The sequence below is a fragment of the Sander vitreus genome, chromosome 6, assembly GCF_031162955.1.
Source record: "Sander vitreus isolate 19-12246 chromosome 6, sanVit1, whole genome shotgun sequence".
Classification (NCBI taxonomy): Eukaryota; Metazoa; Chordata; class Actinopteri; order Perciformes; family Percidae; genus Sander; species Sander vitreus.
The window spans coordinates 3,053,644-3,197,822 of NC_135860.1; the positions used below are offsets into that span (position 1 = coordinate 3,053,644).

Below are 144,179 nucleotides of genomic sequence, written 5' to 3' on the forward strand. Positions count from 1 at the left end.
GTGTTGTTGCGTATTTAAAAGGTACTCAGTGTCTGCTATATGTCATTTACAGAATATGCATCAAAGGGCTGTGTGTCCAGGGAGAGTAGTGAAGTCAGTGTTTCCACAGTGATAACTAGTCTGGAGAATCTCTTGATACTGGTGGGGGGCATCCAGATAACAAACAGCTGGGAAAGAAAACTACAGACACGCATACCGTACACCCACGCAGCCTGTGAGACTTCTGATAGCTCTCCATGCCTGTGCCAGAGGGAAATAGGCAGTGTGCATGTGCTCACATTAAAGGGAGGTACTTTCCAATCAAACTGTGTGTGTGTGTGTGTGTGTGTGTGTGTGTGTGTGTGTGTGTGTGTGTGTGTGTGTGTGTGTGTGTGTGTGTGTGTGTGTGTGTTTTGGTCCATCCAGGCGAGATCTGCAGTGAGATCAGATGCCTTTAAGATGGTTCAGCGCCGCTCACTAACCATCAGCAGCTGAAACTGAAAACAGTGGATAACACCAGGTATCCTCAGATAACTGTGATGCGTTTTCATTTGGGGACATTTGTGTTAACCAACCTCAATCTAACAATCTCTAAAATACATATGTTTTACTTTGCTCTTTTATTACTTAAAAAGCAATTCATGATATGCTTTATTTTCATTTTAGCAATAATTTAGCAAAAGTAAGTCAATTATTTCATTGCAACACTGCATGACATAGAGATACTACTGAATTAAATATACAGTGCCTCGCAAAAGTATTCACCCCCCTTGGCTTTTACCTATTTTGTTACATTACAGCCTTTAGTTTGTTTTTTAATCTGAATTTTATGTGATGGATCAGAACACAATAGTCTAAGTTGGTGAAATGAGAAAAATATATACATAAAACTATTTTTTAGAAATAAAAAACTGAAAATTGGCATGTGCGTATGTATTCACCCCCTTCGTTATGAAGCCCATAAAAAGCTCTGGTGCAACCAATTACCTTCAGAAGTCACATAATTAGTGAAATGATGTCCACCTGTGTGCAATCTAAGTGTCACATGATCTGTCATTACATATACACACCTTTTTTGAAAGGCCCCAGAGGCTGCAACACCTAAGCAAGAGGCACCACTAACCAAACACTGCCATGAAGACCAAGGAACTCTCAAGGACCAAGGAAGGGACAATGTTGTTAAGAAGTACAAGTCAGGGTTAGGTTATAAAACATATCCAAATCTTTGATGATCCCCAGGAGCACCATCAAATATATCATAACCAAATGGAAAGAACATGGCACAACAGCAAACCTGCCAGGAGATGGCCGCCCACCAAAACTCACGGACCGGGCAAGGAGGGCATTAATCAGAGAGGCAGCACAGAGACCTAAGGTAACCCTGGAGGAGCTGCAGAGTTCCACAGCAGAGACTGGAGTATCTGTATAAGCCGTATGCTCCATAGAGTTGGGCTTTATGGCAGAGTGGCCAGAAGAAAGCCATTACTTTCAGCAAAAAACAAAATGGCACGTTTTGAGTTTGCGAGAAGGCATGTGGGAGACTCCCAAAATGTATGGAGGAAGGTGCTCTGGTCTGATAAGACTAAAATTGAACTTTTCGGCCATCAAAGAAAACGTTCTGTCTGGCGCAAACCCAACACATCACATCACCCAAAGAACACCATCCCCACAGTGAAACATGGTGGTGGCAGCATCATGCTGTGGGGATGTTTTTCAGCAGCCGGGACTGGGAAACTGGTCAGAGTTGAGGGAAAGATGGATGGTGCCAAATACAGGGATATTCTTGAGCAAAACCTGTACCACTCTGTACGTGATTTGAGGCTAGGACAGAGGTTCACCTTCAAGCAGGACAATGACCCCAAACACACTGCTAAAGCAACACTTGAGCGGTTTAAGGGGAAACATGTAAATGTGTTGGAATGGCCCAGTCAAAGCCCAGACCTCAATCCAATAGAAAATCTGTGGTCAGACTTAAAGATTGCTGTTCACAAGCGCAAACCATCCAACTTGAAGGAGCTGGAGCAGTTTTGCAAGGAGGAATGGGCAAAAATCCTAGGGGTAAGATGTGGCAAGCTCATAGAGACTTATCCAAAGCGACTTGGAGCTGTGATTGCCGCAAAAGGTGGCTCTACAAAGTATTGACTTTAGGGGGCTGAATAGTTATGCACATTGACTTTTTCTGTTATTTTGTCCTATTTGTTGTTTGCTTCACAATAAAAAAACAAATAAACATCTTCAAAGTTGTGGGCATGTTCTGTAAATGAAATGATGCAAATCCTCAAACAATCCATGTTGATTCCAGGTTGTGAGGCAACAAAACACGAAAAATGCCAAGGAGGGTGAATACTTTTGCAAGGCACTGTATCCTAGAAAATAAAGCAGTTCTTTAGGGAACTGACTGTATGTGTTACAATGATCTGGCTGAACGTTTTTTGGCGAAACTAGAGTGGTTTTGGATGTTTTGAAATGTTCCTAAAATATATTTCCACCCCCGATAAGTAATGTGTTATTTTGTACCCGTTATATTAGTGTCTGGGTAAGATGAGAGAAGGTGAGTATATCTGACCAGCATTAGATCATTGCAGGAGAACATCATAAATTAAGCATTAAAGCAAACAATATTAAGGAGGCTTTATCCAAAAACCTACTTGTAGCTCTCCAGCTGGCGTGCAGAGGAAACCGTGAGGAAGCTGTCTGTTCTGGAGTTGTAGACCAATGGGCCGGGCAGCAGGAAACCAGGCAGGAACCTGCCAAAGGTGTAGCTGTCCTGCTCAAAGAACATCAGCATCCCGTCCATAGACTGGATACACAGGGAGTGGTGACCTGACAGAGGTGGAAGAAAAGTCAGTCACTCCCATCCAACAAAGACCAAAATCACTTGGTAAGCACTCACATACGGTTGGTGTTTATGATATGTTGAAGAATGTACAATATGGAATTGACATCTTCTAGGTACAAAGTGGCTTGTTGCTGAGGTGTTGCACCAACCGTGGAAAATCAAGTTTTGTTGTGCAAAAAAAAACATCAACGTGCATGTTCATTACTTATTTATTACTTGGAGTGCAATAACAAAAAGTTAGATCGACAGCTATTTTGTGTCTGTCGAAAAGTGACTGTTTAAATAATTTATCAAGGAAACATGCCAAACATTTGCTGGTTCCAGCTTTTCCAAAATGAAGATTTGCTGCTTTTCTATGTAATATAGTGTATTATATAACTGTAAAATGAATGTAGAATGAATTTTCAAGGGTATCTTTCAGACGTTTTACAGACTTAAGTAATAATCGATAATTGTAAGAATTGACAGATTAATACAGTAAGAAATAAAAAGAACCTGTTTTGTGTGTACAACCAAGTGCAACACAGTGGAGGAGAGACTTCACTTGGCTTTACTTTTTTTCTGAGACACTGTACGCAAGACAGCTACGTTTTTTTTCAGAATCACTGTTAGCTAAAAAGCCTTGCATTTTTGGGGGTTACATATTGTGTTTTATGACAGCTCTGACCAATGATCCTGGAGGACATTCATGGCTTCTGTTTCATTTCAGCCGTGATGTCGTGTTGTGCAATGAGGTGTGTTTCTCCCTCTTTCTGAATCTGATATCTCCATTAACACCTCCACGCACCTGGCTCTGGGTATGAATGTGTACAAGAGTGTGTGTTTGTTGGGAAAGGCCTGATGTAGGACATACTAAGCCCTAACACACACGGTCATAAAGCAGTGTGGCTGTGTGACCAGAGAACTATAATTAGGCCTCAATGCGCTATTAAAACTCACACTGCCATCAACTAGAGGTCAGGGAGACAGCCACCTACAGCCCAACACACACACACACACACACACACACACACACACACACACACACACTCCTCATCTATCACCAAGAATTTAGACAGAAAAGCTGCCCACTCCTACACACCTATTCTGTGTAAACACGTGTTTGTGTGTGTGTGTGTGTGTGTGTGTGTGTGTGTGTGTGTGTTTGAGTGATGAGTGGAGTTTAGGGTGGCCGTTAACACGCTGAAAGACAAGGTCTCTCACACTGCAGACACACCCTGAAAGTGTGCTTAATACTAAAAATTAACCAACAACAAATGTTGCAGGATCATGAGTGTGTATGTCTGCATATGTGTGGATTTACATTCATGGGTGAGTGTGTGTGTGTGTGTGTGTGTGTGTGTGTGTGTGTGTGTGTGTGTGTGTATAACTGTGTAACTGTCCTTAATGTGGAAAATCTCTGGAAGTATACAAGCTCCCGGCAATTATAGTGTTGACAGTGTCTCTTAGCACTAGGGTTGCGTATTATGATTCTGATCTTTGTTTCTTCTTATCGTCCTCTGGTTTAGATTTTTCTTATTTCAGGGGTAAAAAAAAAAGTACATACTTTAATTGCTAAAAGCAACTTTACTTGGAGCTGATTTAGGCTGCCATAAACAGTAATTTGTCCAAAATGACAACATATTTCGTGACTCTGGCATGTTTTCATTTAATTCAATAAAAGCATGCTCTGTTTTGTCAGGACTCCAAAAACAGCTGGATACCCAAGGAGTGGACATACCTCCCAGACAAACACACTTCAGCGTTAGGGTCAAAACACCACCCACTCAGACAGCCTGACACAGCGCTGTATCATCAATAATAAGAAAAGTGCTACGTTATGAAAATGAGAGCCAGACTGTGCCATAATAGTAACTGTGCACGTTTAATTTCACACGCCCAGGTATTACGTGTCAAAGAGCCCTGTATAAGAGCGACGCCGCTCAGACACAGTGGAGGAAACGGGCCAGTATTGGTATCATTAATAAGACATGTTGAACAAGCACACAGAGCAGCCAACAAAGCACAGAGGCTGGCCGCACACTGCAGTGGGCAGAGCCTCGCCTCCGTCTGTGTGTGAGTGAGAGAGAGTGCGTGTGTGAGACAGAGAGAGTGTGTGGGTACATGTGGATGTGTGTCCAAGCACACTTGTGTGCCAATTTATTTTGTAGTGCACATGTGTCTCTGTGTGTGACTATGTGTGTATTGTATATCTGTATGCGTCTGACCAAAGCTTAAAAAGGCCAGTCCAGGCTCAGTGTGTGTGTGCATGGGTGTGTGTGTGGCCTGAATATGACCCAAACCCCAAAGGCAGCCCAGCTATTAGAGAAGTATTAGTACAGAGCTGCTATTACAGCGCCTACAGCACTGCTAAATGGCTGCTATTATAGACCTACACACTCACGTGTAAGAGCAGACACAACTCACACGCGTGCACGCACGCACGCACACGCGCACACACACACGCACACACACACACAAGCACACGCACGCACGCACGCACACGCGCGGCTGGTCTGGCCTCAGAGCTCTGGCCATCCCTCTCTTTGTGAATATCTATATTTCTGTACTTGTTTGTAAATGAGTGTGCAAACAGTGAGTCAAACAGCGAGTGAAACAGTGAGTCAAACAGTGAGTCAAACAGCGAGTCAAACAGCGAGTCAAACAGCGAGTCAAACAGCGAGTCAAACAGCGAGCAGCTTCCTCGACTCAAACAACTCATATGACCTTAACAATGATGAGACAATAGAAGCAACCACTTCTGTATCCATGATGTTATATAAAATGTGTATCTATGACAGTCAAAAAAACAGAAACAAAGATTGTTTAAAATATCATCACAAGAACATGCTTATAAGACGTTTGTAGGACAGGAAGCAGGAAAGGGTATGAGTTAAAGTAGTTGTTGCAAGATATGACTAGAATAGGAAACAAGAAAAAACTAAATTCTGGTAATTGACCATTTTTCAGCGTTGTTTTTCATGATATTTAGTTGCGTTAAACCATGAAGAGGGTCTGCAATCGGCAGCAGCTGTGCAGATAAGTGATGATAGTGAATGAAAATCAAACTCAACATGAATGCAACATCAATTAAATACATGCAAAGTGAAAATTAAAAATTTGGCAACTGAAATTCAATCGGTAATTTGTCGCTTTTACGGCATTTTTACTGTTAGGTCCCGAACTTCTACTTTGCTGAATTTTTACTTTGTCAGTTAATCTTTTTAGTATGATGCTGCTTTTTGGTCTAGTTATTACAGCAAAAAGGAAATTATTCATGTCCAAGGGAGCAACCTAGTTTATTAAAACCTAAATTTGAATTCAAAAAAATGTTTTGTGTTTGAAATATCTTGATGTGGGTTTTGCTTGCACCAAGTTCTGTGATTTAGCAGCATTGTCTACCTTAGCTGGTAGCTGAGGTAGACAGTAAATCTCCGCCAGATCCAGGGGTGCTGTTCTGCAGCTGAACTCTGGCCCGCTCTTGAGAGGTGGTTAAAAAGGGAATTTCCCTGCAAGAGGCAATACAGGATCCCCTTCATTTATTTGAGGAACTGTAAATACAAGGTCTGCACTGCCATCTAGTGCTGACAACAGGGAGGAGCACGAGGAGTGGGGATGACAGGACAGGACAGGAGAAACATGTTGTCTATATGTGGACATATATTTCAGTGAGTCATTATTACGCGTGTACGTGTGTTACGTAAGTGTATGGTCCGTTGTATGGGTGAATCTGTAAGTGTGTGTGTGTGTGTGTATACATTCATGTTTAAATGTGGACACCCGTCCATGCAAAACTGTAAGTATGTGTGCATGTATGTGTTAGGACCAAAGACCGCTTGTGTGTGTGTGTTTATGAGAGAGAGAGAGAGAGAGAGAGAGAGAGAGAGAGAGAGAGCACGAGAGCACGAGAGCCCGCATGACATCTTCTAAACCTGCTGTCCCGTGTGGTACTACCAGAAAACAGCACGTGGAAAGTCACGGACCTACTTACAGGTTCATGGTACGCTCTGCGCACGTGCATTCACCACAGGCCACGTCTTGGTTTTAATGAGCCCACACTGTTCTTTCTATCAATCAAACACACGCAATTCACACACAGACGTTTGTACTTGCATACTTACTCACTGACATAATACATTCACTGGCCTCTAATCCCAACCTTAAACATCACAACTAAATGTCTAACCCCAACCCTTGCCCTAAACTGAAGAAAATATCTCTCACCCTAAAACCACGTCTTAAGCCTAAAACAGCGCTTTGAAGTGAGGACCAACCAAACTGTTCTCACTTTACAAAAATGCCCTCACTGCCAAGGTTTACAACTCAAAATCCTCACAAAGATAAAGGTACAGTACAACAATGTGCACACATACACACACAGCCTGGCTTCTACCAGCCACTTTTCCTGGTGGATATAAATCCTGCTGTAAATGATCTGCGTGTGTGTGTGTGTGTGTGTGTGTGTGTGTGTGTGTGTGTGTGTGTGTGTGTGTTCTGACTTAATGCCACTGCTGTCAGAAAGTCATACCTGTGACCCCTCCAAAGGTGCCGTAGGTCATGTTGCAGGCTGTTCTCTGCAGATTGTGTTCATAAACCAACTTTAGCTGGTACTGGTCACCGTGCTCCACGTTCCCTGCAGTGCCTGCATGCACACATACACACAGATCAGAAAAAAAATCTAATCTGTATGCTGTTTTTGAAGGTGAAAGTTGTTCTCACTAAACATGAATAAATGAAAAAATTGTTCAACGCTCATTCAAAGTGGGATGAGATGCAGAGAACACAATAGAGGAAGCATTTAGAGGTTTACCTTTACGTTTGTGTGCATGTGTGTTACCTGAAACAGAGAAGACTGACAACTTCCTGGGGTGAAGAACAGCCAGATGAAGAAGTTCTGAACACCTAAAAAGAGAACAAAAGATACACTGTTACACTGAAAACAGTAAAGCTGATGGTGAATAATACGACAACCAACTATGTTAACTAACTAACCAAGTATGTTGGATACAAACTTCAGAAAATCCACAGTTTTGAAAAGAAGTTGTGAAGATATGACAGCTACAATACAGTGTACTTCATGACTTATAACAGATAATTAATTGCCCAAAAATAACACAGCAGTGTTATTTTTTCCCAAACAACCCATTAAAATTATGTTGGACGATTTCCCTCTCCAAAGTCCACATAGAGTTAGGGGTAGGGCTGGGCAATATATCGATATTATATCGATATCGTGATATGAGACTAGATATCGTCTTAGATTTTGGATATTGTAATATGACATGTGTTGTCTTTTCCTGGTTTTAAAGGCTGCATTACAGTAAAGTGATGTCATTTTCTTAACTTACCAGACTGCTCTAGCTGTTCTATTATTTGCCTTTTCCCCACTTAGACATTATATACACACACTTCTGATGATTATTTATCTAAAATCTAAGTGTGAAGATATTTTGTTAAAGCACCATTTGTCAACCCTAGAATATCGCTATCGAGGTATTTGGTCAAGAATATCGTGATATCTGATTTTCTCCCTATCGCCCAGCCCTAGTTAGGGGTGGGCAATATAACGATATTAGACTAGATATCGTCTTAGATTTTGGATATCGTAATATGATGTGATGTCTTTTCCTGGTTTTAAAGGCTGCATTAGAGTAAAGTGATGTAATTTTCTGTACTTACCAGACTGTTCCAGCGGTTTTATTATTTACCTTTACCCACTTAGTCATTATATACACACTTCTGATGATTATTTATCTAAAATCTCATTGTGTGAATAACACAATGAGATGTGCTTACATGTGAATAACATGTAAGCACCAATTGTCTTCTTCTATGTATTTGATGTGGGCGGGGTTGCTGTGGCTGTTAATGTCAATGATATTTATATTGGTACTTTTGGTGTGTGTTGTTTCTTTGTCTTGTTTTGTGTAAAAGGATAAACTGATGCAGTTGTGGGAAAATATGTTCTACAAGGTTATGAGTAAGAAGAGTTTGTATAAGTAATGTAGGTAACATGCAACTCAGTGTAAGGAGATGGACAGGACAAAAAGAGACAACTGGATTTAAAACAAAATAAATATTGAAACAACTGGAATATGTTTATGGATACAAATGTTTAATAGACAAAGTTGAAAAAAATAAAAGCACCAGTTGCCAACCCTACAATATCGTCGCAATATCGAAGTCGAGGTATTTGGTCAAGAATATCGTGATATTTGATTATCTCCATATTGCGCAGCCCTACATAGAGTATAACTGTAATGCTAAGCACCAACACAAATTGTTGGCCATATAATGTGACTCCATGGGGACATCAGAGATCAGAAGTCAGTGTCAGCTACAGAGCTGCAGCCATGGAGCTGGAGAAGAGTCAGTGTCTGGCATTCAGCAGGACAGACGCTTCCTGCCACTGTGGTAGAACCCGTGTTCTCAGCTAAAGGGTGGCACCCATTCATATTTTAACTCATACCTCGAAAATAATTACTGCAACAGCTGGTGGATTTTTTTTTTTAAAACGTTGGTTTTGGTTGGGGTGTAGATGATGGTCTCAGTGATGCTGATCCTAGATGTTCACTTATTTACTTTACCACAAGCCCACAGAGAAGGAATCTGTCGACTTTTTGGACCCAGAAAAACTGCTGTCTCACTGACTTTCAACCACTGCTGTAATGTTTGTGGAGCAAAGAACAACAAGGGAGGAGAAACTGGATCCCACAAGTCTTCTTTCTTCTGTGGAAAACCACTCAAGTCAGTGCTGAAACAAAACCTTTCACCATCTGCCCACCTCGGTCTGCCCCGACAACATTTACAACGTGTTTCACTGTTGAGGGCCAGCCTCCAAAATGCCCACCCCGTCTCTGAAGAATGCAATGCAGAAAAACCGCAGGTAACTAAACACGACGTCTATCAAACAGACGGATTTAGTTGGATTCTGCTTCCAGCGTGATGACGTGGGAAGCCTTCGAAGCAAACCACCAGAGCTTTTTTTCCAGAAAGCGAGATTTCATGTGCCCCCACAGTAAGACTTTGGGAGGTAGCGTTCAGATCAATGGCTAAAGTAAGGCTGCCAGGGTTAGGAGTTCAATTCCTCGTGTAGTTTAATAGATAAGGGGAGGCTGGTGAAGCTCATCTGGCTCAATCATAATGTTTATTGTGAGATTCTTCGGTCGCCTTCAGACCAAAAACATTCTGCGCTACAAACATGCAAGGGTCTTTATTGGCAGGAGCATGTTGTCCTGGTTTGTGAAATTGCTAATTGAGTTTGGAGGCTTATTAGATGCCCCAACACTGCACATCTGTTTGTTTTCCTATGAGGATGGTTTTTACAATTCTGGAAAGTCATCACGATGACAACAATTTTATCCCCTGTTGCAACAATTGCCAAGTAAAAAGTAGAATTATCCGGTTCACATTAAAAAGTATGCCACGCCCTGCAGGATGACACTGCATTGCCGTGCAGCAAAAGTTGAGCCAGGTTAAACTTTTTTGACATTTCTTTGTGACCTCATTGAAATAAATGGGGAAGGCTATGTCTGTCTGTCATCGTCGTCTTTGTGCCACTTCAGTGTATTGCCACAGCAACCTAAGACACGCGACTTTGTAGCACGTAGCTTTGAAATTGTTCACAATATTGTCGCAGCGTACATTTTTAGTACACATTTCCTGCACCTTTATACATCTTAACCTTTAATGAAACATTCAACTATAGATATCAGTAGAGCCCGACCGAGAAAGGATTTTGAAAGCCGATATCGATACAAATATTTGGAGATTTAAAAATCTGATATTCCAATATATCGGCCGATATGCATTTAAAAAAAAAAAAAATCCAGAAACGCGTAACAAAACAAACAGATTTCCCTAACATTAGTTATTTGTAGTTATTTATGAGTCCTCACTAAAATAATATGATAATGCAGTTTAAAAATAAACTTGTTTGTTTTATTGTCAGAACAGAAGAACATCAAAATATATTAAAGTTCTGATAAATAAAATGTATAAAAATACAAACTAGAGCGCCCTCTGGTGGACAAACTATGCAACGCCAACACTCATAACATGGTTGAAGGGTGTTTCGTCCGTTTTTATTTTATTTTTATCGGCCATTATAAATACCGATACCAATAGTTTGGAAAATGCCTAATATTGGCCGATAATATCAGCCCGCCGATATATCGGTCTGGCTCTAGATATCAGTGCGATAACTATCAGTGCCGAACATTTGTCTATGCTTGCCCTAAATGTTAACTACCTTTAAGATCAGAGCAAGGCACAAACAATGTTAAGATCAGCAGTTCTATCCTGCTCAGAGTGACTGATGCTAGTGATGCTTTAGGGGTCTAACAGGTTAATTTTATTTTTTACAAAAACTGGGTTTTATTAAAAAGAGCACATGGTTCAGTGTTTCATTTCCTGCTTAGCTAAGTATAAATTGGATACAAGTGGATATGTCCACTAAGAGACATATCACTACTATCCTGTCATCCCACATCCTTCCTCTTCCCCACTTTCAAATACTTTTGGCTGTCAGGGGTCACTTAATCATCTTCGCTCCAAAACAAGTCATTTTCACTGGAGGCATTTGCACATTTCACTTGAACTTGACTCGAGGGTTGTCAGCTCTCAAGATCCAATTATGCAGTGCAATAACAAAGCAGGATGGGGCTCTTGGGTTCCGACAGCTATGCTAGCAACTCAGTGGTTAACCTGACATTATAAGCACAACTATGTTTGGGTCGCCGTGTGGCTGATAGATCATGGTAAATCATGACGAGGGAGAGAAACTCTTGACATGGTGGTTTTGGGTTAGCATGCATCGCAGGGGAATAAAAAGACATTAATGAGGTGGTAAGCAAAAGCAGGGATGGGTTTTATTATGAATGAAAAAGCGATGTGATGAGTTATGAATGGGCGTTTCTGCCTGGCAGTTTAAAGTAAGGCTTTATTATAAGCTGTACTATGCTTATAATTCCCAGAAAGTTGAGACAGAGTTAAAAAAAAAAAAAAAAGACCTGTGACTCGTTCCCAGGCAGCAGCACACATATGTAACATAAACAGAGATATGGCTGTCAGGGTGGCCACAGTGCACAGTAGCTGTCCTGTAATCTAAAGTCCAATGGTTTAGTTCTCGAGCAAGCCAATATGTCCATCTACCGCTCTGTGTCCCCTCCAACAATGACCTCTGACTTACTTACTAAGAACGAGCCATTTCAAAATACAAGCATCAACTAAACGCATACAATGCAAATGTAAAGTTTGTTACATAATTAAATGCTTCATACAACATTTTTTTAAATTCTTTATTTAACATAACATCTAGAATTTAGGCATAGTAATTGAGCATGCAAAAACATATCATTGTAAACTGTTTAGGTTTTTAGTGTTTGTCTCTATTTTTTGATATTAATACTATTCATCCATTGATGAATAAGTAATCTGCATTAGTTGCAGCCCTTTGCTTTGCTGACCACAATCTCTTTATGCCTGTAGAGGACTGTAATCTGTTATTTGCCACAATAAGGTAGAGCTCTGCATTCGTGAGACAGTGATTAAGTTTGCTTCCTGGCAAAGGGTGCGCGGCTAATGCCAATTTGACCTACAAAACATTAACACAGGTGAAGGCCTCACGTACAGGAAGGGGAGGAAGCCAAGAGCAGCAGAGAGAGATTAGTAACACCATCAACGATCCTGGTGTTAGAGCACAGATCTGTGGTGACCTGATTTATCAGGAGTGGCACCGTGTCAGCAACCGTGAAACCAAGAGTGGAACCAATAGTGCCCATTAGTGTCTAAATACTAACATGTCTTTTTCCATCTAGCTAGCTGAACTCATAAAAACCTCAACATTTTGACACAATGTCCTATCCATGGAAACAAAAAACATTAACAAACATCTACTGCTAATTAAATGTTCAATTTGACTATTAATCATGGTGTCAAATTAAATGTGAACATTTTTTCATAGGGTAGATGTAATGTAGAGGAAAAACATAACAACCTACAATCCACCGCGGATGCAGTAAAAAGCCGTTTAACCCTTTGGTGACCCAGATTTGTGAAATCTACTTACGACACAAACTTGCCCACTTCCACCTGGATGATGGCATTTTGGAGCTGGACTTCGAGAAGCAGGGCCTCGACCAGAGCTCCCTCGCTGGTCTTATTAGCATGTGGGGAGAATATCCTCAGCATCCCCATGTAGCTGCCCACCACCACCTTGTCTACAAAGTTATAAACACAGAGGAGGACAATTGTTATATGTTTGGTATAAGTCAGGATGGAAGTTATTACCCCAGAGACAGCAGTCACTGCTTTCATTTTGAGTATTGCTGCCATTGCCACTGCTAAAGGGGCCTGAACGGTGTTGCATTATTCTAAGTTTTAAATCAACACAAAGTTTAACAACTTTGATGCCGACTGATTAGTCTTAGCTACTCAACCTGAAGTAAATTGATACAAGAAGGGGTGTTGAATAAATGACATCTTCATCCAGAGAACAGAATAGAGTTTTGTTACATCTATTTGTTATACGCAGGAGTTGTCTACATTTTGGCTACCACAGTAGGCTTGCACACTGACACTACCTGTCGTTAGGCAGCAACCTGCAACCTGAGGGTATATATGGGTTTATAGTTTAAAAGAAACCCATTACATTCAATTGGTAAATGCATTTGTCCAAAGTGCATTCAATCTCCAGTCAAATCAACGCAGTTGATTTTCAGATTAAGACCATAGACAGTAAAATGAATGGACAAAGCGACCCCATAGACTTCGACGGAGACCAGTGAGGTCAATTAGAAGCACTTTTCCGGTGATGGCTGAGCGTTACTGTGCAGCCTCCAACTGAGAGAGACGACGTAAATGTGACGTGAGCAACCTGTCTGAAAGTTGGAAGTCTTCTGGTAGCTGTGCCAAGAGAAATCTCAATCATTCTGAATATTGCAGAGACGGAGAGCGTAGGTATATGTAAGGAGAGAACATAGGCACAGGCTAATTATTGCTAACTAAAATGCTAGTTAACATTAGTAATTAAACTTAAACAGCTAATATAAGTCGAAACTGCCTGCGAGCTTCTCCTGTACTATACGGCAATTTGTCTACTATGCGACAGTAAGTCGCGTGGTTTTGACACAATCGTTAGCCTATTTTTACTAAAACGGCTGCTACGGAGCCATAACATGAGATACAAGGTAATGGAGCCTTTTATACGTTGTTGTGTTTCTTTAGAAATAAACAATGGACAAATAGAGTCTTTAAATGCTTCAGATGTAAAGTTATTCGCTGTCAAAGTGGCGCCAAAATTAATGGCAGTCAATGGAATGCTAACAGAAGGTGATGGCTTATTAGCATAAAAATGTCTCCATAGGAGGTACGCTTTGCGGGTACTCGCTCACCCCCTTGATTAAAACAAGTGGGGAAAATAAAACAATGCACAAAGCAAAGAGGCAAATAAAAGCACAGTACAGATATTTTCTTGCCAACATACAGTACATCATTATATGCATTTTGTATGTGTGCGCAACCCTATTAACTACAAGCAACACACACATTTAACTGTATTTGTATCCACATAGAGGCAGTAAGTTGAAAGAGGTGTAATAAGAGGGAAAATAATGTCTTAACCTCATGGGCACATTTTAGGCAAAGTCCTGCAGCCTGTATGCTGTGTGGTGGTTGGTGCATTGCTTTTCCTGACTACCCACTGACCATGTTCGGTGCCACTGTTGTCCACGTCGCCGACACAGAGGCATCCCTGGTCAAACTCCTCCCCCTCGCCAAGTGTTGCTGACCACCAATCACGGGCCTTGAAGAGAGACATGCTGCCTCTGATTGGACAAAGAGAGAAAGACAGCGGCGAGAAAGTGTTCGATTTCTTCTGCTGTAGGGCTGCAACTCACGATTATTTTCTGGATTGATCGATTAGTTGTTTGTCTATAAAATGTCAGAAAATGTGTTTTTCAAAACCCAAGATGATGTCCTCAAATGACTAGAAAATATTCACATTGAAGTAGAAGAAATCAGATTTTTTTTAAACTTTTTTTAATTAAAAAAAAAGACTCAAACCGATTCATCGATTATCAAAATAGTTGACCATTAATTGAATAGCTGACAACTAATCCATTAGCCTAATCGATTATTTTTTGCAGCTCCATTTTGCTGTCAACGTGATGTACACATATGTTGACATATATGTTGTCCTGCTGTCCTGTAACTTTTCCCACTACGGTCCCCCTACAGGTTGGAAGTGGAATTGTTCATTACATTACATTGTCCAGTTCATTCGAACTACAGATCCGCCACCCGATCTGGCAAACTTGCATAATGTCATGTAATGGACAATTCCGCTTCCAACCTGTAAGGGGAACCGAAGCGGGAAAAGTTATATAGTGTTGCTTTAATTCATAATGTGCAATACATTTAAGATAAATTATTGAATGACAAATAGATGAACGAAGAAACACACAAAGATTTTTATTTATTTTTTTACTTTAAACTCACAATATTATCTCCTGTTCATTGAGCAGCCCCAGTAAAGTAGTTGGGCGGTTAGGCGCCTTGCTCTAGGGCACCACAACAGTGGATAATGAAGAAGAGGCGGGCAAGCATTACTTTTTCACTTCTGGCACAGGATCAAATCACCAACCCTCTGTACACTAGAAAAACACTGGGTAATCAGTTTGACCAGAGAGGTGGGAGCTCGAGCCGTTGGCATGGTGACAGCTTGGACCACTGTCCACTGTCTGCTGGCCCAAGAGGCTCTCAGTGCACCGTACTGACACCTGCAGCCAATGGCAGACCTGAAGATCAATCACATGACCCCAGGATTCTGCATATGAGAGTTGGGGGGAATGAAGGGGGGGGGCAAGCAGCTTTTCTACTTGCTAAGCGCTGAGCAGGTGGAACAGGCAGCTAATCCAGAGAGGGAATCTATCTCCAGTACACTACCATCCAGACCTGAGCGGGTGTTAAAGCAACATTACACCTCCTACTGTCAAGATATTTCATAAGAGAGTCCTGTTTAAAAGGCTTTGGCCGGGAAGGAAGTACTGAGATTCTTTATATGTTTTTTTTATTATTAAACCTGAACATTATTACACGTATCAAATGAAACAAAATACCAAACATTTGCTGCATTAACAAGAAAAAAGAGCCGTTTTTTTCCTGATGATACAGTTGCTGCAGGTATTAGTTCCTAACCCAATGACTGCAGCGAGAGGGGCAGGAAACCATAATGCACTGGCCCTACTCACTTATTATTACAGCAACTTTATTTCTAACAGGCTAATCACTTACAGTATCATCCTGTGACTGTCTGCTTGGCTTTGTGCTTTGTTGACTTTCCTTAGCACAACCTGTTGCATATTGCCTGCACTTCTTTTTTGCAAATTATTATAGGTTTCTATATTCTACAATATTTAAATCAATTAGCTGTAACATGTGCCTCAACTAGCCTAATGATTTCTGCGAGCATCAAGCTGGTAGATAATGAAAATTAATTCCACTGAGAGGAGACTAAGTTTGCCCATGTTCTTGTTTTCTGACCATCTCCCTGATAATAAACATGGGTCGGCCGGGGAATACTGTACATGTTCAGTCCCCTGTGATGGAAAGCATCCTGAGCTCTCAGCAGGCTCTGGTGATGTTGCTACAACACTGTTTTATGGCAAAGCAAGTTTCCACAGGTTAGATTGGACGGTAATAAGAAGTCAAACTGGAGCTGTCAGCTTCTGCTGGGATACTTAAGTATTTCATTTAGGGATAAACTGACTTTTTACTGATATTTTTGAATAAACAGGCTGTACAGGAATATATTCAGACAATTGAAAAATGATATTACTATATTATGTGTAAAATGACACTTTTATTCAACTTGTAAAAGTAATAACCAAACCAATTGATTATAGCCACAGCACGCACACATCCATCCATCCATCCATCCATCTAGTACTGCATGTTTACAAACGTACACAGCTCTTATCATGTGCTTTGCTATCTAATGGACCTTTTTCACAGCAGACATTTTTGACTTGTCATAGTAGGAGAAGCACAGCTGACAATGATAATCTTAACGATGGCTCAATTCCATCAAGTGTCCCAGTAAGCTATTTCAGTGAGTCAGCATGCTCAATACCAGGGCCTCTCCTAAGTGGAATGCAGCCATCATTAATGGTTCTGAATACACCTGTGCTTTTCCTACTATGACATGTCAACATGTCTGCCGTGAAAAAGGTCTATTACATGTTTTGCTCTTGTTATTCAGTAAGAAAACTGACCTTTAGTCTACTTTGTAGTCTTTAATCTGTGAATAACACTCCACGAAACATGTTAAGAGTAAGGAGTATTTTTACTTCCGTTAAAAGCCACAGTACAGACTCCGTTCAACACACAAGGAAAAGAGAGAGAGAGAGAGAGAGAGAGAGAGAGAAATTAACGAGTTAATTAGTTGAACTTCAACTTTGTGTACTCTTGGGCTAATGGCACACGACCAAACACCTTTGGGTTTATTGTTCATAAAGTTACCCATGAGGACTCATGTTGTGGTCCTCTATGAGTGAGCAACAAACAAAAAAGTAAAATACAATTATCATACACGCCTTCAGGAGTTGTTTTTAAGTCGGTTACAAGTTGAGGCATCCTGCACAGGTGAATTAGCTTGCAGCCAGGCTGCTTTAACTTTAGCTTAGCCTGCTAATTAGCTAACGTTAGCGTTAGCTTTCCAAGTTACCTGGAAACCAACGTTAGCTAGCAGGTCAAGAGCAGTGTCGCTGCCGTTGACACAGAGTCTCCGCTAATGACAAAACACATTCAGGTTTGTTCTAGAGTTTTTCTTACCTTCACGTACACGAGCCAGTCCGTAAAAGCCGATGGTTTGGTACTCCTGGTTCACACAAAAATCACATTTCTCACCCTCTTGCTTGCAGCCATCGTCCTGTTGTCATGGCACTGACGCTTAACGGAGAAGCCGGGCTGTTGTGCGCAGGAACGGATATAGATGGGTTGCCGGGAAAATGAGTTTTTGGATTAGCTCAATTACTGGTTTCTAGCTGCTGCTGTGATTTAATAGGGACTTCTTTTATAACAGTTGCAAATATTTTTTGATTAAACATGCTATAAAGCCATATATTGGCTCCTTAAAAATGTATGATATTAATTATTTAAGAAAGATTAACCTACACTGTTATTAAACTTGTAAATGTGATGATAACCAAATAAATTGATTTAGCCACAGCATGTGTGGATATACAGTACAGCTTATGAACTGTATGGAATAAAAGTATATGGCAAAATATTTGAGCATTTGTTGAGGTAGGCCTAGTAAATGTAGCAAGAACAAAAGCATGATATATGATCATATCATATACTAATTATGCCACATATAGGCTATGGCTAAAAACAAACCAGAGCTGTACCTATTTTAAGCTTTTTGTACTGTAAATAACCAAGCTGTAATAGTGTATGGTGGTATGTGTATTGTCTATTGTGTGATGTTTATTTTATTGCATTTCCATATTTGTAGTGTGTTGTGGTCCATGATACTGAAAGTTGATATTCTAATTACACTGTACATGTAAAAGCCCAATGAGAAATAAGAGATGAAAAGTAGCAATAGCTATAAACTCTTCAACACATAAGGTTCATACTCTGTATTGGAACTATCTTAAAATGCATATGTCATCCCTATCAAATTAAATACAAAATCAATTCAATTTAATATTAAATGTAAATAAGATATACAACTCTGCAACAATATATGAGAAAGGGCTAACATCTGTCACACGTTCACGTATGTTCAATGTGTATGAAGGATTTTGTTGTGCACTGATTAACTTTTAGCTCTTCTTATCTCGTTGAATCTTTTTTATTTGTCCGTTAATTATATGTCTTGCCCTCAATTTCGAAAAGTTCAGGGCTCGTCCGGGATTTGAACCCGGGACCTCTCGCACCCTAAGCGAGAATCATACCCCTAGACCAACGAGCCACCTGACGTTGAACCCCGACCGTGACTTTCTGACTTTACTGTACATGCCACGTTGCATGGACATTTGTTATTCTTTTCTATATGTCACCACTCTAGATTTTCTGGTGGCTGAGCGCCATCTACAGGCGCTTTACTGAACTGCAAAAGACTCAATCTCTACCAACTCCACAGTAGTGGTCTTCTATAAACCTTTTTCACGGCAGACATGTTGACATGTCATAGTAGGAAAAGCACAGGTGTATTCAGAACCATTAATGATGGCTGCATTCCACTTAGGAGAGGCCCTGGTATTGAGCATGCTGACTCACTGAAATAGCTTACTGGGACACTTAATGGAATTGAGCCATCGTTAAAGTTATCATTGTCAGGTGTGCTTTTCCTACTATGACAAGTCAAAAATGTCTGCTGTGAAAAAGGTCCATTAAATCGTCTTTTTCTCAGCAGAGGCGAGGTCAGCAAATGTACCCTCAAATACTGTACTTAAAGTCAACCAAGTAACCTCAAAACTTTCTTCCTTCATCACATACTGTATATGTATGGAAAGGTGTAATTGATTTTCATGACTACATTGGATAGATGGGATGTCAATCTGGAGCATTTATTTATACATTTATTTAAGAACTATCTTAGAAAACTGGCACAGTAATTGCACTGTAGTTTTTTTTATAAAAGGATGCTATGTAATGTAAACTGTAGACTAAAATGTGAAAATCTTTAACTTCCAATTTCCCGCCAGAGAAACTAACAAGTTAACTATGCTTTGATGATTAGCTGGTATTAATAGGAGTGATTGTCTTCTTTCAGACCCAGGTCAGGGTTACATTTTGGCAAAAATAAGGGCTCGTCCGGGATTTGAACCCGGGACCTCTCGCACCCTAAGCGAGAATCATGCCCCTAGACCAACGAGCCACGCTCTAGAGTCTTTCGCCGATGGATTTTGGATTCACAAGATGCCACGTTGGCCAAACTTCTGTCTTCTCTTAGTATCTGTTCCCATATTTCTTCAGATACACTTCTTGCAACCGAGTGCCATCTGCAGGACATTTATGGTACTGCAGCCAAAATCATGTGCCAAAACTCCAACTGTGTTAAAAGTTTCCCATGGAAATTTCATGCTGTTTTACACAGTCTATGTTCCCATCCAAACGGCATGTTTGTCTGTGATCCAGTCATGGCTCACAAAATGACATTTTATTGTATTTTTTTTAAACTCACACCATCAAAGAAAAACAGAAAGCCATCTACTTATAAAAAATACAACACACCGGTCTATACTTTTGGAGATCTCTCCAAATGCAATAAAACAATATACATTTCCATATAACGGCCACATATACAGTATGACATTATTTTTCCCCGTTTTATTGATATATACATGTATCAGTCTCCCGTTTCTTTTACATACACTCAACGATAACAAAAGGCAACATGCAGGTGATAGCAGCACATTTAAAACAAAAAAGTCAAAGAGAACATTCAACACATGTTGAGACAAAGGGAGATAGTGACATTTGAACTTTGAATACCCCTGCCAAAAAACTACGATAGTTATGTTGGGGAGTGTCTAACTGCGTGTCAATCACTGCTCATGCACACACATTCATTCTCCCTTGTGGGGGGAGGGGCTTAGGAGAACGTTTTGGGCTTTAGCAGAAAAGGGGGGAGTGACTGAGAAGTTGTTGATGTTCAAATGTTTTGGCTAAGACCTGGATCTTCCCAATCCTACCTACAGCACCTTTAACCATAAACACTGGCACGGAAAACACTTGATTGTTGAGCCAGCTATGAGAAGTCCACAAATTCAAAATGCCATGAATGTTTCAACAGTAAAGAGCTGCATCTTCTTCTGTGTTGATATGATGCCAAATAAGCACATTAGGTTAAAAAAAAAAAAAAAAGAGGAAGCTTTTATTAACGTAAACATGGCTTTTCTGTGTTCCTACATCCACAAATCGACATTACTGACACACATGTTCGTGTACAGGCCGATTCCCCCGTACACAGAATTTAAAGTGCGAAATCCGAGTTTTACGTTGACAATCTGAATCCATTATTCTCGTAAAACCAATACTGTGAGAGTGGTTATTATATTGTTGCCGTCACCTTGCAACATGTTGTAATTTTGACTAGAAATTGAATTTTTCCCGACGTCCTGTATGTACTGAATTACTTTAAAGGACCCGCAAAAGCTCTTAACGTAGCTTTTGCAGATGCATGTGTTTTATGTGTGACAACGGCCTCCTTTCCCCTGTCTGACCAGAGTCACAGAATCAGAGGAACCGAGGTGACGGACGCGTCGGGACAGCTCAAAGAAAAACACTGTCAGTCGGTAGGCGCCTGCTTTCTGGTATACAATTATTACCATATGAAAAATAATCCAACAATGGCAACCATGAGGCGCAAATTATAAAGATGGAGTGAGAATGTCTGGTTTTTTTAACTCACTTTTTGGTTATTCTGTTGTTGTTTTTTTAAAATCATAAAACGACTTTGAGAGAACATTAGAAACAATTCAAATGGACAAAACACACCAGAGACAGGCTGATGCAGCTGTGTGGACTTTTAAAAACTGTTCATTCAGGAGATGTCTCGAGGGCTTTTTAGAGAGAGAGAGAGAGAGAGAGAGAGAGAGAGAGAGAGAGAGAGAGAGAGAGAGAGAGAGAACCAGAGAGAACCAGAGCTAGAGAAGGGGTTGGACCATCGACAAAGGTTTAGGTTGGTGTTAGAAGTCTGACAGGCCCAAAGCTGGAAGGGGGCTGACGGGAGGAGAGGAGAGGAGTGGACCTGGGGGGGGGGGGTGGGGGGGGTCGAGCGTGGAGTTATAGAACCTTCTGGAGGATGGCGTTGGGCACCTCCAGAGTCTCGTCCTTCACCAGGACGATGTCATAAGAGTCCAGATATTTGTCCAGCCGCTCTTCCACCTGCAGGGTGAGAACGGGAGGAAAACTGTCAGCAGCGGCTTTACAGTTCATGTCATGAAAGTCCAAGCAGCCGCAGCAAGCAGCTTTCTAAAGGACAATTCCGGCGCAAAATGAACCTAGGGGTTAAGAACACATGGGTACCAAGACGACCAACCACGAACGCCGACCAACCACGAACGCCGTGTAACCAGGTTACTGGTTACACGGCGTTCGTGGTTGGTCGGCGTTCGTCGTTCGACTGCTCATGACTGTTTTCCCAAGATGGCGCCTGCCTGTTTACCGAACCGGTACTGTCTTTATAAACTATCTTTTTAATAAACTGTCTGTACACTTACAAAGTTCTCAATGTTTCGGTTAACATTTAGGGACCCTTATGCTACCGTGGAAGTGTGGTGCTATTTTGAGCCTTGTTACTTGTATAGAAATAGCTATTTCTTTTTACTTTTGCGTGCCCCGACAACTAGCGTTATAAGCTAATTAGCGGTTTGCGCTCAAACTGGTCACATTCGATTAGCATGAAAACATATCCCAGAGAACGGTCAACTTGGTACACGTGCTATTAACCCCTAGGTTCATTTTTGCGCCGGAATTGTCCTTTAATGGTAACGTAGACTCGCTGTGTTCCGGACACTTTTGACGCAGTAAGCACAGTAAAAGTCCCATAAAATATCAATGCGTGGAAAGATGACGCCTGATTGGTTTACCTGTCTCTGGGGGCAGGTCTTACACACATACTATAGTTTGATTGACACATTTTGGGCAAATCATTCGAAAAAAAAAATCTTTAAAAAACTGTCAGGCACGGTGTCCGGATTAGCGCGAGGGCTAACGCTATTCCGGACGGTGGGAATTTCACGTCAGACAAAATGCCTCTGTAAATGTATCCCTTTAAAAGAAAATTGTTTTAAAAATGTGCAAAAATGTACTCGTAAATATTCTATGAGGCCTTGAGAACGTTTCTGTCATTTTGATGGTGGGTGATCATGCGTTGAACCAGTACTTCGCAATCTTAAGTCTTTGGAAACTTGCACGGTTTCTCCTTTACTATTGGCTCTGGAAACTGGATGTTGAAACAAGGATGACATATATGTATATATATATTGCCCATAAAATTAAGTATTCATTTATAGAATTTGCGGGGAGGAAAGCCAAATGTCCGGAATACCGTGAGCTGTCGGAAGTGTCCGGAATACAGAGAGCCTACGTTAAGTACTTAGGAACTAGGGCTGAACGGTTAACCGCTTTCAAATCGGAAATTGAGATGTGAAGAATGTGATTAGCTAATCGTGTAGACCGCGATTAATCAATATTTAGTGGAAGGTTTGGTTCTAACATTTTTTTTATTCCTCTTTTTATCATTATATTTGCTGTTCAAATGCTGGAACAATGTTACATTGTCACCGATTGTTTACAGAAATGTCCTATTTTCAGTGGATTTTTCATTTATTTTGTATTCCTTTATTACTCCGTAAAAAAGTTGCAATATGTAGATGCTGCTGTTGAACTGAGGCGTATCAAAAAAATTCAGTTTACAGGCAAGTACTGATATTTATTGTTGTTATTATTATAACTTTAGCTTTTGTGATAAATGTTCTGTGTTTGACTGCTCAATATTCCATGCTTATGCTTCTTGCTGGCAATTCATATCTGTGTTCTCATCCTTCCAGAAGAATATAGAGCCGTGTTTGATGGTGTCTCATGTTATAATGCTCCATGACATGTTTCATCGGTTACATAGTGAATATTGAACTATGAGCTAGACTTTTAAGAAACAATTTGCAAATCTAATTGTAATCGCAATATCTGGCAGAAATTAGACTTTTCCCCCCCAAATCGTTCAGCCTTATTAGGAACTGTACATTTTGAAGGCAAACTTCTTCTTTTGCCTAAATTCTAAAAGCCATGAACCAGGACACGTGTACAGTCAGGGTGAAGGATTTTCATCACATAATATTCACAAATAACCCTTTTAAAATCGTTTCAAACTCTTCCTGGAAGTCGCAGAATTTGGCTGTGAAACAAAAGAGAATTGTGTGCAATTTCATCAAGACGCATGAGTGCAAAATGCAAAAAATAGAGCTGGATAGATGGGATGTCAATCTGGAGCTGTCATTTATTTAAGAACTAACTATCTTTGAAAACTGGCACAGTAATTGCACTGTAGTCTTATTATAAAATGATGTTATGCAATGTAATGTGTAAACTTCCCATTTCTGGCCAGAAAAATCTAACAAGTTAACTATGCTATGATGATTATTTGGTATAGGGTTTAGGGTTATATTTTGGCAAAAATGAGGGCTCGTCCGGGATTTGAACCCGGGACCTCTCGCACCCTAAGCGAGAATCATGCCCCTAGACCAACGAGCCACATACATGTTCCTTTTGCTAACAGATTTTGGATTTACAAGATGCCACGTTAGCCAAACTTCTGTCTTCTCTCAGTAACTGTTCCCATGTGTCCTCAGATACACTTCTTGCAACAGAGTGCCATCTGCAGGACGTTTATGGTACTGCAGCCAAAACCGTGTGCCAAAAGTTTCCCATGGAAATTTCATGCCGTTTTATACAGTCTATGTTCCCATCCAAACAGAATGGCGGTTGATGTAACATCATTGCTCTTGTGTATGCACACATCATCATCTCTGCAACTGCTTTAAATATTGGTAATAGAAGTACAAATACAAACACTTTTTTGAAGTCCTAGCACCTAATTTTGTACATTGTACTCTTGGGACCTTCTCATTTGGCCTCCACTAAAATTCCAGACAGAAATATTTGACTTTTTATTCACTATATTTATCTGACAGGTTTAATTCCTTTTGGATGCAAACTCCTTTTGCTCTAAATTCTAAAAGCCATCAACCAGGACACATGTACATCCAGAGTGAAGGACTTCCATCACATAATATTCACTAATAAAGTCTTAAAACTGTGTCAAACTCTTTCTGGATTATATTATTATATTATCTTGATCTATTCTATTCTGTAGACAATGTACAATATCATCAAGACGCATAAGTGCAAAACCCAAATAAATCTGATCAGAAGCAGACACACTCAACAGGAAACGTTAATCACGTTGTCTTGACAACCTCAAATTTGTTTAAATCCCTGCTATTCGATACTTCCGTGTACAGCTCAAACATCACCTCCCTCCCTGACCGTGGATTATTTCTAAGAATGTGAACTCAAATAACTAATGCGTTTGTTTTCGGATCGATTGTCACGCCTCTTGGCCGCCCGTACCTTGTCGTTGAGGAAGCCGATCTTGAGGATGTTCTCCACGTTGGGCGCGCCGTCGGCCATGCTGAGGTCCCCCAGCGAGTCCCCCATTAGAATGATGTTGGAGTAGTCCTTCACCTGTTTGAAGTAGTCCGTGTTCCGCAGGGCGCCGTCGTGTTTGTTGTACACGTGGATCAGCTCGCCTTTGAAACCCTTCAGGACGCCCTGCGAGATGTGGAGCAGATCCAACCAGCGCGGTGAGACATCAGCAGCCGTGTTAGAAGCCCGTTCTCCCATTCGATCACGCACTATTCCCTATATAGGGCCCTATTTTAACGATCACAGCGCACGGAGTAAAGCGCCTGGCGCAGGTGCGTTTAGGGTGTGTACGAATCCACGCTAATTTTCTATTTTGACCCGAGAGGACATGGTCGGCGCGAAGACAACACAAGGGTTAAATAGTGAGCTATATAGGGAACGACCAAACAAGATTTCGGACTCTCACTGAAAAACACATCGTTGCGTCAGTAGATGCGCCGTTTATATGTGTGAAGGAGGCGGGCGCGCCCAGCATCATGTAAACAAACTGAAACAAAATGACCTCTAATACGTCCCTGAAACAAACTCAGAAGAAACATAAAAGCATTTATATGTTGCATGTTACATGTCCACTGTTTGGACACGAAAGTCCGCTCCATTTTTCCTTTTTCAGTTTTTCGCGGCTGCTTCTGCTTCTTCTTCTCCGCCAGGAAACCACGGCCGCGTTGCATACGGGAGTGAAACGTAGGGTACATCGTATGTGCACTCAAATTAGCAGTGCATTGTGGGTATTTTATATATTCGAACACCACTAAAGAAATGGCGAACACACTACATAGCGCACTGTTTCCGTGATAGGGGACGGTTTCGAACACAGCTAGAGTGTGTGTAAGAGCCAATTAGTGCCCTTGGTATAAATAGGAACCAATCTTTGGTTCCTCAGGTGCAACCCGGAAGCGCACGCACACACGCGCACACACACACACACACACACACACACACACACACACACAGTGATTTGTCTGGAAACCCAACAAAGATACCATGGAAATAAATGGAACCAAAGGTTTAAACTGCAAATATATGACTTTGGACTTTCATTGATCAAAAAAGGTAAAAAGTGCATCAATTACTCTACCTCAGATTGGTTCCTATTTATACCAAGGGCACTAACTGGCTCGTACAGTGTGTCTTTAGTTTATACAGGGCCAGACGGAATCTGCGGATGCGAAATACTCCAGACATTTTTGCAGATTTGTAAAAATGAAGGCCTGGACGAGGTTGAGCTGTAACACAAGCAGAAGAACAGATGTGTCCGTCTTTTTTTCTGCGGGACTCACGTTTTCGTCAAAGTCCATGAAGTTGGACACGACTTTGACGTTGGGGTGGTAGACTCCGGCTTGGTGGAGGATTTCCTCCAGGACGTCGCCCAGGCCAGCTGAGAAGATGAAGACGGGCACATCGTGCTGCTGCAGGCTGTCAAAGAACTGCTCATAGCCTTCCCTGAAACCAGGCAGACGCAGAAAGGGACAGCTTGGTGAGAGACAGCAGCTATTCTTCAGGCAAACAAAGCAAACGGGGTATCAACAGTGAAATTAGTGGCAAATCTGATGTCATATGTGGGTTTTTATATCACTCTGTAATAACATTCAATGAGTTACAGATAGTTTATACTTTAAGGCAGTGGTTCTCAAGATTTTTTCAATAAGGTTCCCCCTTTTGAACAGATTTTTTAAGCCATGTACCCCCTAACCAGCGCGAATAATTTTTGGTAGAAAAAAAAGAGTTTATATATATAAAGAGGAACAATACAGCGAGTACGTGGTGCTAATGAAAAAAGAAAAATGACACAACCATGGAAAAAGACGGTAGAAAGAAGGAAGGCAACACCAGGGCGACAAAAAAATTGAAATAAGTGACAAACTTCGAAAAAGTGACAAAAACTTCGCAGAAAAAAAACGTTGAAAAAAGAGACAAAAACTTCGAAGAAAAAAAAAGACAGTAAAAAAAGTAAGGAAGAAAGGCAAGAATAGGTCAAAACAAATGACAAAACCTTCAAAAAAAAAGTGACAAACTTAAAAAACGGCAAGAAAAACTTTGAAAAAAGCGACAAACTTGGAGAGAGAAAAAAGACAGTAGAAGTAACTACAGCCTTGTAACTGAAAAACATTTTGCAAAAAATGTCACGTACCCCGTGCAGTCCTCCAAAGTACCCCTAGGGGGACACATACCACCATTTGAGAAACACTGCCTTAAGGTATGCTACAATCTGCCATTTCACTCTCTTCTGGAAATGGGCTGTGCAATGTGAAGGGTTTTCTTTGACCATATAAAACATAGGTTTATTTGCATACTAAATTAAAAAGCGACAGTTCACCCCAAAATCTTCCCTGTAGCTATTCATCAGTCTAGATTGTTGACCCCAGCTACTCAAGATGATCCACAGACCTGGTTGTGAGCAGTTTCGTGTGGGAACCATTTTCTTTCTACCATACTTCCTTCATGAAACTGCTCCCAACCAGGTCTGGGGATTATCTCGAGTAACTGGGTCATCATCTCTGGAAAGAGACATTGCTGTTGAGTTTTCCAAATGGGTTTTATTGGCGCTTTGAGCACCAACAAGCCGAGTGCCGTCTTAGTTCCATTGTATTGGAGAGAAGGCAGACATCTCTAACACTGGGCAACTCACACCAAAACTATCTACACTGATAAATAGCATTACAGGTAAGAGGTAAAATATGTATTATTGATTTTGGGGTGAACTGTCCCTTTAAAACTTATTCAAATTAGCATTTTGTTCATTAATACAAAGTAAGTGCAAATAAAGAAAGTTTCATTATTTTTTTTTACAAACATTAAATATACAGACAAATATTAAAACAGCATCAGAAAACATTAATAATTTAGATCCAGGTGTTGTTTTAAAAACAGCCCTGAGGATCCACTGAGCCCAGACCTTCTCACTCAGTTGTGGCCTTTCGAGATCAGACTAGAAAGGCCAAAGGCTGGACCCATGATGCAACAGTAAACTGCAGTAACCCTATAGTGTTCAGAGAGGCCAGGCGAGCGTTGAGGAACAAGTACCTGAGTGCAGCGTCAGACTCTCTCACCATCTCTGCCAGTTTGTCTTTCTCTATCCGCTGCTCCACAAGCAGTGTGTGAGACTTGAAATACCTGCATGCAAACACAGACACAGAGTTTAGCTACACCGTTTATACCGCTGCAGAAAAGTATATTCTGCTGGTTGTAACTTGCGAGCAGATAACATAACTGAGGGCCCCATTTTAACGATCTAAGAGCACGGCGTGTAGCGCATGGCGCAAGTGCGTTTAGGGCGTGTCCAAAACCACTTTTGCTAGTTAAACGGTGGAAAAAAGGGTCCGTGCGCTGGGCGCATGGTTCAAAAGGGTTGTACTTAGTGTCTTCATTAATCAGAGGTGTGTTTTGGGCGTAACATGCAATAAACCAATCAGAGATCATCTCCCATTCCCTTTAAAAGCCAGGCGCGTTTGGACCTTGGAGCATTGCTGTTATGATGGCGGATTTGCACCGTTATATTTTTAATTGTAATCTTTTGCATGTTTGTGTGCTGCTGTGTGCTGCTGCGCTGCCCTGTGTGTGTGTGTAACAAACATAGTGTGTGCGCGCTGTGCACGAGCCTAGGCACATTTTACTAATTTGCTGTTAAAATAACAATGAAATGCTGCATTATTGACTTTAGACCAGGTTTTTGTTGGTCAATGGTGCGATCACTTCCCGCTGCCTCAAGATAGCAATATGCCCAGAATGCACCTGAACACACCTCCCTGTAAGACCAGCACGCCCAGAATGCACCTGAACACACCTCCCTGTAAGACCAGCACGCCCATGGGCGCACAAGATGGGCGCAGGTGCATTTGCTATTTAAACGACGTGGGCGCTGGACGGCAAACTGACAACTGCGTCGGTCTTAAACTAGCAAAGACACTTGCGTCGGGCTTTGCGCTGCGCTGCGCCGGGTGCAAGATAGGACCCTGTGCGTGTTTGTTACATGTGTGTAGATTTGTGTGCATGTGTCTTACCACTCCACCATGAATGGGTATTTCTCCTCCATGGTGAGATGAGGGTCGATCTCGATGGGATAGTATTTATTCTTGAGCTGCAGCAGCTTCTGTCTGCACTCCTCTGACACCAGTCTGCAGTTCTCAATGATATCTGTACAAAAGGAGGAGAATGACATTGTTATGACCCGTTTCAAACGGGCAAGAAAAACCACATGGAAATTGGGAAGTTGAGAATTTCAATTAAGGTTGACAAATAATTGTTGTACTTACAGTGACACGACGGACAGCGTTTACCGTTGATAGCGAACTTGCTCAACGTCATGTCGAAGTCTGTGATGATCTGCAACAGAGCCGGGACCATTTGGTTTACCAGAACCAGAGGAATACATTTACATTACACTGGTCTATAAAATGTCAGAAATGGTGAAAAAGCGTCGATCGGTGTTTTCCCAAAAGCACAAGATGGTGTCCTCAGATGTCTTGTTTTGTCCACAACTCAAAAGATACTGTCACAGAGGAGTGAAGATACTAGAAAATATTCTCATATAACAAGCTGGAATCTGAGAATTTATACTTTTTTTTCCCATAAACATTTACTTAAAAGCGATTATCAAAATGGTTGGTAATTAATTTAACAGTTGACAACTAATCGATTAACCGTTGCGGCTCCAAATACATGAATCGCACACATTGGATCCTTAAACACACACACTGAAAGAAACAAAGGACCTCATGGGGAACCTAAAAGAGTGAGTGACAGACAGTATAAGACCATACACAAAGAAATCGATTCACATTCGTATCGCGATTCAAGCTCTACCGATTCATTTTTACATACATTTACTTTTATTTTTTTTATTGTATGTATACTGCAACTACATGGGAAAAGTAACTTCATTTACATACTGTGAATCGTTTTTGAATCGAAAATCAATTTTGAATCGAATCTTGAGCCTAAAAATTGATATTGAATCAAATCGTGACATTTTCTGAATCGTGCACCCCTAATACACACACACACATCATATACTTTATTACAGCTGGAGAAAGGCCGAATGCCGGGCTGTCATTGCTGCTGCATCTGAAAATGCTGCTTGGAATGCGCAAAAGCACTAAGAAGCAAATTCCGTGTGTGTCTCTAGAAAGAGAGTCTACCTTTTCCAGGTAATGGGCTTCAGAAATTAACGAGAGGAGCCTTCGAACCTCCGCCAGAAGTAATCCCAGTTGCTATGGGCTTTTGATCTTAAGTACCACTAGGTGACGCGGTTTCACCAGAACACTGAATTGATAGGGTGCCATCAGGACTTGAGGTTCTACCTGTAGTTTGGAAGCTCCTCCTTTGATGAGGCCACAGATGATCTGCTCCACCCTCTCAGGGTCCCTCATGTGGACCGTCGACTTCTCAAACTGAGGCATCTGGAGGGAGAGAGAGAAGTTATTATAGACCGATGCTGAAACACCCCCTTTAGCGTAGACATAACAAACAGCAAAACTGAAAAACACGGCGTGGAAGACATTTGATCGGCACTAACTTAGTCTTGCATTACCAGACCTTCCTCCACAGCTCTTTCTGATGTAACAAAGTTGACAGGTGTGGGAGGGGCAACACACCAGCTGCGCATATAGTAGATGTACACTGCGCTGAATAACTGAAATAACACACACACACACACACACACACACACACACACACACACCTTCCCTCTCGTTACATAATCAGCATCAGACTTCGTAGCACCTTGTAAATCACTCTGATCCTGCAGAAACATGATGCGCCAGAACAAAAATGTAGGTCTTCCAGCCTGCTCTCTCATAAGCGTATCACTCGCAAACAAACACACACTTATCTCAGCGTGCAAAGAGCCAAAACAACTTCCCGAACTTCATTGTTGCCAAGTAAAGACGAAGGAAAAAGTGCAGAGGAATAGAAACATGCTGTGCTGCACGGGGTCACAAAGCCTGCAGTCTAGGAACAAATATGAAAAGGCAGCAGCAGAGCGGAGTTTTGCTGGGTGTGTTCCCCTTAGGGCAGTGAAATTCAAACTCTTTTGAAACATGAAATACTGCTTCACTATCAATGATTAAATACAACTGCACTGTAAAGACACTAAACGTGATACTGCCAGATTTGCTGCATCACATTCCTTTCTCCAGTTTAGTTTTTAGTGTTTTAAACAGACGCTCTTTTTAGCGAGCACAGGTAGCAACATTACAATCTACCAGAAGTGCGAGGTTGGGAAAAAGCCTCCGTTTCTGGATTAACATTACAAGCAACAAAGACTGAGGTCAAAGGTCAAATATCCCAATAACAGAAGACGACAATCAGGAGGATTTTGTTACCTTTTTAGCACTTAATTTTTTTATTACTATGAACCAAAAATGGCTACAGCCTGGAGTATGACCAGTTACATAAAAAAACACATCCGCACATCCACACAGTACACACACTAACTTACCGCGGGGCTGTTGTGTCAGCTTAAACAAGAGTGAGGAAAAGATTGTGTGGCTGCAGAGGGCTTTTATATCTACAGCGACAGACAGGGAGGGAGGGGGCGTCACCCAAAAATGGATTAGACAACATAACCCCTCCCACTGTGTACTCAGAGGTACAAACACACATACATTTACAGAAACAGTAAATACACAATGACAATTTCAGCTGACCCATGTCAACACACTAAATGCTCTCTCGCACACGCACAGGCACACACACACACACACACACACACAACACACAAACACGTATAAAAAGACGTGGAATAGGGCCAGTGGAGGATAAGTGACATTTGTAATCTACCCTTGGTTCAGTGATGTCACCTTTGACCTTTTGAAAAAGAAACCTTTAAAATCAATCAGAGAGGGTAGACTCGCTTCAGCACTACTGCTGAGTACACACATTTTAACAGCCCCCCCCACACACACACACACACACACACACACACACACACACGCACGCAGAAAATAGTGTGACGGTGGACGGCAGGTCACGAGGGTCAAGGTTCAGTGCGAGCGTCAGGCTGTTGGGTCTTACAATGGTTAGTCACACATGACGAGCACGCAGCCAATGGACATTCCTCACATGCAAACACACACATACACACACACACACACACACACACACAGAGGTAATCAACGGTGTGTAATCTTCTCAACGGTTTTAACTGACATCACTCCAATCCTTCGGTTCACCGGCTCCATGTCCGTTTTAGAACCGATTTTAAGATTTTACTGATCGCATTTAAAGCACGTCAGGGTCTAGCCCCCGACTATATCACAGAAATGCTGACCCCATACTGTACGAGCCTGTTCGCAACTTTAGATCCTGGGGCGGGGCCCTTTTTAACCGTTCCAGAGTCAAGGCTCAAAACCAGAGGTGACCGTGCCTTCTCCATCAGGGCACCTCGGCTTTGGAACTACCTGCCCGTGGACATAAGTAGGGCTGGGTACCAAATTCAATACTTTTTAGGCAGCGACCGAATTGCCTCTGAAGTATAGAGTATCAAAAAAATGCCCTGTCATTCAATACCCAATTTCACTACTTAAGGAGTAAATCTCATCAGCGTCAGTGAGCCAATAAGCACGCAGCATGCTTCCACCAAGATCTAATAGGGTCTGTGATTTGCTGTCCAACGTTACACGTCGTAGAGGAAGGCAGGAAAAACTCTACGTCACACAGAGACGGGGCTCGCGTAGTAGGAGCTGAAAAATAGATAAAAAGATTTGTGCCGTGATGTGTAATGTTTTCTCTTTGTTTTTATAAAATTGGTATCGGAAAAAAAAGTAGTGTTTGGGAATCGGTATTGAAGTCACGGTATCGGTATCAGTACTGAACATTTTTCAGACATAAGGCTTGCTGAAACACTGACTTCTTTAAATCACTTCTTAAAACACTTTTTTTTTTTTTATTTGCTTTTTATGTTATGTCCTCTTTTAAATCATCTTTTTACCCTTATCATCTGTTCATTTTATTTTAAGAATTTATTGTCGTTTTTACGGTCCTATAAAGATGTCCCATCTTCTAACGCCGCTGCTTCGATGTTCAGGTCACACAGAAATTCTGCCGGATGTCACCGAGTACGTTTACATGCACACCAATATTCCACTATTATTCCTAAATATGACAATATTCAGAATTTTATACGGGTCATGTACATGTACAGCATATTCCAGTTGGATATTCCGAATAAGGCCTTTTTCCGAATATAGCATTTTCTAATTAAGACGTGGGATTTTCTGGTATTATTCGTGTTTTAGAGGCATTGTTTGGACATGTATACAGGGCATTCGGAATATGCGTCTCAATCTGGGTTTTTACCGCAGGCTTATGGTCAGCTCTGTGCGTTGCTATGGCTATCGTACACAAACCAACCAGCCGACAGTTTGCAAGGCTGGAGACCCGATAAGGAGGAGAAACACAGCTACTTTTAAACATCATCAAAGACTTGGATATCAACAGGCTTTTTGATTTGCGCACACATCGCTACGCCGACCTTTTCAAGAAGCTGGTTGAAGGAATGAAAGAGAGAGGCTGTGTTCACACGGTCCAACAAGTCCGTCACCGCTGGTAAACTTTGAAAAAAGTCGTATTTTGCACGGCTACATGTAAACGGGAATATAAGTGGAATATTCTCTTTCATTAGCCATGTAAACAGCTTAGTCGGAATATCGTCTTTTTCAGAATAAGGGCAAAAAACGGAATATTATGTGCATGTAAACGTAGTCATTTTTTTCCGGCCGGATGTCCGTTACTTTCCTCTTTCTTTGTGTTGCATTTTAAACTCCGGTGGATTTGTGAGGACTATGGTTAACTGCTCCTCAGATCTCTGCAGGGTAAATCCAGACAGCTAGCTAGACTATCTGTCCAATCTGAGTTTTCTGTTGCACGACTGAAAACAACCTTTTATATTTGGGTATTCATTTTGAACCTTGACCTCCTATTTATCTATCTATCAGCAGCTTGTCGTGCCAGAGACAGAGTCGCACTAACAGCTGACTTCAGACTTGACCCGGACTCGACCAAAAATACTTCAGACTTGACTTGCGACTCGACCCAAAAGACTTCAGACTCGAGCTTCGAGACTCGTCAACAACCTGTTTCCGTGCAATTATTGCTTTTTAAATCAAAATGTATTCATGCATTTCTATTTTCTTTTATTGGCGCATATACGGGGAAACGTATGACGAGCTGTATGTCCCCTGCCCTTTGCCATAATGTGCAATGTAACGCATGTGCCTATGTGCGTGCACTCACATATCAAAATATGCATTGACATGGCGACACCAAGTCCTCCTGGAGTTGTGCCTTTTGTCATTAGTTTTGCTTTCAATAACTTGGTAAACAGTGGCAGTAAACCAACGGCTACATGCAAAGTGTGTGGCACCAAGATAAATGATGCCGGATCAACAACGTTGGACTTCATCAGGCATCTCAAAACGCACCTAAATAGGTCAGTCACTCACACACTAATGTGAAAAGAGACGTTACATTTAGCATATATCGTCACAGGTAACAAGCTAACCATCGCAAAGTGTTGTGCTAATGCTGGGAACAGGCAAATTGTATCTTATAGTTAGTAGTTGCTGAGGCTAAGACATCCATGGCGCACAGGAGGCGGGACGCACGGATCCATCTCCCCAGGAACAAACGCTGTGTCGGGGGGGGGCAAACTCATGTGATGCGTAATTGATCCCGTGGATGATTTGTAGGCTATTAAGTGAACAAGGTGTACCCGGTCCACCAAACACTGGACCGTCTTGACTGTCTTAATTCTGCACATATTTCTGTTACTGTAGTCCTATTTACTATTTCATTATTTCATCCATGCGTGGCGCAGCGGATCCGTGTGCACTGTCACCTGCCGTGGAGACGCTGGCCTCACTAACCTCTCCTCCGCTGAGTCGGGTCTCCCTCGCGCTGGACTCAGTTTCACTGAGCGTACTAACACTTAGAAAATAAATGGTATTACATCAGTGAGTTCAAACTGCTTATTGTGCGTAATTTGGACTGACACTGAGATGCATGTTGTTCTGTAACTGGTGTGCGGCTGCTACTATTCTCTTGATTTCCACTTCGACATTAGACATTTTTTTGAGTGAAAGAGACGTTCCATTTAGCATATATCACCACAGGTAACAAATAACACATTGTATCTTTATAGTTGTATCCATATGATGTGACAGACTTAGGTTAATATTTCACCAGGTCCGAGGCCTAGAGGGATGTGTTAAGTAGACCCCATAAAAGTCATCCTACAACTGATTTTGATACTGCACTGTATGGATGGTAGCTACAGGACATGCTTTGAATTCATAAGATTTAACAATACAGTGTTAGGGACAGATCAGAGGTCCAGAGACTTGAGACTTGACTTGGACTCGTGGCTAAAGACTTGAGACTTGACTTGGACTTGCAAAAAATGACTTGTGAACATCTGTGTCGTGCATTAAATGTAGTATTATCTTCTGCAAACAAAACCAAAAGCAGAATCTAATCGTAAACCTTATCTAACAGTTCAGTTCCCATCGAATTCTGTCTCAACCCAAAACCTCAGGGTAAGGAGGCGTGAGGATTAAAAGGTTGTTTTGTTAGAATTGGGAATGTGACAGCAAAGCTCGGTGGAGCTATCAGAACATTTTTCTAAAAGCCTTACATAAGTCCTTGTTTGAATTAGGGATAGACCGATTATCTTCCCTGGCCGATTGTCGGTCCTGATTTTTTGGCAGTTTGTAGATTATCTGTATCGGCGTTTTATTTGCCTGATAACCGATAAAGTTAATTAATTAGAAAAATCCGCTACTTTGGCTCCGCTACAGCTCTGTGTCTGTCCCTCTGCTTCGGTTTCACTCCCCACTGAGTCGGACTTAATGTCCCGCCCACAACACTTTCTGACTACCTTTTACTGTGTATTATGTTGAAAGTTTCTAATTTATTAAATACTTGCTCAACGCATTTAAACACAGTTTTGAGTTGGAGTGTGTAACATTCCAAAATCTTAATTTTGACTTCAAGATTTTCATTTTCACTGTAATCGCATATCGGTTCAAATATCGGTTATCGGCTTTAGTAACTACTAATAATCAGTATCGCTATCGGGCCTCGAAAAAACAGTATCTGTCGATCCCTAGTTTGAATGCTACTTTGCTGCGAAACACACTCGCAGAGAAAATGTTATCAGTCCGATAGACTTTTCCAGCAGCTGTCAAATTGCCTGTCCAGCATTCTCCCAGCACTATTTTTGAAATGCCACCTGACCTGCACGCGCCTGAGCAAAGGTTAGATCAGATAGGTACATGCTGCTGTGACCCAGCCTTGGCCTGTTGGGGTCAAAGGTCATCAAGACAAAGTGCAGAGACCCCGTCAGTGTTTTCCCTACGTTTGTGGAAGACTAGAGCAATAGATAGATATATAATATACACAAAATAGCTTAAAGACAAAACTAAAAAAGTCCACTATCATTAAGTCTGAGAAAAGTTTAGTTACATTCATTCGGCTTAGGAGGTCGCCAAACCAGCTTGGGTGCTGCGCCCATGCCTTTGAGCCTCACCTTAACAGGTGGCAGATTGCTGATCCCAGGATTGTTGTTGTACCTCTGACAAACAACTGTACTCATACTGATAGTGCTGCAACTTCTGCTACCAACACCCCTTTACTACAACTATTATATTTTCCATAAATGCCACTGCAACTTTATCTACTACCAGTCTTACCATTTCTACTAGTCTGTTACTAAAACACATACTGCTGACATTACTGCTGCTATTGATACTACAGCAACTTTGACTATTTTCTCAACTTCTACACAACTGTTACTACTACTCCTGATCTTCCTCCTTCTACTGCAACCTTAACTATGACTATTTTTACTTCTACAATACATTTGCTGCTAATTTGCTTCCTCTCCACACCTGTCCAAACAATAACCATCTTGAAAGTGGGCGTTCCGACGAGTTTAGGCATATGAATGCCTTCAAGCTGCAACCAGACATGAATCCAATCCTCCAATTATTTTTCGGTGAACACGGCGTGATGTTATGACATGCCTGAGAATTGTTAATGTACGAGACAGCGCCTGCTTTGCATCAAGGGCCTTCATCAGTCTCCTGTTGCCCCCGCAGTCTATGGTGGCCCCACCTACACTAAAAACTGCTCTGCTTGTCATGGTGACAGCCATCTGTTGCTACTGATAAAGCAGCATGGCCACTGGCAGAAGCGTTCACAGGAAGGCCCCCAGGAAGTGCGCCGGGCTTTCAAGCAAATTGAACATAGTGGCCAAAGAGTGGAATTGCAATTCCCAACTAGTCACCTGATGCCCTCGGGCCCAAAAGGACTTTTTCCCATAGACATACGTATCTGAAATTGACAGCTGTAAGTCATTCAATACATTTCTTTGAGCGTCACGACCCCAGCAAAATGACTTGTTTCACTATCGGAAGTTGATCCATTCATTTCCATCAAACATTTGGAAAGTCTAGAAGAGCTGCACGATTAAATCATTTTATCCCTATTCAAGTTAGCGGAGCGCTAAACCGTAAGTAGCCGGCTCGGAGGTCTCTATTCAACCTGCTCTATGGGCCGCACAGAGCAGGAGCAGCGCCGGTCATCCGGGTCATTTTTGCCTCCATGATGGATTCATGCGCCACTGAGCAACACTCAGAGGAACGAACAGGGCTCCGCCTCAAACGCTGCGTCCAGTTCTTATTATACAGCCATGGTTGGTCACTGCAGGAAGAGGCTGGCCCGCTCGGAGTTCAGGTTATTCTTCCCCAATAAAACTCCAATTTATTTTCGTTGCAATTCCCTCAAATACGTCACAATCTAGGACTCTCTTCTTGTTGATCGCTGACTTAAGAAATGCCAATACTACTGAGCGTGACGATAACTAATTCCTATAATCAAAAATATAATATATGTTCTAATTCAAGATACCGTTCTGAGATGAGAGCTTTTGGTAAAATTTGACTTACTTTTTAATTGCACATGAGAGTTTTGTCAACGGTTAGTGGCCAATAATGTTTATGTATGAATTCTGCCAAACCCTCATCAACTTTCTAAAATAAGAGAACAAATAAATTCCTTCTTCCGTGAATGATCAGGGAAACCAAACAGCACTGAGTTGTTATTTTTGCCTTTGTCATTTTTTTCATTTAAACTTATTAATCAAAGTCAGCATCTGCTGCAGTACACTTTGGGTGTGGTATTTTATATAAGCCATAACTGGCTTCTACCACACCCTCTCTGATTTTTTTGTTGAGATGTTAATGACTCTTCTTGTTCCCACACGTGTGATCTTTTGAATATGCAGAAAGTTTCGAACAATAAAAGGAGAATAATAATTTCCTTTACATAAATAAAGCCCTTTGCACCATGAATTGTTACATTAGAATTCACCAGAATGCAGGGAATGAAGTGTTTGACGCTCAAAAATGTAATGGGGAGGACCCCCAGACCCTGCCATTATTATGTGTCCCACCCAATGTTAAAACAAAACCTACGCCATTGCTTCAGTGCGATTTGAGTTTATGTGTGTGAAACAAAGTAACATAAACCTACTTCAACAGGGCAGCTGTTTGGTTGTCTGGCTTTGCCAATGATCACCTCTAATGTTCCTGGAAATTCAAAAACTGAGGCTCATTCTACAGTTGCACTCGCTGCTTTTATAACTCTGCATCTGCATTCAAAGTTGTTGTTAAATGCCCTTTTCCCATCTGGTGGTTGTTTTTGTCATTCAACAGCTATTTACTAGTGAAATAAGTTATTGTTATAGTGATTACATTATTATTAAACATTTAATTTTGACGATATGGCCTTAGCAATAAACAAGCCATTCTTTAATGTCGCCAACTGTTTAGTACCCTTCTTTTTCGGTTTTTCGGTTCAGGCACCGTTAAGGCACCGGTACCGTTTAAAAAGTACCGCTTTAGCACCGGTATCCAAACCAAACAATACCCAACCCTAATATTGACTCTAGATTCAAATGTGTGATTAGATTAAATACATAATAAACAAATACAAATCTTAAAATCAAGTTCATAAAGTCACTTTCTTTGCATTCATTTGATTCCCAATCAAGATACACTGGTAAGAATTACTTTCCATTGTTAACATGTACTTAAAAACTGTTCTGAAATGCAAAATAATAGAATTTTAATCATGTGATAAAACATGCGATTAACTACAGACATTCAACGATTAATCGCGATTAAGAAAATGTAATCGTTTGACAGCCCTATATAAAACCCATCTTATTTTTCAAACGAAACCCCAGACTTGCAGTTTTAAGCGTAGCTCTGTTCTGCCCCCCGGAGGCCAACAGGGTGAAACACACAGCAGCTTTCCTCTCCACCTAACCCAGCCATAGGCCTTTATCACAGCAGACAGTGGTGGCTGGACGTAGCAGGAAAAGTACAGGTGTAGTTGATAACATTAAAAACAACTGCATTACATCTGGGGCATTCACAGAGGCCACGCGGTTATAAAAAAAAAAAAAGTTTACAGGATTTGACTTCACACCTAGAAAAAGATGACTATATTATATAATATATATATAATAATTTATGATGTAAATATACCAGTTATTTGCCTCATTTTTTAAGGGTTTCCTGCCGCACTTAAGTTATATTGCATAACTAGTTGGGCCTCAGCATGTAAGACAACTCTAAAGTCCTTAGAGACAACATATAAACAAGCTATACAAGTTTTAGATAGAAAATCTAAAATGTACCACCACTGTCAGATTTTAAAGAAACTTGAACTGCTAGATTGGGAGAACACTGAAATACATTGACTCTAGATTAGTTTTTAAAATCCGTCATGGTCTAGCTCCACCTCCTTTACAGGAATATATAAAAAAGAACTCAAACAGCTCAACCAGAGCAGGCTCCAGAGGTAACTGCACTGAGTGCATTTGGCCAGGCTACTTTTTCCTTTAGCTATATACGAATTATCAGCGCAATACGTGAATTATCAACTCTCACCTCATTTACAACAGGTTAAAAAATGGCTACTGCAAAATCAAACCTGTTGTCATTAGCTGGGATAATCTGTAATTTGTCCTCTGTTGTTGATCTGTAATTTATGTAATTGTTTTATTGTGATGTTTTACTCTGATTTGTTTTATTTATTTAACTTATCTTATAGGGACCATCAACCTGTCAGGGACTAAGGATGGAAATTAGCCTTTGGCTATAATCCTGTATATTTACATGCTTCAAAATGTTCATTAATATACACCGTCCCTTTTTGAAATAAAATAAACTTTAACTTAAGTGGAGGCACCCGCACAGTATAAATCTATATTTACACACAAATCACTACACAACCCCTTAAGCCTTTATAGACAAAGAAAAACTCATCCAATACTCAGTTTGACAACAAAATACAAGTTTGAAGCATTTGCAGCTTTTCAGATCATTAGGTAGTCGGCCATTAGTCGTAGGGTTGATGGTTCGATCCCCAGTGGACTCCGGTCTACATGAGCAAGACACTGAACCCCAGGTTGCTACTGATGTACACGCAAAGGGGGGAAATGGAACTTGCTTTGGACAAAAGTGTCTGCCAAATGAATGTACTGTACCGCTGAGTAGGGGGCGCACCGATCCGATATGAAGATCGGATATCGGCCCCGATATTGACAAAATAGCTGGATCGGGGATCGGAATAATTAACAGATCCACGGGCCGATCCACTTTATTTTATTTATTTTTCTCCGTCGCAGCACATCCTACGTCATTCGTCAGCAGCACGTGCGTCGCATGCTGGAAGAGCATTCACTATTTTGCTTCTACTGCTACATTTTATTCATTTCAATTTATTTTAAGAAGTTTGATTACATTCCATTTTCGACTTGAATGCACAATTGTTTTCTTAAATGACAAATAAATAAGAATCCAATACATTACATCTGTGTTATTTTGTCTTAGTTAGGAAAGTAATGTTTAGTTAGGAAAGTCTGGTGCCTTTAGTCTCTTCCACATGGTGGAGGGAAGGTATACGGTGGAAGGTGTACAGTTTATTATTAATTCAACAACGGTATCGGATCGGTATCAGGTATCGACAGATACACAAAGCCCTGGCATCCTTATCGGTATCGGGACTGAAAAAGTCGGATCGGTGCATCCCTAGCGTTGAGATAAGGTTGGACAAACCGAGACAGGAATTTTACTGTTCTTATACATAATACTTATTTAGACATTTAATGGCAGGTTAAGGTTTGTTAGGTTCATGGTGAAGCTGCTGTTTATTGAAAACAGAACTTCCAAGAAGAACCACCTCGCAAAGCACGTAAATACAAACATGTTTGGGATTTGAAAAGCTTTAAGTTTGCCGTCTGTGTTTTGAAAAGACTTTTCTGGTAGTATTAAGAGTCTCATTCAAGCCCATGGGTTTTAGGATACTCTGCTGTACAGCTTCACCTTTCTGCAGTTTTAAAAATCCAACCATTTTTTTTCTTGGGCAATTTCTTCTATTCTCTATCACAATTAAAAAATATTAGGGTTAAATAATTTTTTTTTTTACACGTATCAGAAGTTTCCACGCTGAAGGTCGGACAGGAAATGGGTTTCAATCCAGAAGCCACATTGGCTACTTGCATCCCAAAACACATCCTCTGGTGTCGTTCTTAAACACAAGACTGGATTTGCAAAAGAGCAAAGCGAACAAAGGGCGGACGGCTGCCCTGCAGCTCGGTTGCCGTGTTATTGTAGTCCATTTAATTCCAGAGACTTTGACTACATCTCTGGTGGTCTTGCAGCTACAAAGTTAGAATCCAGGAAATGATCTGAATCAAATAAATGGCAGTGTTAACTGAAAATAAACTAACTAAGATCAAAAAGAATCGCATCTAAACGTATCTGGGTAGCTCGTCGGGATGGCTGATTTCAGCATCCTTTTGATTTTTTAGCCCTGTTAATGAAACTAAATGACATCAGCAGGGAAAGAACAAGACATGTGCGTTTACATGGACAGCAGTAACCGTGGTATGGTTTTTATGGTTTTATGCCAGTTTTACCCGTATACGTGAGCGGAGAAGAATGGAAAGATGACAGGAGTAACTCTACTTCCAATACAGTAGGTGGCGCTCTGCCAACGCAAAACTGGCTTTTTCTTCCGGATGTCAAAATTACACCCACGTACATTAGTAATATTTAACAACTTCATGTTTCATTCACACACTCTTGTCACAGCGTAGGAAAGCACAGTGTTCCCGCCAGATGAACACGGATCGGCTCATTATAACATTATCTGTAACCAGTGTCGGGTGGAATTAGCAAGCTGACTTTGTTAGTTAACTAACATTAACGTTAGCCAGCGGCCGCAGCGGGGGCAGCTCGCCCCCTCCACTTCTTTGCCGAGACACAGTGTTGACAGCCCCGGAGATGGACAATGTGTTTACCCATCTCCCGGTGTCTGCTGCTGCCTCGGCGGGGAGTAAGACAGACGCACCGCAGGCTATTTGCTGCCGATGGCCGTTTTGATGTCACAGCGCTGACGGATTATTTCCAGTTCAAAAACCACTCCAGCGGAGTGGGGAGGGGCAGTTGGAGCATGCGCAGACGCTTAACCCGACCATACTCCAGTTAGGGTGTATACATGGAGGAATACCCCGGTTACTGAAGGAGTTCTCTACCTCTGTTAACCGGGTTAGGAGAACTCCAGTTTTAACCGGGGTAAGGTGTTTACATGGCGTTTGAGAAATCGGGGTATTGCCTTAACCCTTGCGTTGTCCTCCCGGGTCAAAACTGAAAATCAACACTTTTTTCTTTTTTTCTACATTTGACGTTTTTGTCGCTTTTTAAAACACTGTTAGTGCCTTGTTTGACACTTTTTTCAAAGCTTTATTCTGCTGTTTTCTAGGCGTTCAATGCCTTTAGTTGCTTTTTTCAATGGTTTTGCTGCTTTTGTCATTTTTAGACAACATTCTTTGACTTTTTTTTTAACATTTTAATTGCAAAGAGCGCTGCGTTGAACCATCCATGTTATTTTTGTGCAATGTTGTTGAAAGAAACCCACATTTCTGATATAGAAAACTTTGAAAAGGGGTCAGACTTGACCCGAGGACAACAGGAGGGTTAACCTGAATATAATCTGTTTTTTTAAACTGCATGTAAACGCACTGAATGACACCTGAGGGCTATTGCACAAAACCAGGATAAGGGATTAAGCCGGGATATTCCAGTTATCCGTGGATGAATTTAGCCTCGACTTGGTTACACAAAAGCAGAGGCACCTAAGTTACCATGGAGATTTATTCTGTGCAGGTAGCCTGCTCGTGACCAGGCGAACAGCCAGGATGTATTAATCCTGGAGCCTTTTCTGTTCACTCTGCAGTGCTTTTTACCTTATTCTTATCAGCCTGCATTAAAATACAACAGGTGCATGTTGCTGTTCAGTAAAGCACTGTGATTATTTAAAGTTGACCATTATTTTTATAATTATTCAGGTGAAAATCATTGTTACTGTTATATGGCTGTATGAAAACTGCTTGTTGTTAGTGAATATATTACGGCAGTTGTTGAGAGAATTAGAAAAGGCTGATTTAAATGAAGTCAGTGATGAAGGACAACATATAAAGTGCTGTACACGTGTTAGTGGTTCTAACAATGGCAGACTGGTCAGGGACAAATGCACCTTTAATTATTTTAGTTGATTTATTTCTTTTAGTATTCTTTAACAAAAAAGACCATGTATGTTCCTCTTCCATGTGCACTGTATTAGGCATTCTTAGCACACAATGTGTGTTCTCTCCAGTGAACTGGGACTATAATTTGGGAGGATTGAACAATTATTATAGGTTTTTATAACTGTACAATCCTCCCTTATTATGGTCTTAGTTCACTGGACCAGTAACTATATAGTTGAGGCTAATGTACATACTGGACATTCATGAAACAACAGGGAGAGGACACCTCAATGGTTTTTGACCTTATATTTTGCTGGGGGGAAATAACTGATGAATACACTGTGTTACAGTCATGTTTACAGTGTACATTAAATTGATCACTTAATTATCTTTATAGTTTCTAGATTTCAGAGTCCAATTTCTTCAGTGTCTCTCTTTTCTATGTCCATTAATAGGCCTTCAAAGCAAAGGAAGCAAAGCATATAATATGTAAAGAAGGAAACCTCTGAAAAAAAAAATAATAATAATAATTGAGAAAAAGCGTAGCAGAAGTGGACCGACTAAAATAATATATCTAAAAAAATTTACATTTACGAACTACTGCTCTTAAATGAAACCATTCAAGGAGTTAGTCCAATTATTTCCACAAACAAACTGTTGTACACGTTGCTGAAAAGCGAGCAGTGGAGCAGTAAATATGTTACTTACGTACTTACTTATAATTTAGCTCATACGAGAGAGAGGGAGAGTAAAGTCAATTTTCTGCGTAACAGGCTGTCTTCTGCTCACTTTTAAGGCAAAGAGTACAACTGCTCGTTTGTGCAAATAATTAGCCCAACTCCTTGAATGGCATGGCGGTTTCAATTAAGAGCAGTGGTCGGTTAATGTATATTTTTAGGCTACTTAGGCTTTCAGTCTGCCTCGCTTTCTCTCGCTGTTTTATTACAGCGGCCGGGTTTCTTTTTACAAATAATGTGTTTCACGTTGTCATACTTCCATATGAAGCTGCTGCTCACTCTGTGTAAAGAATACACAATGCGTATTCTCCATTTTAGCAATAGTAAATCAGAAATCTGTGATCGACCTCGCGGCCTGTTAAAGAAAGCCGTGAACCCGCATCTATCCAAATTACTTCAGCCTGGCTCGATTCCTCCTCAGTGGCTTGGCCTTCTTGAAACGCACCTAGCCAGGATGCACGGATTAGACTAGGTCAAGCCTCGCTTTATCGGTTATCCTGGATTTATAAATTCTACTTTTGTGCAATACCCCCCCCCCCCAAAGAGCTTCCCTGGATCTTCCCCTGCTCACTTTGTTGTGTATATATAAATGTCTGCTCATGGTTTGACTCAGTTGCTCACAGTTAAAACACATACACATAACTCAACACATAGTGAGGCCAACACGATCACAAATCAACTCCAAGATGCATCACAAAGGGCACAGTTTCAAGTCCTATCTCTGGCCCTCCCATCAGAGATTACAGCGTATGGCCTCTCAGGTTAAGTTAATATATTTCACACACTGGCAGTTAAAATTGCCAGTTCCTAAATCAAGAATGATGCAAATAACCAGATGTAAAGCAGTCAAAAGGTCACAGTATCGTCAAACCTGCAATGATGGAGTGGAATGCCAAACATGAACAAAAAGCTGTGTTGTGTACGATTTGCTTTTACGCAAACCAAACATACGGCTGTCACACCCAGCCTCACACTTCAGACTGTTGGGAGTCAGCCAATGCTGATAAAAGCACAATGACATAATGAGAGGAGGTTACCTGCCAGGGAACACAGTACAAGCAATAAAACGATAAATGTTAAGTCTGAAGCCAGAGCATTTGACTGCTGTGGTGGCCACTTTGAAATCTAAATGAACTGTTTCTACTGTAAGTGATGAAATGTGAAAAGTGGCAGCTGAATTTGAGGGACCCCCCCTTTCAGGTTAACAGGCTTTGTGAGTGTTTGTGTGTCTGTAGACAGCACATACAAATATGCCCCTATATGGGTGGAGCCAAATAACTCAGACATGAGTCATTATACATTCCAGTAGATATACAGTACATAGAAACGCCCTTTTACAAAGTCTAAATATCTTCTATAGCCTAAGAAATATAGCATAAAAAATGTAATATCCATGCACCACATACTGTATAAGAAACTATGTTGTGAAAAAAATAAAGATGTATATTAAACCACTTCTTTGTTGAACTACATATATCCTCACATAGGCATTTGAGTGATGGTGTTTAAGTTGAAAAGAAAAGAAATAATTGCCTTTATAAAGCCGTTATGCATTATTTATTAACTATAGACCAAATATAATCAAGAAAAGTCACAAAATGCTCGTGGAAAATTCAAATGGTTATATGTCCTGTGTGTAGGCCTGTAACAAATATTACATCAATGTCTAATCACAAATTATTTTACATAATCGCCGTTTTCTTTGTTTAACCGCAATTCATTGTTAACATTAGTCCTAAGGGGTACATGTGTTGATGGTAATAGTCAATTTGATGTTCATTTAAGAAAACAATACAATGTTTAATGATAATAAACAGGCTTGGTTCACTTCCTAGGCTGTGTATCTGTGTTATTCCATTATCTGGGTCACGTGACAGTAATATGACCGAAAGATGTATCCTGGGATTCATTCAAAACTTGTTTTTGCTTTAAAAAAGTAACACGTCAATACATATTTTGAATTTTGACTGAAAGATACAATTATATTGTTAATCGCAATTATTTCTGAGACAATTAGTTGTACAGTAAAAGTTTCAAATTGTTACAGCTCTACCTGTGTGCACAGGTTCAAACACCAGATAGAGATATATATATATATATATATATATATATATATATATATATATATATATATATATATATACACACACACACACATTTGGATAAACAAGATTCAGTGAACTTGACATTTTGTAAGTAATTTAAGGTAAGAATAAAGTTGTTTTCACCTTTTTTTTTTCTACCCATACAGACAAATGTAAATAAATATACATGTTCGAATGCGTATAGAAATGTTTCTAAAAACTAACAAAAATGGCAGATGCCATACAAGGAACAACGAAGAGACATGCCGTATTTAGAAAAAAAATATTATTATTGGTATTATTGACAATTATACTTGAATCACACAAATCTTGACATATGGTACTTTCCTCTAGTATTTCTTATTGGTCTGCAGTTTGTGTGAATGTGTTAAGTTTGTGCAGAAGGCTGATTCCTGTCGGCCAGGTTAGAAAGCTGGACTGAGTGTGTTGTTTGTGTGCTGTGTGTGCTGCCTGTTCAACAACAGTAGCAGTAGCAGCAGCAGCAGCACGAAGCTGCGTCCAGGACAGTGAACGCGCTTTAGAGAAAGTCACTAACACAGAGGGTCGGCTGTCAAAACTTTCTGGTCAGAGAAGCTGCTGCTCTTTCTGTTGGAGAAGAGCAAACTGATGACCTCTAAAAACAGCTGCTGTTTTAAAGAACATCCGCGCCTGCGCAGAGCGTCATGGAACTCCACTACGGTCAAGTCACCAAAAGTAACAGTGTCAGACATGACATGATTTTCAGAATAGAGGCGAACACGTGCTGCAATGTGCTCTGGGTGTTGCATGGGTAAAAATATTTAAAACAGCAATTCCAATGTTTTTAATGCTTTACTTACTCTTTTACTCTTTTTAGAGCCCATTTTGAACAACTTGTGTTTCCTCAATATACAGTATAGCACAATTCGATTTCTGATTCTACCAACCAAAGTGCAGATGCTCACATAGCCAGCCTCATGGCACAATATACAATAACATGTGAAAATTATGAGCAAAGTTTAGAATGTCCCAGAATACATTGCTACTACTATATAATGCGCCTGTGGTTAAAATTGAAAGTGGTCCTAATGTTTTATGCTCTCAACAGCCTCGTTAAGACTGGTTAAGTGACAAAAAAAATGCGCGCTTTTATTTTGAAAGTAGAACTCCCTTAGTTCCTGTTTCTTATATTATCTACCCGTGGTCGTCTTGACGCAGCACGAGTTACTCACCATTTCTATGATCCTGGTTTTCTTGCCCGCTCGCTTCTTCTTGGCGACGATGTACTGGGCCAGAACCACGCCGCCGAACAGGGCACAGACGCTGGCGCTGGCCGCGGCTCCGACCTTCACCACGGCCGTCCTGTCCATGAAGGGCCCGCTGTTATTCCACTAACCAGTCGCCGCCCCGAGTCCACACTCCTGCTGCCTTCTGTCAAAAGGCGCCTTCCTACTGGTGCATACCCGCGGACAAAGATCCTCTATGCTGAACGAGAACAGTCACTCTGTTATTATTTGGTGACCAGCCTCCAGCGTAATATCTCGATGTTTGAAAAACATTACACAGCCAGGCAGAAAACAAAGCCAAAATATTGTCAACATATTATGCTTATTTTACAATACCATTTAACCATAAAATTTAAAAAAAAACTTTCAGCCATTAAATTAACTTTATTTGAAGCATGTGTAACATTACGTTACTTAGCAACAACATATAGCTAAGCTAGAAAACTTGTGAGGGAGGGTAAGATGACATTATGCGTATGACATTAAAGTCCGAATCTTTCTGGACGTAGCTATATTCAAATTAAACTCACATTGTTACCTCTAACCTAGGAGCTATTTTTATGTAGTTAAAGTATTAAAAACAACAGTGAGGTCCTTCTCTTACCTTTCCCCATTCTCTTCCCCTTTTTCACTGTAAAGTTAAAAATATAACACTTCCGTTTGTACAGGAAGTGTCAAAACAAAAGACAGTCATAACATACAAGTTAATTAATGAAAATACACAACTTCATAGTAACATTTGGGGTCGTTTAAAAAAAACATCCACACACTTTAATGATCTCATTTCTAGCTATCTGACTGCACCCTCTCAGAAGACACTTTTGGTGTCCCTTTTAGTACTTCACTATGTAGCCTACATGTTAAGTACATGTTATGGCTAACATTTTAGCAGGCAATTGTCTATTTACACATCAAAAATGGGTAAATAACACATATATATATTTGAGTATGCTGGGTAAAACTACTGGAAAACGGGAAGATTGAAATAAAGAGGGGTAGTTCCCATACTACGAACTGAATGGGACCTAATTCTTGGAAGATGAAACAAGCATGTGATTCAAAATTATACAAGTCACAAAACTCGACAGACACCTCAGAACGTAGGTATCAAACATAACGATTAATAACAAACACAACAATTATTTGTTGACTTTCAACAGAACTGAAATAATCAGTATTACCAGGCACATCAGTGCAGCTAGTTGATGTGAAAAGAGGAAGGGCTAGATATGATCTTTTTACTTTCTTTGTCACTTACTTAAGGTAAATTATTGCAAGAATGTGGGAAGATTGCTCCATTTCACTTTATTTTAAAAGAACATTTCAGGAATACAATGCTTGCGAAGACAGATGCTGTGTGCAGAGTTTCTCATATCCTGTAGAGTTGTCATTTGAATACAATATAATTGTAAAAGAAGAGAGGTCTAGCTGGAACTGTATCTGAGCAGTGTGTCAATATACTTATTCAAATGAGCTCTTGATTAGACTGAACATCACCTTAAGCGAACAAGGCTTTTGTATAATGTACAATAGAATGCCCTCTTTCAATAAGCCGTTAAAACAAAGTATGTCCTTATCTTTTGCTGCAACGTACATTTGTCTTTTGAGTTTTTCATATAATGGCCTCCATTATAATGCAGCTTTAAACAAGCATTGAAAGAGCTATGAAGTAACATTAAGCATAGTGTATTGCAATTTGGCAGACATTTGGGGTAATTGGGGGATTACACGTGGAACCTTCTGGCAACAGTCATGCTGCACCCTAACCCCAACATCACAAAAAAAACAAAAAACTGGGTAACAACATTATATAATCACACACAGCTTGGCATCACATGGTTAAGGAGGTATCGACAGTTAGGGATATATCACCTTCAAGTTTCCAGAGTTTCCTCAACTTCCCAGTTCTTCAAGAAGGCAAGAAAGGGATTCCAGATCTCTTTGAATTTCGGTTAATGTTAACTTTTTCAAGGACAAGGCATGCTGATAGTTCTTTCAGCCAGCGACCAACAGAAGGGCTCTTGACATCTTTCCAACAGAGAGAAATCAAGCGTCTAGCTTGTACTAAACATAAGTCTGTACTTTTGCTCTCTTTGCTGTTTAACATACAGTCCTTGGGATACAAATTAAGAATGCGAAGTGCAGGATTGTCAGGTACTGGATTTAAGGTCATCTGAGAAATACATTTTATAACTTCATTCCAGAACTTTCGTATCTCAGGGCAGTCCCACAGACAATGAAATAAAGTGCCCTTTTCAACATTGCATTTAACACAGATTTCAGGAATATTTGGATTCATCTTATTCAGTCTTTCCGGAGTAACATAAATTCTCATAATCCAATTATATTGAATCAGTTTGAGATGGGTATTTATTGTTAGGAGTTGTGCTCTAGAGCACACCTCTCTCCAGTCCTCCTCTGAGATATCTTTTTGTAAGTCATTTATCCATTGAGTTTTCTTATGCTCAGTAGTGTCTTTATGGTTTTTCACCAGAATGTTATAGAGTTATTATTGCAAGAATGTGGGAAAGATTGCTCCATTTCACTTTATTTTAAAAGAACATTTCAGGAATACAATGCTTGCGAAGACAGATGCTGTGTGCAGAGTTTCTCATATCCTGTAGAGTTGTCATTTGAATACAATATCATTGTAAAAGAAGAGAGGTCTAGCTGGAACTGTATCTGAGCAGTGTGTCAATATACTTATTCAAATGAGCTCTTGATTAGACTGAACATCACCTTAAGCGAACAAGGCTTTTGTATAATGTACAATAGAATGCCCTCTTTCAATAAGCCGTTAAAACAAAGTATGTCCTTATCTTTTGCTGCAACGTACATTTGTCTTTTGAGTTTTTCATATAATGGCCTCCATTATAATGCAGCTTTAAACAAGCATTGAAAGAGCTATGAAGTAACATTAAGCATAGTGTATTGCAATTTGGCAGACATTTGGGGTAATTGGGGGATTACACGTGGAACCTTCTGGCAACAGTCATGCTGCACCCTAACCCCAACATCACAGCATCATCCTTGGTTGCAGACCACAGCAGAGGGGTCTGTTTTTTTTTTTATAGACATGTATTTATTGAATTTTAACAGTTTACAAAAATACATGTTGATACATTTAACAAAGCATATAACAGTCAAACTATAAAAGAATCCACTACCCCCACCCCAAAGGAAACAAAAAAAACAAAAAAAACTGGGTAACAACATTATATAATCACACACAGCTTGGCATCACATGGTTAAGGAGGTATCGACAGTTAGGGATATATCACCTTCAAGTTTCCAGAGTTTCCTCAACTTCCCAGTTCTTCAAGAAGGCAAGAAAGGGATTCCAGATCTCTTTGAATTTCGGTTAATGTTAACTTTTTCAAGGACAAGGCATGCTGATAGTTCTTTCAGCCAGCGACCAACAGAAGGGCTCTTGACATCTTTCCAACAGAGAGAAATCAAGCGTCTAGCTTGTACTAAACATAAGTCTGTACTTTTGCTCTCTTTGCTGTTTAACATACAGTCCTTGGGATACAAATTAAGAATGCGAAGTGCAGGATTGTCAGGTACTGGATTTAAGGTCATCTGAGAAATACATTTTATAACTTCATTCCAGAACTTTCAGTATCTCAGGGCAGTCCCACAGACAATGAAATAAAGTGCCCTTTTCAACATTGCATTTAACACAGATTTCAGGAATATTTGGATTCATCTTATTCAGTCTTTCCGGAGTAACATAAATTCTCATAATCCAATTATATTGAATCAGTTTGAGATGGGTATTTATTGTTAGGAGTTGTGCTCTAGAGCACACCTCTCTCCAGTCCTCCTCTGAGATATCTTTTTGTAAGTCATTTATCCATTGAGTTTTCTTATGCTCAGTAGTGTCTTTATGGTTTTTTCACCAGAATGTTATAGAGTTATTATTGCAAGAATGTGGGAAGATTGCTCCATTTCACTTTATTTTAAAAGAACATTTCAGGAATACAATGCTTGCGAAGACAGATGCTGTGTGCAGAGTTTCTCATATCCTGTAGAGTTGTCATTTGAATACAATATCATTGTAAAAGAAGAGAGGTCTAGCTGGAACTGTATCTGAGCAGTGTGTCAATATACTTATTCAAATGAGCTCTTGATTAGACTGAACATCACCTTAAGCGAACAAGGCTTTTGTATAATGTACAAGAGAATGCCCTCTTTCAATAAGCCGTTAAAACAAAGTATGTCCTTATCTTTTATGTCTGCTGCAACGTACATTTGTCTTTTTGAGTTTTTCATATAATGGCCTCCATTATAATGCAGCTTTAAACAAGCATTGAAAGAGCTATGAAGTAACATTAAGCATAGTGTATTGCAATTTGGCAGACATTTGGGGTAATTGGGGGATTACACGTGGAACCTTCTGGCAACAGTCATGCTGCACCCTAACCCCAACATCACAGCATCATCCTTGGTTGCAGACCACAGCAGAGGGGTCTGTTTTTTTTTTTATAGACATGTATTTATTGAATTTTAACAGTTTACAAAAATACATGTTGATACATTTAACAAAGCATATAACAGTCAAACTATAAAAGAATCCACTACCCCCACCCCAAAGGAAACAAAAAAAAATCAAAAAACTGGGTAACAACATTATATAATCACACACAGCTTGGCATCACATGGTTAAGGAGGTATCGACAGTTAGGGATATATCACCTTCAAGTTTCCAGAGTTTCCTCAACTTCCCAGTTCTTCAAGAAGGCAAGAAAGGGATTCCAGATCTCTTTGAATTTCGGTTAATGTTAACTTTTCAAGGACAAGGCATGCTGATAGTTCTTTCAGCCAGCGACCAACAGAAGGGCTCTTGACATCTTTCCAACAGAGAGAAATCAAGCGTCTAGCTTGTACTAAACATAAGTCTGTACTTTTGCTCTCTTTGCTGTTTAACATACAGTCCTTGGGATACAAATTAAGAATGCGAAGTGCAGGATTGTCAGGTACTGGATTTAAGGTCATCTGAGAAATACATTTTATAACTTCATTCCAGAACTTTCGTATCTCAGGGCAGTCCCACAGACAATGAAATAAAGTGCCCTTTTCAACATTGCATTTAACACAGATTTCAGGAATATTTGGATTCATCTTATTCAGTCTTTCCGGAGTAACATAAATTCTCATAATCCAATTATATTGAATCAGTTTGAGATGGGTATTTATTGTTAGGAGTTGTGCTCTAAAGCACACCTCTCTCCAGTCCTCCTCTGAGATATCTTTTTGTAAGTCATTTATCCATTGAGTTTTCTTATGCTCAGTAGTGTCTTTATGGTTTTTCACCAGAATGTTATAGACTAAGGATATCTGTCCCTTGCCAGTACAATTATTCACTGCTAGGTTTTCTAACATGGACAAGTGGGGTTGCATATAGGAGTGTGTCTGTGCATAATCAAAGCTCCTTAACTGTAAATATTTAAATAAGTGTGTCCGAGGTATATCATATTCATTTCTAAGTTCCTCAAATGAAGCTAGTTTGCTTTCCTTATATAGATCCATAACTTTACAGATGCCCTTTGTTGCCCACATTTTAAAACCTTGGTCTTTTTTTTCCAGGAGAGAAGTTATCATTCCCCCATATTGGTGAAAAGCCTGAAAACAAAGTAGATTCACCAAGAAATGACTGTACATTGTGCCAGACATTAATTGTGTTTCTCACAAAGGGGTTATCAGTGAGCCGCTTCAGTTTTTTGACAGATGCAGAGTATAAATAAGTGTCAAGTCGCTGGCCTTTAGTGCAGATACTTTCAATTTGCACCCATGGTAAGTAAGGTTCAGGCAAAAACCAGTACATTGCAGCTCTAATTTGAGCAGCCCAAAAGTACCATTGTAAATTGGGTAATTGTAACCCTCCTCTCTCATAAGGCAGGTAAAGAAGTGACAGTCTCAACCTTGACCTCCTGTTATTCCAAATAAACTTAGTAAATAGTTGCTTCATTTTGGAGAAGAACTGCGGCGGCGGGGGTAAAGGGATGGATTGAAATAGGTATAAAAACGTTGGTAGTATATTCATCTTGATTATATTTATATGCCCTAATAGGGAGATTGGCATTGATGACCAGCTATTCATGGATTCCGTTACTGTAGAAATCATAGGATCATAGTTACAGGCTACTAAATCTTTAATGGTTGGGGTAATGGTGATACCGAGATATTTAAATCCATTTACCGCATTATTGAAAAGGTGGTTTATCACCGAATTAATTTACTCCCACTTATTCAAGAACACAATAGAGGATTTTGTTTCGTTTACTTTAAAGCCTGAAAATTTCCCGAATGTGTCCATTAAATTAGTCAGATTAAGAATTGAGTTACTTAGGTCTGTTAGAAGTAAAAGGGTGTCATCGGCATACATTACAATGCGATGTTCGGTGTCCGATACCTTTATACCTGAAATTGAGGGGTGCGATCTCACCGCAATTGCAAGCGGTTCCATTGCCAAAACAAATAGCATTGGCGAGAGAGGGCACCCCTGACGAGTACCTCTTGTGAGTTTGAAAGGAGATGATATTATATAGTTGGTGGAGACCTCTGCCATTGGGTCAGTATAAAGTGTCTCAATCCAATTTTGAAAGTAGTTACCAAAGCCAAAGCGCGATAACGCATCAAATAAATAGCTCCACTCCACTCTGTCGAATGTTTTTTCAGCATCTAAAGACAGAATAGCGGTGTCAGGGGTTCCCTTCCTCGCATGTATCAAATTCAACACCCTTCTGACATTATGGAAAGCTTGACATTTTTTCACGCACCGGTTCCAGTCTTCTAGCCATTACTTTAGCGATAATCTTAGCATCCGTGTTAAGCAGTGAAATAGGTGTATATGACGTGCAATTGGTAGGGGACTTATTGGGTTTCAAAATAAGTGTTATCAGCGTGCTCCTCAGGGAATCTGGAAGACAACCCTGTTGAAAGGCCTCCTCATACATAGCTAAAAGGGGTTCAATTCATTTATCTTTAAATATCTTGTAGATATCAACTGGAAGACCGTCAGGGCCTGCGGCTTTACTTCCTCTCATATTAGTAATGGCGCCAGAGATTTCTGAGGCATCTAGTTTCCTGTCCATTTGTTCTTTAAAATCGTCTGATATGGAAGGAATATAAAGATTGTCCAGGAACTCAGATTGTGTTTCCAGACTTTGTGGGGATTCGGATGAATATGATATTTTATAGTAGATGGAAAAAGTATCATTATCATAATTTCCTGTGGGTCTGTTGTTATTGCTCCACTCTGAGTTTGAATTGCAGTAATCGCCCTGTCTGCATCTAATTTCTTTATTCGCCAGGCTAACAATCTCCATTAAACTATTTTCTGCTTTCGATGTGGAAATTTCCTCGTAATGGGCTTTAAGTAACTTTAGTTCTTGTTTTATTTTTGTGGAGCCGTCCAAAAAGGCCTCTCTTTCCAATTGTCTAATTTTGTGGTCAAGCTCATTCATTTTCAACTTGAGTTTGTTTGTTTTTGAACTGGTGTAAGCTATGATCATGCCTCTGATGTATGCCTTAAAGGCCACCCATCTGACAATAGCAGAGGTCTCATCTGTATTTGTATTGAAGAACGACTCAATTTGGGCATCTACAAATTGCAGGAAATTTGAATCAGAAAGCCATCTGGGATGAAATCTCCATCTAGGAGTCCCTTTAACTACCCCTTGGGCTCTATATACAAGTGAAGTAGGGGAGTGGTCTGACAGCAGTATGCTGTTATAGTTACATTCTATCACAGAGGAGAACATAGAGCTGGAAATCAGGAAATAATCTATTCGTGAGTATGACTTAAATCGGGGAGAATAACAGGAGAATTCTAGTTTATCTGAGTTCAGGCTCCTCCAGGGGTCACACAAACTCAGATCATTTATATACTGTAACAGTTTCTTCCTACTTTGTATATGAGAGGAATCCATCCCAGTTGACCGAGCCAATTTAGGATCTAAAGTGCAGTTGAAATCACCTGCTATAAGAGCCTTCCCTGGGAGAGCAGCAATTAATAAAAATAAATGTTCAAAGAATTTGGGATTGTCTTCGTTTGGGGCATATACATTGATCATGTTTATCTTCTCATTTATCAATGTACCCTGGACAATCAGGTACCTACCCCCCATGTCACGGACGACGTTGTCCACTTTAAAGGGTATCAATTTATGGATCAGGATCATCACCCCTCGGGTGTGTGATAAGTAGGAGGCTGATATGACTTGCCCTGGCCATCTCCTTTTTATCTTTATCACTTCATCTGACAATAAGAGAGTTTCTTGGAGATATACAACTAATGATTTAAGTTGTTTAACCCTACTGAGGACTTGCTTAATTTTAGCCAACTTCACCATACCTCTAACATTCCAGGATGTAAACTTCAAATTTAGATTAGAAGACATATCAAATAAAATCAAGCATAAACAATTTCAACCAGGCCACATATCATTCCACATAAGGAATGATGTAAACTGTAATCTCGTTCTTAAAACAATTGGATTGTATGCCGTTATCCCGAATTGCAAAATAAAATGTACATTTATAACCCCTTAATCCCAGCACTGTCTCCCCAAACGAGACGGTTTACCTTCCCTGGTAGCATTAAGAGTGAGTTAGACGCTCAACTGATCCACTAACAACGAGGAGCAGTTATGAACTGATAAATCACACACTAACCCCCCACCCCCCCGCTCACAATCGGCTTAATGCAATAAGCGAACAAAATATACGATATATGTATATGCGCATCTGTCTGTGTGGAATTAAAACCATGTCAGCGTATAGTGACAATCAGGTGCAGCCTGGTAAAGCATCATTACAGCGTGCATGAGACAGACAGTACCTTTTCTTAGTAGGTGGAAAAACAAAGTTCAGGTTGAGTGATCACATCGTCTGCTGCCGTTGAAAAGTCCCGCTTAAAGAGGTTTTTGTTGTGGTTGTGATTGTGAATTTCAATTCGATTTCTCAGGATGTCATTTGCTTTTCTGTGAGGACGACAGGAATAAAATGTGCTATATCAACCAAACTTTTCTTTTCTTTTAGGAGCTTGTGACAAGAAAATCCCCTTCCTGGCCTTGGACACAAAGCATTTGCACCTGTGGAGTTTACAGTAACAGTGGTGACCAGTGTAGAAGACAAAGTTTGTGGGGAATTTCCAACTGTGAATATGAGGAATTGTGTGATGGAGTTCATTGTTGATTAAAAAAAAAGTGTTCTCAGCCGACCACAGGTACTGTAACTGTCAGAGTTGATAAGTGAAACCTTGTCGTAGGTTGGGGCATCAAAACGTGTATGGGAACAGCCACTTCAGATTGGCACATGAGCTGAACAAAGACAAGGTATTATCAGATATGCTGTTTTGAATTGTATATAAGGTGATGCCTTCCTCTGACCCAACAGGCTTCCTCGAGCTCATTGAAGGAGGTAAGACCTTTGACACTTGGAAGAAATGTCCTTGCCCTAAATTCTAGCTGTGAGTTGGTGGTAATCTTTGTGTTATAATGACAGAAATTGCTTTGAGGACATGTTTGGTTTTGCAAAATTTTGAACATTGTTGAATTTTTGGCCTATGGATTGTAGAGAAAATCCCAGAGAAAGATCCCAGTTTGGTGAACTGTTTGTTAAGTGTGTGTGTGTGTGTGTGTGTGTGTGTGTGTGTGTGTTAGTTTCAGGGTGTCAAGAAGCTTGATTGTACTGCTTATTTCATCTCCTCAACACCTCCGTGGTAGGTCATCATTTCATCTGTCCGCTGTCTGCTTTCTGTCTTTTCTTTTTATTACTTTTCATTGTTTGAATGCTTAAATTCCGTGGGAAACATTTTGAGTCAATGTTGTTTTTGTGGTGTTGAAACGTCATTCTTTAGTCATTGTGTCTGCCATTCTTATCCAGAATATGAACTACCCTTGGTGCATGAAATTCCCCTCTCTAGAATTTTTCTCTAGACACAAATGGAGTAAGTTAATAACTTTCAGTATTGTATTTATGCCGTATTGTGGTGCTCTAGAACGTATCAGTAAATGAATTTCTTCCATTTCCATTTCTTTCTTTAACAGTTCCAGTTTGGAGATATAATTTCTTTCAAACCCAGGTGTAAGACGGTTTTGGTGAAAAGCATTTACTACCAGCACTACGCTGTCTATGTGGGCGACAGACAACTCCCTGGTAAAAAAGACGAGGAGAACATATTTGAACGCATAAGTACGTATATTTAGAAACTCCAAAGACAGTAAACCAATTCAATCTTACAATGAGAGCAACAATAAAACAAACGTCAGGTGTTTGATATCATCTAGCATCATCTTTACCATACAGTACATGGAGTAAATGCTGAATGTGATTTTGTTTGCTCAGACCAGCTACCTCCACAACTTGGAATTTTGTCAACAATCATGCACTAAAACATCTTCCAGCAGAGTGAGAAACACTGTTGGAAGATGAGCATGAGTTTAGCATGAATGTGTGTTGTTTCCTCTGATAATCCAGAAACCTTTGGGATGGGTTTTGAAGAAAGTCTCAGGGCAGAGCAAATCACAATTCTATTTTGGATACAAATAACATGTTTCACGGAGAGAGGCGGAAAAGTGTCATTATTGTGACAAATACTTGGGTGTATGATGAAATACCTGCAAAGCGAATTATAATCCCCCTCCGTTGTACTTTGTGTTTAGTGCTAATTGGCAAATGCTAGGATGCTAACATGCTAAACTAAAGTTTGAACATGGAAAACACATCTGCTGTTAGCATCTAGCTTAATAAAGCACTGAGCCTGGTAAAGGCACACTAGTGTAGAGTCCTAGGCTTGTATTTAAGAAGAAATAAGTATACATGTATTGTAAATGTTTACATACTGTACATCTAATAATTTATTCCTTGGTTATAGAAGCTAAGCCTAAGTATTCCTGCGTTTTCTCTACACTGAACATGACTGAGGAGCCTGAGGTGTTCAATTACCTCGATGGATACAAGGACAAGAAAGGAAAGGAGTACAAGGCAGGAACTGAGGCAGAAATGACCGCGCGCATCAACGAACAGTATGCCAACTGTGGGCCGTATAATCTCTTGGCCAACAACTGTGGACACCTTGCTACCTATGTGCGTTACGGAGTGAAGGTTGCACTGCAGGTACGTGGCTGATGTGGCCCATCAATGTTTTTTCCTACTGCCTCTCCAATTGACGAAAGAATGACCAATTTTATTAAGTAGGCTACCAACCAGACCTTAAAAGAATAGAGTTTGACATTTTGGGAAATACGCTTATTTGCAGAGAGGCGGTTAGCTTAGCGTAACACAAAAGAAAGGGGAAACAGCAGATACCCAAATGTTTGTGCACAAGCACTGAAAAAGTGAATTTTATGATATGTCTAGGCTGAGCTAGCTGTAGCTTCATATTTAACAGACATCTCTCAGCAAATAGGCGTAGTGTATTTCCCAAAATGTCATTCCCAAAACACTTATTGTTTCTTTCCAGACACACTCAACATGTTGCTCCGAAGCTTTTTACGTTATTTACATTATTACAAATCAGTGTGACTGACTAACAAGTTCTGGTTCCTCTATATAATGTACACTGAATTTAACACTGCCGGCTAGTCACTCTTTTTATGTTCTGTGATGATAATGTATATAGCTCTCAGCAGGGTCACAATTAATTTAATCACTTTTGTTTTGTTTACAGTTCAACATGACTGGTGAAAACAAGTGCATTAACAACCCATTCAGAATCAATATTAAAGATATGCGGGAGTACGTAAGGGAAAATGCAGGGTGCCCCAACGAGCCCAGCAGTTCCAACAACTAAGAAGTACTCCATCAATCAACCCTCTAAGCCTCTCTTGCTCTCTTCTGCTCCGTCCCTGATGTGACATTTTATGTTATTTTTAATAAAAACAATGAGCAAGTGCTGTGGGTGTTTTACTGTTCATGTTGGTGTAAAAAATGGTTATACAGTCTTAAGAAATAAGCATTGTTTGCATATCAAAACTATTTTGACAATCCTGAGTCAAATCAAAAACATGGCACAACTTACAAAGAGGTCAGCCTTTCCATACTGAATTGGTGGTAGAACAGGAAGGTTAATTAGTTGTCCCATAAGCATTACTTAATGCACAACAGGGTCTAACAGCACACGAGGGGTTTTCAGTCCAAGTGACTGACAGAACAGATGCCCTCCTGTATTAATTATTACAGCGGTCGAAAAAAAGGCTATTTTCACACAGAACTCAGTGATTGTGTTGGGCTCTAAGCGCTACAAATACGCCTGTGACCAACTCTCAATAGTGTGCCTGAATGCATCCTGTGTATTCAGAGAAGGAGTACTAGAGACACGGTGTAACATGCAGCTACAGTAAGAGTTTCAACTCAAATGGAAACTAGTTCATTAAGAGAATACGCCATACAGCCCTGAGCAATAGTCACATGTTTTTTCTCTGACCCAAACTTGACATTCTCACTTCCTAGTCCTGCACCTTTATGATATTTTTCAAAATGACTTTTTGTTAGTGAGCAGGAGTGGCTTCAGTGGGTTTCTCAGGGACACTCTGCTGCTGTGAAAAAGGAACCTGTTGGAAACCACTAGGCTATGTGCCCACACAGAGAGCCCTACATCTATAACAGTTTACAGATATGTGATAGTAATCACACACAGGAAAAGTAAAAGAAAAAAGTAATATTTATTGTATTAACCGCAGTCATGCTGACAGGAGACATATAGAACATTTTAAATCCAGAATATAGGAAAGAATAATAAAGCTAATTTCAGTTTTTACAAATTATTGTAGAAGGCATCCAGAGAGAAAATCTGAAAGCCTTGAAGAGCATACGTGTGTGTGTGTGTGTGTGTGTGTGTGTGTGCGTGTGTGTGTGTGTGTTAGGCCACTACTGCCACCCCAAATTATAGTATATATGTGATTGTTTGTGTGCGCAAGCATGCATGAATCTGCTTAAAAGTGTGCAAGCTGCAGGAAGACAAGTGTGCATCTAAGTGGAAATATGTGAATGTGTATCACTTCCTCAACAGCTGCTTTTGATATTTCTTCTGTGTGTGTGTGTGTGTGTGTGTGTGGGTGTGGGTGTTAGTTTCAGGGTGTCAAGAAGCTTGATTGTACTGCTTACTCCATCTCCTCAACACCTCCGTGGTAGGTCATCGTTTCATCTGTCCGCTGTCTGCTTTCTGTCTTTTCTTTTTTATTACTTTTCTACTTTCTGTCCTTCCTCAAACTCAGTCTCATTGCTTGAATACTTAAATTCCGTGGGAAACATTTTGAGTCAGTTGTTTTTGTGGTGTTGAAGCATTATTCTTTAGTCATTGTGTCTGCTTATGTATTCTTATCCAGAATATGAACTACCCTTGGTGCATGAAATTCCCCTCTCTAGAATTTTTTAGAAAATGTCTTTAACTTGTAAAATCAAATGAGTTTAGTAAAAGATCAGTTTCAGATAACCTTACAGTATTGTAATGTTCATCACAGCCGTTCACTGCTGGAACAATGAGGAAGCTGATCTTGGTGGCTGTGATCCTTCTGCTGGTGATCACAGTCGACACAAATGGAGTAAGTTAATAACTTTCAGTATTGTATTTATGCCGTATTGTGGTGCTCTAGAACGTATCAGTAAATGAATTTCTTCCATTTCCATTTCTTTCTTTAACAGTTCCAGTTTGGAGATATCATTTCTTTCAAACCCAGCTGTATGATGGTTTTGGGGAAAAACATTTCCTACCAGCACTACGCTGTCTATGTGGGCGACAGACAACTCCCTGGTAAAAAAGACGAGGAGAACATATTTGAACGCAGAAGTACGTATATTTAGAAACTCCAAAGACAGTAAACCAATTCAATCTTACAATGAGAGCAACAATAAAACAAACGTCAGGTGTTTGATATCATCTAGCATCATCTTTACCATACAGTACATGGAGTAAATGCTGAATGTGATTTTGTTTGCTCAGACCAGCTACCTCCACAACTTGGAATTTTGTCAACAATCATGCACTAAAACATCTTCCAGCAGAGTGAGAAACACTGTTGGAAGATGAGCATGAGTTCAGCATGAATGTGTGTTGTTTCCTCTGATAATCCAGAAACCTTTGGGATGGGTTTTGAAGAAAGTCTCAGGGCAGAGCAAATCACAATTCTAATAAAAATAACATATTTCACGGAGAGAGGCGGAAAAGTGTCATTATTGTGACAAATACTTGGGTGTATGATGAAATACCTGCAAAGCGAATTATAATCCCCCTCCGTTGTACTTTGTGTTTAGTGCTAATTGGCAAATGCTAGGATGCTAACATGCTAAACTAAAGTTTGAACATGGAAAACACATCTGCTGTTAGCATCTAGCTTAATAAAGCACTGAGCCTGGTAAAGGCACACTAGTGTAGAGTCCTAGGCTTGTATTTAAGAAGAAATAAGTATACATGTATTGTAAATGTTTACATACTGTACATCTAATAATTTATTCCCTGGTTATAGACAATAAGACTTCCTGTGTTTTCTCTACACTGGACATGACTAAGGAGCCTGAGGTGTTCAATTACCTCGATGGATACAAGGACAAGAAAGGAAAGGAGTACAAGGCAGGAACTGAGGCAGAAATGACCGCGCGCATCAACAAAAAAAAAGCCAAATGTGGGCTGTATAATCTCTTGGCCAACAACTGTGAACACCTTGCTACCTATGTGCGTTATGGAGTGAAGGTTGCACTGCAGGTACGTGGCTGATTAAAAGTGGCCCATCACCATTTTTGATACTGCCTTGCCAATTTATTAAAGCATGACACATTTTATTAAGTTCAGACCAAGGCTTACATGAATAGTTTGACATTTTGGGAAATACATTTATTTGGAAGGACTGAAGTATAAAAACGACAAGTTTTGCTTTTCGTAAGGAGTTCTGTTCTGAACTATTTTTTGTGACTTCTCTTGCGACTTCCTTGAGTCTTGTCCTCACCGTGAGGTTGCCACAGTTTTCAAACGGATTAAAAGAAAGAAATATATCTTTGAATTAATAAGCTTCAGAGGTGCTGCGAGGCAGATTCTTTTCTTTCTTTCAACAGAGCCAGGCTAGTGGTTTTTCCTTGCTTCCAGTCTTTCATTAAAGGAGACATGTCATGTTCATTTTCAGGTTAAAACTATTTCAGGTGTCTACTAGAACATGTTTACATACTTTAATGTTCAAAAAACACTTTATTTTCTTTTATTGTCCGTCTGAATATACCTGCATTCCCCCTCTGTCTGAAATGCTCTGTTTTAGTGCCTGTTTCTTTAAGACCTCTCTTTGAAAAACCCAGTCTGCTTTGATTGGCTTGCGAGAAAGATATGTCGCACATTTGCAAAAGTTCTCAAGCAGTGGGTAAGGAAGCTGTTAGAAAAATTACACTTAGAACGGTTTTGCTTCGGTTTCTTTGTTAATACTACTTGGTGTCGCGGTGAAAAGACCATTTCAAACTATAAAGTATATGATGTCGCAGCCATCTTGAAACAAACAGGGGCTTGGATGGAACTGGACAGAGCTATTATCTGTTAAAACCAAGGAAAACAAATGCGTATATTTAAATAAAAAACATCAGTCAACATCACGTAATGTGCTTTTATTTTGTGGAAATATTTTTCACCCGCTCACCTTACTTCATTAGAAAAGGCACCAAAGTCTGGACCAATACAAACTTCTAATAATGTATGACGGTTCCTTCTTTTTAGCTACATACTGTATTTAACAGACATCTCTCAGCAAATAAGCATATTTCCCAAAATGTCTCAAAGGAATACTTCGGACCTTTTGACACAAAAGTTATCAGTTGTGACATTATGCATGACACCGGGACACATGGACACTGTGGTAGACAATGCGATTGTTGGTTTTAAACAGCACCCTCAAATCTCCAAATTTCCTTCCAGCTTACTGTTGATGTTTTGAGCAGCAACAGTTTATAGCCAAGATGATCTACTGAGTGTTGTATGTTCAAATGACACAACATTGCACGTTGTATTTATCTCTCATTAAGGTCACAATTAACTTAATCACTTTTCTTTTGTTTCTAGTACAAGATGACTGGTGAAAGACTCTGCATTAACAACCCATTCAGAATCAGTGCAAAAGATGCGCTGAAGTACATAAGGGAAAATGAAGAGTTGCTCAACAAATCGTCGGCGGCTTACGTATTCCCTCAATTAACCCTCTCAGTGTGTCTTGCTCTCTTCTGCATTTTCCTTATGTGATAGTCAGGGGCCATTAAAGGAAGTGGGGCGATACATTCCTTAATGTAGACAAGGTCTAACAGCACAGGAGCATCTGCAGTTTCTACTTTGATACAAATGTTTGAGAAAGAATGTCAAGACAGGATGTTCTCACATATTCTCTTTTCTGCTCAGCAACAGTACATTTCATTACATTACATAAGTACTTTGTGTGGTCTAGTTCCTCTGTTCATTCTCTCAGACTCTTCTGTGATGTACTGAACCTTCTTTGCGCAAAGAATAAAGACTTTAAAGACTGTGTTGACTGAAGCTTTATTTCAGATCTCGGCCTATGTACATTATTAGAATTCCCACCACAGTATACAGAGACGGAGGACTAGAGCTGCTGTGAATGCAACGTCACCTGTGTAGACACAGTGTAATATGCAGCTACAGTAAGAGTGTCTAAGTATTTCACAGCAACAATGCCTTAAAGGGCATTATATTCACATGCTTTTTCTCTGACCAAAACAGAAGGGGCTTCAGTGATGTTGCTCAGGGACACTTTGTTGCTGTGAAGAAGGAACCTGTTAGAAACCACTAGGCTATGTGCATTACCACACACAGAGAGCCCTACATCTGACTGCAGCTTATAACAGTTTACAGATAGGTGACAAACATCACACACGCACACATGACAGGAGAAGTGAAAGAAAAAAGTAATATTTATTGTGTTAACTGCAATCATGCTGTATGACAGGAGACATATAGAACATTTTAAATTCAGAATATAGGAAAGAATAATTAAGCTAATTTAAGTTTTTACAAATCATTTCAGAAGGCATCCAGAGAGAAAATCTAAAGCCTTGAAGAGGATATTTGTGTGTGTGAGAGAGAGAGAGAGAGTGAGAGAGAGAGAGAAAAAATGGGTAAAGGGCAGAACAACAAGTCTTGTGACTGTCCTGCCGTAGGGAGGCAGTGTTGGAAAGTTGAGTCGATATACGCAAACATAAAAAGCTCTATTGTCAGACAATAAATAACAGCAGCATCTCCGAGCTGTCTGAACCACACGTCACGTGATGGGAGCGAGTTCCTCCAGACGACTGATGAACAGTCACATGAGACCGAGTTCCCTTACATATTTACATTTGCTCCATTCCTATTGACGATTTCATTAAATAAGATTGGTTCGAGAATTGTTGACAACCAACAATATCATGGAGTGTCAATTAAGGTATCAATGTTATATCACCTGATTCAACTCAATGTTGGCAAATTGATAAGCAGTTAAACATGCAAGTGAGATGCTGCGATCCTTTTGTCTCACTTTTGTTCGGACTTGGAACACGCGTCTCATCTAAAGCTCCCACCACGGCGCAGTCTTCTTCTCCTTTGTCGCCATCCTCATCAGTATGTTGACAGGAGCTACTCCACGGGTCGAATGCCCTTGGCCTCCTCCAGCTTCCTCAGGGTCTCATCCCACTGGGTGAACTGCTTGGACAGCAGGAACATCTGCCAATCAGAGGTCAGGGGTCAGTGGGTGGAGCTTTGTCCCGGCAAAAAAAAAAAAAAAAAAGTGAGCAGCAAGTTTAATTTCTATCTCATATGTGGCCGGTGGATCCAAAACTTCAGCAGCTTAGAAGAATATCAGACAAATTAGTTTAAGAAAAGAAAAGCTAGATTGATTATTTAAGTACTTATGTGCTATAATTATTTTATCTAAAGCTGCAAAGATTAATCGATTAGTTGTCGACTACTAAATGAATCGACAACTATATTGATAATGAGTTTGTTTCATTAAAAAATACCCCCAGGATCCTCCGACTTAAATTCAAGGCTTTTAAAAGACCTTTTTAATACCATTTCAAATGAAATTCAATGCCTACTTCGTACCAATGCCGACAGAAGTACGAGGGGAAAATGTCAAATCTGTATACATTTTAAAAAGGAATATTTTTCTGATTGCCGCTTCTGAAATGTGAATGTGTGAATAGTTTCTTCTCTCCTCTGTGACAGTGAACTGAAAATCTTTGAGCTGTGGACAAAACAAGACATGCGAGGATGTCATTATGGGCTTTGGGGAAACACTGGTCGACAAATTTCACAATTTTCTGACATTTTATAGACCAAACCACTATCCGATTAATCGAGAAAATAATCGACAATGAAAATAATGGTTAGTTGAAGCCCTACTCTTATCCCACAAGACATAAGAGAGTACCAGAAGAAGTTTGTAATTATGTGAAATTTACAATGTTTTTGTGTTTAATACTTTGTCTTATGGTAATTGTTTTATTTCAATGATATAAAACAAATTAGAGAAAAAGTACCATTTTGTTGTATTCCTCAAAAAGCTTCTTCACTTCCAGGGACTGAGCCTCGGTTTGGTCCTGTAAAAGAGACAAACATTGGGTCAACAGATACAATCTTACAAGAGAGAAACGAGGCAGACGGAGAAAGAGGAAGAGAAAGAGGGAGTTACCTGCTCTTTGATGTGAATCTGTGACAGGCGCTGAAGCTTGGTGGCGTGTTCCGGTACATCTGTGGGAAACAGAAACACACAGCTAACACAGTCCTGATAGAACAAACACTCCTCTACCGATCCAGCAGCTGTACAACACCACCGCAAAACACTACGCTACTGAATAAAAAGGCGAGAAAGTCACATATATATAAAAAGATTAGTTACATTCATTTCTCTCTAAAGCATGACAAAATGTTTCAACTGGGGCTGTCGGTACGCGACGATGATAATCCTGTTTTACACTGAGTGTGGAGGAAACTGAAGGGTTTGCAGTGACAGAAAGACTCAGACTTCATTCCACATGTAACCATAATGGTGGATGTTCATGTAACATGTAACAACTCCTTTATTATTTTGGATTGGCAACCACGTAAACACCTCGTAATGCATAGCGTAAGCTACATTTAAAAACATCACAACATCCCCACACTGCATGTCACAAAAATAACAATGTCGCCAAGGCGTAGCACACGGACGTCGATATGCAGTTTTGGATCAGTGACAATAAGTACTTAAGTAAAACAGACCCACTGTGAACTGCATAATGAATAACATAAAATGTAGCCTACAAAAATATGCCGGCAGTTGTGTCGCATGGCCGTCCAGTGTTTTAAAGGACAATTCCGGCGCAAAACGAACCTAGGGGTTAATAATGGATGTGTACCCACTCTGTTGTTCTCTGGGACACGTTTTCATGCTAATTGATTGTGTTTGTAGCTTGAACCAAGCTAGCGCGGACCGCTGGTTAGCTTACAACGCTAGCATTCGGGGCACAGGGAAAGGAAAAACAAATCGCTATTTATACCACTAAAAAGGCTCAAAATATCACCAAACTTCAACGATAGCATAATGAGGGTCCCTAGATGTTAACTGAAGCATTGAGAACTTTGTAAGTGTACCGACAGTTTATTGAACGAAGAGCTGTGGGAGCTCCGTGAAAAAGGGCTACGAGAGAGAGAGAGAGAGAGCTATCGGTAGTCCCCCACAGGGACTATAGCATGCAGTCATGGAGTTGGAGCAACACAAATCCTTGTTATATCCAACCAATATAGGCTAAAAACACTGATTAACTAAATGAAATGAAATTACAATCGATCCAATAACAAAACCCTTAAATCATTTAAACTGTAGTAGGCAGAATGAATGGCATGCTGGCATGATGCATGGTACGAATACTGTGTGGAGGGAAACTGCATCCAAAGAAAATGGTATGAATGGATAGAAAATGTATTAGAAGTGGCCGATACTGTAGGTAGTAGTGATGGTATTTTGGAAATAAAAAAGCAACATAAAAGTAAATTCTATGATGAACTGGGTCAAATGTTCCCTACAAGATACCTGAGTGCATACAGCTGAGCTCAATCCCCTTTCAGCAATAAACATTACGCTTTCATTTCTGGGTTTACATTTCATACAAAACATGATGATACTATTTAGCAGCGGTTTAAAGTCCTGCTATACGGCTCCAAGTGCTGGCGAACAACTGAAAGCGATCTCCACAAACTGTCGACCTTCCATGCCAAAAGCGTACGTAAAATAAAGAGAATATTCTGGCCCAACACCATCTCCAATCAACTTCTACTCAGCCAGTGTAAACATGACAACATGGCTACCATCATTATGAGAAGGCGATGGAAATGGATTGGACATGTAACACGTAGAGAGCAAGAAAACATCACGCGAACTGCCCTTCACTGGACACCAGATGGCAAACGTAAGAGGCCGACCCAAGAATACCTGGCGCAGGACGGTGGAGGGAGAGCTGAAGACCATACATCACACACTGAGGCTCTATAAAGACACTGGCCCAAAACAGACAAGAGTGGAAATCCTGTGTTGTTGCCCTACATGCCAACAGGCAGTAAGTATGTAAAGTCCAGGATCTCAGACCTCCTTCCAGCATATAAACGCATTATTTGATAGATTTCGCTTAAAACAAAAACAAGCCAAATTGTCCAACAAACTTCAGCTAAACCGTAACCCTTCTTCATGTTTAGACACTTGGCTATCAAACAGGCAAACAGCAGTAAACATGAGCTCCTTCCTACTTTGCTGTCAGGGTTCAAACCACGGAGCCGATGTTGCTCTGTCCTTGCTTTGCTTACTTTCCTGCCAAGTGACGCTCACCTCGGATGTAGGTGCTGTCCAGCAGCGGCTGCGTGTTGCTGACCTGCTCCAGCAAAGCAGCCTGGGAAAGCAGGAAGTCCTCCTCTGGGCAGACAAACACACAACAGCATCACCGTGAGTACTGAATCAGAAGTGAGCTACTCTTTTAGTCTGCCACAATAAAATCATTAGTAGAGCCCGACCGAGAAAGGATTTTTAAGACCGATATCGATACAAATATTTGGTGATTTAAAAATCCGATATATAGTTATAAGAAAATAATAATCCAGAAACGTGTAACAAAACATAAACAAATTTCCCTAACATTAGTTATTTGTAGTTATTTATGAGTCCTCACTAAAATAATATAATAATGCAGTTTAAAAATAAACTTGTTTGTTTTGTCACAACAGAGGAACATCAAAATATATTAAAGTCCTGATAAATAAAATGTATAAAAATACAAACTTAAGATATGAAACTTAAAGTCCTTTGAACAAAAACAAATATAATAAACAATATGTATTTATCGGCCATTATAAATGCCAATAACGATAGTTTGGAAAATGCCTAATATTGGCTCTAATAATTATTATTTCATGTGATAACTTGACACAATATAACATTCATTTTTATATTTGTAGCATTAAGCATCAAAATTACAAATACAATGCGGCTTCATATACAATAAATTAATAATATAAGCCTAAAATAAAGAAACTACCTGAGATCATTTTGATTACAGTTGTAAATAGATGTTCATTTTTATTTGATTTAACAATTCCAAATGTTGCTGCACAATTCATTGTCTCAGAAATAATGGTCTCTTTCAGTCAACTTATATCTAATTTATATCAGTTATATGACCAAGATAATACAATACCACAAATATACAGCCTATGAAGTAAACCACGCCTCTTTATTATCATAAAAAACATTTTTCTATATCCCCTCCTTGTCATATTTGTACGTGTAGGGTCAAGTGCAAACAACTAGCAATTTAAATAATAAAAATATTTACTCGGACCAATAATCACTTATTTAATTACAATCTAAACTAAATCAACAATTACCAGTCATACACCTTAAGACCGTAGCTAATTTCAGCAATTAATTGCGGTTAAACGAAGACGCTGCGATTATGTAAAAATCTGGTTCTTACCAGCAAGAATGAACTCCAGCTTCATGGCATCAGGTACAGAGATGTGGTCCGTGAACTGGGGGTCCAGGTACTTCAGCAGGTCCTCAACTGCACCACAACACCAATCATTAGGATTAAAGACTCACCCAACAGTCTAAAGTCGGACTACAGAAACATTCCTGCAAGCACTGTTATGACATTTGGAATTTCAGAAATGCACTTGGTAGCATTTTTTTTTGCATCTTATGTCAGCTTTTTAATGTTCAGTGGGCACTGTGAATGACAGAAGTTTCTAAAATACTTCAATATTTAGAGGGCCCGGTGGCCAAATTGTTAATGCACATTCTACATAAACACTATAGCTCAACTCCGGGCCAGGGGATCTTTCTTGCTGTAGTGGAAGAAGTATTCAGATCCTTTACTGAAGTAAAAGTACTAACGCCACACTGTAAAAATAGGCTGTTACAAGTAAAAGTCCTGCACTGAAAATGTTGCTTAAGTAAAAGTATGTAAATATCATCAGGAAAACGAAACTAAAAAGTATTAAAAGTACTCAATGCTTCGAATTTTAAAAAATGGAAACAATCCAAACAGTTCTGTCAATCAACTAAGTTGTTTATCATTTCAGCTGGACTTGTAGGCCGTTATATTGTTGGGTAGTTTAATTTATAATAAAACATCATAATAACTTCATTTGTAAAGTAACTAAAGCCGTCAGATTAATGTAGTGGAGTAAAAAGTACCATATTTCTCTCTGAAAAGAACAAGTACCTCAAATATGTACTTGAGTAAATGTACTTCGTTACATACCACCACTGCTTTCTTGCACATCATAACCCTCCCTCTCCCCATGTTTCCCTGTCTATCTATACACTGACCATTAAATAAAGGAAATAAAAGCAAAATGCCAAGAAAAAATAATAACAATATTGTAGATAAACAGTTACAACAAGCCTGTAATCCAGGCTGTGAGGATGGATATACAACGCAGCGTGCGACTCACTCTTCTTGTGCAGGATCTTCACTCGTTCTCTCTTGTTGGCTGTATTGGTGAGACCAGCCTGAATCCTGGCCAAAGACTCAGTGCACTGCAAGACAAAGGACAGTGATTACATTAAATGTTAGTGTTTAACAAGTGTACATAGAAGTCATACAATTGAATCAATGTGTCTGAGCATTTCTGTGCAATATGTGGCAAATAGTTAATACAGTGCAAAAACACAAAATCTCAAGTTCAAGTGTGTCATGCCTTTAAGGAATGGAGATTTATTACATGAGAAATTTCAGTATGCAGGCCAAACATGGCCATTTGCTTATGCACAATCACAGTATCTCATTCTGAGTACATGACTGAGCATATTTTATTTTTCTACTACTTAACAATACGTTAGTAAGGTCAACTTCAGTCAACTATCAGAGACATAAAAACATGTTTTAAGCAGGACACAACAACTAGCCCTCTCCCCCCTGCAAATACAACATCTATCAAGACTCTACAATGCTCCTTTGTAGGTTAAAAGGGATCCATCACATCATATGATGCTAACACGCTACATTAACTGGCTCAAAAGGAATATACCATATTTTTGGCCAATTTGCTAAAGAAAATATGTACACCTAAGAGTATTGCTGACAATTATTAAAGCATACCCCAGAATTTCCGATTGATAAATGAGTTTTCCTAAATTCCAGGAAACCAGTGACTTTTGTTCATGTTAGTGAAGTATCAAACTCAACCCTGAGATAATACATCGCAGTGACCATCATTTGTGCCTTTACTTTTAATAACTACCTCTCCCTGCTTTACATTACATTCATAATAATATTTTCTCTTTAACAGAGGCTATCTTATTTTTTTTTATCCCAATTAGTGTCCTTAAATATGCTTGTTGTGTTCAGAGCAACTGTCCAAAACCCAGCAATTGTCAATGTACAATTATATGAAACAGGTCTAAAACACTTGTGTATGACTACGAAAGTGCCCAAGTTAGAGCATTGTTAGATTAGTAGCAACAGCTAATTAAGCTAAAACTAGCTCCAGTTTTTGTCCATCACATCTAATCGTTTATTATAGGCATGACTATACTAAAATACACAGTCATGGCAGCATAAATTACAGCATGCTATGCTTTTCTAGTAACATCTAGCTATTGCTGTAAAGCCAATGTGCAGAAAATAGAAAGGGCGTTTACTCAATCCCACTGACAGAGCTATCGTTAGCTCTGCTAAGCTAACAGCAGGCTAGCTTTTTTTATTAGCCCCCCCCAACCGTTCATCAGGATATAGCTACATTAGTCTGAGCGAACCTTGACGGCTTTCCCACTTTTGTTTCTTCTTTCCCCGTATATACGACTCTCCAGCTCCCGAAGACGCATTTCTAGGTTATCCACCTCCAAAATTTTATCCATTCTTGAAGCTACTAGAGCCACAACAAAATCCAAACAGCACCGTAAACGGAGTATTTTCCCCCGAAGACATGTCCCGCCCTACCCTGCCTTACTCTGCCTCTGATTGGCTTACTGTCTGACTCTGACCAATAACACTCTTTCTTCTTTCTTTCTTTCTTTTTTGGATAAGGTAGACTAGACGCTAAAATGGCGTATTGCTGCCCTCTACTGTGTGTTAACAACATTGTCTTCGAATACGTTTACACATTCAATAGTTTTATGTGACAATACATAAGCCACAGTCGTGTTAAAACGTGCAAGTTATTTCGTGCATAAACATTCATTTCAGAAACATTGATACTTTATTAATGTTTGTCGTTGGTGCAGTAAAGGCAGCTGTCCGCCAGGGGTGGCTGTTTTGCGGTGAACGGGGTTTTCAGCTGTTTTCCGGTGACAGCAGAGGAATGACAACATCGATAGTCACGGCCCTTCTTCCATTCAAGCCGACTGCAAAACATCGACAAAAAGTAAGGGTTTCTCACATATCAACATCTCTTCCTCGCACACAAGTTATTTTTATTTGTGGACAGTAAAAACAATACCCAGGAAGCAAGCCCATTTGTTTATTGTAAACCATTCTTAGCTATGTTTTAACAAGCTAAGTTAGCTTACCTAGCCCTCAAGCTAACGTCAGTTTCTGCATTACACCTGCGTAGTTTGACAGTTTTGAAAGTCTACCAGGTGAGTCGCTCTCTTCTCCCGGACTATAACGTGGTAATAACTCCCCTGACGAATTAATAAAGCCAAATGCGGCTTACCTAAAGCTGAGTTAGTGTGGAACTAGCTTGTGTTGTACTGTTAACTTTATTGTGGTATTGTGGACTGTGTTGCCAAAGGTATTATTAATGCTCGCTTGTCTGCTCTGCTATGTTGTTCACTGCAGGAAGCAGTCTGCCATTGAACTTCGGAGTCTGTCTTTGTGTTTGGGGAATTTATTCTTTATGTGCCACTGGGAGCAGGAGCAGCATGGCAGATGACAAGGACGTGTTGAGAGACGTGTGGTTCGGCCGGATTCCCACCTGCTTCATTCTGAACCAGGATGAGGTTACTGAGAGAGAGGCCGAGCCCTACTATGTAAGTGCAGTTGCTCTCTGACTTCGCAAAGCCACACATCCTGAGGCCAGACCTAACTTTTGCCTGCCACTCACCTCAATGCTTCCTGGAAGCCCCATCTGAGCCTACAGCTCTGTATTTCACATCAGTATATAAGGATGAACACAGAGACATACCAGATGACTTCATGTTTAGCATATCACAAAACACTGTGTCCCGTATTTTTCATCAGCAGATGAAAAGTTACTTCTACTGAGAAAATATGCTATAAATGTTATCAATCAATCAATCAGTCAATCAATTTGAATTGTCACTTGCGCCTAGAAGTTTCTCCTGAGCTTCAATTCCTAAATTCTGGCCTGGTGTGTACGCTACCTTCTACTTGACTTCAACATGGAGAAAAGGCTGTTACTTGAGTCGTTTGGATCTTTTATGATTCTCCTACCCTTTTTCTTGCAACGCCTGGTGTAAAAAATCCTTTAGGCATGGTAGGACACAATCTATTGTATGTTCAGCCGAACAGCCCCCCATTTGCAGGGCCTTGCCGTCCTGTTTGTTCCTGTTACTGTACCAGGCAGTGGTGTTCCCTGTCAGGACGCTCTAACTGATGTATTTTAGGGGATACCCGGATCATTGTTAAGTGATTTATCACACTATTGCTCTTAATGCACACTGTCTTTGTCAGTCTGGTAGCTGCTCATATTGAATAGTGGCCGAGCTGGAAGAGAGTGAGGCTTTTCACTCACGGCTCCTGCTTTAGGTCAATACCCGCACAAACAATACTCTGTTGTACTTTAAGAGCTGTAGCCTCTAAAGCTACGGTCAGACCAGAAAAAGTGATCGTCTGCGAGTGTGTTTTTTTTTGGTGCATTATAGGGTGTTTAAAGCACACTGTAGCTTATGCGCACCTCAAAAATGTAAGATACATGTTGGAAGCTACGTAAATCCCATGCGGAGATTGAAAAAAACTTAAGACAACACAGAGCAAGTTGAAAATCTTGCCTCAGCATTATTCTAACTTTATATAAACACATTTAGCACAGCCACTTCCACTGCAAATCTCTGCTTGCAGCTCTCTACCACACTGATGTAAGCACTTTGCCTATGAATGATAACATGTCAATAGTATCTTTTTATGTAATACTTGATCATTCATATATTTTTCTCTCCCTTTGGCTTTCTCAGCTGTTGTTACCCAGGGTGAGCTACTTGACTCTGGTTACAGACAAGGTGAAGAAACACTTTCACAAAGTGGTGAGGACCGATGACGTGGAGGAGATGTGGTTGGAGTACGAGGGGACGCCACTGAAATGGTGAGAGAACGGTAGTTAGATGAACTGGTTTTGCTAGTTCTCTTAGGGGAAAGGTTGGGTATGTGTGAATGCATTATGAGTTGGTACATTGGTGAAAATGTTACCTTGTGTCCTTGGTCGTGTTGTTTGGTGGTATGTATGCCAAATACATGTAAGAAGAGCAGGTAAGTGTCATTTTATTTATCAGATCTCATTCTCTTATCATGAATATCATTTTTATTTTTTTATTTGTCCTGTTCTTGTAGAAATGTACTCCCACAACTAGCACCGTCAGCAGTAACCTGGCTCATAGTTGTGTGTTGTGTTTGTGCGTCAGCTTGAAAATAAATATAGTTTCTATTTCCCCAAACGTTTAAACTCATTTTCATGAGACTTTTAATACTCTCCACCTTGTTTGTGTACCTTGTTGTACTGCCTCAAGTACAAACATCCGCAATCTCCAACAAATGCCATACACAGTCAGAATCACAACAGTGTATTCACACAACCTGCAACTCCAAGCACCGTCAGCTGGCGTTAACCATGGGGACCAAGTTAGTTTCTTATCTGCCTGTCTGTCTGCTGAGATCAGCAGTACAGCCAGTTAACAGCCAGCAGGCACAAAGTTCAGCCACAAGGTGTCAGTACTGCAACACAGATGATGAAGAGCCTGGTCTACAGTACTGTAGCAGCACAGTACCAGTAGTCTATATCCTTGACGTTCCAGTTCCGGGATTGCTCCGGTGCTGCAGGGAATTTCGCCGGATGCCTGTATTTTCCGTTTCCTTCTGCTTTCTTTGTGTTGGACTTTTAAATTCGGTGGATTTATGAGGACTATTTTTGACTGCTCTTCAGATCTCTGCAGGGTAAATTGAAACAGACTACCTGTCAAATCTGAGTTTTCTCTCGCACGGATATTTTGCAGTGGTTCTGTGGGGAGCTTAGCGCCGCCCATGGCGATTCTGATTGGTTTAAAGAAATGCCATTAAACCATAGCACGTTTTCCGTCATCCCCGAATGCTATGTGGAGTAGCCAGACCCTCCTTCAGTGCGCTTTGGAGGAGGGTCTGGCAAAGCGAGACTACACTTCCAGTAACTTGAGAAAAATACATTAAAAAAAAATAACAAACATATGTCAGTGTTGATATTCATTCAGTTGAACACTCAAATGTGACGTTCTGCTGTTTTTCTTTTCTTATTGTTAATTGCAAATTATTATTAATTGTAAATGTAACACCTTTTGGTGTACAAACGTACCATTTTTAAGGCCTGGTAACCTGTAATGGAAGTTAGTTAGTTAGTTAGTTAGTTAGTTTTGACATTTCTTAAATTACAGATTTCGTACAAATGACTAATGGCGCTTACCCGCTGCTAGTAGCAGCTCGGCTTGGCTCGGCTCGACTCGACTCAGTCGCGGTGCCCCGTCCTCATTTTTCCATTGCAGATTTATGCTGCGTTCATGCCACCTGGGAATAACAGGGACCGCCCCCGTGATTACAATGTTTTTCCGACTGCCAGCGTTCACATGGTCGGGATGCGTGTTCTTCTTCTTCTGTTATGTTGGCGTTTGGCATAACAACTTGTTGCATGACGGCCACCGACGGTTGGCCGTAGCCTAGAGCATCAGGTGTGTGAAAACATGGAGGCCACAATAACAAAAGATTTGCTGCTGTTTTCTTATACGAGCATAGAAACAGCACGTGGACAGGTGTTTGTTTGTGTTATCTGCAGGACAACCAACGGGAAAGGACACGGATAAGGTGTTGTTTTTTTATACATAGGCCTATTTATGAATAATTTGAAACATGTTATGTTTCTTGGCAGAGGCGTTTGTCCACAATAAAGAGTTTATTGTCATTGAAATATGTCCAGTGAACCAAAGTCGCCTACATCAAACGTCAGTTGTTAACAACGCGTCACCAACTGGGAAACTCTGTTAGCAAAATCTAGCCCGAGTTTCCCACCTCTGATTCCCACAGGAAGGGATGTGAATGATGACGTTTTCACTCGGAAAAATGTTTTTCCGATGTATATGAACGCAGCAATAGTACCGCCTCATGCGTGAGAAGACACATTTTGTTTAAAAAAAACCCACCGCTGGCTAAACTATTTAAAAACGGCAGGTTTATTCACTACACCCCCTGTCTGTCGCTAGCAATGATGATGCAATGATTACTGACGATTCTCTCCGACCAATCCAAATTGGTATTGCCTCAACTTGCTTGGAACCTCGACGGAGGTTTTTTCATAATGGAAAACCAAAAAAGGCGAGTAGAGTCGAGCTGATACACTCATCTGATTTGAGGCTGTGATAAGAAAAGCATTGAATCCCTGTTGACTGAAACACAGGAAGTGACAAATTGAAATGTTGAAGTGAAATGTAAACTGACTGCTGAAGTTTACACACAGCATCCAGAGAAACAAACATCGAAACATAACAAAAACTGATGTCAATTTTGTCTGCTGCTCATTATAAGACCCTTAATCATTTCAAGACCGTTGCTACAAAATGTAAATTTTAGGTCACATTGTTTTGAAAACAGATCCACAATGTTTAGGAGTAAAACATTTCATATGGATGTCGTATGATGTTGTTGTCAGTCCCTAAATGGCTGATAAAACAGGCGATGCATCTGGGCAGTCACACTTGTACTGTAAGTAACATGATTTCCTGGTTCCAGGCACTATCCAGTTGGAGTTCTGTTTGACCTCCATGCGTCCAACACTGTCTTACCCTGGAGCATCACTGTGCACTTTAAGGTAAAAGTCAACCAGTGTGTGTGTTCATGTACAGTATCCAAAATACTGTATCTGTCTTTATATTCTATCTGTAAATTGTATGTATTTTGTGTTAAACTGTATTCTAAACTTAAAAAAAATAAATACAAATAAAATAAAATGATGTAAAGCTCCATTAGTGAGTATTTGTATATAAACAATGAAACAATTGACACATGTACTCAAAGTTTTGATTTTGTAGAACATCTGGCTGCTAAAGAGCCAGCTATTTCCCTCAAGAGTTGGTGCAGACCAAAACAGAGTAGAAACAAGACTGAAAATTGGACATTATATCACATACATTATCACGTGAATACAAATACAACTCCATTAAATGGTAATGTTGCTCTGTGTCTGCTACAGTGGCTGTGTGAATAAACAGTTGTTTGTCAGCCAGCTTGTTGTGAAGCTCTTCCTCCCCCCTAGTGGCCAAAAAGAACACACACAGAGAATGCAGCTTAAAATAAAATGTTTCTCTTGTGCATGTGTCAGAATTTTCCAGATCGTGACCTGCTCCACTGTCCGTCCAACTCTGTGATCGAGGCTCACTTCATGTCCAGCATCAAGGAGGCCGACGCTCTGAAGCACAAGAGCCAAGTCGTCAACGACATGCAGAAGAAAGACCACAAACAGCTGTGGATGGGCCTGCAGAACGGTGGGACACACACACACACACACACACACACACACACACACACACACACACACACACACACACACACACACACACATTTCAAAGAAGAAAGACCACAAGCAGCTGTTGGGGAAGTCACACACATTCACTCATTAACACTTAGATACACATATGTTGTCTCCCTGTAGCTCGCACACTTACGCAGATTTACACATGCTTACACACACACACACACACACACACACACACACACACACACACACACACACACACACACACGCACACACATCTGCCTTTATTCTGATAGCAGTCTTTGAAGCCTCAACTTCCAAAACGTCTCCCACCTAAAAACACCCACCAGCTTCCCTTTCCGTTTCCACCCATCTGTCCAGACAGGTTGATTTCTTATTGGCTGTTGGTTGTGATTGCCGTGGTTTTGTGTAGGTGAAGCTGGGGCAGTGGGGCTGAAGCATTGGTAGCTTGTGATGTGGCAGTAGGAGATGGGGGGGGGGGGGGGGTGTGTGGGATGGATACCCGCCCAAGTTTGGGGTTTGAGCTTGTCTTTGAAAAGCAACACTCAATGCGTGGTGTGAGATTCTTGGAATCTCTGCGGGTCAAATTGATCAAACACGGCAACGATAAACACTTTGGTCAGAAGTCACTGCGCTCTGGGTCACTTAGTTATAAATGTGTCACCTTGTTTTGATCTATAATTGTCATGCTTCTCCTCCTTTTGAGTTGGTCATTATTAGCACACAGTAACTCTAGTTTCTGTTAAATGATGTTATTTATATGTTTACAACTCACAATTATTTTCACTATCAATTAATCTGTTGGTTACTTTTGCGAATAATCAATCAGTCATTTAGTCTATTAAATGTTAAAATTTTGAAAGAATGCTCATCAGTTCAGTTTGCCTTCAAATGTCTTCTTTTTTGGGTCCAAAAATGTATTTAATTTAAAATGATGTTAAATGGAAAAAAGCAGCATGTCTTTACTTATGATAAGCTGGAACCTGCAAATATTTGACATTTTTGCTTGATTAAATAACTCAAACAATATTCCAAATAGTTATATAATTAGATTAATTTTCTGTCGATCGACAAACTGATTTATTATTTACTATTTTTGTTCTAGTTATTATAAATATATTAAATGGTGGACTAAAGTGTCTTTTTTGAACCCTGATGAAGACCTACACAGATCAAAACCACTTGTTTTAAAAATGTATTATCCATTGTTTAAAGAACAAGCCACGTAACAGACATGCCTTTATTATAATGCCAACAGCACTCCTACATGTATGAATGCCTCGAGTTGACACACATTGTTATTACACTGTATTTGTCTGTGTGGTAGAGTGTGTTCAAACACCGAAATGGTACATTTGCTGCTCTCATATTAAGACAGAAAACAGTATTTGTGCTCTTATTTTTACATGAATTACGTTCTTACACATTTATTATCTCTTTAGTTCTGTTACGGCATTTTCTCCAGATGTTAAGCTGCTGTTTGTGAAAGTAAAGATAAATAGGTAGATAGATAAGTTGCCAGGAAAGTCAACTTAATGCAGTGCAATGCAAATCGTGGCCAGGAAATGAACTGGAGATAATTTGTGCTTAGTACTAAATTGTCATGCAAATGTCAAAACTGTGCAAGTGCCGCTGAGAATGTTTTGAACAGGTTTGCAAACAAACCCACAAACCTTCAGCTGCTTATCTCTCTTCCACTTTCCCCCTGAAACTAATAGAGAGAGCAATGGCACAGCTTAATGCAAGAAAGGAAAACATGTTCATTTAGGAGACTAATGGTTGATTCTGTGACCTGTTTTGGAAAGTTCAGGGTGTGGTTCACGCTGTCAAACTATCTGTAACTACATTAAACACAGAAACGGAGAATACCTGTTCAAACTGTTCAAAACAAGGAGTTCGTCTCACCTTTTGCACATGAAAGTGAGAGGTGAAACCTTTTCGAAACCAAAACTTTCACATCCAAAAGAGACCAGAAACAGAGAGAGAAACGGGGATGGCTCGTACTTTCATCCAGTAGAGAGAAAACAGAAATGTTTTCAGAAGGTTTATGTGAAAGCGAGAGGCGAGGGAGACGGAGGTTTTGAAACCAGCACATGCTGGGTGGAATCATTTTTGATGATGAACGGCTGTCCTTTAACCATAGGACCAAGGTTCAAGTTCCTGTGTTAGTAGGTTAGTAAGGACACTGACACAAACGGCCATATCTTGCACCTGGCCAGCGCAAAGCCCGATGCAAGTGTCTTTGCTAGTTTAACCCCCAATTTCCACCAACTGCGGAACGGCTGCGGAGGCGCTCCGGACTTACTCCGGCGCTTATTTCCCTGCACTACAACGTAAAACCTCATAATGGGCGAAGACAGGCCTGAAGTCGGAATGGAAACAAACTGTTGTTGGTTTTGTGGTTCTGTTTATAGAAACTACATCCTGTTATGTCGCGCAATCATACGTGAATTCATGAGATCTCGTGGGTCCTCGTGACTACAGCTGTCAGTCATGGCCGCAGCCGTTCCGCAACAAATCTGGACCTGGTGGGTATTGAAGGACGGCGGAACATGGAGCCAACACGCAGCCGTTCCGCAGTTGGTGGAAATCCGCAGTTGTCAATTTCCTGTCCAGCGGCCAAGTCGTTTAAATAGCAAAGCCCATCTGTGCGCCAAATGGCGTGCTGGTCTTACAGGGAGGTGTATTCAGGTGCATTCTGGGCGCATTGTTATCTTGAGGCAGGGGAGAGTGATCGCACCATTGATCAACAAAAACCTGGTGTAAAGTCAATAACGCAGCATTTCATTGTTATTTTAACAGCTAAAATGTGCCTAGGCTCGTGCACAGTGCGCACACACTATGCTTGTTACACACACACACAGGGAAGCACAGCAGCACACAAACATGCAAAAGAGTACAAATAAAAATATTACGGTGCAAATCCTCCATCATAATAACAATGCTCCAAGGTCCAAACGCGCCTGGCTTTTAAAGGCAATGGGAGATGACACTCTGATTGGTTTATTACATGTTACGCCCAAAACACACCTATGAATTAATGAGGACACTAAGTACAACCCTTTTGAACCATGCGCCCAGTGCACGGACCCTTTTTTCCGCCGTCAAACTAGTAAGAGTGGATTTGGACACACCCTAAACGCACCTGTGCCATGCCCTTCACCCGTGCGCTTAGATCGTTAAAATAGGGCCCAAAGAATCAAAGAATAGGTAAACAAGACAACAAATCGTTCAGCACTTCGCTGCTTTTGATACACAATGCTATAAAAATATTTCCGTTGGTACCAAAGATCATCACATTGAAGTGAAAGCATCCCTTAAGTTATGTGGAAGATAAGCTAAATATCGTTTGTGTCTCTAGTCTTCTATTACTTATAAAGGGAGAATCCAATTGACAGATGCAGCCATTTTCCAGACTGCAAAAAGGAAGGATTTTGAAGATACTATCAAATCAACATGTCTAATCATTGGAACATTTTACAATTGCTGACCTGTGTGTGTTTGTGTTGTCACAGATAAGTTTGACCAATTCTGGGCCATGAACAGGAAGCTAATGGAATATCCCACCGAGGAGGGAGGCTTCAGATACATCCCCTTCAGGATATACCAGGTAACACACAGCCACACACACAGCCACACACACAGCCACACACACAGCCACACACACAGCCACACACACACACACAGCCACACACACACACACACACACACACACACACACACACACACACACACACACAGTGTTCCCCTTCCACAATGATTTTATAACTTCATTTTTAGTTTAGCCTGGAAATTTTGAGTCTTTGGACTCTGGAAAGTAAAGTTGAAGTTTGCCAGTCAGTCCAGTAGATGTAGCCAGATGACTGTCTGATGCTGCCTCAGCAGGGAATTCACCTCCAACCAGACACTGGCTCATTTTGTCTAGTGAGTTACTATACTCTCTACAGACAACAGGGTCTAACCCAGGTTATCATTCCTGTTCAGCTTATGAACCACGATGGGTACATTTTGCCTCTCCTTGGCACGCACGCACGTGCTCGCACACACACACACACCTGCAGACAATATATCAGTAATAAACATTTCATCACTTCAGTCACTTTTCCACATTGTGCAACTGCGGAGTCATGTTGCGATGTTACATCTCAGTTCATGCAGAAAAACAACCTACTGTGTGTTAATGCCTGCCAAAACTAACACCCATCTTGAAACATTAGTCAGCTATTTTATTTAAAGGTAATTCCTAGTTCTTTACATGTAGAGAAAGCCATAGATTAACCAAGCTTGATAGTCTAATCAGACTCGTTTTTTCGATGCCAATCTTTCAATTTCCGCCTAATGTTTAAGTGAAACATTCAGAGAAACATTCATTATGTATGATTGTTTTTGTTCTTGTGACCTCCGATACAATAATCAGTCTCTACATAACAAAGGCCAAGAAAAAACGTGTTGGACCCCGCTTTGCCCTGGTGCTTTTTGGAGGTTATTCATCGGTTCCTGTACATTTGATACTTGTGACTCTCCCTTTGTTTGTGTAATTCCACGGAGCCGATGAGGAGCCGATGGGTAAGCCTCAGGACTCTGTCCGGGATGAGGAGGCGTAGGCAGACAAGCGGCATCAGGTCGGGTGTTTCCGCCTACACTGCTTTTATCCTGACTCAGGTGAAAAATCCCTTTTGGAGGACAAAATGTAAGAAGCGGGGATGAATAAGCAACTGATTCTAGCCTGGAAAACATTAGCGAGCCAGACAGCGGAGGAAAAGTGCCACGCTTTGACTCAAGTGTTGGGGGGGTTTCTATGCAGATTAGGAAAGGCTGGTAAGGTGTGGAGGAATAATTTGACAACTTCCAGGGTTTGGAACAGTTCTTGAATTGCACAGAACGACTGACAAAGTTGTCGTTTTTTCCAACAAAATTTGGCATTGTGAAGGAAAAATCTGAAGCAACAGTGTAATTAAACCCAATTTAAAGTAATTTTAATCCTACTGGACACTGTCACCGAAGAGTCTCGTCCAATCCAGTCAAGGAAATAAAAATTTGGAAAACATCTGGATCTTTGCAACAAAAACATGTTGACAGTCTGCTTTGAGTCTAGTGGCTCAATGTGCGTGCATTTAGCCTTGATCTCAAATCGCAGCAAACAGAAATGCCTCCTTACTGTCACTGAGTCGTGTTAAGGAATTAAACGTAAAGGACCTATCAAGACAAGTTTAGAAAAATAATGTAAGAAAATGAAGCAGAGAAGAAAATAGATCTGGCTTTAAATGTTAGAGGAATGTCATCTTGTGAAATAGAAAGAGATTTGTAGATGTTAGGAACAGAACTGGACTTCAGTGTAATGGTTAGTTGCAAGAGTGAACACTCCTATTTTTCTGTCATCATATCTGCTGTGACTGCTGGTAGTTTCCCACTGTGATGATTTATCATTGAGCGTGTCAAGTTTTTAATGAGACCTGCTTGGCTCCACATAATGGCTGCATTTACATTTTGTGCAACAACGGGGGCGGGAGTACAGCTGTCAATCACTGTCAGCGCTGAGTGTTTTGCATCAAATTTCACAAACTCACAACTGCTTTTGTTTTTACTTTCACATCTTCAGCGCGTAAATAAACCATTTTACACTAAGACACAAACATTCTTGTGTTTGGTTATAAAACACAACTCTTTAAAGTGGCAGACTGAAACATGCAGTCTCACCAACACGACCCGCCCTCTCAGACATGCACTTGTTGCAGCTGTAAAACCGTGTAACTGCAGGCGGGTAGAAGAAACCCAGACCGTGCCAGTTTTGGGTGTTTTTCATGGCTGAATTGAAAGTTTCCACGGCTATTTATGAGCTCAGTTGGTTTCATGACAATTGGAGCATCAAAGCCTGTTACAACCTCAATGTGTGATTTCCAAACATGTTGGAGAAAATAAGCATCATTCCTGAAGAGTCTGGATTGTTTCAGAGATGGTGTGGTTTTCATCTTACACACTGCTAAATATTTACAAGCAAAGAAGGCCTGAAGTGTAAACTAAATTAGTTCATTATGATCTTAAAAATACTCCAACAGCAGTTTTTGTGGCACTTTCACATCTACTTTCACTGTCCAAAAGTGCCTTATGGGTGTCCACAGAAGTTTAGGATTTGCATGTACCAAGATCTCATTTAACTTAGTGAGCACAATCTCCATATTACCGATAGCAATGATGAGGACCCAGTTTGTAATAAACTGGATTTATGTTTCAATCTAAGGGCTGCACATCACATTAAATCAAGAGTTCTGAGTTCAGTTTCTAAATGTGTAGGAACCCTTTGGAGATTATGTCGTTGCTGAGGAGAAAATCCAGTGTTTTCTTAGCCAGAGTTGCTGTGACAAGACGAAACACGACATAACAAAACCCAGCAAAGACACTCGGCTTGGAGAAAAGGAAAATAGATTGAAGAGATGAAAAAAGGTGCAGAAACGCTGAAAAGAACAAAGCTGTTTAGCACTCCGAAGTCACTGTGGTGACTTAACAGGAGAGGAAAGATCCCCCCTCCCACGCAAACACACACACACACACACACACACACACACACACACACACACACACATGCTCAGAGTCCTTCAAAGCCAGATTGTGGTCTTTAGTGTAAATAACATGTGCTGTGTTTGATGCAGACAGAATTAATGACAACACTCGGTCCAAATAACAGAGGGCTCATTTCCGTCTGGCCTGGACTCCTCATGGAGACACCTCATGGGCATGGACGACACATTTGTGGGTTTCTGTGTGTGTGTGCGCCTGATGTCCTCACCGTTAAAAGTAATTCAACCACCTTTGTATGGCCTGATATAAATCTTAGAAATGAATTCTTATTTATATCCAACTTTATGTTTCTTTTAATATACTTTTTTTAATTTACATAATCTACATATATGCGTGCCATTGATGAAATGAAAAAGGCCCTTTTTTTACTTCCACTCCCTTTACTGTTCTTTTACCTTCCATACTCCTTTTTTAATTTTAACGTTTCCTTATATGTACCCCCGTGTTTCTGTGTATGAGTTTGTGTGTGCACATGTTCATCAGTCTTTGCAAGCTTCTGTTTGTGTGTTGTCCATTTCATATATTTGCCTTCTCATTTCAATTCCTTTTATTTGAGCCCTTTGCTTGTGTGTTTATTGCGCATAGCCCCGCCGCACCCTTGGCTCAGTCTGGCGGTGGGACTTGTTTGGCTACCGGTGCATCTTTCTGCTCCAGCAGTGACGCCACTCTGTGATTCAAAGAGCCAGGGGGGGGGCAACCGTCTCTCTGCGCGGAAAGTGAAAATTACTATCCTTCTTTTAAAGACCGCTTACATTGTTGCTCTACAGGTACAGCTCTCTGTTCTCGCACCGTGACTCAGTGCGTACTCACAAACCCTCAATGCAATACCAGGTAGTCCACCTCCAGCCGCATCTGTGTTGTGGAGCTGCGGAAGCTGCCTGCTTCGAAGAATGCAGGTTTATTGCCTTCAAGATATCTTGTAATGGCTGACTGAGACGAGGGGGAGGTGGTGACTACACAGACAATTACAAAACATGGGAAACAGTTCAAGCCAAAGGCAACAGGTGATATGCCTGTTGTAGCGGGGAAGAATGCGCTGCCGCCTTTACAGTAATAGTGTCTGGCAGAACCATGACTGTCAATGGAATAACATTAAAATGTTGTAATCAGTCTGCTGCTGCCAAACCGCTCAAAGGATTCCAGCTTTTGATTTTTATGTTGAGGTGTTAGCAAACCTAGCTGATCTGCACAGTCAGTCATGATCATTTGATAATTAATTCCGCATCTTTGGATTGTTGCGCTTTCGTATTAAAGAGTCTGTTCGCCCAAGGTACAATTTCTTTTATCTTTCCTTCTAGTGGTATGTAGTCATGCACAGGGCTCAACACTAACTTTTAAAAGTGGTTGCCAGGCTGGCAACCAGGCCAACCATCCGCTTTTGGTTGCTGAAACTTAAAATATGGTTGCCATTTTTAGTTACCTTATATTTTGAGTAATTAAGATATTATGCATTTATACATGTCAGCTTAATAAGGAAAATGTCACATGAAAGATCCAAAAAGGTTCACTTGGTTCTTTGTCAGTTGAATCAATTTGCGCTTTCGTTTGTGTTGTTGAGGGGTCAATTTTTTTTACCAAACAGTCAAACAATTTAATTTGCTTCACATTTTTCTTCATACCAAATGCGCGTGTGCACGTGAGTATATGCACCAATGCACATCCAGCGCTGTCAACAAATTTCATACAAACTACAGTATTTCTTTGGTAGAAAGTAGTATTGAGTGTTGATGTGGAGGCAGATATCTCAGAGACACGGATATCTGAAAACCTGGGCAGATAAAAACTGTCTGCATGACTACTATAGGTATGGAAATGGCAGTATTTTCAACCAAAACTGTCTGCATGACTACTATAGGTATAGAAATGGCAGTATTTTCATTAAAACATCCTCATAAACTGGATGGTGCCAAAAAGAGCAAGTTAAAACATCAAAAGTGATGTTTAAAGTTTAGAAGAACTTCTGAATACAAATCGTTCTGCTAACCTGATGGAGCTGAGAGATTCTGATTAGCAAGATGAATGGTGAAGTACAAGAGATCCACCTAGCATGCAACACTTGAGCGATAAATAATTTAGAAGTCAATTCAGTGCCCCTCGATGAAGTTTCTCCTCTACAGGTGTGCATTTCAAGTTCTGAGAAAATGAAGACTGCTTAAAATGAGGTTAGAAGTTTAATTTACGAATGGTCTCAGAGTTCAGTGGAAATGCTTTCTCTCACCCCTCTCTATTCGAGGAAACGTATATCGTAATTGACGGTGCTGGGCCTCCATCCATTGTTTTACCATCAATTAGGAAGATTGAAACCCCTCCATCAATTAGGCGACGTCTTAAGTTGCGCTGCTCTTTTCACTCAGCGAGGGCGAGCCATCTCTTTTCACCTCAGTCCTAATGACACCTCGCTGTCTTTGTGTCGCCATGTGCTGCTGTGCCAGCTAAGGTGTCACGCCAGGTGAAAAGAAAGTGTCTTTGTGCAAGCATTATCACGCTTCTCTAGGGATCAATAGCACCTTCTTTATGTGGCGACCAGCTCAATTATTCATGGCTGGCTACTTAAAAATGCAATGAAGTAGCTGTCACTTAGCGCACTCTCTCTGCTCTGGCTCTTGCCGAGGATCCCGTACGAAACGCAGTGCTTCTTGTCAGTGACTCAGTCTTTCTGTGTAACCTGAGCACCGGCTTCGCACCTCCACTGCCACCTTCGTCTTGCTGGGTCGTGCCTGGCTCTGTGGTGTGTAATTACCGCTTGGTTACTCGATTCCTGTCCTCGCCGGTTTCCTTTTCACAGCTCCATGATTAGGGCCTCATTGTGTGTCAGACACCTCAGGTTGGGTATCTTCTTGCACCAATTGTCCCCTTGTCCTATACCGCTCAGTGAATAGAGCAAGACGTTATGACTAATACTTATCACTTTTGATCGAAGGAGGGCTGGGCGATAAATTCTCTTTTTTCCGCTTTCAGTGCAATCGAATGGTAATGATATGATTCCATTCTTTTCTATAATATTGAAAAGTCAAGGAAAGTTGTATTGAAAGAATTACAAAATTCATAAATGTTTCTGTGAATACTGGTCTCAGGTAATGCAATGATTGTATCTGGTTAACGCTGTCTTTGTCCAGGTTGAAAAGAGTAATAGCTTGCCGTCTATACAGTCTATGGTTTGGACAGGAGCCTCCGTGTTGATCTATTATGATCCTCATAGTTAAACAACACAAGGTGATTGGTTGATGTCTTTATTCCCGGTGCAAAAGCACAGTAAAATCTACCTTGTTTCGAAAATAAATTACGCCACTTTATCGCCAGGTAATATTCACGTGCTGTGTGAAAGTACTCATGACAAAAACAACCGTTCAAAAACATACATTGACATGCGAATAAGAAAGAAAATGTCCCCGGTGTGTAAAGACCTTAACAATGGACCACCGTTCATTGCGTTGAACATCAATTTGATTAGTTTATATGTGATGTTTTTATATATGTATATTTGCCATATTGTGATATATATATCAATATTGGAAAATAATGGTATTTGGACTGCAACTAATGATGACGTAACAGTTAAAAAAAGGACTCAGTTTCTAATGATATGAGAGAAGGGTTAGGGGCTAAACCCTAACTCTAAACCTTATTGACAATAATAATGACCATATGTCCCAGCCCACTACTCCTGCTGATTCCACAAATTGAAACCTCTTCAGTCAAAGAAACATCAATCCACAATTAGTGAAATTAGCTTGTGTTGAAAATGTACATGCTCCTGAGTCACTATGGCACATAGATCTACTGAATTAAAGTTCTTGATTAATGATTTGCCAAAAAGCATTGTAAGTCACTGCCTGGCAACTCCAGGACGGTGCCAGTGACGGGCACCTTGTCTCCTGCCCTGAGGACACAGGTCACCCAGTAACCAGAACTACTGAATTTTTAACTCAACTCTGAAGTGATAGCAAGACTCTTGACATTAACAAAGAATATACCTGCTGCTCTATCAGAATCAGCTTCATGAACTGCATTAACAGAAGGTAACAGGGCAACATAAGGCATGTCAAATTGAGTCACATGAGTTGGAAACCATAACCCTAATAGTATGTAGTCAGCTGAGCCTTATACTTAATTGTATTTACCCATAGGAGGTGTTAAGCATTTATGATATCAAATACTGTATGTTTTACTTGTGTTTCAAAATGCCTCAGTGTTCATGGACGGACGGGCAGGTTAAGGGCAGTCACGTTATAATCCGTGGTCAGGGTGTAAGCTGGATAGGCTTCAGTTCATGCATGTTTTGTTCATAAGCTTTCTGCAGAGCCCAAAACTGTTATTTGACTGAACATTAATTAAAACCTTTCACTCAGAATTTCGCAGTTACGACTCATTTGGCAAAATGTGAAGTAACCAGTTGCTACCAATGGATTATGGGAGTAGGTGTGCACAACAGGAAAATTCTGTGGTTGTGGGCATATGCTGGGAAAAGCCTTGCAAGCTGGCAGGGGTAGTCAAAAAACAAAACAGGGCAGCTTAGAAAGGCTGGAAAATACGTGTATTTCTGAAAACATGCACAGAGGTTGTATGGAGACATTTGCAGATTTTTCGGTATACTGTGTGTGTTCAGTTGAAATGTTCAGTCTCAAACCCGCACAAGGTGTTGTTGAGATTATGTTTGTCTGCTCCTCCGTAAATCTCTGTGACCTACAGTTACCCATAGCACCCTTCTCTGCTTTAGTTTTTGTGTATCTTGACAGAAGTGTAATTCTCACATAACTCAGCCCTTTAAAGGTCCTATGACATGCTGCTTTTTGGATGCTTTTATATAGGCTTTAGTGGTCCCCTAATACTGTATCTGAAGTCTCTTTTATATAGGCCTTTAGTGGTCCCCTAATACTGTATCTGAAGTCTCTTTTATATAGGCTTTAGTGGTCCCCTAATACTGTATCTGAAGTCTCTTTTATATAGGCCTTAGTGGTCCCCTAATACTGTATCTGAAGTCTCTTTTATATAGGCCTTTAGTGGTCCCCTAATACTGTATCTGAAGTCTCTTTTATATAGGCCTTAGTGGTCCCCTAATACTGTATCTGAAGTCTCTTTTATATAGACCTTAGTGGTCCCCTAATACTGTATCTGAAGTCTCTTTTATATAGACCTTAGTGGTCCCCTAATACTGTATCTGAAGTCTCTTTTATATAGGCCTTAGTGGTCCCCTAATACTGTATCTGAAGTCTCTTTTATATAGGCCTTAGTGGTCCCCTAATACTGTATCTGAAGTCTCTTTTATATAGGCCTTAGTGGTCCCCTAATACTGTATCTGAAGTCTCTTTTATATAGACCTTAGTGGTCCCCTAATACTGTATCTGAAGTCTCTTTTATATAGACCTTAGTGGTCCCCCTAATACTGTATCTGAAGTCTCTTTTATATAGGCCTTAGTGGTCCCCTAATACTGTATCTGAAGTCTCTTTTATATAGGCCTTAGTGGTCCCCTAATACTGTATCTGAAGTCTCTTTTATATAGACCTTAGTGGTCCCCTAATACTGTATCTGAAGTCTCTTTTATATAGGCCTTAGTGGTCCCCTAATACTGTATCTGAAGTCTCTTTTATATAGACCTTAGTGGTCCCCTAATACTGTATCTGAAGTCTCTTTTATATAGGCCTTAGTGGTCCCCTAATACTGTATCTGAAGTCTCTTTTATATAGGCCTTAGTGGTCCCCTAATACTGTATCTGAAGTCTCTTTTATATAGGCCTTAGTGGTCCCCCTAATACTGTATCTGAAGTCTCTTTTATATAGGCCTTAGTGGTCCCCTAATACTGTATCTGAAGTCTCTTTTATATAGACCTTAGTGGTCCCCTAATACTGTATCTGAAGTCTCTTTCCCGAAATTCAGCCTTGGTGCAGAACTACAGCCACTAGAGCCAGTCCCACAATGAGCTTTCCTTAGGATGTGCCATTTCTGTGTCTGTAGCTTTAAATGCTATTGAGGAGGAGAGAGGGGGGGGCAAGGTGGAGGGTTGGGGTGTGGCCTTGACCAACTGCCATGCTTCGCCCGTTTGCAAGCCATGATGTCTCTCTCTTTCTCATGGGTGGGCCAAATTCTCTGGGCGGGCAAAGCAGAGAAAGGGGAGGTAACCTTTCCCTTTATGACGTCATAAAGGGAAGATTCCAGATCGGCCCATCTGAGCTTTCATTTTCTCAAAGGCAGAGCAGGATACCCAGGGCTCGGTTTACACCTATCGCCATTTCTAGCTACTGGGGGACCATAGGCAGGCTAGGGGAACTCATATTAATGTTAAAAAAAAACTCATTAAGTGAAATTTTCACGCCATGGGACCTTTTGACACAGACATCCCCTAAAAATTGCCTAAATGATGAACTCAATTATTTATATTTTATTTAAAAAAAAAGGTTCGGAAGAGTTTTGGACAGACGTGTTCATGAGTATGCCAGATGTCAGATCTTTGATATGAACATCTCTTTGGTCAGCGTTGTCTACAGAGCACCACAGTTCTCAAGATTCCTCTTCCATTTTCACTGTTGTAACAGCCTGAACTTAAATTCCAAATGGTCCACCAACCTGAAGTTTGTTATTCATAATATGTGAGATAATCAGATCCAACAAAACATATGACATCGTCTGTCTTTAACACTCTTGAGTCAAAGTCCATTACCAGCTCTGGACATAGTTTACTAGATTTCTGTCTGGCGTCTGGAGGTGATTTCCCACTATGTTTCCCACATCTCTCACACATGGAATGTTTTGGCTGCAGGGTTGCAGATCAGAGCTGAACAGTCATGAGGATGTTTTCTGCATACGTCACTTATGTTTAGCTGTCCCATCATCACTTTGTCTGTTTATATTTTAGACATTTAGCGGTCGCTCTTACGCAGAGTGATTTGCATTGTGGTAAGCAGTAGGATAAGCTTTGGTTCCTCGATCATTGCCATGATAAGTTACTAATTGTCATGAGGTCGCAGGTCAGGGATACGTCATTGTGACAGAGTGCCTCTTGACTGTAGAAGGATCACATACATGTGGTGGTAAAGAAACCAGAGGAAAGATTGAAGGATTTCTTTTCAGAAAGGATGATTTGGAAGAGCTGATGGGATTAATCTCTGCACTACACATTTCCTTGACAAGACTGGAGAGTAGTTGAATTTGTTGTCAGTGTGCCCTATTTTTCTAACACATATACACTTTGTTCTGTTTTGCAATTTATTTTTTGGTTTCTAATAATAAGTTTTAAAGGGTTGCTGAAAACACTTGAACACTTGACGACGTTTCATATCCGGGATTTTTCAGCTGCCGCCGGAAATTCCAATTTCTTTGTGTTGGCATTCTAAACTCCGGTGGATTTCTGAGGACTATGGTTAACCGCTTCTCAGATCTCTGTAGGGTAAATCCAGACAGCTAGCTAGACTATCTGTCCAATCTGAGTTTTCTGTTGCACGACTAAAACAACCTTTGAAAATTGAACGTACACATGTTCCATCCAAACAAGTTCCTTCCTGAGGCTATTTTGCAGAGACACCGTCATTGAGTCCAGCCGCCCAATACAATTGTGATTGATTTAAAGAAATGCCAATAAACCAGGGCACGTTTTTCTCCTATCCAGGAATGTTGTGTGCACTAGCCAGACCCTCCTCCGTAGCGCTGTGGAGGAAGATCTGGCAGTGTGAGACTACCATCTCTGTAACTTCCCACCTTTCTGTGGAGCGGTGAGAGAGAGAAGAGGATTTTCTCTTGCAGGGAACAATAGACTAGGGCTGTACCAGACTCAGAATTTTGTCAGTCGAATCTGATTTGGCTGTTCAGTTTGAATGTTCCACCATTTATTCCTTTTGTTTTATAAAGACTATCAAGCAGCATTTTTTTTTCCCGTCTCACTCTCACCCTGGGTCCGGGTCCGCAGCTTCCTGTACCACAGAGCAGCGTGTAAGCGAGGAGCGCTCACTCTGCAGATTAGGGCTGTGTTAATAATCGATTCTCCAATTAAAATTGATCTTTGTTTGAGTGATCTGATATCGATTAATAAAATCCCCAAATCAATCTGTTAATATATGCCTTTTCAATGACTGTCATGTTAGTCCTGTTAAGTATAAAATACTTTAAACAAACTTTTGGGGCTCAATTCTTAATGTAAACATTAACCTGGTGCATTATCAAAACAATATTTGATGGTTGCTTCTTGCTTGTTCAATTTACAGCTAAAGTTCTCTGAGAATCTCTTTTATATCCATGCAAAATTAGTATTGTAACTGAAATTTCCCTTACTTAACTGATATTGAATCGGAAATGTAATCGAATTGGGACGTTGTGAATCGGAATCGATTTGGGAAATCATCGGTGATGCCCAGCCCTACTGCAGATACTTCTAGGGACCAAAATGTCCCAAAAGTACACTGCACACTGACCAAAAAAAACAACTGCTCGACTCGAATCTCAGTCAACTGTCTGACTGATGATTTGAATCTTTAACTTTCATGTGGGGCAGCTCTACAATAGACAAAGTAACATTTAATATTATGGTTTGGGTGTTTTTAGTCTGTTTTAGAAGCTGACTTTCTCTCCCTTACTTAAGCAGCAGTTAATGACTTCCAGACAGATTCTGATAAGTAAAACAAGTCAGTGTCACACGTAGCATCTGTCGAAATAGTCCGGATTGCTAAATATCACATTCTGAGCAGTCGGGCTCATCAAAGCACTACATTCCCAGCCCAGCTAAGCAGACTGTTCATTCACAGCATATGCGTGCATAGTGGGGTTGATTCTTCCCATTATCTCAACCTCTTCATCACCTTAAAATTTCCCCCTTATGTTACTACACATGCACACACATGTCCCATTTACCGGATATTCTGAATATATCGGAGTCTTGTAGCATCCTCTGATTCACACATCGGTTTTATTCAGCCTCAAGTATTTGTTATCTTAGGACTTGCTTTACTGCATACTGGATGCACTATGTTTGTATATTTGTGTTGCTGTGCTTGTTAATTTGGCATGCTCTAATTTGTTTCAGACGATGAGCGACAGGCCGTTCATCCAGAAACTGTTTCGCCCTGTTTCACCCGAGGGCAACATGCACACACTTGGCGACCTGTTGAAAGAGATGTGCCCAGCTGCTTTACCAAACGATGGTAGGTCTGCATACACGCACACACACAGTGACAATGAGGATTAAGGTATTGCATCTTCATTTATTTTTTTGATAGTGAGGAGCATAATCTTTTGTAATATCTCCCTCTGATCACAGATAATAATGATATCAGTGTCAAGAACAATACTTCCAAAACCCACCAACAAATAAGTCTAAATCATGCCAGACATTACACTTTTACGTTATTACATGATTTTTGGTTTATTTATCAAATGTAAGCCCTGTCATCTTCCAGGAGTGAGAGAAGAAAAGAAGCACCTCTCCTCTAAGGTTATTTTTTATTTACACAGCCGCACGAGACATGTCAGAGATCCACTCTCTCAGATAATGAGGGAAAATAGTGGCAGTTGCCAGAACAAGTGAACAAAGATGTGGGGGGGGAGAGTCCACTTCAGGTCCACTTCAGGTCCACTTCAGGTCCACTTCAAGTCAAAACCAGAACCACAATTATGTTTCTCTCAAATTGAAAGACAACCAACAGGCAGTGCATGTACATTTTCAAATGTTAAACTGCATTTTAGGTGTTTAGGGATGAGCAGAGAGATAAATCAATCTGCAGAATCTCTGTATGTTATTGTTTATGTCCAGGTTTTAAGATATCCAAGATTTCCGCTGACACCTCGAAACAACACAGTGGATTTGTTTTATTTTAGGCTTCTAATCATTTTATTTTATTTATTTGAACATATGTAATCAATATGTAATGTAGTCAAATGTACCTAAATAGGCCGTGGTGCTGTGCCAGAATAAAAAAAAGAAAATAACTTGATCTGTTTAATAAATTAGACTTAGGTCAGTCTACGTGTAAAAAGGGCTAACCCTAACCACATTACTGATGATTATTGATCAGAAATTTCATTGTGTAAATATTTTGTGAAAGCTCGAATTGCCAACCCTACAATATCATCACAAAAGGCCAAACCTTTAAATATACATATGGACAGCAGGTTTGACATATAAGCCCTGTGTGTGGCATACAGTTGAGTTGCAGCTGTGGCAGAGGTGTGATGATAATGAGAGAGAGAGAGAGAGAGAGAGAGAGAGAGAGAGAGAGAGACTAAACAGGCAGTGTCTGCAGAGGAGGAGAGAGGAAGTAGATAAGGAGACAATAGTGTGTTAGGACACAGGACCCGCAGGAGACTCACCTGCACAGGGGAGACAGAACCATTAATACCCCCTTTCTCCTCCTCAGTCTGTCTGCCTACCTTTCTGTCTCACAGTCACTCTCATTTTATCACCAGCATCATCCTGGCTGTTGACATCGCACACTCACTTTCAGATAATCCATTTTTTTTTTAGGTTTCTTTAAATCTCAAGTTCAAAATATTTAAAGTCCTACGAAATATTACAAATCTCTTAAATGCTTTTGTTGGAGGCATTATTATGTGGTGATGTGTTGCTTCCAATGTTGGATTCATTCTGATCAGGGTAACCTAGCAAGCGTTAGCTGTGTCCCAATTCCATACCGCACACTAATAGTAAACAGTAGGTACTAAAATACGCCATGTTTCCTTGTATTACTTTTTCGCACTTCCTTATTTACTGCAAAATGTTTTTCCAAAGATCAAATGCTTATTTTTTGTTATCTGGAATATTCCTGAAGCTGTCTCAGTACCTTTTCGCAATTTGTTTTGGATTTGCTGAAAAACACGTTCAGACGTTACAAGTTAAAACTGTCAGGATACAATGCATTCATGTGCATTAACAACTCTTGTTACCTGGGTAATCAGAGAATGAACTCTACTGTAAATCTAGGTATACATGCAGCAGGTCAGTAATTATTTCCCACTCACCCCCGATAACAAACAACCAACAATAAATGCATTTTTTTATTTTATAACCCTTAAATGATTAATCGACTATTTATCAATAATGTGACCGGAAGTTGGATAAAATATCTGGATACACTGAGCTCTGACGCTCACTCTTATCTTTCCTTGCACTCACAAAACATCCAGGTAGGAGGCTTCTCATTTTTAGCTTGACTCCCTTTTGCCCACGCATATTAAAATCACAGGTGGCAGATCATATCAGCTAGTGTATGTGCTCTCAGCAAGTGCTCTGCCAACGATTTGTGGGAAGAAAGAAGCACCACTGTATAACAGCGCTCTATGGTCATGAGTGGATAGTGTGTATTTGTTCAACAAGGCAAACAGAGTGTCCAAAATAGGGCTGTACAATATATCGTTTTTGTATAGTCATCGTGATGTCGTGAAAGACTGCGATATTTCACTCAGAGATTTTTGGAGTTTTTGAGAACTGCACTTTACATTTCATTTGTTTCATTGTTTTTGCATTGGTGCCTTTTTGTGTTCAGTTCAATTTGTTCAATAAAATAATGTTGGAAACAACGTCCTTTTGACTGTTTGCATTCAACAAGCAATTGGTTGTATTTAAGCAGGATAGTAAAGTACACTTTAATATCTGTTTATGTATCGCAAGTAATGTATCGCATATTTTTCTCATATTGTGCAACCTCAAGAATTTGTATCTCTAATAGAAACTTGCTGTATAAATGTTGTTGACGTGACATTTGTAGGAAAGGCTTCCAGTAAAAAAAAAAAAAAAAAAGTTCTTTTACTAGCAACAATCAGAATCCATCCTTTGTAGAAGTCTTTGTCATGGTTGTTTTGGGCTTCAGGCAGCATGAATTACAGCTCTGAACATTAACAGCTGCCAAGTACCAGGATGTTATTGGATATATATTTGTTATAACTTTCTCTGGACGTTTTTTCCTTTCTGATACTAATCTACTTTAACCCAGTTGTTATACATTCATCTAATTTGCATTGTAGTTTTTGCCAAATGTCAAGGTTTGCTTAACATTTGTGAGACTCAAGAGTCATTAGGTGTAGACGGAGATATCCTACTGTCTCTTCCTCTTTTCCTGTTCCTTTTTTTCCCCTATAGTTTACCTGATCTAAGACTCTTATTTTCCTCTTTGATCCTCTATCTCTCTCTCGGGTGTAGCCTTCAACATCTTCCCTGTCTGCTGTAGTCGTCTTTCATGTCTTTGACGTTAAATCTCTGCTTTTCTCTGCTCTCCTCCCTCCCAGTGGAGTCTGCCTGACTGCCTGGCTGATCAAGGTGAAAGTGGCCCTTTTGTCTCTTGTCGTTTGTTTGGTTTCCACCTCTTCCTCGGCTGGTAGATGAGTCGGATGATAGCCAGAGATTATAGCGGCGTGTTTTGGTTTAGAGAGACCGGGACGTGTGTTCAGCGACTGGGTGGGACGGTGGTTTGCTGGTAGTATTGTTCAAGAGTTCAGAGGACTTTTTTCCCTTCTTTTTACTGCCGGGACCCTAATATATAACAAAAAAGAAAATCTGGGGTGCTTCACTTCTCTGTGATCTTTCAAACATCAAGGTTTTTCATACAATCCTCTCCTCTGTTATGTCTAAGAGAGGATTGGTGTTGACCCCTGTGGGACGCAAAAAAAACCTGCTGCAGCAAACAAATGAGGGCGGCTTGAATTAAGAGGAAGAAAGAAGGGGATTCCCAAATCATTCTCAAGCAATGGGCAGAAAAGTCTGCGTTGCCGCCAGGCTGTCGTCCCCCCCGCTGCGGGAAACAAATCCAAAACATGTTACTGTTTCCAGCGGTCAACTTCCACGGCTGTTTGAGCTGTGTCGTGTGTTTTGTTATTTGCAACCAGGTGTGTTATTGAGCAAGGTTTTGGCAGGAATCTGGGTTTGGTTTGCTGCATAAATCACATCCTCCAGGGCGATGCTGCCCACACATGACAGGCGTGTATTGACTGACAATTCTCGTAAGTTTTTTTTTTTTCAGCTTTTTATCGGAGGCGAGTCCAATCATGAAAACCCCACACACTGATTATTGTTATTGTGAATAATCAGAGGAAACCCCCTACCCCATCTCAACCCCCGCCCCCTCCACAACCCCACCCCAACCCCTCCCTCCCCTTTGAGTGACAAATCCACACAACCATACTTTGAGCATCTAACTCCCTCAGCCCTTCCCTCCTATTCCCCCCCCACATCTCAGTCAACATCTGTGGTACATAACCACTCACTATTGGCAGTCCTTCCAATACAAGCTGCTGATCAAATGGGTCGGCTCACTTTAGAGACTGGGGGAAGTGTAGGTTTCAGTGGCTGTTTTGATACAGCAGATAGTGGCGTATGTATGTGTCATGTGTGCAGGCGTGTGAGATGTTCACCAGGCAGGGGAATTCAGAATGGCTCGAAAGCCTCCTCGTTCCTCAAGTCTACTGCTGATTAAAAATGTGGTCGGCAGAGATCTTTTGCTTTCTAATTCGGTCCGGACAACTTTACTGTAAAAAGGCTGTGAAACCTGTGACGTTTGGGCAAGGATTTTGACTTTTTGGAGTTTGGAAAAACATGTTGATATCCACCCTAGCACTGTGACACCTTTACAATCTTATTTTATTATTCTTTATTCAAATAGTTTTGTTTTATATATATATAGCTGCTTGTGTTGACAGTAGTCAACATGTGTGAACTTTGTCTTCTTTTGTCAAAGGTTTTGCAGATTCATAACACATTAGTATCAATACATTTCAAACAATACCCAGCCCTAGTTCCAGGATTTACAGACATGCAGTAGGTGCCGAATGTGAAAACTATGGTGGCCGACAGGGGCAAACGCCCTGCAACTTAAGAAAATACATACAAACACAAAGAAAAACACAAGCAAGTTAAGAAAACAACATTAATTTGACAACACATGCGCATTATTCAGCAAACGCACTGCAAATACACACAACACAACCAAATACATAAACGCACTGCAAATACACACAACACAACCAAATAGATAAACGCGCTGCAAATAAAAAACACAAAACCCGAAAACAAATGCAACAAAAAAACGCAGCATCCAGATTACACAACGGAAGTTCTCCAGACCTCTAGAGAGAGAGAGAGAGAACACGTTCAATCTCAGAACGGTGTGCAACGGTGAGGTCATAGACTGTAAATATTAAGTCTATGTTTGAGATATTTTTTCTCTCGTTTGGTGGGTGTGTCTCAGCTCAGGTCACAGGTGATACTCAATCAGCAGAGACGTCTCGTGGTAATAAAACATTTAAAACTGCATCTGCGTTTAACGTTGATGTTTGTTTAAGCCATATTACATGAGAGGGTTTAATTTTGAGGTCCGAAATTACTGAAGTAGGCTATAGGCCTCCTCAAGTGTAATATTGTGATTATACAACAAAATAAGTGATCAAGACTTCCGGTAATGTCGGCAGAGTGATCACACGCCAGGCGTTTGCTCCCTGACCATTTGTAACTTTAACATATCTACACTCAGACTTTTTGAATTATTTTCTCTTCAATGTAACATTTTTGGAGCTGAAATAAGTAAATCCCACGGGACCCGCGGCAAAGGCCAACCTCAGCTGACTCAACACTTCAGCCCGCACGATAAAGATGCTAGCAAAGCAGACACTAACAGTGTAGCAACAGGTGGAGCCCAACCGCTAACACTGGACATGCTCATTGGTGAACTCGAGAAACTCCGCAAAGATTAACAGGTGAACACACCACCACCCTGAATACTGCCATGGCTCCTATCCAAGCATCTCTCCAAAAGATCGCTGATACCGTAGCCTCACACAGAGCTACCATCTCCGCAATGGAAACAGCTCTCACTTCCCACTCAGATGACTTGACGACTCTGCAGCGCGAAGTGGCCACACTAAAGTCCAAGGTGGAGACCACCACTCAGATGAACGAAAAGCTGCAGCTGGCTGTCGAGGACTTGGTTTCACGATCCAAACGGCAGAATCTGTGATTGGCATCCACGAGGGATCAGAGGGGACTCTTCATGACTACACTATTTAAGGAGGTGACCGGAGACGCTTTACTGGATACTAGCTAACTGGAGAGGAGTGTTCTTTTTTTCCTTAGACCCTCAAGATGGCACTGTATATGTTGTTGCTACTTTGCTTTCTATTACTAAGATGACCCGGCTAAGGCACCATATCATCAGAGCACTTAAAGGATTGATTTTTTGGCAGTGATTCTATGACTGACTTAAGCCAGAAAGACATGCTACGAACCATCAGGCTCACAAGCTGGAACGTCAGGGGACTTGGTGGACCAATTAAAATGACACATTTAAGAATGTGAAAACAGACATTGCATTTCTACAAGAAACCCATCTTCGTCTATGCGATCACACCAGACTACGAAAACCCTGGGTTGGACAGGTTTTCCACTCCAACTTCAATAGTCGCTCAAGAGGCACAGCTATTTTACTGCACAAGCGATTACAGTCCTCATCAGAACAGGTCATATCTGATCCCAATGGCCGTTATATCATTGTCGGTGTGCTGTTCCAAACTCCTGTTATTATGGTTTGTGTTTATGCCCCCAACTGGGACTGCCCTCATTTTATGTCTTCCCTATTCTCATCCATTCTGTGCCTAGATACACATGTTTAATGACTCCTTTGAACTCTGCACACTTCCTTTGTCCTCAACTCAAGCGTCAATATCACTCATCCCCAAGAAAAATAAAGACCTTGAAGATTGCAGCAGCTGGCGACCTGTCAGTTTGCTCAACAGTGACATTAAGCTGTTGGCTAAGATCCTCGCCGGCCGCCTCGACCCCTCCCTACTAAACATCATCTCAAAAGACCAGACTGGTTTTATAAGGGGCAGACCGCTATCCTCAAATATACGCCATTTGCTCAACATCAAACTGTCCAAACCAGAATCACAAAACCCTGAAATGGTAATTAATATGGATGCAGAAAAGGCTTTTGATAGTGGAGTGGAATTATTTATTTTCAGTTCTAAATAGGTTTGGTTTTGGTCAAAATTTTATCTCGTGGATTAAATTGCTATACAATGCCCCAATTGCTAGTGTAAGGACTAACTCAACACAGTCCAATATCTTTTCTTTAACACGCGGCTGCCACCAAGGATGTCCGCTATCACCATTGCTGTTCGCCATTGCAATCGAACCGCTCTCCATTGCCCTTAGGAGTTCACCGCTTTTTACCGGGGTCTATAGGAATGGGACAGAGCACAGAGTATCACTTTATGCCGATGACCTCTTACTCGATGTCTCTAACCCCACTGTCTGCATTGACAAGATACTGGACATCTTACACACATTTGGTTCCTTTTCTGGTTATAAATTGAATATTAATAAAAGTGAATGCTTACCTCTTAATAATGCAGCAAAACAGATCCTGGCTCAAACACTACCGTTCCGCTCAGCTTCTTCTAGTTTTCAATATTTAGGCATTAATATCTTGAATAGTCTCCCTTTACCAGTCCCTCTAGGATTCCAGGATTTCGCGATGTCGCGATCGTGCCAATTCACGCGAATTCAACCAATCACCGCAAATTTGGTGCGAGTCGCAATTTTAACCAATCACCGCAACTTTTCCGCACATTTGACCAATAACCTGAAGTTTCCCGCGACTTCAATCAATCACAGCAGTCCCACGTGCACTCTGAGAGCCATTGACCAATCGGGAGTGGGAACGGGTTGATCATTTCCTTGTTTTTGATATGAAGACGAGACGTGTGTGTGACTCATTTACCAACAAAACGTACAGCGAAAGACCGTGCAAAACATTTCAGACCGTCTGATACATTTTAACTAGGGCTGTCAAACGATTACAATTTTTTAATCGCGATTAATCGCTGAATGTCTATAGTTAATCGCGATTTAATCGCATATTTTATCACATGATTAAAATTCTATTATTTTGCATTTCAGAACAGTTTTTAAGTACATATTAACAATGGAAAGCAATAATTTTTTCCAGTATATCTTGATTGGGAATCAAATGAATGCAAAGAAAGTTACTTTATGAACTTGATTTTAAGATTTGTAATTATTTATTTACTGTAAACAAAAGAAAAATGTGTGAATCTGTCATTATTGCACAATTCCTCCAAGTACCTAACTAAAAACCTAACAATCCCTATCCTTACCAGAGTCAATATAGTGTTTAGTAACTCCTAAATAATGTTGATTACTCACTGATGTCCAGTGATCACCGGTTAATGAGACAGCGTTTCCAGCACCTTGCAGCAATTCCAGTGTGGCTGCTTTCTCCGTGTGGTATGTGTATGGTGAAACTACTGTCTCCCTTGACAGCAACGAGACAGGTCAACCGTAGTACGTCTTTAAGACCCGAGTCCTCTACGATGCTGACAGGTCTGCAGTTAGTTGCCACCCATTTAGCCCGCTAGTGGGTAGCATCACGTTAACTGTACTACTATGCTTAGCTCCGTAGGTGGTAGCTCAAGCTTGACGTGCTTCGGTGATATTTTAATTCGGCTTTACACAATGTGCATGTGGCTTTCGACTTGTCTACGAGCCGTCCGGAGTTTTGGAAAATAAAAAGCTCCATTCAGAGTTATTGCTGCTGTGTTTCTCCATCATGCCTCATAGGTGGTAGCTCAAGCTTGACGTGCTTCGGTGATATTTTAATTTGGCTTTACACAATGTGCATGTGGCTTTCGACTTCTGAGCCGTCCGGGAGTTTTGGAAAATAAAAAGCGCCATTCAGAATTGTGTTGCTGCTGTCTTTCTCCATCATGCCTGCAGCAGCAGGATGTGTTACGAGGAAGTGGCAGCTTGATGGTAAGTAAAGGTGCAGCAAACGGTCAAAATAGTAGCCTGTTAGGCACGACGCAAAGCCAAGTGAAGTGTAAAATAAATTAATAAATGGCGGCATGCGATTAAAAAATAAATAAAAAATGAACGCGTTATGCTCGGCCCTTAATTGCATCGTGATTAACGCGTTAATGCTGACAGCCCTAATATATATAAAGATTGAATATACAAATACAAAACAATACATTTAAAGATAAAGGGCTTTGGCAAATTGCAAAAATCCTAATCTTCTCCTGGAACCATCACCTTATCGCTTCTCCGGGAACCATCACCTTATCGTGGTGGAGAGGTTTGTGTGTCCCTATGAACCTGAGGACTGTGTTGTCTGGAGCTTTGTGCTCCTGGTAGGGTCTCCCAAGGCAAAGTGGTCTCAGGTGAGGGGCCAGACAAAGAATGGTTAAAAAATCCTATGAAAAATCGAGGAAGGGATGAAATGACCCTGCCCGGAGGAATCCCGGGGCCCCCCATCTGGAGCCAGGCCCAGATGGAGGGCTTGTCAGCGAGCGTCTGGTGGCCGGGTTTGCCACGGAGCCCGGCCCATGGGCCCACCACCTGTGGGAGGAACCGCTGGGGGCGGGTGCGCTGCCACATGGGTGGCAGTGAAGGTCAGGGGCCTCGACGGACCAGACCCGGGCAGCAGAGGCTGGCTCTGGGGACGTGGAATGTCACCTCTCTGTGGGGGAAGGAGCCGGAACTTGTGCGGGAGGTGGAGCGCTACCGGTTAGATCTGGTGGGGCTTACCTCTACGCACAGTCTTGGTTCTGGAACCATACTCCTGGATAGGGGTTGGACTCTTTTCTTCTCCGGAGTTGCCCAGGGTGTGAGGCGCCGGGCGGGTGTGGGGATACTCACAAGCCCCCGGCTGAGCGCCGCTACGTTGGAGTTTAACCCGGTGGACGAGAGGGTCGCCTCCCTACACCTGCGGGTTGTGGGGGGGAAAACTCTGACTGTTGTTTGTGCATATGCACCAAACAAGAGTTCGGAGTATTCGGCCTTCTTGGAGACCTTGAGTGGAGTCCTGCATGGGGCTCCAGTTGGGGACTCCATAGTTCTGCTGGGGGGACTTCAACGCGCACGTGGCAATGATGGAGACACATGGAGAGGCGTGATTGGGAGGAACGGCCTCCCTGATCTAAACCAGAGTGGTTGTTTGTTGTTGGACTTCTGTGCTAGTCATGGATTGTCTATAACGAACACCATGTTCGAACATAGGGATGCTTATAAGTGTACTTGGTACCAGAGCACCCTAGGCCAAAGGTCAATGATCGATTTTATAATCGTTTCATCTGATCTGAGGCCATATGTTTTGGACACTCGGGTGAAGAGAGGGGCGGAGCTGTCAACCGATCACCATCTGGTGGTGAGTTGGGTCAGGGGGTGGGGGGAAGACTCTGGACAGACCTGGTAAGCCCAAACGGGTAGTGCGGGTAAATTGGGAACGTCTGGAGGAGGCCCCTGTCCGACAGACTTTCAACTCACACCTCCGGCGGAGCTTTTCGTGCATCCCTGTGGAGGCTGGGGGCATTGAACCCGAGTGGACAATGTTCAAAGTTTCCATTGCTGAAGCTGCGGTGAGGAGCTGTGGTCTTAGGGTCTTAGGTGCCTCAAGGGGCGGTAACCCACGAACACCGTGGTGGACACCGGTGGTCAGGGAAGCCGTCCGACTGAAGAAGGAGTCTTTCCGGGGTATGTTATCCCAGACGACTCCGGAGGCAGTTGCACGGTACCGAAGGGCCCGAAGGGCTTCAGCCTCTGTCGTGAAAGAGGCAAAGCAGCGTGTGTGGGAGAAGTTCGGAGAAGACATGGAGAAGGACTTTCGGTCGGCACCAAGGTGCTTCTGGAAAACCGACTAATACGCCCTCTATGGTAGAGGCAGAGCTGGAGGATTAGGGGGGATTGGCATCAATTTCCCTGGTGGAGGTTGCTGAGGTAGTTAAACAACTCCACAGTGGCAAAGCCCCAGGAATTGATGAGATCCGTCCAGAAATGCTTAAAGCTCTGGGTGTGGAGGGGTTGTCTTGGTTGACACGCCTCTTCCCCCTTTTTAAAAAGGGGGACCAGAGGGTGTGTGCCAATTACAGGGGTATCACACTTCTCAGCCTCCCCGGTAAAGTCTACTCCAAGGTGCTGGAAAGGAGGGTTCGGTCGATAGTCGAATCTCAGGTTGAAGAGGAACAATGCGGATTCCGTCCCTGGTCGTGGAACAACGGACCAGATCTTTACACTCGCAAGGATCCTGGAGGGAGCCTGGGAGTATGCCCAACCAGTCTACATGTGTTTTGTGGATCTGGAGAAGGCGTATGACCGGGTGCCCCTGGAGATACTGTGGGAGGTGCTGCGGGAGTATGGGGTGAGGGGGTCCCTTCTCAGGGCCATCCAATCTCTGTACGACCAAAGCGAGAGCTGTGTCCGGGTTCTCGGCAGTAAGTCGGACTCGTTTCAGGTGAGAGTTGGCCTCCGCCAGGGCTGCGCTTTGTCACCAATCCTGTTTGTAGTATTTATGGACAGGATATCGAGGCGTAGTCGGGGTGGAGAGGGGTTGCAGTTCGGTGGGCTGGGGATCTCATCGCTGCTTTTTGCAGATGATGTGGTCCTGATGGCATCATCGGCCTGTGACCTTCAGCACTCACTGGATCGGTTCGCAGATGAGGATCAGCACCTCTAAATCGGAGGCCATGGTTCTCAGCAGGAAACCGATGGAGTGACTTCTCCAGGTAGGGAATGAGTCCTTACCCCAAGTGAAGGCGTTCAAGTACCTTGGGGTCTTGTTCGAGATTGGTCGGAGAATCGGCACAGGTGCAGTATTACATTCAATTTATCGCACCGTTGTGACGAAAAGAGAGCTGAGCCAGAAGGCAAAGGCTGGGTCATGACCGAAAGAACAAGATCCAGGGTACAAGTGGCCGAAATGGGTTTCCTCAGGAGAGTAGCTGGCGTCTGCCTTAGAGATAGGGTGAGAAGCTCAGTTATCCGTGAGGAGCTCGGAGTAGAGCCGCTGCTCCTTTGCGTCGAAAGGAGCCAGTTGAGGTGGTTCGGACATCTGGTAAGGATGCGCCCTGGGCGCCTCCCTAGGGAGGTGTTCCAGGCACGTCCAGCTGGGAGGAGGCCTCGGGGGGGACCCAGGACTAGGTGGAGGGATTATATCTCTAACCTGGCCTGGGAACGCCTCGGGATCCCCCAGTCGGAGCTGGTTAATGTGGCCCGGGAAAGGGAAGTTTGGGGTCCCCTGCTGGAGCTGCTACCCCCGCGACCCGACCCCGCATAAGCGGATGAAGATGGATGGATGGATGGATGGATGGAAAAATCCTAATTTTTTAAAAACATTTTGACTGACTAATTTATCAAAAGAAATAATCACTAAATTAATCAATAATTAGAATGATTAGCCCTACACTCAATGCTGAGTGCCAGTTGGACTTTCCACCAGTCAGTCATTCAGTATTTTTGAGTCAGTCAGTCTGACCAGCTGCCAGTGGTGCAGTCAGACTGGGTGTTTGGCTGTGAGGAGAGTGCAGCGTTGTGGTCTTCCTAAATAGTGGTTGGCTTCGCTCGGCTGACAAAACATGTCGTCTTGGCCAGCGGTCATGTACTACTCAACCACAGGGTGTGTGTTTGTCTCAGCGGACAAATCAGCCCATTTTTGTTCAAACAGTAGCTGCTACTTTGCAATGCAAAGCAAGTTATTAATAATTTGACTGTGGTTGGAAGAGGTATTTCCACTTTACTGGCTCCCTGTCTAGTCCCATCAGCTTTTCCAGTAAGCAACTTTGACTTACAGTATATTTAAATATGTCTATATATGTCTATGAAATAGACATATATATATATATATATATGTATATGTATGTATATATATATATATATATATATATATATGTATGTATGTATGCATATTATATGTATATATGTAACACTTGGATCCAAACCCAGTAAAGAAAAGTTATTTCTTCCTGGTTAAAGTTCACAATCAGTGAGCCTGATAGGGATGCCTGTTTGTTTGTGACAGAACAAGTGATCACAACTGAGCATTTACTTCAATAAATATATGAAAATCAGAACTTGACACCACGGTCAACAATGTAGTGAAATTTGAATCATGACATAACTATGACAGATCTCAAAATAACAGGATTAAACAATGTTAGGATGCATGGCTTTAAATAATGGACTGATTATTTAACATAATTGGATCTTGGAAATGTAACAATGGAACTTTTTTTTTTGCCAGAAGCTGATCTCTCTCAGATGTCGATGTGGTTTTCAGTCCCTGTTGTTGGCTTCAAATTAAGTTGTTCCTGCTGATGGTCAAAGCTGTTAATAAATCACAGAACTGAGCGTTAGTCAGACTGGGGAAACACAGGCAGAAACTACGTACTATAGCTTTAAAGTGCCCGTATTATGAAAAAAACACTTTTTCTGGGATTTGGGGTGTTATTTTGTGTCTCTGGTGCTTCCACACGCATACACACTTGGAAAAAAAACATCCATGCTGTTTTGAGTGAGATACGGTTTCTGAATGTATCCTGCCTTCAGTCTCCAGGTGAGCTGGTCAAAATCGGCACGGCTTTCTACGTCATTGGCCGAAACATTTGGTGCGTGCTGACCACTTTAGCTAATACCACATCAGCCAGCTGTTTCTCCAACTTCGGTCAGTACAAGGCAGGATTAGCCAGGAAACTTCTTCTAAACGAGGGAGCACTTCCAACTTTGCATGGAATACCTGCAGACGAGGGACATGTAAGTAGTTCTATACATTTTCTTTTGTAGATTAGGGTGAACTTGTGTGTGTTGTAGCAGTGTTTTGCCATTGAGAATGAGGTGGTTAACCGCTAGCGGCGCTAGCAGCAGCGCTAGCCTGCTAACCTCGTTCTCAATGGCAAAACACTGCTACAACACACACGAGTTCACCCTAATCTACAAAAGAAATTGTTGCTGCTGCTAGCTAGTAGTAGTAGCTAGCTAGTAGTCTTTACCTAGCTACGGCGCATGTGCGACTCCCAACAAAGATGGAACAGAAGTGTGATGCCTCACTCTGTAGCTAAAACAGAGAGCTCAACACAGGGTGAAAAGAGGGGCTGCAGCAATGTGCAGCACAACAAACAACAACAACAAATATATGGTGTTTTTTCAAAATTAAACCATGTAAACCTATTCTGGTACAACCTCTAAATACAATTATGAACCTGAAAATGAGCATAATATGGGCACTTTAACATGGCGTTAAGTTAAATGTCCAAGCCCAGGCCGAAATAACCCTCTATGACATCATCTGACAGACCAACTGTTTTCTCATTGTTTTCTGAAGTTGAGTAATACTCCTCATAACAAGACTATTGAACTTGATGCGTTTTAAATTGGTTTGAAACTATTTAAAAATGTACAATTCTTGCAGGTCAGTTTTTAGAGTTTAAAATGCTGATTGCACTTTGAAATCAAATAACTGTTCTATACTCTCACCTCTGAAAGTTCAGTTTCTTTGAATACATTATCATATCAGCTATGTCAGAATTAACACATCACACATGTACCAGCTAAAGTGGTTTGATGGAAGGTAGAGTGTGAGGAATACTTTAAGATACACAAAAATACCATCTGTCTGCTGTGTTTTTGTGAGAAGAAAAATTAGCTTTTTTGTTTGTGGCTTAACAACTATCAGCTGTGTCTGTGTGTGTGTGTGTGTGTCTGTGTGTATGTGTGTATGTGTGTGTGTGTGTGTGTGTGTGTGTGTGTGTGTGTGTGAGAGAGAGAGTGTGTGAGAGAACCAGAGAAAGTGTGCTCTCATTATTGCTGTCACATAGGCAGGATCACACCTTTTACTTTCTGTGTTTCTGAACAATTTCTTAAGAGTTTGCTCAAGTAGACTTTGGTGGACACTTTTTTAAAGCAGCTTTACAGTCAGCTCCCTACAAAAAAAAAAAAGCAAAAGTCAATTAGAAAAAAAATATAATAACACATTTTTAAAGTGGCGCTGCAAAGCTTAAAGGGATAAAATAAATTGTAGTTGTAAACAATAAAAAAAAAATGGAATGGGGGAAAAAAAAGAAGATGCAAGAGAGCTAATGATTATGCAGCTGCAGATTGTCCTTTAAATTAAAATTAAATATTTTTTTTATCCCAAACATTTGTTTAAAAATTACTGGCTGACAATTAACTGTTTACCTCCTTTCAGTACACTTGAACTAATGTCATTGCTTACACTTTAACTGCCTTTTCCAATACTTTCAGTGCTTGGACTTAATTCATTTTAATGCCTGTACAGTATTTCCCTCTTTGAAAGAACATGTAACGCTGCTGCTCTTCTTACAGTTCATGCTCTTTCAGCTGCTCCTTACCTCCCAGCAATCTTTCTTCAGAATATGAATCCTCTAGTCTTTGACTCTAAACAGCCTTACCTTAGATATTAGTCATAATGCTGTAAAGCACATGAAAGAACCCGACTGCTTTCAGTCGAGAGGAAATGGCATCAGTACAATGATACCTTGAATTTTATTTTCAAGCTTGTGGCTCAGTGGTTTTAGTGCAGGAAGCCAACCATGCAAGCAAGTACTTCACCTTAAACAGTTCTTAGTTAAGAACACTTTTAGCAGGATACATTACCAACAGAGTGGTGTTATTATTTTTCAATCCACTAACACCGAAATAATTTGTTACACATTTATTATGTTTTGAATCCGTTTTGTTTTTTGTTTTTCCTTGATTCACCTGCATGGCCTTGTACGTTGCTGTAGTGACCTTAAAAATCACCAGCGCTGCTGAAAATCCTCCAGTTAAGGTTTATTTTTTTTTATTTTGGAAACAGAAACTCTTCTGCTTACACCTCTACAGCCTGCATTCCCAAAACTTCCTGCAATCACCAAACGTTTCCTTTTCAATCCTCCTGCAGAAAATTATCCATGCCTTCAGCTTTTAGATTCATCTGTGATCTACCTCTGTCCCAGTACATTTAAATAATAATAACTTTATTTATATAGCACTTTTTAAAACAAACTTGCTTAACAAGACAATACTACCATGGCAGACCAACAATGATAAAACAATTTAAAACAAATTACAAGTTTTACAAAAAGAATCAACACGAGAGAATAAGTATAATACAAGAATATAAACTATCAGGTTTTAATGGCAATTTCAGCATAAGGTACTAACTAACTATTTAAATATATATCAATAACACATTTGAAAACATGTTACACAACTATCAGGGTATATTTAAAATATAAGTTTAGATAATGCCATTACGTATACTATAGATTTAAACAGATAAAAGTACCATTCAGGCCACAAACTCTGTAAAAGGGCACTTTTTAAAAAAGGGATTTAAATATCTCTTCAGCTGTTGAATATTATACATTCTGGTTTGTGTTGGAATCTAGCCGCCACTCTGTTATGCCTTATACTTGCCACCATTTAATAAAAAATAAATAAAGAAAAACCAGGTGGTATAACTGATACATTACCAATATATACTTCATTTAATTCCCACAGTTACCAGCACTGGCCTACATGTGCACATCTGTAATTGTCAGAAGACAACCTTTGCTGAACACATTTCTTGTACCGTTTCCTGGCATTAGTTTCTTTCATGATGCTGTTTGCCAGCCAGTCAGCAGGTGTAGGGAGGAGTTGCTTTTCAGACCGTCAGTTAACCCTCTGTCTCAACCGTCCTCCTGATATTACGTGGAACTAAAATGTCATGAGCCCGTGTGTGTGTGTGTGTGTGTGTGTGTGTGTGTGTGTGTGTGTGTGTGTGTGTGTGTGTGTGTGTGGTCAAGAGATTGATGGGAAAAGGCCCGTCGCTGTCTGTCTTACTCACGCACACACAGGACAAGTTGTTTTAATTAGCCAGACGCTGAAAGCTACTTACAAATACTAATATATATATATATATATATATATATATATATATATATATATTTTGAGTTTAAAATATAAATATTTTTTATTCTCTAAGTATTTCTTTAAATATATATATATATATATATATATATATATATATATATATATATTTAAAGAAATATATATATTTAAAGAAATACTTTAAACTCAATTCTTAACTAAAAGCATGAACAATCTCTTCCAAACAAACTGAAGACAGCTGCGTTTACTGTTTTCATGTTTGAATATGAAAAATATAGTTTCTGTTTTACAGCTAAGAAGCAAAAACATTTGTCTCCTTCCGGCCCCGTTCACTGACAAAAATATTTGTCTTGAAACATGAATCATCTGGTGAGATACAATTCTTATTTGTCTTTAAACAGGTGAGCTTTTTCTAAAGTGTGTCTGGTTTCTAGTGAAGCCAAAGTAAAATGTAAACGGATAAAATCACAATCAGTTTTGTTTAAACAGGCCGATTTGTATTAGAAGTTCAACCACCTGACCTCACCTGCACATTTGTCATTAAAAAATGACAATAAACACACACAAAATAAATGAGTGAAACAGTCAATAAGTCACTGTTAGTATGAATTAACATCTAAAGCTCATTAATGACCTGTGTGCATGCAGGTTGTTTTTCAATGCTTTCGGCCTTTAAACTGGTTTAAGAGAACTGTCAGTTTTCATGTCAGTTTCAGCATAAGGTACTTCTCTTTTTTATTTTCTGGTGCATAGAGGGAGCTCTTAATAACAATATATGCACACCAACTAACTAATTTATTGAAATAAATATATATCAATAATACATTTGAAAACATGTTATACAACTATCTGGGTGTCTCCTGGAAAAGTCTTAAAATGTGTGAAAATCTAATTCAAAGCCTTGGTTCTGATTACAGTTACAAGCAGCACTTTATTGTCAAATGGAATTTTAAAGCATATGTTGTGGTTTCTTGGACTTCCTTTTTCTGGTGCCAGATTTTAAACCAGTTATGTTGAATTCTGCATCCTCTAACAGGCCAACACTTTTCATTTATTCATTCATTATATCACTATATTTGGGGCATTTTATGTCTCTATTGGAGATGCAACAAACGTCCCCTGCTGGATTCAAACCACTGACATTGCGGTTCAGGGTTGTTGGCTGAACATTGGTCTTGCATTGCCAGACCTTCCTCCACAGCGCTGCGGAGGAAGGTCTGGCTAGTCCACACAGCATTACGGGATGGGAGAGAAACGTGCTCTGGTTTGTTGTGATTATTTTAAACCAATCACAATCATCTTGGGTGGCGCTAAGCGCCGTACGGAGCATCGGTGTCGCTGAAAAATAGCCTCGGGATGGAACTAGTATTGATGGAACCTGTGTACGTTCAAAAGTTGTTCTAGTCGTGCAACAGAGAACTCAGATTGGACAGTTTAGCTAGCTGTCTGGATTTACCCTGCAGAGATCTGAGGAGCAGTTAACCATAGTCCTCACAAATCCACCGGAGTTTAGAATGCCAACACAAAGAACTGAAAAGTGAGGGACATCTGGCTGAAAATGAGGGCCGTGCAGGCGGATCTTCCGGCGGCAGCGAAACAATCCTGTAAATGAGCCGTCGTCAATATAGACTAGCCAAAGCCATGGATTACCATTAAAAGAATCATTCCAGTATTAAGTACTGCACTGCCACAAAGTTCTCAGAGTTGGAGGCCTTGAGAGAGAGGCAGAGGTAGAAAAAAGATACACTAAAAATCAAAGCAGCAGAGGCTGAAATATCCTGACTTTTAGTCATTAGTGAAGGTGGACTGGATCCTACGTTTTCTAAAATGCAACTCTGTTGTGTCTTTCTTTTGACTCTTCCTGCTCATGTCTTTTTTGACCTCACACTCTATTTATAACATAAGCTTTATCTAAAAAAAAAAAAAAAAACTAAGTGTATAGCTCAAACTTGGAAGGCCTTCTGAATGTTAAGAAATCGTCTCGTAAATCTCTCTGCAAATCACACGACTCGAGAAGGTTCTATAATGTTGAGAAAGCCGCTGCTCATAACGAGCGATTTGCGGTCGTGGCCTTTCACTGCTGGGCGGGGTCAGTCACAGGAGACCATCATAGCCAGAGACACACACACACACGCGCACACACACCCTGAAAGTACAAACTGTCAGAGTGAAAGATAAAAATTTGACTCCTGTCAACGACGAACACAAAAACAATCAACTGTCGCTCTCTTCTGCTTCATAACTGCTGACACTGACACTTTTACACCGGTACTTTCTCTCTTCTCTCTCTTCCTTTCTTTTCGCTTTCTCTCTCTCTCGCGCTCTCTCTCTCTCTCTCTCTCTCTCGCTCTGCCACCACAGCAGTGGTATTACTGTAGCGTCTGATGTGGTCTCTCTCACCTCATCTAACCATCTCTTTTCCTCTTTCTCTCCACCATTGTTACCTCCATCTTTATCATATCTTCTCTTTCGTCTTTCCTTTTCTGACCTGCTGTCTTCCTTTCTCGTGTTCCACCTGTTGCTCTCTCCTTTCTCCTTCACTCTGTTTTTGAACTGTTCATTTCCCTTATATCCTCCTCTTCTCTCTACCGTTCTTAATTTTCTCTCCTCTTTGTTCTTATTTATTCGTCTGGGTTTCTTTTTATTTCCTCTTTCTTTTCTGTCTTTGCCTCCTTTTCTCCTCTTGTCTTTTTAGGTCATCTCTGTATCCCTCTTTCCCTCCAATCCTTTCTATTTCTCTGCTGTCTTTTGACAACCGTCTATTCAATCTTCAATACTTCTCTCCTGTTTTCCTTTTTCTGCTTTTCTAAAAAACAAACAAAAACTTCATTTGTATAATACTTTTGTCCACACTGTTGTAAGCTACAAAGTGCTTCAAAGTAAAATGGAGAGAAACTAGTACATAAAAATGTACCAAAAAAAAGGTTAGAGAAAAATATAAAAGAACAGGAAACAGAATAAACAAGAAAACATGGTACAACATTGAACTATTTAAATTAGAAGCAGGCCTTCCAGTAAAAAGTGAGTTTTAAGAAATGAATTAAAGGTGCTGTAAGCAATGATATTTGAACTCAACTGCCAGACAAATACCCAAACAAACTTCACTAAGGGCCACACTGGAAAATGACATTAAGGGCCAGACATGTTTGACATGCTTTTTATTCAACCAAAAATATCAAATACCTTTTGACTGTATTATTCCTGTCTCATATGGCTTTCTCACTTACAGTTTGGTCGACATAAAGCCCTAAAAAGTCAGCAATTAAGTTCCTTAGCCATCATAGAGTTTAGCAAATCAAGCAAAACAATGATTACATTTTTTACAACAACCTGTTTCACAGCCTGAATGTAATGTCAAATCTTTGGTTCTGTGGGAATTCCTGAGTCTCAAATCTGCCAAATTCTGCTTTGAGTGTCGCATAACTGCGGTCTGAAAAACAGTTTCCCGTCGTTTTGGTTTGGCTCACATATAGGGCAAAATCTATCGTGAACCTAAATTGATATGCAGGCCAGATCAAAATTTGCGAGGGGCCGGATTTGGCCCGCGGGCCTTGAGTTTGACACGTGTATTAAAGTGCTGATATTATGCTTTTTGGCTTTTTCCCTTACCTTTATTGTCTTATATATCTTTTTTGTGCACGTTATAGGTTTTACAAAGTAAAAAAGCCCAAAGTCCACCTCAAACAACAGAAAACACTGTTCACAAACTGCTCCAAACAGCTCTATTGTAGTCCAGTCTTTACTTCAGAGACAAACGTGGTCACTTTGTAACACGTTATAATGCTCGCCTAGCTGCTAGCATGGCACTCCCTCATACTCTGCTTCTGACTGGCTAGTAGTCCTTACCTAGGTACTGTCAGGGAACGCCCTCATACTCTGCTTCTGACTGGCTAGTAGTAGTCCTTACCTAGGTACTGTCAGGGAACGCCCTCATACTCTGCTTCTGACTGGCTAGTAGTCCTTACCTAGGTACTGTCAGGGAACGCCCTCATACTCTGCTTCTGACTGGCTAGTAGTCATTACCTAGGTACTGTCAGGGAACGCCCTCATACTCTGCTTCTGACTGGCTAGTAGTCCTTACCTAGCTACTGCTCATGTGCGACTCCCAACAAAGATGGAACAAAAGTGAGATGTCTCACTCTGTAGCTAAAACAGAGAGCTCAACACACAGGGTGAAAAGAGGAGCTGCAGCAATGTTCAGTACAACAAAAATATGGTGTTTTTTGAAAATTAAACCATGTAAACCTATTCTGGTACGTCTAAATACAATTATGAACCTGAAGATGAGCATAATATGAGCACTTTAAAGGATGCTACTAGCTAATAATTATTAAATGAATTATTAAATTGTGCCTCCCTCCCTCCTCCTCTCTCTCCGTCCAGGTGAGCAGAAGCGTTACCAGGTGGTGATCCACGGCATCGAGCCGCTGCTGGAGACGCCTCTACAGTGGCTGAGCGAACACCTGAGCCACCCCGACAACTTCCTGCACATCTGCGTCACACCCGTCCCCTCTGACTGAGAACACGCCTGCCCCACTTCACTGTCACCTGGCCGACCGACCCGCCGACCCGCCAGCCGGCTGGGTAACTACGGAACGGTAGCCCTAAAACCACGGGAACTCTGAACTAACAGACTCTTTAACAAGAAGGAGATCAGGATCTTATAAATACAGACGAACAAAGGATGTAAAGGAGGGATTTAACAAACCTCCTTTTCTATCTATTTATATTTCTACTCCTATCGCTACTACTACTCCTCTTTTCCCCCCTCAGAAAACCGGTTTATAGGACACAAGGATGAAAAGATCTTCTCTTCCTCCTCTGCTCCCAAAAGAAAAAAAGACATTTCTTTAGGTGAAGAGGTGGTTGAGTGAGCAGAGGATCACTCCTTTCTACTCAATCTCGCATCTTCTCTTCTACTCCTCTCCAAACATACAAACAAACATCTCCACAGGAGGAGAGGTGAAACGATTCCCTCGGGTTTTTTTTTTTTTCTTCATCCGGCCATACATCTTCCTCCTTGTCTAGTCCGAGAGAAAGACTGTCCTATGGACAGGGAGACACGTTTGTTTGGGATTATGGGAGAGGCGTACCCAGTCCTGCTGAAGTTGCCTTAGTTACCACGTTCTACCATGTATTTTCATCGCCATCCTCGTTGACCCTGCGGAAGAAAAAAACATCCGGACACACACAAAAGTTTACATCACTAACTTCAATGTCATGTCCAAATGCTCTCCAGGAACTTCTGGTGCTTTGTTTTTTTACTTTTCACGGAGGATTTTCTGTTGGGTATGTTGCTTGCATTAACACGTGGCCTCATTTGACAAAGTGAGCTGGAAGAAGAAGAGGACAAGGTGTTTTGGAGGCCTGGAGCACTGATTGACACATTTGATTTCTCTGCACTGATCCCAGCACACTTTGGGGTCTGGTTTGGACTGAGCATCTTGGTGCCACTGTTGAAATAAGCATCTCATTTTTAAGTTATTTGAAAAACTTAACAAGCAGACACACGCGACATCACCTGGCACTGTTTCTGAGTTAGTATTACATTGCAGCTTTAACTCAAAAAACAGTTTAACTCCATTTTTGTTTATTTTCATTTTTTCCATCTTCACCTTAAAGAGAAATTCCAGTTTCATACGATGTATTTTCAGAGTTGAAATAAACCGGAGTTGCCCTGTGATGGTTACATTGGCTCCTCTATGGGCGATGTGATTCTAAGGCCATGTTCACACTTGGCGTCTTTTTTGACAAGAAAAAGTTGACTAGGGTGCTTTTGTAGTAAAAAAAAAAAAAAGAGGAGGCTGGCAGCGTTTTTATTCCAAAAAGCAGCCAAGGGCATCTTTTGTTGCTATAACAACAACTACTGCTACAATATCCGAGAGCGCTATGTGGAGCAGTGCTAACGTTAGATAAAAGAAAGCGGTGGAGAGAGAGAGAGAGAGAGAGAGAGAGAGAGAGAGAGAGAGAAAGAGAGATGCTACTAATGTTACATAAAACAAAGCCAGTTCCCTGTACACGGAGAACCCGGTCATATCATAACTCGCTGTGCTCCGACTCTATTTTCTCTTGTTATGTTACGTTATCTTACGTTGCACACTTGTTGTTATGGAAACGACAGGTCTCTCTACTCCACTTGCCATTGGTCGGCTTTCAAAAAAGTGCTTGACGAAGGGCGTTTTTTTTTAGAAAACTTTTTTCAACTTCAAAAAGATGCTATGAGCTGCAGAAAACGCGCTCACCACTTTTTTGAAAACACAGTTTACTCCATTGGATTATAATGTAAAACAGGCCCTGGCAGCTTAATATAAGACGCCAAGTGTGAACATAGCCGAAGACTGTCAAAAAAACAAATGAATGAACAAAAAAAAATAATCCCGTTCTTTGTTTTTAACTTGTTTTGCGATCTTTGCAGAAGACAGATGGAGATACCGGATTTTCACGGGGGAACCTTTTGAAAGTGAATCAGCTATTTTTATGAGGTTAAAACAAAGGGGATCATGGGAAGAAAAAAAAAAACTCCACACGTTTTTAATAGCAGGTGTTGATTTCTCTCCATCAATACAACACCGTTTAGCAGTTTTACTGTTTGTTTAGTCAGGTTTGGCTCAAGCCTCTTTGTCTATTGCCAAACTTAAATGAGCATCTGGTTTTTGTTTTATTTTAAATACTCGGCTTAGAAAATGAGACAGCCAGCACGATTAGCATTAAGTCTGCAGGCAGTTGTTTGACATGTCCTACATATGCTTTCATCGGCAAATTTTAGTTTGTGGACAAAATCGAAACTGGCAAAAGCGAACATGACTTTTGACAGAAAACTGACTTTAGTTGAGGACTGCGCAGATTGGATTACTTTGCCTAATATGGAGGCCCTAATTAATAAATCACTGTTTGTTTTTTAACACAGTTTGTATCATGTATCTTGTTCTTTCTTTTCATTTTTTTTTTACATTTGTCAATACTGAAATAAAAATGACGCTTAAAGTATTCAACTGGCACTGTTATCCAGAATGACTTCAAATAAAAGTGAGTTGATTCAAATATTTAATTGTCAAAGAATGCAGTTATTGATTGTGAAGACAAAAACGGCACAATATGTACTTAAACGCATTTCACAGCACGACCCTGAGAGCAGTGAAGCTTTAAGAAGGATTTTACGTTTTCCAATGAAAATGGGTCGCCTTCCTTAGTTATTAGAGTTATTAGTAACCTAATATGTTACCTACATTTCAGTGCCAATACCAAAACAATACAAAACGTTTTTTTAAGTATGCGTTCACTATTTGTGTTAATTGTACAGTGTTGGGAACTAGTGCACTACAGCACCAAATGGATGAATCCACTGCTGAAAATAGTCCCCAACAAATGCACTGTTTCGTCCAATTTGTTTGATTAAAAACAACAGTAACCAGCTGTTTTAGGAAAGAGTCTTTAAAAAAAAAAAGAAACTATATGCTTGTGAGGTGTTTTAAAGAGCTAGCTCAGTTGGTAGAGCAGGCGCACATACAGTATATAGAGGTTTACTCCTCGATGCAGTGGCCGCGGGTTTGCCCTTTGCTGCATGTCAGTCCCCTTCTCTCTCCACATTCATGTCTTCATCTGTCCTGTGGAATTTAAGGCCTAAAAAATAATCTTAAAAAAAAGAAAATAGATGTACATCTTCAGTAGGAACCAATGGGCTTGGGGCTGAGAACCACAGACAGGAAGTCAGAAAAGACTTACTTAGAGACAGAGTAACACGTTGTTTGTTTTTCTGTTGGATTTGATGACTGTTGATCGTATAACGCCAGCCTTACGCCTAATTTCCACCGGCTGCGGAACGGCTCCATGCTCCGCCGTCCGTCAATACCCACCAGCTGCGGCCATGACTGACAGCTGTAGTCACGAGGACCCACGAGATCTCGCGAATTCACGTAGAAAAGCAGTTTGTTTCCATCAGGAGGAGTAGAGGGGCAACAACTCTGTGCTGTGTTTTCAAGGTGTAGTGCAGGGAAATATGATCCGCCGTGAGCACGGTGTATTTTATTTTGAAAATGAACCGGATGTTTTATTTTGTTTCTGTGCTCGACTTCCTGTCCCGCACTATCTGCCGTGTGCTGAATTGCTGCGGAGCTCTCCGGCGTCCGGCAAAAATAGAAGCTCTGCGTATCTGCTCCGGAGGGCTGGGGACCGCCGGAGCTGGGACGCAGTCAGAACGCAGCCGTTCTGCAGTCAGTGGAAATACACACACTGACTTTAATGGAAACCTAATGACTCCGCCGCCGTTCAGCAACCGGTGGAAATTAGGAGTTATCCTTTAAAAGTTACACTGTGTAGTGTTTTAAGTATTGTATTAGCTAAAATCAATGTCTTCATTCAGAAATATGTCCTCATTGGTGTAAAATGATCTCTGCCAATGATCTGACTTATCCTCGTAAGCGAAGAAGTTCTTATCTGTATTTACATTGGACGGGTAAGTCCAAGGAGGCTTCCATGTCGTTCCACCATTTTGAAAAACTATAATCGCTGAGAGGGACATAAAGCACTAGCCTACCTGTCTAGCTACTCCACAACGCGTTTTGGTTCAGAGCCAGCGTCACATGACTGAAACCAGCTGAAACGGAGAAGGAGATCAGTGAGAGGCGCTTGTCACCGCCCCTGGCAAATTTGAAAGCCTGCACTGCACTTTAGTTCATAATGGAGGATCATACTTAACATACATAACTTACATGTTGTTGTAGCTTCTTGGTACATAACGGCTACCGTAGGTGCAACACGCATTTGAAAAAGTGAGGCGCTAGAGAGTCAGCAGTATTCGTTTGAATGCAAAATACAATTTCACCGCTACATGGGAGAAATTCCTACACAGTGTAACTTTAAAGAACACATCATTTTCTATATGTTTCAGTGTCATTCTGCAATGTGCTGTATTCCTCCCAGGTACAGAGGACAGTGTATTCTGAATCTCAGCCGGTTAGTGAAAGTGTCCCTTTTTTGGGTTTGAACCAGCAGACAAGATAAAGTCAGCTTTTTTTTTTTCCCTCTGGTGTTTTACCGTCTTTTCACTTGATCCATCTCATAAAGAACATCTCTCTCCTATGTGGTTTACTGCTGACACTCGCCCTCCCTCTCTCTCTTCATCTCTCCTGGTTAATTATCTGTTGGCATTCCACCCGCTGCTAATGAGACCACTAAACTGTGCTGTCAGACAGGCCTCAGGCGGTGTGTGTGTGCGCGTGTGTGCATGCGCGTGCATGTGTGTGTGTTTGTGCGTGCGTGTGCTTGTCTCGATGTGAGCAAGCTAGGTTTCACGGAATTAAACTGTACAGTGTGAGTGTGTTTATAATTACAGACATCATTTATAGCCCCCTGCACACACCTCCTGTCACACTGCCAGTCTGCTAAATCAAAGTGTGTGTGTAGTATGAGTGATGTCACACATCATGTCATCACGTCAGGCTTCTTAACTGCTGATGCTGCCGCCAATGCGTGATGGGACAGCGGGTTTATGGTGTTGAGTCAAGACCCGGGGCTCGACGTGGGGTACAGTATGTGTTTGTGTGTGTGTGTGTGTATGTGTGTGTAAACACACTGTAGCTCTAGACGCAGTGATGAAGAGTCTGTCTCACTCTGTCTCGCTGACACACACTCTTTTATGGGATTTCCAGAGCTGCCCTCCGATCCCTGTACTGTACAACAGACGGAGGAGAGAGTGAGATGCTTAGTGAGGTGTTAGGATGGAATGAGTCAAACGTAAATTGTTTGCAGAGATGCATTTCTTTTTTTTCTTCTTCTGAATCCCTGAGTGTCTTAGTGGAAAAGGTGACTTGTAAAAAAAAAGCTTCTAAACAAAATTGTTAATAGTGTTTTAGAACGCATGTCATTACATCTTTGTATGTCAGTGGTTCCACTTTATATCGAGCTATTTTGCTGAGAGAAATGCTCTTTTTTTCCCCATGAATACCCCGCTCAAAAGCTGTGTTTTAAATCAAATTGTAAGCAAACTTTTATAAATGTCCCAAAATAATCCAATAATCCCCCCAATATTTAAACCCCCACTGTAGATTTCGCTGTAAATTAAGGGCGTAACTTTCGGTTCAACATTGGGGGGGTTGAGATCTCCACTTTGGAGCAAAATTGAAATTTTGAACGTCAAACACTTTATTTTGTGCATTCTGGTGACTTGTTCTGCAACAATTTGTAGTGCAAATGTCTTTATTAATGTAAAGGAAAATATAATAGGTTTTTGGGGTGGGTTGCACTGGCCCGTTTTGATTATTGGGGGGGTTGTAACCCCATCTCCCTTGTAAATTACGCCTATGACTATGGTTAACTGGTCCTCAGATCTCTGCAGGGTAAATCCAGACAGCTAGCTAGACTATCTGTCCAATCTGAGTTTTCTGTTGCACGACTAAAACAACCTTTGAACGTACACATGTTCCACCAAAACAAGTTCCTTCCTGAGGCCCTGTTTACACCAATACACTTGTGGGTGAAAACGTAAAAATATTTTATCAGATGTGCCTTTAGTTTAAAGAACAGGCTATTATTTCATTTTATCAATGGGAAACATACATGTGTACAGACAAGGCTAGCAGCAGCAGCGCCGCGTCAGACAGGTTTCTGGTGTGCAAAGACATAGAAAACGCCACGCAGCCGCCACGCTCACGCCACGCAGGCAGTGTGCAGGAGGCCTTAGGATGAAATTCTTTTCCAATGCTATTTGTAAATCTTGAATCCTAAAATATGATGAATATAGAAAATAAGATTCTGGCCGGTAAATAAAAAGATAAATAATACCAGTTGTATCGTCTTGTCGTAATATATATCAGCGAGGCTTAAACAACGGAGGTGACAGTTGTTTAGTTTGTGTCAGAATGTGATTAGTATCAGATTTTCATCATTTTACAGTTTGTTTGTGTCTCCATACCAACTGCAAACACTCCTCTGTTTGTTCCAATTATAGACAAAACTTTACCGGACAGCTAATTTCCAGCAGATTCCACAAAACCACACACACACACACACACACACACACACACTTACCATCAACGCAGACCACAAACTATGCCCTCCAACTCTAGTCAGTCCCCTACTGTCCTGCCTGAATCCATGAAACCACAGTCACACACACACACACACACACACACACACACACACACACACACACACACACACACACACACCCCTTCTTCTGCTTTTAACGCGTCTCATGGGGCCATGGCGCTCCGCTGTCTGATACACGGAGATCAAGAAGATCAACAGATGAGAGTGATTAGTAATGAACAGGAAGTCATGAGTGTGTTTTCCCCTCTGTAGCCGCACACACACACACACAGAGATAGCACAATGCAGACTGGGACAGAGAGAACATGTGCGACAAATGAAGAGGACATACTGTAAGTAAGTGTGTTCCTGCTGTTAAAACATCTTAAAGGGGAGTATGATGATAGAACCTGCAGGATGGAGTGAGAGAGAGATAGAAGGATGAAAAACAAAACAATAACAGAGAGAATAAAGTAGGTCAAATTAGTGTTAACGACACTATAACTATAACATTGTCCAGACAAGTACTTTTAACATTTTGACCCTGAATGTGTCTTTTAACGTTTCTCTAAGGTACTGTAGCTTTAAACATGGAAAACAAAAGCCTTCCCATCACCAGGAGGCTTGTTTCTTCACATCTTTCACTTTCCCACACGTTTTTTTCCTCCTCTGTCTCTCAGTTTTTGCTGTTAAATTGGTTTTGAATTCGGCCCCAGAGAGCATTAAAAGATGTGTCTTAAATGTAGTTTTGTGAAACGAGCCCATGCACCGATGTCCCTGCACACACACACAAACCAAAACTCAGAGCTCAGAAATGATTTGGGCCTTCAGACTCAATGAAACATGATTCAGTGTCGGTCATCACATTCATTTAAACACCAGATGTCACAAACTCACGTCTAGTGTGTATGAGTGAGTGTTGGGGTCCGTTGTAAGGGAAAGAAAATCTAATACTAAGAAGAAGAATTAAAAAAGATTTCTGGTAAATTTTCGACTTTATAAAATTACAAATTTTCCCTCATAACATTTCAACTTTATTCTCTAAATCTCAGATTTTAGATGCTAATATTGTGCGATGTTTGGAATAGAACTATTACATTTGATTTGAGTCATTTTCCATCTTAATTTAAGAGTTGCAGTTTTAAATCCAAGCTGTTCTCTCAAACTGTCCCCTCATGCAGAACTACATTGACCTTTTTCACGGCAGACATGTTGACATGTCATAGTAGGAAAAGCACAGGTGTATTCAAAACAGACAGTAAAATGGAATTGGACCAATAGATCCCGTTGCTCTGGACGGAGACCAGTGAAGGATATTAGAAGCACTTTTCCGGTGATGGCTGAGCGTTACTGCGCAGCCTCCAACTGAGAGAGACGACGTGGATGTGACGTGAGCAACGTGTCTGAAAGTTGTAAGTCTTCTGGTAGCTGTGCCAAGAGAAATCTCAATCATTCCCAATCTAGCAGAGACGGAGAGCGTAGGTATATGTAAGGAGAGAACATAGGCACAGGCTAATTATTGCTAACTAAAATGCTAGTTAACATTAGTAATTAAACTTTAACAGCTAATGTAAGTCCAAACTGCCTGCGAGCTTCTCCTGTACTATACGGTAATTTCTCTACTATGCGACAGTAAGTCGTGTGTTTATGACAATCATTAGCCTATTTTTAGTAAAACGTCTGCACGGAGCCATAACGTGAGATACAAGGTAATGGAGCCTTTTATACGTTGTTGCGTTTCTTTAGAAATAAACAATGGACAAATAGAGTCTTTAAAAATTCAGATGTAGTTATTCGCTGTCAAAGTGAATGGCAGTCAATGGAAAGCTAACGGCGGGTGAGTGCTAGGTAGCATCAACATGGTGGCATAGGAGGTACGCGTTGTGGAGAGAGGCTTACCCCCTTGATTCAAAACCATTAATGATGGCTGCATTCCACTTAGGAGAGGTCCTGGTATTGAGCATGCTGACTCACTGAAATAGCTTACTGGGACACTTGATGGAATTGAGCCATTGTTAAGATTATCATTGTCAGCTGTGCTTTTCCTACTATGACAAGTCAAAATGTCTGCTGTGAAAAAGGTCTATTCAGTCAAAATCTGTTTTGGTTAATTGTCGTCATTTAAAAAACAAATGACGACATGGCAGTTTGGTTTTTCTCTTCAGCTCTAAAAGCTAACATGGGTAATGAGAGGTAATGAGTTCAATCATTCAACCTTTATTCATCCTCGAGAGACCATTGAGGGGCGACCCTCATTTTCTATGTCATTGAGCCAGATTACAAAGACAAATACAGAACAACAACAACACAGAAAGTACACTCATAAGAAATATCGAAGACAATAACACATTCAGAATTGCTAATTTGATAAATAAGGATAAGATTAGGATAATAGGGATGCAAAAACAAATATAATACAATTATGTAAAGCAGTTACAAGTAGAAGTTTGCAGGTTTAGAACCAGATTTGTAAATTGTCCAAGAGGCACAATTGTGTTGATTTTAACAAAGTGCTGTAATTTGTTGCACGAGTCGGGTGCACTAAAACTAAAAGCAGTTTTTCCAAGTTCAGACCGAGTTTACCGACAGCTTTTTTGTTTTTCTCCCTGTCACTGCAGTAAACACAAGCACGCTTCGTGCTGTGGCTTCTTCCAATTCACTTTGAGGTCCTCATTAAGTTCTTCAAATGTCTCGCACTAATGTTTAATGTTAAAGATGTGTGTTTGCTTTGTTTGTTTGCATGGCGTCACCTTCCTAAAATAATGACCTAAGTCATTTTTTCAGAAAACACAAAAAAACTGAACCAAATACTGAATATATATTTATTAATAATTTCACTCAAGAATATTATGACAATAGATGACTATTGACATACTAATAACAATGTCTGTCAATTATGCAACATAAGAGGAATAAATGCCTTTGTGACTTAGGAAATGTTAAACCTTCAACTCTGTCAACAATCAGTGTGTTTACACGCACAGAAACCTCATCACTTACCAATCGGGGACGAGCCCTGAATCATGGAAATAACTTCAGTGGTAGATTTGTGTTCTTCTTGAAGCGGCTGCCATTTTGAAAAGCTTGTAACATTGCCTAAGTCACATTGTCTTTTGTCTTAGGCAAAATAAAACGGCCTAAGTCCCACTCTTGACATAGGCCATTATACTAAAAGGTGTAGAATCACATGACCTGTTCAACTGAGGATGTAGGCAATTTTACCAGAGGTGGCCAGCACCATGAGGAGATGATTTAGGCAAGAAAATCATTTTTGTCAAAAAAAATGACTTAGGCCATTATTTTAGGAAGGTGACGATGTGTTTTTCCTTGTTTAAAAGGTCTCTCAGGAAACAGAGTCAGGCCCAGTTGGGTGGTTAAACTGTCTGGGAAACCGGTACATGCTAGGTTTTGGTTATGAAACGTATTTTGAACCCGCATAATACAGAGCAAACAAGTTAGAACTGACTTTGTGATCTGAAAGTCAAAAAAACATTTTGACGTCTGGAATAAAACAGGGATAGGTTGAAAGTTTGCGCAGCATTTAATGGCTATATTTCAAATAGAAATAGACACGAAAAAAAGGTCACTCCACATTGGTCGCATTGGTTACAATGGCATTCAGACAACACTATTATGGATTAATACACGGATCAATTGTGATGTTTAATAAACACTTTTAAGCTTGTTGAAGTCTGTAATACAGCTCCTGGCCTGTAAACTAAAGACACCCATCAAACATTTTTTTTCCATGTTACAATAATTTGTACATCAACATTAGCAATCAAATTGTAATGCAGAGGAGGTTTAAAACTTCAAAACTCAATGAGATTTCAGAGAAAAGAGTTTATCTTAACCTCCAGTAAAACTATTAAACAATCAGTTCACCAGAAGTGGGTGTTACTTGGTCTCTCTCTGTTCCTGGCAGTGTGACACACACACACACACACACACACACACACACACACACACACACATAGACAAAGAGGTATGGACGTCCATTTTTAACTGTAACGACGGTCTTTGAAGTCTGTGTGATTCAAAGGTCTCTCTCTTTCTCTCTCTGAAAGCACTGTGTGTGTGTGTGTGTGTGTGTGTGTGTGCGTATCCAAGTCCCATCAGCCAATGTGCTACCAGAGCATTTTAATAAAAAAAAAAAAAAAAGGATACAACTCACACACTCTCTCTCTCTCTCTCTCTCTCTCTCTCTTAAATGTCTTTTATATCTCTCCCCTTTTTAGGCTCGTTCTTTTCTTTTTTCTTGTAAAAAAAACTGCACTCCTCTCTTTCTTTCACACTCTCTCTGTCTTCCTGGCCCTCTCTCCTCTTCACTTTCTTCTTCTGTCTCTCAAAGAACAATTTCCACTTTGCAATAAAACCCCCCAAAACACCGACCTCGCCTCCAGCTTCTCACACACACACACACACACACACACACACACACACACACGTACAGTATGTGGAAATCTGAACTTGCCTTTCCATCACCATGGGCATTAAAGATCTAAAACATGGTACGGAAGCATTATACTGTACATAAATGGACTAAAGTAACATCACCAAAAGAATGTGGACACATACATAACACCCATATGTGAAGAGATGAAAACAAGCTGTTGTTACAAACTTGTAAAAGCACTAAAATATCTGTGTCTGCTAAAACATTAAGATTTCCCCTCATTGGTACTACGAAACCTCGACCAAACTAAAAGAAGAAAAAAAACAGCCCCTCAGACACAGTGGTGTCCACATACTTTTGGCCACATAGTTTGGCTACAAACTTGGCATGCAGACTTGCAAATGTGCATTATTGAATACCTGTACATAGAAACCCAACACACACACACACACACACACACACACACACACACACACACACACACACACAAAGCAGAACAACAAAACGACAGAACCGCTCTCTCTTTTTCCTGGAGGTGCTCCGTCATTTCCACTCATCCTCTCTTACTCACACACACACACACACACACACACACGTTATTAACCCTGCCGCCCTTTAATAGGCAGGTGCTGAAGAGATCGAGACGGACACAGATAGAGAGAATGACAGGAGGATGTGGCTGGCGAGCTTCAACACTTTGATCTTTCTCTCTCTCTCACACACACACACACACACACACACACACACACACACACACACACACACCAGACTATTATTAATAAGCACTGTGTGTCCCTTTCCGCACTAGCCTTAGGATCAGGACATCAAGTGTGTGTGTGTGTGTGTGTGTGTGTGTGTGTGTGTGTGTGTGTGTGTGTGTGTCTCCTGACTGGCTGGTATTTGTCACAAACCAAGGCCTTTTTCAGACTGACATCAGCACTTTTTTAGCGTTTCCCCAGCCCCCTCCCATCGACTTTACATTGAGATGTTTTAGTTTCAGAGAAAGTTTAAAACGTTCATAAAACAAAGAGCAATAATTGATCAGCATGTCTTATACAATGGTGGTCTATGGGTGAAATGTTTATGTTGACTCACTCTGCAGCATTGAGCTCCATTAACACATTCATCTGGCTGGCCTCAGAACCAACTTACTGTGGACTGCCTGAAAAGCTGTGATTGGACCTCCAAAATAGGATATTTAATGCAGATTTTTCTGCAATGTTAGCATACAAACTACACACTTGTGACCAGCTTGTGACTGATCAAATTTAATTTATTTAAAAAATGTTTGTATTTAATTATCGTGATTATTTTTTAAAACTGGTAACACAATGGTGGAGCTCCACACACACACACACACACACACACACACACACACACACAGTTTCTTTTCTTGACATAATAAAGAAAGCGACTTGTCTTTTGTCTTTGACCCCAACAGGTGGTTGCACTCAAGCACTGTGACTCAACCACCCTTAATTTGTTGTGCAGAAGCACAAATGTTTAAAAGTACATTTTAACGCTGCGTGAAGACAGTTTATTTCACTCATTATTGAGATAATATTGTTTCCTGGGATGACATAATGTCACAGCTCGCTCAAGAAAACAAACAGGAGAGAACACAGGACTTCATTTCAGAGAATAAAAGAGAAAATACGTGACAAACTTAAACACTTAAACGCAAACACATCCCACGGATGCTTGTTTGCAACATCGCTGTTGTCAGTGATACACTTGTGGTGCAGCAAAGAAACCAAATGTAACCAACCCAAACAAAAACCAGAGGGAGAGTGGCTGCTGGCTCAAGTACTTTCAGACCAGCTGAGCAGAATTTCCCTGACGACCTGACTCCGCCCTCCACACACCTGCAGGGAGAGCCTGGCCGTGACGGTCCAAACAATAATCAAGCTACAGTATAATAATAATAAAACATTTTATTTATGGGTGCCTTTCATAGCACTTAAGGACACCTTACAGTTAAACCAAGCAACAATACAGTTAAAAAGGCAAACGCCGCTCCCTGGCTTGAAAGTCCTGTGTGTTAACACCCACCTATTCACCCCGGCCAGCCACTTTCTTAGACAGCGGCCGTCAATGAGGTGCAAACAGCAAAAAAAAAGTGGAATGCTTACGAATTACAGTGCTTAACGTTTTGTTGCTTTTTGAACGAATGGTTCATGAGAACAGGGTGAAAGGCCTTAGGCTGCACTACACGTTATGGTAGGCCCAGTTTAATTTGCAACTTCATTTTATACAAAATTAGTAGGGGGGGGGGGGGCCCTGCTCCGTCTCTCTTTCAGCTAAGGGATCCTTGGCCTAAAAAACATTGAAGACGCCCTGGTTTAAAGAAATGCAAACAACCCAGAGAGTTTTTTTCTCCTATCCCAGAATGTACGTGTGGTGTAGCCAGACCTGTGGAGAAAGGTCTGGCAAAACGAGACTAGGCTCTGGGTGAGCAGTTAACAAGTTAACAAGAACCATGGCAATGACGATTTTGGGGCTTCCAAATGTCATCATCCCATCACACACACACACACACACACACACACACGCACACACACACACACACACACACACACACACACACACACACACACACACACACACACACACACTCACTCCCCCTGTTTTCCAGTAACCATATAAAACACTTCCTCGGTGACCGGGTCAACATGGTGCAGAAGCAGCAGGAGGGGATGTGTAAGACATGTGGACGGTCTGCTGGTTGCTGTGGTTTGAAGATGAAGAGAAGAAGGACGAGGCTCCACATGTGCGAAGATACGGGGGACGCTAAGATGGATGCTTTCTGCTGAGTCACCTCAGTCATTCTCCACATGTGTGTGAACAGATTATTAATAAAGAAGTGTGTGCATGTTTGTAGTATGAAATACATGCAGACAAACTGCAGTGTGTATATGTGTGTGTGTGTGTGTGTGTGTGTGAAAATCAGCTATCAACACAAATGTAATGTAATGCTTCCGTCCAAATTGGTTTCATTTCCTTTTTGATTTCTGCTAGAATATTCACAATATACCAACCATCAATAACAGCAGTTAGGATTGAAATCAAGATTGGGAGGACTTACTTTGTACTTCAGGTTTCCTTGATTTAGGGGTCTTAGAAAGGAAAAACCACAACAATGAGAACTTTGGTATTGTGATTATTAAAGAGAAAAACTGAATATGTATCTTGAAGCAGATTCACCTTCAGAGAGAAGACGAACAGTCTGGTAGTTTCCTTTTCTTGTTTGCATTGTCATCTGTTGAACTGAGATGACACAAAACGCAGGAATGAGTGTGTGTATGGAATTGTTTCATTTTTCATGTACGTGTGTGTGTGGGCGTGTGCTTTAGTGTATGTGTGTGTATTTTTTAATTATATCCATGCAGCGTGCGTACGCTGAAAGATGACAGAGGTGTACTTTTGATTTAATAACTTGTGGGTTTTATGAGCAACATGTTACACAGCAGCTTATCAACTATTATACACATACATTTACTTCCTGGTTTACAGTGTAGGAGTAGTCTACACACATGTGGAACAGATCAGGTGTCAGCTATGATGTAGTCTATATCTACGACCAGTGACGTGCTGCGATGTCAGTAAGAGGCTAGGCACTGAAGGTATGAAAGCCAGATTACCTCATTTATTGTTTAGGCTAATACGTCAAAACAGTAAACGTTACACATAAGCGCGGCACACGCGCACGGTCAATATCAAGACATTTTCAATCAGGATGACATATCGTGTACTACTCACAGTCTCTCTCTCTCTCACACACCACTAGCCAATGTCCAGCATCAGAATGCAACCTTTATCCTTAATTATTGCACAGCGCCCAATTATGTTTGTCAGTCAGCAACAATGAAAACACACACTGCTAAATTGAATATGAAGGCAAATGGCTTACAGTTGGCCTTAATTCAATCACACTTATCAATTCAGTATTAAGCCCAAAATAGTTTCTGACTCACCATTCGATAGCTTATTTGTACATAAAATCCATTCTGCGTAATTTGACACTGGATGTGAGCTGATGACTTTTCATGCTTGGTTAAAGCTGCGGGCAGGTTGCTTAAATCACAGTATCCCGTTGAAGTCCAAACAGTCTGACTCGTTGAAAAAAGCAGGCAGGGATAGCAGCACAGCCGCTGACTGTTAGCACAGCCACATAGCTCTTTGAAACACACCAATCTGTTTGAAACAATCGGATCCCTGTTGCTGCAGTAATCCATCCAAGGCTGGCGTAGACCTCCCTCTTGCTATTAACTCCTTTTTTGAATTAAAATCGAGCTTGGAAAAATTCTTCAACTCTGTGATATCGGCGGACACCACTGCTGTCATTTTGACTTTGAATTTCGTGGGGGATTACGCTGGTGCCATGTCATTTCTACGACACTCCATTATTCCGAACTTTGGACTAGTCCGACGTCCACCAGCGATATTATAATGATATTATAATCCCACTATGGCCACGCCAAGACCAGCTCTTCAATAGCATTATTGGCCAGACGTCCATGCTTACGCCAGGTAACGTAACCCCATTTGTACAGGTCCTATCCCCTGACCAATCGGCTATCCTAACCTTAACCACTCTAGGTCAAATGCCTAACCCCAACCAATCGAGACAAAGAGACGGCGGACTAGTGGGCTGTGGGACCAAAGGGAATTTTTTGGGCTATTGAGAGGTCGGAACAATGGAGCGTCGGAGAAATGGGCAGTCCCCGATTATGCTTACAATGTAACTGGTGTAATGACGTTAGCTGCGCAAATGTACAGTAACATCTCGATTTTAATTGGTCCATGTTTGATATGTAATGGAGATGATTACTGGCATACACATTTACGTGCAAAGGCACAGCAGAGTTGTTCTTTTTGCCGTACATGTTGAAGAATACAGGATTGAAGTGCATGTGCGCAACATGGGTTTTTCGCTTGTTATCTGCAATGAATGGACAGTAAAAGCACTGCTTATTCTACCATTTCTTTGTATTTGACTATGCGTAACTGCTACATTTCTCATCGTAACGTCTAAACAATTGGAATAACACATATTGCATATATAAATCACAAGAATAAACAGTAAAAATACAAATACATGTTTGAATTTTGACAGGGTAGGCAGTGCCTAGCTTGCCTACCCAGACTGCACGTCTCTGTCTACGGCGTTCCACTTCCGGGATTGCTCCGGTGCTGCCGGAAATGCGGGTGTCCATTACCTTCCGCTTTCTTTGTGTTGGAATTTTAAACTCCGGTGGATTTGTGAGGACTATGGTTAACTGCTCCTCAGATCTCTGCAGGGTAAATCCAGACAGCTAGCTAGACTATCTGTCCAATCTGAGTTTTCTGTTGCACGACTGAAAACAACCTTTGAACGTACACTTGTTCCACCAAAACAAGTTCCTTCCCGAGGCTATTTTGCAGAGGCACCGTGGCTCTGTCCGGCGCTTAGTGCCGCCCACAACGATTGTGATTGGTTTAAAGAAATGCCAATGAACCAGAGCACATTTTTCTCCCATCCCGGAATGCTGTGTGGACTAGCCAGACCCTCCTACGCAGCGCTGTGGAAGAAGGTCTGGCAAAGTGAGACTAACTATGATGTGACCATTCACCATTGAATGTATTTTTTTTTAAATCAATGTCATTATAAAATTCAACGTTTCCACCATCAGTCATTTAGTCATTGTGGGCTGCCGACTTTAGTGTATGTGCATACTGCATTCAGCGGACGCGTAGCGTAAGTTTCTTTACGCAGGATACGTGAGGCAGCCATCACGCGCACGCAAACCCATAGTATATCTCCAGCCTGATGATGGCGCAAGATGAAAAGGTAAGAGGATCAACAAAGTTATTACAATTTATCATCAATATATTAACAAATACACAGAGATAACTGACTTATAAAAAGGTTTCCTGTGACAGCAGATTCTGGAAGGAGACAAGACCAAAGAAAAAAAATAAATAAAAAAGTATAACATCTTTATGTCTTCAGTAAAGACAAAGAGGAAAGCATTAGCTAAGGAAGCAAAGCTCTTATTGGTGACAGGCTTTCTGGGAAATGTGGTACCAATTTAGCGAAACAATCTGGCTCCTAATTGTCTCCATTGTGCTCTCATTTGTGTGTAATATTTTTAAAGTGGTACTGCAGTCATGATGACATATTGATGTTTGATAGTACAGCTTCCACATCTTTAAATCCTAACAGCATAGGTCCACTCTTAGCCAATCAAACTCTTCAGCAACTCTACCCAGACACAAAGTCACAGAGTTTTTGGAGGAAAAGTGAGTTTCTGGGAAGTGGGATTAAGGCAGAGTGGGCCGACGAGTCTGAGTCACCAGTGACCCGTCCTGACCAGTGACCATTGTCTGCTGCGTCAGGGCGACATGATGATGGGCTGCGGCGTGTTTACGGTAAAAGAGCCGCTGGGGACGCTGCTCGGTTTCCGAAAACGTCTTCAGTGGCGTCACCCTGGAACGCAGCTCGGAGGAGATAGAGAGTTTGTGTGTGTGTGTGTGTGTTTGTGTGGGTGTTGAAGGTTTAGTTTAGTTTGTGGTTTCGTTATGATAGAAACTAATCGCAACATTTCAGGGGGTCTCCCGAGAGATAAATAATGAATCAGTAAATAGAGACATGAAATAAGACGAATGTTTAATGTGTCTGTATTGTATGTGAATAACTGTTGGTGTGTGTATATGACTGCATGTTTGGAAATACATGTGTTTTTATTTGTAACTGTACAATAAGTGCATGTGCGTTTCCTGGTTTCTGTGTTTATTCACTTCCTGTGAGTGTGAGTGTTTGTTTGTGTGAGTGAGAATGTGTGTGGGCGTTGGTGTGTGTCTGTGTGGGTATAAATCATGAAGATCTTCTCTGAAATGATGCCAGCAGTGCTGTTGCTGTTTACTGTCGACTCTGAGCAGCAGCCTCATAGTCCAAAGCTGCATCCCGATCAGAGAAGTAAAAATGTCTCCGTCGATGGGAAAGTTCATTCCTTCTCTACACGAATACGATTACCTTTTTGCTAGGTTTACATCTCAAATCCACACTACTCCGGCGTTTCAGGGCCCCTTAAACTGAGACTTTTGGAAACACTGATGCCCCCATTTTGGTTTGAAAACTCCGGGGTTACTTTGAAGTTGGGACGGGCACAAACTGCAGGAAACAATGGAACTGTTTGGAAACAATGATGCATGTCAGTCAGTCTTAAAGGTCACATATTATACATTGTACATTGTAGATATTGTCCTATCTACAATGTTATAATTTTGGATTTTCATGTTATATGTATGTCAAATAATGAGGTAAACGTATTTCAGACAAATCCCTGTGAGCTAAAACGTTCAGATTTCCAACTATTCTGAACACTCCGGTTTCAACAGTTTTTTCTACTCTCGGCTAAGTCTTACACAACTCTAAGCCGGCCTTCTATGATTGGTCATCTGCTCCAGGTAGGAAGGACTGGAATGTTTTTCTTAAGCCACTGCAGTGTTAACATTGTCGCATGTAATTATATGCTAACGGCAGTAAACAATGTCACCTTGGCTGCCAGTGTCATTAAATTATCCCCAATTCCGGGTCACATTACTCCTGAAACATTTTCTGTTAGTAGTATTTGGTTTAAAAGCCTTTATTTTTGACTGTAGAAATTGCTGCTATATTCTATTAGTGTCAATTGCTAACTAAAATAGCTACATGGCTAATGGCAGTTAACAATGTCATCTTGGCTGCCAATGTTGTTAAATTCTCCCCAATTCTGGGTCGCATTCCTGCTGAAACATGTCCGATTGGGTAGGGTTTGGTTCAGAAGCCTTTATCTGCGATTTTTGATGGTGGAAAGTGCTGCTTCATTTCACTACAATCTAACGTTAGCATACTGCTAACTATTAAGCAGCTACATGCTAACGCTACATTGCTGTAATCTTGGCCAATGCTGGTAATTTCTCCCCAAATTCCAGTCACTTTACTGCTGGGACATGTCCGGTTGTGAAATATTTGGTTTAGAAGCCTTTATTGGTGATTTTTCACGGTACAAAGTCGGAGGTTCCGTGGATTCCAGGAAGCGCGCTGGCCAATCAGCAGACTGGGCTTTTTCGGGAGGAGGCATTAAAGAGACAGGCAATCGTCTTGGGGGGCGCTAAGCGCCGGACAGATCAACGGTGCCTTTGCAAAATAGCCTCGGGTAGGAACTTGTTTTGGTGGAACATGTGTACGTTCAAAAGTTGTTTTAGTCGTGCAACAGAAAACTCAGATTGGACAGATAGTCTAGCTAGCTGTAGAGATCTGAGGAGCAGTTAACCATAGTCCTCATAAATCCACCGGAATTTAAAATTACAATACAAAGAAAGCGGAAGGTAGCGGACATCTGGCCGAAAGGAAGGACATACGGCGGAATTTCTGACGGCAACGGAGCAATCCCGGAAGTGGAACGTCGTGGATATAGACTAGTTGTTGAGAGACCTTATTTTGGACCAAAGTATTGGACGAGACATCATAACCAGTGATCAACAACAGCTCCGCAAGTAAGCATGAACAACTTCCACAGAAAGAAAAGTAGAATGCACTCAGAAAAGATATACCTCTGCTACACAATCTCATAAACATGCTAATTTAATAATAGAAAATAACACCCACCAAGAAGAAACTAATTTAATTAAGGCCAACTTTGTTAACTATAGGGCAGAAGCTTAAACTTAGTTTGATACAGAAAAGTTTGTGTTCCTTACAAAACAGAAAAAAACATCAAAACATCAGCAGCGAATTAAATGATCACATAAGGGGCCCTATTTTAATCGTGTAAGCACTACAAATTCAAACCAGTCCAAGCACACAAAACTCAGATACTGTAGATTTATCAACATACGTGGCCAGCTGCCTTCAGATGGCTGTGTGGATTTGATTAACTAAAGGAGATGGTTTTGCAGCTGTGAACAACAGATTCTTTTAAAAATCACTCATGTTAACTTACAGATACATGCGGACTGCTTTACTGGCGTTCCTGATTTTAACCACAACAAACATTACTTTTTTTAAATGTATTTTTTGGGCATTTTAGGCCTTTATTTATAAAGGACAGCTGAAGACATGAAAGGGGAGAGAGAGGGGGGAATGACATGCAGCAAAGGGCCGTAGGTCGGAGTCGAACCCGCGGCCGCTGCGTTGAAGAGTAGACCTCTATACATGGGCGCCTGCTTTACCAGGTGGTCTACCCAGGCGCTCAACAAACATCTGTTGGAGAGTGTTTAATTAAAATGGTTGACTTACATTTTCAGCACTTGTTATTGCTGCAAGTATTTAGTTTGGACAGAATCGTTCCACTGGTAGTGGAGTGACTTTACAGCAGAAACAGATGTGGTTCCTAGATGTCGATTCTCAACAACTTGCTTTGTGCTGCCTCATTTGAATGACGCCGACTACGTCGTATCTGTTTCCAGCAAAACAGACGGAAAGCAGAAAAAGCAGAAAGTACATGCTATGTACTTCTTTATAAATGAAATACATGTCAGACTGACTGACTGCCATGTGATGTGAATTCAATGAATAGTTTTTAGAAATATCTCTGATATATTGTCTCTAGAACGGTATGATTCAACTTTTGTTTTTGTTAAAGAAGGAAAAGAAACTTGCAATACTCAATACTATCGAATTGCTATAAATGAAAATCACAATACAAATCGAATCGACACCCATGTATCGTGAAAGAATTGAATCGGGACAAAAGCTGTTGTCCCGGACCTACAATGTAAAAGTGTATTAACCCCTATTTCTACTGGGCGCGTCTGTGCTGCGTTCCGGGGGTGCTGTGGGCTGCGTCCCCCGCTAGCAATTGCTGCCATTCAAGTCAGTGCTTGATATTCCACCAGCCGCGCCACTGCGCGTCCCAGGAGCATGTGTGAAGCGGTTCTACGCTCCGCTTAAGATACACGCCAGGTCTATTTTCAGACAGCCGGGCAGAAAGTGAAACAGCGAGAGCATCCCGTCAATTTACCAAAACACCCTCCCCAATATCGTATGTCTCTTCTACAACACCATGGACGAAAAGAGATTCGTCTTGGAGATGGAAAAACATAATACACATCACAGATCATTTTAATAAAGACATTGCCAGAAAAGAGAAGGCATGCATGGAGTTTAACTGTAGGAGTGCTTGGAGTGGAAGGTACGTACTAGCTAAATAAACACGTGATTGTTCTTTCAAGTACTTGTAGAGACAATAAAATCTGCCAGTCGAGCGGGCAAGACGCTCCGCTTCTAAGACGCACGCGCCCAGTGGAAAATCTGGGTAAAGGTTAGAGAATGATCACTGTCATGGCTACATGTGTAAAAAAAAAAAAAACAGCGACCTTCTTCCATACGTCACACTCCACTATGACATGTAAAGATTAGACACTTTCACTGGGAAAAGTGGGAGAGGGCAGTCTAAAATTCCAAAAAAGTGTTGGGGGGGGAGAGAGAGAGAGAGAGAGAGAGAGAGAGAGAGAGAGAGAGAGGGGTTTATCCTCCCAAGTGTGTCAGCATGAGCAGAAACAGGATGAAGAGAAGGAAGTCATCGAGTGTTTATATGACAAAAATTCTCTAATGAACTGGCATTTAGGGCTGCAACTAACAATTGTTTTCATTGTCAATTAATCTGTTGATTTTTTTCTCAAATAATCGAGTTGTTGGGCCTATAAAATCAAAAAAAAAAATGGTAAAAAAATGTCAGTGTTCCAAAGCCCAACAAGAAGTCCTCAAATGTCTTGTTTTGTCCACGACTCAAAGATATTCAGTTTACTGTCACAGAGGAGAGAAGAAACTAGAACATATTCACATTTAAGAAACTGGAATCAGAGAATTTGAATAGATTTTTCCTAAAAAATAACTTAAACCGATTCGATCGATTATCAAAAATAGTTGGCGATTAATTTAATAGCTGACATCTAATCGATTAAACTCTGCAGCTCCACTGAAATTCCTCATTAAGGTCTTTACATGATTCATTTCTATGCCGATTTACTTCTTATTCTGATCATGACTGAAATAAGAGTTCATATAAATGCAGCTTCTATTAAAATACACATGAAATTACTGTAAAACAATTGGGCGATTAGATCTAGATGTTTAGAAAGCTTTAAATGACACCCGCATTCTCCTCTAAATTAACTACCAGCCCTCAGATGGACTTCAGTTTCCTTTAACTTTAAATTGTGGGTGTCCCTTTTCTTCAAAACTGTGGGTATCTCACTGAAGCGGTTTGTGTGAAAGGGAGGACTGTGTAAGATGAGATCAAATTTGAAACTTTATCAAACCCTCTGTGGAAATCAGATTAAGCAGATAAACAAACCTTACCTCACTCAGGCGAGTGGAAGGCAGGCCTGACTTTCGGTACATATTTCGCCTGGGCCCCGTGGGATATCCCCCCGCCTCCAGTGGTGGTAGGTGTTGTCCTCCCCCGGTCAGAAAAGTGCTGTGAAACCCCAGCGTCATGATGCTGAGGTAGTGGAACTCACTGTGTCAATGGGTGACTTGAGAAGTTTCCCTGATAGTAATAATAAGATAGAACAGACAGGAAAGAGAGAGACGAAGAGCGCAAAAGTGAAAGATGCTGAGTCAAAGGGTGGGGGCGCACTGAATGTTTTTAGTTGGGTGATGACGAGGCAAACGGGTTGATACTGCTTTCTCATATATAGACTTTTTATTCTACGTGGGATGCTTAATAACATGGAAATGGAATTTGTCTGCCAAATGTCAATCTCTCTACAGCTGGCTGCAGATTAGAGTCAAATAGCAATCAGTTTTTAATTGGCCAAATTTGAAATTGTCAAACATGTGACAATGTGACACATTGTCATTGTCAAGATTCTGCATCGATGCAGTGACAGACCATAATCGATTAATGCCTACTGATGTTACTTGTGAAGTTCCCGGTCGCTGCCTTTTTTGTTTTTGCCTTTTGTGTGTTGTCTGCTGTGTTCAGACTCCGCTACATTCAGGAAGTGTCTTTTTTTTTAAGAGCAAATACAACAAAAAGAGAAGTTCATATATATCTGACTGCTTACTGATAATATTGAGGCGGCGACGCATCATGATCCATAGTAATGCATCGTGATATTGAATCGATTCAAATTGTAATATATTGTAATTGAATCGGGAGAACAGTGAAGCTTCACACCCTTACTGTGAGCCAGGGATTGATCCACTAACCATCCAATTATCAGTCAAATCCTGACAACGCTGAAATCCAAGATGATGCAGTACTACGAGGAAGCGGTCCTGTCTGTGCAGAAAGTTGGCTATTAGCGTCTTCTATGTTTTTTGTTTATAGTCCCTGTTGTATGCAAATCCGTGTCGCACTGTTGCTGAAATGTCCGGGCAATTCATTCCTGGGAGTTCGTCGGACCGATATCGTATGTTCCTTGGAGTTTGATGCTAAAGCATGACTAGACGGAAAGCATGGACTGGACTTGACTGGACCCACGTGACTTACAGGTAACTCCGGTAAAATCTGTGAGCAATATATTTTGGTTTCCTTTTTCTTTCGCCGCCATTCAAGTCAATGCTTGATATTCCACTGGTCCTGGAAGCGTGCGTGAAGTGTCTCTCCGCTCCGCTCTGCTAAAAATACGCGGCAGGTCTATTTTCCCGCGAGCCGCGGGGCATTTGGACAGCCGGGCAGGATGTGAAACGGCGAGACTATCCAGTCAATTTACCAAAAGACACCCCCCAATATCGTGTCTCTTCTGCAACACTTCTCTTCTTGGAGGTGGAAAAACAGAATAGACATCACAGATCTTTTTTAGAAAGACAATGCTAGACAAGGCATGGAGGTTTAACTGTACGAGTGCCTGGAGTGGAAGGTATACTTAATAAACATGTGATTGTTCTGTACAAAGTAGAGACAATAAAATCTGCGAGTCGGGTAGCAAGACGCTCCGCTGCTGAGACACTACCGGTGTGGTATAGCGCATGGCAGAGGACGAAACAAAACCCGAACGCAGCCTGAACGCAGCACAGATGCGTCCAGTGGAAAATGTGGAAATTTTGTCAATTTTTGTTTGAAATTTTGTCATTATAACAGCTCTGGCAAAACTGACCAACCAACTTAAATTAACAAGCCCATCACCCGTCATTACCTACTACAAATACACTGATGACACTGCCATAGTTGGATTACTCAACAACAACAACAACTCCATCACAGCGTATACCAGGACTCAATTTCACAGTTTTCACAATGGTGTCAGGACAATTACCTTCAACTAAACATAGACAAAACAAAAGAGCTGGTCATTTACACATCCAAAGACCACCTGGACTGAACCATACCCACATCCACGGCCAACCAGTTGAACAGGTCAACAGTTTTAAATACCTGGGACTCATTATAGACAATAAACTCGACTTCAAGGAACATGTCACTGCCATCCAGAAACGCGCACAACAAAGACTACATGTCAAACGCAAACTGAAAGCCCTCTCTGTTGCCCCCCCACCTCCTGCTCCTACTTTACAAAAGCATCATCCAACCCACCCTGCTGTACTGCTCACCCTGTTTTTACACAATGCTAACTGCCACCTGCAAAAACAAACTCATTAAAATCACACATATTGCCTCCAAGATAATCAGTCTTATCTTGATCAGCCATCACACTCCTAGCACGTACAATAGCAGCTGACACAGGCCATCCCCTGAATCAATACTTCACACTACTTCAATCCGGCTGCAGATACAGAGCACTGAACTAGACTAAAGCCTATTTCACCCACCGCCATCACAGTGCTGAACAAACTGTAATACTGCCACCACCACCTCAGTTGCTTTGTAGTTTTCACATTTGATATGTCTATGTGGGTGTCTTAATGTGATGACGTGTTTTTTGTATATGTGTTACATGTTTTATGTTTTATGTGTTTTATATGTGGTGTTGTGCTATGGAACATGAAAAGAAGATGTGTGGAAATGATTATCCCTATGGGACAACAAAGACTATCTATCTATCTATATTAGGTTTTATTTTAAAACTTAGTCATTTGATGTTTGACCTTTGTAATGTTTATGATCTCTAAGAGTTGAAACTTACCCTTGGGTGTAGGTCAATAGATATGATGCTAAATTCCACTTTCTACTAAGAGTGTACGGTTGAGAACTGACGACTGTAGGCTGTAAAACGAGTCATTAGTTCTGTATGTCAGGATAAAAGACAGAGCACAGTTACTGCAGCCCATAGGGCACGACGGGGAGCTTTGTTCCCATTTCCTGCTCCAGTCTTAAAGTTTGGCATCGCACGGAAACGGACATAAAGATTCATGACTTTCCACCAAAGAGCCTGGTTTACTGTGGAGGTAAAAGTTGGAATATGTGAATCAATGTGCTAGAAGTTAAAATCATGACTGTGAATCTCTGCTGGTGATTTTTTTTTGCCTGAGCTGGTTTGTCTACGGTTTCTGTCATTCGTCTCTTTCCATTGGTTTCCTGTCTTTACTTTAAGCCTAACCTTAACACAGGTGCAACAGGAGTGTGAGGGAGATGCCAATCAAGCACAGTGTGTACACACCCACAGAGTCTAGAAATGAAGTCTAATCAGGCAAATTAAGTGAAAACACATGTGGGTTGATGGCATGTATTGTCCTAAATCCTTTTTTTTTAAAGAATCTTACAGTTTTATACACTGCAATCATGTGAGTCTTATTACATTTTTTTTTATGGTCTTTACTCCAATGGATAATTAAATATATGTTCCTGTTTTTTTCCCAGCTGTGGAAAATTGTTGTTTGAGATTTCATTTAATTGAATCTTGACTATGATGACTCTTTTCATCCCTAGCAAGACAACCCCATGCAACCCTGTACGTCCTCAAAGTCTGTGCAGGGTGAATTGATGGGTCAAACACACACAACACACAATACTACACCCAGGAGACCGCTGTTCGTGTCCCAAAAGTCAGCGTTGACTTGTTTACGTAGGGTCCTGTAACCTACATCACGTACATAACGTACTTAACTTACCTTAATGTTTGAATTTGAACCCTGTTACTTGTAAACAAGTGTTCTGCTGCGTAAAAATTAACTTTAAGAAGACAGTGGCAGATGTGCCTGTCAGATAGTAAATTAATTTAGTAAAGTATTTAATAGTGAAATTATATTAGCTCTACCTCTACATAAATAGTCATATAGATAAGCATTAGTTTTCCAATTTTGCCAGACTGTCTGTACACTTCCATTTTAATGATCTAGGATGACTATTATACAAAAAAAAACGTGTAAAAAGAATAAAACACACAGAGCCGCAGGGTTTAGATTAGAGCAGTGAACATTTATATCATAATTTACACTTTTTGACATTTTTGCACATAAATAACTATGTAAACCAGCATGTAAACAGAGACAGTCCTTTTAGGGGATTCTCCTCTGGAGTTAAAGCTCTGATCAGAGAAAGAGACACTTTGGTCAAACATTAGTTACAGAGAGAGAGAGAGAGAGAGAGAGAGAGAGAGAGAGAGAGAGAGAGTGAGGTTACAGAGTTCAGGTTGTTGATGTGCAACTGCTGCAGAAAATCACAGTTGCTTTAGTAACATTAAGTTGAGTCTTAATGCCATTTATGACCAGTTTCAGTGATATTGTACACAGTCAAAATGCTACAAGCATCGGCACTGATTTTATAAAGTAGGAGGAGGGGGCCAGTGCATAAAAGAAGGCCGAGGTGCTTTGGTGTATGCCAGTTCAACAAGATGGCGGACTGGTGGGGGATAAAGAAGGGGCCATTGCTTCTCAACCGAAATATGAACAAACGACAAAAACAAGAACAAAACATCTACAAAACTCGAAAAAGACACAGCGAAAGAGTGATCACTCCATCATATACACACAGTACATTTCCCCTTCTTCAGCATTAACGTCCCTCAAGTCCTTCTTCCCTTGTTTTCATTTTCCTTTTCTCTTTGTGTGTGTTTGAAACAAAAAATTAAAGCCACGTGAACTTTGGTTACTAGCGTCAAGTGTGAATCCCTTGTTGACAGTGTTGTAGAAAAATAAAGCAAAAAGGAGGGACCATTATGTGCTACATGTTGAGCGGGCTGTGCCCACCTCCTTTTGAATCACATGAAAAGCTGCACTCCAGTTTCAGTTTGGTTTCTTCTTTTTCTTCAAGTAGCAAAACGCAAATAAATAGAAAGCTCCCACCTTTAACTGTCCCATTAAACACACACACACACACACACACACACACACACACACACAAACACACACTTGTATCGTCACATGCGCACTGAGGTAACCGTTGTGAAAAAAAAAAAAATGCCCTTGTTTCAAATTAAATTAAGTAGGCATCAGAAAAGGACACAGACATACAATAGGGAAGCTATCAAGCAGGGTTGAAATAAAGATCTTCCTGCAAAATTTCCTTAAAAATTTATGTGCCGCACTTTGGCAAGTTATTTAACCTTATATTTTAAAGTTATTATTAAACCTGCTATATTGATTTCTAAATTTTAAATAGATAAAACCCTGAAGAGTGGACACCCCTGTTTCTATAGGCCAGAGGTCACAGGACGGACGGATATAGGCATAGAGAGAGTGACTATCTACAGAGAAATGGCCACAGAGAAAAACAAAAATAACATCAACAGAAAAATAGTCTTTTACATTGATTTCACCCCGTCAGTGTAACCATCCCTTCCACTTATTGCTTTTTGAAGACAACAAATAAAAAGTATAATAAATTAAGGAGGTTATATAACAACTAATTGATCCAAAAACAACAACAACAGAGACATTTGGAAATAGAGACCAAATAATACAACAACAATAATGATAATAGCATTATATTAATTATTAACAAAAAGGTAAATCCTGGGTAGATGATTGTCTCTAAGTGTAACAAACGCTGAAACCGCTAAGTAGTCATGGGACATTGTCTCTTTGAGCCCTGAGTACGCAAGTCCCTGATAGGTTGAAAACCTGGTGTAATCATGGTGTTCCTCCTGATGACAAACCAGGTAGAGAATTATTTATTTACAGACGTTGCTCCTGGCAACTCAGTCCGCCTTGAGCCGCACAGTCTCGGCTCTATGTCCCTTTGGGTTTAAAAGGTAACTTAAGCGTGATCCTCTGACTCCTGCTTGACGGTGACGTTGGCAGGAAGCTGCGGGATGTGGCTGCTGTGCCGCATCTTGATGACCGACGTCTCATTCGGGGACTCGTATGCGCCGTAACCCGCAGACATAAGCTCGGTGGTGCAACTCTTGTGGTGGGGATGGAAGTGGGAAGACTTAAGGTCGGTCTCCCTCCACAGCATCCCCAAGACCTGCTTCTCCAACATTGCCTCCACCTCTGCGCCTCCCTGCAGCTGCTCTAGCTGCTCGGCATGCTCGCTGACGTCAAATCGCTCGATCTCCTCGTTGGCGCGTTGCACCTCCTCCAAGGCAGCCTGGCTGGAGACGGCCGGGCAGTAGCCCTTCAGGTGAAGCCGCAGGCTGCACACGTGGATGTAGTGGCGGTGGCAGTGGGAGCATTTGTGCGGACGCTCGCGGGAGTGCAGGCGCTTGTGCAGCTTGAGGTGGACAAACTGCGTGAACTTGGCCGGGCAGAGTTTGCATTGGTAGGGCTTTTCCCCCGAGTGGAGGCGCAGGTGAGTTTTCAGGTTGCTGGTGCTGCTGAAGCGCTTGTGACAAACCTGGAAGAGGAGAAGACACGAAAAAGAAATGATGTCAGCATCACCACATCGGTCAAGGGAATTCAGTCCAATAAAAGTGAATCATCAGGGTCGTTTCTCACCGGACATTCATGTGGCTTCTCCCCAGTGTGGACCAGGAAGTGCTTTTGCAGGTGAGCCAGCTGGGTGAAGCCTTTGTTACAGGTCTGACATTTGAAGGGTCTCTCTCCACTGTGAACACGAAGATGAACCTGCATGACAATGAAGAGGGGAAAAAAAGAGATCTGCTTAGCCACATTCAGATGTTGTAAATGTCAAAGAAACCAACAAACTAAAATATTTCTAACCCGTAAAGAAATATTCTTTGATTATCTATAGGGGAAAACATACAGAGTTTGTCAGTTGGTTTTGTATGTGTAATGTGTTTTCTGTAAAGCAATCCTTGTGACTCCTTGCTCTGTAAAGTGCCGTAAACCTGCTCTGTGGCCTAATTATTGAACTGCAATGCACACATTACAAAGGAATGTAATGATATTAAGGCAGTAAATCAGTCAAGCAGACATGATGTTGAAAGACAAACACGAAAACCTCGGTAGCATCGCGAGCCTCACCTTTAGGTTTGACAGCTGCCCGAAGGTCTTGCTGCACACGTTGCACTCGTACTTGATTTTGCCGTTCTGCTTCTTCAGCGGGTACGGCAGCGCCTTGTAGCCCGCTGAGCCCGGGCCACGCTTCACCTTGGTCAGGTTGATGGCCTCCTCATCAGAGCAATGCTCGCTGGCATTGCCCAGCAGGGCTGAGGTAGGCTTGGTGGGCACCCGCTCGCTGAGAGGTGCTGTGCCTGCTGTTGGGGAGCCGCTGGAGGGGGCGTGGGTGGGTCTGTGTGGGTGAGGGTGCCCTGCTGGGTAAGGGTGGTGAGGCCCTGCTTTGTCCTTCAGAGAGGTGGCGGCTGAGAAGGCACTGGTAGGCCTGGGAAGGAGGAAGTCTCTGTGGGCAGAGATGGGGGAGGGGTGGACGTGGTCAGGCATCAGGAAGCGCCTC

The 144,179-nt window shown here is 40.9% G+C and overlaps 7 protein-coding genes and 3 non-coding genes across 16 annotated transcripts in view; 3 read left to right on the forward strand and 7 right to left on the reverse strand.

Moving 5' to 3' along the window:
* bbs9 (Bardet-Biedl syndrome 9) overlaps positions 1–17,743 on the reverse strand; it is a 193,951-nt gene extending 176,208 nt beyond the window's left edge. The window contains exons 1-6 of the mRNA XM_078252100.1: positions 17,630–17,743; positions 14,504–14,622; positions 12,867–13,017; positions 7,635–7,699; positions 7,326–7,439; positions 2,628–2,802 (exon numbers count right to left, since the gene is read on the reverse strand). Of these exons, the coding sequence (XP_078108226.1) occupies positions 2,628–2,802; positions 7,326–7,439; positions 7,635–7,699; positions 12,867–13,017; positions 14,504–14,615 (617 nt within the window). The 5' untranslated portion in view covers positions 14,616–14,622; positions 17,630–17,743. The remainder of the gene's footprint in view (positions 1–2,627; positions 2,803–7,325; positions 7,440–7,634; positions 7,700–12,866; positions 13,018–14,503; positions 14,623–17,629) is intronic.
* A 961-nt stretch (positions 17,744–18,704) lies between these two features.
* trnap-agg (transfer RNA proline (anticodon AGG)) lies at positions 18,705–18,776 on the reverse strand. Its single transcript has one exon. It is a non-coding gene; the product is annotated as a tRNA-Pro (tRNA).
* An 837-nt stretch (positions 18,777–19,613) lies between these two features.
* On the reverse strand, positions 19,614–19,685 carry trnap-agg (transfer RNA proline (anticodon AGG)). Its single transcript has one exon. It is a non-coding gene; the product is annotated as a tRNA-Pro (tRNA).
* Positions 19,686–21,373: 1,688 nt separating this feature from the next.
* On the reverse strand, positions 21,374–47,921 carry nt5c3a (5'-nucleotidase, cytosolic IIIA). 2 transcript variants are annotated; one of them, XM_078252101.1, is made up of 8 exons: positions 47,652–47,921; positions 30,319–30,417; positions 29,272–29,341; positions 29,020–29,152; positions 28,043–28,132; positions 26,299–26,461; positions 24,944–25,144; positions 21,374–21,697 (listed from the first exon to the last, which is right to left on the reverse strand). In XM_078252101.1, exons 1-8 carry the CDS (start codon positions 47,787–47,789, stop codon positions 21,596–21,598), a joined length of 996 nt encoding a protein of 331 aa, XP_078108227.1. In that variant the 5' UTR covers positions 47,790–47,921; the 3' UTR covers positions 21,374–21,595. The 2 variants fall into 2 exon arrangements, with proteins under 2 accessions (XP_078108227.1, XP_078108228.1); XM_078252102.1 differs by lacking the exon at positions 47,652–47,921 and adding an exon at positions 31,458–31,528.
* Positions 23,993–24,064, reverse strand: trnap-agg (transfer RNA proline (anticodon AGG)). The gene has a single exon. It is a non-coding gene; the product is annotated as a tRNA-Pro (tRNA).
* A 9,118-nt stretch (positions 47,922–57,039) lies between the features above and the next one.
* On the forward strand, positions 57,040–64,198 carry LOC144519158 (uncharacterized). 3 transcript variants are annotated; one of them, XM_078252108.1, is made up of 6 exons: positions 57,040–57,131; positions 57,374–57,432; positions 61,175–61,255; positions 61,356–61,500; positions 62,177–62,412; positions 63,745–64,198. In XM_078252108.1, exons 3-6 carry the CDS (start codon positions 61,193–61,195, stop codon positions 63,919–63,921), a joined length of 621 nt encoding a protein of 206 aa, XP_078108234.1. In that variant the 5' UTR covers positions 57,040–57,131; positions 57,374–57,432; positions 61,175–61,192; the 3' UTR covers positions 63,922–64,198. The 3 variants fall into 3 exon arrangements, with proteins under 3 accessions (XP_078108234.1, XP_078108233.1, XP_078108232.1); XM_078252107.1 differs by having other exon boundaries at positions 57,099–57,180; XM_078252106.1 differs by lacking the exons at positions 57,040–57,131; positions 57,374–57,432 and adding an exon at positions 60,731–60,841.
* On the forward strand, positions 57,597–59,606 carry LOC144519159 (lecithin retinol acyltransferase-like). The gene is made up of 4 exons (XM_078252110.1): positions 57,597–57,660; positions 57,761–57,905; positions 58,588–58,829; positions 59,383–59,606. Exons 3-4 carry the CDS (start codon positions 58,629–58,631, stop codon positions 59,503–59,505), a joined length of 324 nt encoding a protein of 107 aa, XP_078108236.1. The 5' UTR covers positions 57,597–57,660; positions 57,761–57,905; positions 58,588–58,628; the 3' UTR covers positions 59,506–59,606.
* Positions 64,199–64,586: 388 nt separating the features above from the next.
* Positions 64,587–72,136, reverse strand: dctn3 (dynactin 3 (p22)). 3 transcript variants are annotated; one of them, XM_078252104.1, is made up of 7 exons: positions 71,957–72,135; positions 70,654–70,738; positions 69,672–69,758; positions 68,531–68,614; positions 66,362–66,420; positions 66,210–66,269; positions 64,587–65,391 (listed from the first exon to the last, which is right to left on the reverse strand). In XM_078252104.1, the coding sequence occupies exons 1-7, from the start codon at positions 72,056–72,058 to the stop codon at positions 65,305–65,307; spliced, it is 564 nt and encodes a 187-aa protein (XP_078108230.1). In that variant the 5' UTR covers positions 72,059–72,135; the 3' UTR covers positions 64,587–65,304. The 3 variants fall into 3 exon arrangements, with proteins under 3 accessions (XP_078108230.1, XP_078108231.1, XP_078108229.1); XM_078252105.1 differs by having other exon boundaries at positions 65,384–65,425; XM_078252103.1 differs by lacking the exon at positions 64,587–65,391 and adding an exon at positions 65,453–65,914 and having other exon boundaries at positions 71,957–72,136.
* A 338-nt stretch (positions 72,137–72,474) lies between these two features.
* Positions 72,475–116,069, forward strand: atg5 (ATG5 autophagy related 5 homolog (S. cerevisiae)). 2 transcript variants are annotated; one of them, XM_078252111.1, is made up of 8 exons: positions 72,475–72,564; positions 72,981–73,171; positions 74,336–74,463; positions 77,124–77,202; positions 77,713–77,875; positions 81,402–81,496; positions 93,471–93,588; positions 114,474–116,069. In XM_078252111.1, exons 2-8 carry the CDS (start codon positions 73,064–73,066, stop codon positions 114,608–114,610), a joined length of 828 nt encoding a protein of 275 aa, XP_078108237.1. In that variant the 5' UTR covers positions 72,475–72,564; positions 72,981–73,063; the 3' UTR covers positions 114,611–116,069. The 2 variants fall into 2 exon arrangements, with proteins under 2 accessions (XP_078108237.1, XP_078108238.1); XM_078252112.1 differs by having other exon boundaries at positions 72,491–72,564; positions 73,057–73,171.
* A 25,872-nt stretch (positions 116,070–141,941) lies between these two features.
* The window catches only part of prdm1a (PR domain containing 1a, with ZNF domain), a 14,986-nt gene continuing 12,748 nt past the window's right edge, over positions 141,942–144,179 (reverse strand). The window contains exons 5-7 of the mRNA XM_078252113.1: positions 143,750–144,179; positions 143,261–143,389; positions 141,942–143,159 (exon numbers count right to left, since the gene is read on the reverse strand). The exon at positions 143,750–144,179 is cut by the window's right edge and continues 667 nt beyond it. Coding sequence (XP_078108239.1) covers positions 142,581–143,159; positions 143,261–143,389; positions 143,750–144,179 — 1,138 coding nt within the window. The 3' untranslated portion in view covers positions 141,942–142,580. The remainder of the gene's footprint in view (positions 143,160–143,260; positions 143,390–143,749) is intronic.

What these genes read in the sequence shown, in the direction of transcription:
- nt5c3a (XM_078252101.1), bottom strand. Translation starts at nt 47,789, where the DNA reads ATGGACAGGACGGCCGTGGTGAAGGTCGGAGCCGCGGCCAGCGCCAGC. An exon ending in GAGGAGCTTCCAAACTACAG is followed by an intron (nt 29,342 to 30,318) that starts GTAGAACCTCAA and finishes GCTCTGTTGCAG; the next exon opens with ATCATCACAGACTTCGACAT. An exon ending in GAGTCTGACGCTGCACTCAG is followed by an intron (nt 26,462 to 28,042) that starts GTACTTGTTCCT and finishes GCCTGGTTTCAG; the next exon opens with GGAAGGCTATGAGCAGTTCT.
- LOC144519159 (XM_078252110.1), top strand. Translation starts at nt 58,629, where the DNA reads ATGACTGAGGAGCCTGAGGTGTTCAATTACCTCGATGGATACAAGGAC. An exon ending in GAGTGAAGGTTGCACTGCAG is followed by an intron (nt 58,830 to 59,382) that starts GTACGTGGCTGA and finishes TTTTGTTTACAG; the next exon opens with TTCAACATGACTGGTGAAAA.
- LOC144519158 (XM_078252108.1), top strand. Translation starts at nt 61,193, where the DNA reads ATGAGGAAGCTGATCTTGGTGGCTGTGATCCTTCTGCTGGTGATCACA. An exon ending in GAACATATTTGAACGCAGAA is followed by an intron (nt 61,501 to 62,176) that starts GTACGTATATTT and finishes CCCTGGTTATAG; the next exon opens with ACAATAAGACTTCCTGTGTT. An exon ending in GAGTGAAGGTTGCACTGCAG is followed by an intron (nt 62,413 to 63,744) that starts GTACGTGGCTGA and finishes TTTTGTTTCTAG; the next exon opens with TACAAGATGACTGGTGAAAG.
- dctn3 (XM_078252103.1), bottom strand. Translation starts at nt 72,058, where the DNA reads ATGGATAAAATTTTGGAGGTGGATAACCTAGAAATGCGTCTTCGGGAG. An exon ending in AGATTCACATCAAAGAGCAG is followed by an intron (nt 66,270 to 66,361) that starts GTAACTCCCTCT and finishes TCTCTTTTACAG; the next exon opens with GACCAAACCGAGGCTCAGTC. An exon ending in TTGAGGAATACAACAAAATG is followed by an intron (nt 65,915 to 66,209) that starts GTACTTTTTCTC and finishes TTTTGTCCACAG; the next exon opens with CTCAAAGATTTTCAGTTCAC.
- atg5 (XM_078252111.1), top strand. Translation starts at nt 73,064, where the DNA reads ATGGCAGATGACAAGGACGTGTTGAGAGACGTGTGGTTCGGCCGGATT. An exon ending in GAGAGGCCGAGCCCTACTAT is followed by an intron (nt 73,172 to 74,335) that starts GTAAGTGCAGTT and finishes TGGCTTTCTCAG; the next exon opens with CTGTTGTTACCCAGGGTGAG. An exon ending in GCATCACTGTGCACTTTAAG is followed by an intron (nt 77,203 to 77,712) that starts GTAAAAGTCAAC and finishes TGCATGTGTCAG; the next exon opens with AATTTTCCAGATCGTGACCT.